Here is a 144,179-nt window from a genome sequence, read left to right as displayed (position 1 = left end):
AGTAGCTTCCACTTTACAGATGAGAAAACTGAGACTCTGCAAGGCTACAGGGCTTGCCCCAAATCTCCCATTTAAGTGGTGAAACTGAGACTTGATCCAAAGGCTGCCTCAGTCCCATGCTTTTCCCATGTCACACTGTTTGTCAGTGTGACTCTTGTCCCTGCAAGTGACATGTTCAAGGCCACATAGTTATTTTTATCCATACCTTGGGAAAGGTGGCTTGTATGATCAATACTATGACTCTAAGTGATTTAGAGAGAGGTATAGATTCTTGCCCTTCTGGAGGGAAAGAAACGAGTCAACTGCCTTGAGTTAGTTCCCACACTATGTGTCTGCAGCACTTCAGCCAAGAATTCTTATTGTTTGGAACAGGAGAAGCCCTTTAGGGTGGGCTGGAGAACCTCATGCAATGAACCTCTTGGCCCCTTGGCAGGGTTGGAATTCCACAGCACAGAGAAACCTTTAATTGCAACGCTGTTTGCTTCCCCCCAGTTCCCTTAGGCCATGAGGGAAGAGGATTCCCAGTTCCTATCTCTCTTGGTACTGGCAAAAAGGCCATGCTGAGAAAAAGTTTTATTACAGATAGGTGGAGAAATTCAGACTATTGGTTTCCTAAGGTTACTAGCTGAGTTCTCTCCTTGGTCATTTATACAGATCATTGCCTCAAGCAAGTACACACTCACCTGGAACTATCCTGTTGTCCTCAACAACAGCTGTATGCACTGCCCAGAGAGACTGCAATTCTGCATGTGGCCTGTCACTGACATTGCCATGGGATGGTCTAATTTTTTTAAACCACTTATTGAATGCTAACTGAGTACCAGGCACTAAACATACCCTTAATCGTCACAACCCTATCATGGTAGGTATTATGATTCCCCCTGAATTGATGAAGAAACTTAGGTCCAGGCTGACTTGCTCAGACACATACAGCAAGTAAATGGCAGAGAAGGCATCAATTCTGTGAGGGTTAGCTTTAATTGCAGGTACACGTGTTACCCACTGTGACCAGCCCATAGTGATGGAGTAGCAAGAACAGGACGTCATGGCAGTTCTGGTTTATGGTCTGTCAACTATGTGCACGTATTATGCTAGTGCTTGGTGGAATCAGGGTTGGCTAAAGCCCTGATTTTCAATGAGCTTCTGGTCTAGTGGAGACAGATGCTCTGGAAGAAACTTGTATTTGAAATCTAATATATTCATTCTCCTGTTCTTCTAAAGTAATAGAATTTTTAACTGGGTACATGGTTACCAAGCCAAACACTATCTTCCAGCTTCTCTTGCAGCTAGAGGTGGTCCCATAACAACTTTCTGGATTATGGGATGTAAGTGATCTGTGTAAGATATAGTTATGCCTTAAAAAGAAGTGATGTCTCCATGCTTCCCCCTTCTTTTCCTTCCTGTTACATGGAAGCAGATATGATGGCAGGAGCTGGAGATTCCCTGAAGAACCATGAGATAGAAGCCACATTTTGAGGATGGCAGAACGGCAAGATAGAGGGAACGTGGGCTCTGATGATGATAAAGCAGCCATAGCAAGCATGGACCATGTCCCTGGACATCTACCTGAGAGAGAAGGCAACTATTAATGTAAATGACTTTGACTTAGGTCTCTTTGTTAAAGAAGCCAACTTTATATCCCAATGAATAGAGATGTGAACACAAATACCTGTAAATCAATGTCTAATGACATGGTAGCTTCCATCTGTCTAGTGGTGGGACCTAAGCAGAGAGCCCCAGTTTACTCCTGGGAGCCCCCAAAGGTGCTTCACAAGTGCTTCCAACCAGCTTGCTACCATGCACATTTGCTCTGTTCTTCCTCTTCTGCCCCCTGACATCCACACTGCCTTCAGCATGTCAAGTCTCCCTACAGTGATGACTCATCACAAGAAGCCCACCACCCAGGCCAAGCGTGCCAACCATCCAAACCCTCCAGGCCTCCGAGTGGAGGGAGGTGCAGACGTTCTTTGCAAAGGCCAGAAAGGACTCTCTTGGGCCTCTAGCTGCTCTGTGTCTTCTGGGCCATGAGAGCAGCTCTACTCAAAGCCCCTCTGGACACCGGTGTCAGCTTTGGGTCTTCTCTCTTCAGCACAGGCCACACTCAATGCATAGGGCCATCCCTAAGAGAATAGATACGAAATCATTGCTGCTGTCTGTCTAAATCACTGCTGCCTTTTCTTCTTCTTCTCCATGTCCCTGTCTAGGTTCTTACCCCTCCACTGCTCACCACCCAAATACTCACAGACCTCTGAATAAAGGCAAACAACCCCAATGTGCATTGAGTGTTATGTGTGGATAACACTGGCAGCAGGCAGCCAAAGTTGAGCCATATATACAGCCAGAGCTGATGTGTGTACACACACACATGCATGTGCATGCATGTTGAGCAAGGAGGGGGATCCTGTATTACCTGTACACCCTGCTTTAGGGGTATAAAAGAGGGAGAGGTTTTCCAAGAGGAGCAGTCATGGAAAGCTTCCTTGAAGAAGCATTCTTTCCAGGTCCAGGCCAGTGACAGGGAGCTCAGAGATGAGTCAACTTGCCATTCCTTCTGAACTCTTGACAGGTAGCTAGAGGACAGAGCTGGCAGGAACACTGATAACCAATGAGTGTGTCCTACCTTTACCCTTTGCACAGGTTCATTTTTCAAGGGTTCACAAGATTAAAGTGCCTAGAGGGGCCATGAAGGCAATGTCCATGAGTGAAGCAGAAAAAACAGGACAGGAGTCTCACCCAAGGGGACAGCAGATGCTCAGATCCTGCCTTCTGTGGCCATGCAGGAATAGGGACCCAGATGAGATTAAATCAGATTTGTCAAATAAAACAACCAAGAAATCAGAATTTTTCATGTAAAATACCACAGTTTTTAAATGCTGATAACTAACTCAGATATTTAAAAATTAGTAGACAGTCCAAGTTAAAGTCATCTTTGGGCCATGTTCAGCTGCATCCTGACATTCTGAGACCAAGTTTATTTTTGTACTCGTACCATGTTTGCTGAATCCTTGCTGTGAACTTGGCACTGTGTTAGCTCCAGGCTGTATATGCGTGTTGGGGGAGAGGCATAAAACTAGGCTCCTGCCCTCAAGGAGGTTATAATCTATGAGGACAGGTACAACATAGACACACGCATTTGCAGGGAGGAGGGGGTCACATCTTGTTTTGGGAAATCAAGGATTGCTCCCTGGAGGAAGCACCTCTTCCAGGAGGAGGAGAAGAATTTCGGGAAGGATGAGGTAGCTCAATGTCACCAAATGCTACTCAGATTAAGGAGGATGAAACCAGGGAAAGGTTATGACTTTGACAAATAGGAGGTCCTAGGTTATCCTAGAGAGGGGATTCTTAGAGGGTAATAGGGCTAAGGTCATGACAAAGCTGAAACTCCAAATGAGGGCACTATTGGAGAGAATTGACCACTGTAGGAAATAAAATGGTAGGAAGCTGGAGGGACTAGCAAGAGACAAAGTCTGCAGCGTTGTGGGAAAAGAGGACGTAGAAGAGGGGGAGATGGATGATTCAGGAAAAGAACAGGACGAGCAGAATCAAGGGGGAAGAAGGAGACAATGGAGCTAAGATACAGGTCACCTTGGTACTGGGGCAGAGGGTGGGGTGGAAGGCGCTCTGGGAAAGAAAGGAGTCATTCTCCAAGGATGCTACAAATCACAAGACAGTCCCAAATGATCCCATTTCTAAAACCATCAGAAAGCTATGCTGGAGAGTTGTTGAAAAGAAAGCCTTTAAAACTATTTCCATGGACGTTCGTTTAAAGAATAAATCTTTTTCATTGCAGGAAACATCTTTAAGAAAATGAGAACACAGTGAAAGGTTTTAAACAGGGTTGGAGGCAATACAAATAAAGACGCATAAAATTCAGCTTGGCTAAAGATGAAATCAAGAACAGGATTAGCATTAAGTATATCTTGGGGAATGGAAAAAATGTTCTAACAGTCCATATTAATAGAGTGGGGTTATCTATGGGGCAGAAAGATAGCCAATGACTCTCGAGCTATGGCAAAGAAAAACAAAAGGATTAGACCACTGTAGATTATTTTAGGAAGGGTTGGGAAAGTGTCTGTTACAGGGCTATCTCCTTTACATTAATTTATAACTCCCGCTACCAGGGTGAGAACTCAGCATTTGTTCCTCTCCTGAGCTTAACTTTAGTTCTCCATTTACACTGGGTCTGTATCTGACTTGTGCTGGTCGTTTTTCCTCAATGGGTTCTTAGGAAACACCTATAACTGCTTTACCCAGCATGTCACTACCCCACTAACAATTTTCAATAGAAAGCTTCAGTACTTTAATCTGTGCCACTTTCCCCACTCATAACCTTCAGTAGATTTTCTGTAGCTGTTTCTAAGGTGACATCACAAGCAGAAGGTAACCGAGAGACAGTAACTAGCATGTATCATGACACATACCTGCTATGTGCCAGGCAGAGTTTTACCTGCATTTTCTTGTTCAATCCTGACAGCAACCTTTTACCTAATCCTTGTCACATACCAGTTGTGTAGCCTCAGGAACAGTTCTTACTCTTCTTCTAATTTCTTCAATTTAAAATGCAATAAAAATAATGATAGAGAGTATGTCAGAATTGTGACAACGAAATGAGTTTAACACATTTAAAATACTTAAAACAGGTTTCTGTATTCAGTAAGCTCTCAATAAATGTTTATTTCTGATAGGAAGAGGTCATAGTCATCATTATCTGTATTTTACATATGAGGAGGTTGCATGTTTAAATTACCTCCCCAAAGTCGTCATAGCCAGCTAGTAAGCGGCAGAGCTGGGTGATGCTAGGTCCTTTCTTTTTATACAAGACATCAGTTAGAATGGTGAGCTAACAGGGCTCCATGCTTCAAGAAAGAAAGGTAAGATGCCATGGTTGTGTGGATTCAATCTCATTGCCACTCCTTTTCAGGTGGAAGTGGTAAGTGACTGTGTCTTTCTCCATTTATTCACATGCCCAGCTGGTTTGCATGACTTTGCTGGGGCCTTAGCTGTCCTGTGAAATTCTGTGAGCTCCCATTTCTTTCTAACTGGATAAAGTGTGAGCCATTTATGGGCAAAAATCTTCTCAGAACCTTGACCACAAATATCTGCTGAACAGGGAGTTCTTCTGCAGAACCCTGATGTTTTATCATGTGAAAAGAAACATGGGTCATAGGATTTGCAAAGTGAATCACAGAGGCAAAGATTCCTCCATATGAAATATCGTCATGGGCGTCTGTTGGAAAAACATTGAATGTGCTTAATTTACTTTTCGTGATCCTTTTGGGAGTTGGCTCTCAGTGTATGTGCCTCTAAAAAATTTCAAGACTCTTCATACTCATGCTAAAATTGCTGCTTACTGATGTTTTATTATGCTACAAAGAGAATCACAGCCTAGATTTCAGCATTCTGATGTGTAAGGACTTCCTGTATTGGCATACTGTCTTTCCAGTGGTTGCAAGAGATTCTGAAGCCTGTGGTTTGTTCTGTCCCTCAGCAGCATCTTCAATATATAGTTATTATCATTATGATTATTATCTATTGATGATAAAACGCAGGTGCGCTGATGCTAAGAGATGGTTCTAAGATTTGTGTAGCTAGTCAAGGCAAGAACTAAACTGATGGCTCCCTTTTTGCCTTAGCTGTGGGAATATGAATATGTCATAGTCTTCTATTAAGACTGTGTATGATTGCAAGTTAATAAAAACCCAACTTAAAAGCTTTTAAAGAAGTGGGAATTTTTCTCATATAACAATAAAAAAAATCAAGAGGGAGGCCATTATTGTCACTACTGATTCAGCTGCTGAGTGATGGTAGGATTGTCTCAGTTTCTCACTTGCAGATGGTTGCTGAACATTCGTCCCCTTTTATCAAAATATGTTCCCCCACCCTTAGCAAATATCTGTTTACATTCATTTGCCAGAATGGTGGCATATGGCCACTTTTATCTAGCTGCAAAGGAGGCTCAGAGAGAGCAGAGAAGGGAACTGGGAATGGGTGTTGGGAAAGCCCACCCACAGTGCCTTCACATCTGAATCTTGAAGGTTATGTTTATACAACTCCTAAATAACTGACTCAAAATTTTCAGTCAAGTCAGTGAACAAATATTCAGAGATTTATTTGGTGATGTAGCCATCAACTGTAACTGTATATTTCATTGTTCAGTAGGTTGTTAGGCTCTATTTGGACAATCTAATCCTGCTCAAATCTTCTATGCCTTTGGTTCACTGATATGCTTAGATAAAATCTGAACCAAACCAATGGTTTTCAGTGGCATTCCGTGAATCAGTGCTAGATTAGCTTCATAAGAGTCACCTATCTATTCTTGAGTCAGTTTTGGTAACTTGAGTCTTTCAAAGAATTCATCCATTTTGTCTAAGTTTTAAATTTGTTGGCATAAATTTGTCTGTAATATTCTCTTATTTAATGTTTGTAGGATCTAGTGATATCTCTTCTTTTGTTTCTGATATTGGTAAATTGTGTTCTCTCTCTCCTCTCCCACCTCAGTTAGTGTCACTTAAGGTTTACTGAACCCTTCAAAGAGCCAGATTTTCCATAATTTTTTGGAATTGTTTTTTCATTTTCTAATTTATTACTTTCTGCTCTTATTTCCTTTCTCCAACTTACTTTAGGTTTAATTTGCTCCTTTTTCTGGTTTCTTAAGATGAAAGCTTAGATCATTGATTTTAGGCCCTCCTCTTTTTAAAATATAAGCACGTAGAGTTATAAAATTCCCTTTAACAACTTCTTTAGCTGCATCACACACATTTTAATGTTGTGTTATTTTCATTTAGTTCAAAACACTTTCTAACTTTCTCATTTCCTTTTTTTTGAAACATTGTATAGTTACGTATGTGGTTTGACTTAGCAATTTCCCATATATCCTTCTGTTACTGATTTCTAGTTTAATTTCACTGCAGTCAAAGAACATACTCTGCATTGTTTTGATTCTTTTAAAAATGTTGAGTTTTGTTTTACAGCTCAGCATGCGTTCTAGCTTGGTGAATGCTTCATGCACCCTTGAAAAGAATGTGTATTCTACTGTTGAGTACAGCATTCTATCAGTGTCAACTCGGTCAAGTTGGTTGCTAGAGATGATGAAATCTTTTATTTCTTTACTGGTTTTTGGTCTACTTTGATAAATTACTGAGAGAAGAATGTTTATCTCTGAACATAATTAACTTTTTTTTCTATTTTGCTGTTCTTATTTTACATATTTTGAAGCTTTTACGTGTATACACACTTAAGATCGTTATTTCTATAAAATGACGGTTATTATAATTAAATGTCCCTCTTTGTCTCTGGTAATGTTTCTTGTTCTGAATTCTACTTTGTTTGATATTAATCTATCGACTTGAAGTTTCTTACATTTAGTGTTTGCATGATATATGGTTTTTAATTCTTTTACATTTTACCATTAAATTTTTTTTTTGAAGACAGTGTATATTTGGGTCTTACATTTTAATCCAGCCTGATATTTTTAATTGTACTGTTTAGATAACTTATTTTATCAATGTAGTTGAATTTAAATATACTATTTTACTAAATGTTTTCTATTTGTTTCATCTATACTTTATTACCATTTTCCTCTTTTCTTGGCTTTTTGGGATTATTTTTTGCATTCTATTCTATCCACTATATATTCTATATATCTCTTTGTTGCATTTAAAAGTTTAAGGTTTATACTATGTATTTTCAACTTATAGCCTGTCTTCAAATAAAATACCACTTTGTGCAGAATATAAGATCCTCTTAACAGTATATTTCCATTTCCTGTATATCTCCCTTTGTATTTTGTCACACATTTTATTGCTACATGTTATAAACTTCAAAATTCATTATTTTCACTTTAAACAGTCAAGTATGTTTCAAATAAAAATGTAAAAGCCTCTAATATTTACTCATATATTTACCATTTCCAGTATTCTTTATTCTTTTGTTATGTTAGGGTTCTCCAGAGAGTCAGAACCAATAAGATATACACCGACACACACACACACACACACACACACACACATCTATTTACATATATGTAGATTTGTAGAAAGAGATTTACTGTAAGACTTTGGCTTACACAATTATGGAGGCTGAGAAGTCCTGTGATCTGCCATCTGCAAGCTGGAGGCCCAGGTAAGTTGGTGGTATAGTTCTAGTTCAAACTCAAAGTCCGGGGAACCAAGGGAGCCAATGGTGTTAGTCCCAGTCTGAGTCCAAAGGCCCAGGAACCAGGAACACTGATATCTGGGGGCAAGAGAAGATGGATTGTTTCAACTCAGGCAGAGTGAGCAAATTTGCCTTTTTTCTGCCTGTTTTATTCAGGCCCTCAGTGGGTTGGATGATGTCCCCACACATTGGTGAGGGCAATTTACTCAGTCTGATTGAAATGCTAATTTCTTCCAGAATACTGTCAGAGACATACCCAGAAACAATGTTTTACTGAATTTCTGAACATCCCTTAGCCCAGTCAACTTAACACATAAAATTAACCATTCATTTACATACATTCAAATTTCCATCTTGTATCACTTTTTTCTTGCCCAAAGAATTTTCTTTTAACATTTCTTATAGATCATAGTTGCTGATGACAAATTTCCTTGGCTTTTGTTTGTGTGCAAAAGTTTTTTTTGCACATTTCATCTGTATTTTTGAAAATACTTTCCGTATTTTATCTGTGTTTTTTCTATATTTTTGCAGGATATAGAATTCTAGATTCATAGGTTTTATTTCAGCATTTTTAAAAAGTCATGTCATTGTTTTCTAGCCAGTATGCTTTCTACTGTCAAGTCTGCATTGGTTCTTATCTTTGTTCCTCTGTACTTGGTGTGTCTTTTTTCTCTAGCTCCTCATAAGATTTAGGTTCATTACTGTTTTTCAGGAATCTGATTATAATGTACCTTGGTGTATTTTGGGCAGAGGGAAGGGTTGGGGGAGTTTATAGTATTCATCAATTTCAGAAAATTCACAGCCATTATTCAAATATTTTTTCTCTCACCCCCTTTTCTAGGACTCCAATTATGAAAATATTAGAGTGCTTGGTATTATACTATGGGTCATTGAGGCTCTGTTATTTTTAAAAAGGACTTTTCAGAGAAGTTTTAAGTTCACAGCAAAACTGAGCAGAAAAGTACAGTTACCATGTGCCTCCTGCCTGACACATGCGTAGCCTCCCCAGCTATCAACATAATGCTCCATAATGATACAATCGTTACAACCGGTGAACCTACTTTGAGTCATCTCCCTTCCCCCACTGCCACATCCATAGTTTACGTTAGAGTTCACTCTGGGTATTGTACATTCTAAGAATTTTGACAAATGTATAATGACATGTATCTACCATTATAGTATCATCCAGAATAGTTTCACTGCCTTAAAAATCCTTGGTGTTCTGCCTAATCATCCCTCCCTTCCCCTCAACCCCTGGCAATCACTTATGTTTTTACTATCTCCACAGTTTTGCCTTTTCTAAGATGTCACATAGTTGGAATCACACAGTATGTAACCTTTTCAGATTGGCATCTTTCACTTATTAATATGCATTTAGATTCCTCCATGTCTTCTCATGGCTTTAGAGCTCATTTCTTTTCAGCACCGAACACTATTTCACCCTCTCAATGTACCACAGTTTGTTTATTCATTCACCTATTGAGGGACATCTTGGTTGCTTCGAAGTTTCGGCAATTATGAATAAAGATGTTATAAACACCCGTTTGCAGGGTTTTGTGTGGACATAAGTTTTCAACTCATTTGTGTAAATACCAAAGAGTGTTATTGCTCAATTGTATGGTACAAGCATGTTTAGTTCTATAAGAAATTGCCAAATCATCTTCCAAAATGGCTGTACCAGTTTTCATTCCCACCAGCAATGAATGAGAGTTCCTGTTGCTCCACATCCTCACCAGCATTTGGTGGTGTCAGTGGTTGGATTTTGGCCATTCTGATAGGTGTGTGTGTAGTGATATCTCATTTTAATTTGTAATAACCTAATGGCATACCACGTTGAGCATCTTTTCATTATGTATTTGCCATCTTCTTTGGTAAGGTATCTGTTCAGGTCTTTTGTCCATTTTTAAAGTCAACTTGCTTTCTTAACAGTTCTGCATATATTTTGGATTACAGTGCTTTGTCAGAACTGTCTTTTGCAAATATTTTCCCCCAGACTGTGGCTTGTCATCTCATTCACTTGAACTGTTTAATTTTAAAATTATTTTTTCTCTGTGCTTCAGTTTAGATATATTCTATCACTGTCTTCAAGTTCATTAATCTTCTGTGGTGGCTAATTGCCTATTAATACTTCCGGTTAATTTTTAATATCAGATATTGTTTTTTGCATTTTTAAATTCCTGTTTGAGTTCTTATTTATATCTTTTGCTCTCCTTACTATATTTTTTCTTTACTCAAATATAATATCTGTTTTAGCATCTTTGTCCACAAGTTTCTTTATATCTGTCATTTCCAGGATGGCTTCTATCAGCTTCTACTCATGTGTCACATTTTTCTCTACCTTACCATGCATAGTGATTTTTTTTTTTAATTTATTTATTATTATTATACTTTAAGTTGTAGGGTACATGTGCATAACGTGCAGGTTTGTTACATATGTATACTTGTGCCATGTTGGTGTGCTGCACCCATCAACTCGTCATTTACATCAGGTATAACTCCCAATGCAATCCCTCCCCCCTCCCCCCTCCCCATGATAGGCCCCAGTGTGTGATGTTCCCCTTCCTGAGTCCAAGTGATCTCATTGTTCAGTTCCCACCTATGAGTGAGAACATGTGGTGTTTGGTTTTCTGTTCTTGTGATAGTTTGCTAAGAATGATGGTTTCCAGCTGCATCCATGTCCCTACAAAGGACACAAACTCATCCTTTTTGATGGCTGCATAGTATTCCATGGTGTATATGTGCCACATTTTCTTAATCCAATCTGTCACTGATGGACATTTGGGTTGATTCCAAGTCTTTGCTATTGTGAATAGTGCTGCAATAAACATACGTGTGCATGTGTCTTTATAGCAGCATAATTTATAATCCTTTGGGTATATACCCAGTAATGGGATGGCTGGGTCATATGGTACATCTAGTTCTAGATCCTTGAGGAATCGCCATACTGTTTTCCATAATGGTTGAACTAGTTTACAATCCCACCAACAGTGTAAAAGCGTTCCTATTTCTCCACATCCTCTCCAGCACCTGTTGTTTCCTGACTTTTTAATGATCGCCATTCTAACTGGTGTGAGATGGTATCTCATTGTGGTTTTGATTTGCATTTCTCTGATGGCCAGTGATGATGAGCATTTTTTCATGTGTCTGTTGGCTGTATGAATGTCTTCTTTTGAGAAATGTCTGTTCATATCCTTTGCCCACTTTTTGATGGGGCTGTTTGTTTTTTTCTTGTAAATTTGTTTGAGTTCTTTGTAGGTTCTGGATATTAGCCCTTTGTCAGATGTGTAGATTGCAAAAATTTTCTCCCATTCTGTAGGTTGCCTGTTCACTCTGATGGTAGTTTCTTTTGCTGTGCAGAAGCTCTTTAGTTCAATTAGATCCCATTTGTCAATTTTGGCTTTTGCTGCCGTTGCTTTTGGTGTTTTAGACATGAAGTCTTTGCCCATGCCTATGTCCTGAATGGTACTACCTAGGTTTTCCTCTAGAGTTTTTATGGTATTAGGTCTAACATTTAAGTCTCTAATCCATCTTGAATTAATTTTCGTATAAGGAGTAAGGAAAGGATCCAGTTTCAGCTTTCTACTTATGGCCAGCCAATTTTCCCAGCACCATTTATTAAATAGGGAATCCTTTCCCCATTTCTTGTTTCTCTCAGGTTTGTCAAAGATCAGATGGCTGTAGATGTGTGGTATTATTTCTGAGGACTCTGTTCTGTTCCATTGGTCTATATCTCTGTTTTGGTACCAGTACCATGCTGTTTTGGTTACTGTAGCCTTGTAGTATAGTTTGAAGTCAGGTAGCGTGATGCCTCCAGCTTTGTTCTTTTGACTTAGGATTGTCTTGGAGATGCGGGCTCTTTTTTGGTTCCATATGAACTTTAAAGCAGTTTTTTCCAATTCTGTGAAGAAAGTCATTGGTAGCTTGATGGGGATGGCATTGAATCTATAAATTACCTTGGGCAGTATGGCCATTTTCACGATATTGATTCTTCCTATCCATGAGCATGGTATGTTCTTCCATTTGATTTCACTGAGCAGTGGTTTGTAGTTCTCCTTGAAGAGGTCCTTTACATCCCTTGTAAGTTGGATTCCTAGGTATTTGATTCTCTTTGAAGCAATTGTGAATGGAAGTTCATTCCTGATTTGGCTCTCTGTTTGTCTGTTACTGGTGTATAAGAATGCTTGTGATTTTTGCACATTAATTTTGTATCCTGAGACTTTGCTGAAGTTGCTTATCAGCTGAAGGAGATTTTGGGCTGAGACAATAGGGTTTTCTAAATATACAATCATGTCATCTGCAAACAGGGACAATTTGACTTCTTCTTTTCCTAACTGAATACCCTTGATTTCTTTCTCTTGCCTGATTGCCTGATTGCCCTAGCCAGAACTTCCACACTATGTTGAATAGGAGTGGTGAGAGAGGGCATCCCTGTCTTGTGCCAGTTTTCAAAGGGAATTTTTCCAGTTTTTGCCCATTCAGTATGATATTGGCTGTGGGTTTGTCATAAATAGCTCTTATGATTTTGAGGTACATTCCATCAATACCGAATTTATTGAGCATTTTTAGCATGAAGGGCTGTTGAATTTTGTCAAAAGCCTTTTCTGCATCTATTGAGATAATCATGTGGTTCTTGTCTTTGGTTCTGTTTATATGCTGGATTATGTTTATTGATTTGCGAATGTTGAACCAGCCTTGCATCCCAGGGATGAAGCCCACTTGATCATGGTGGATAAGCTTTTTGATGTGTTGCTGAATCCAGTTTGCCAGTATTTTATTGAGGATTTTTGCATCGATGTTCATCAGGGATATTGGTCTAAAATTCTCTTTTTTTGTTGTGTCTGTGCCAGGCTTTGGTATCAGGATGATGTTGGCCTCATAAAATGAGTTAGGGGGGAGGGAGGATTCCCTCTTTTTCTATTGATTGGAATAGTTTCAGAAGGAATGGTACCAACTCCTCCTTGTACCTCTGGTAGAATTCAGCTGTGAATCCATCTGGTCCTGGACTTTTTTTGGTTGGTAGGCTATTAATTATTGCCTCAATTTCAGAGCCTGCTATTGGTCTATTCAGGGATTCAACTTCTTCCTGGTTTAGTCTTGGAAGGGTGTAAGTGTCCAGGAAATTATCCATTTCTTCTAGATTTTCCAGTTTATTTGCGTAGAGGTGTTTATAGTATTCTCTGATGGTAGTTTGTATTTCTGTGGGGTCGGTGGTGATATCCCCTTTATCATTTTTAATTGCGTCGATTTGATTCTTCTCTTTTCTTCTTTATTAGTCTTGCTAGTGGTCTGTCAATTTTGTTGATCTTTTCAAAAAACCAACTCCTGGATTCATTGATTTTTTGGAGGGTTTTTTGTGTCTCTATCTCCTTCAGTTCTGCTCTGATCTTGGTTATTTCTTGCCTTCTGCTAGCTTTTGAATGTGTTTGCTCTTGCTTCTCTAGTTCTTTTAATTGCGATGTTAGAGTGTCAATTTTAGATCTTTCCTGCTTTCTCTTGTGGGCATTTAGTGCTATAAATTTCCCTCTACACACTGCTTTAAATGTGTCCCAGAGATTCTGGTATGTTGTATCTTTGTTCTCATTGGTTTCAAAGAACATCTTTATTTCTGCCTTCATTTCGTTATGTACCCAGTAGTCATTCAGGAGCAGGTTGTTCAGTTTCCATGTAGTTGAGCGGTTTTGATTGAGTTTCTTAGTCCTGAGTTCTAGTTTGATTGCACTGTGGTCTGAGAGACAGTTTGTTATAATTTCTGTTCTTGTACATTTGCTGAGGAGTGCTTTACTTCCAATTACGTGGTCAATTTTGGAGTAAGTACGACGTGGTGCTGAGAAGAATGTATATTCTGTTGATTTGGGGTGGAGAGTTCTATAGATGTCTATTAGGTCTGCTTGCTGCAGAGATGAGTTCAATTCCTGGATATCCTTGTTAACTTTCTGTCTCGTTGACCTGTCTAATGTTGACAGTGGAGTGTTGAAGTCTCCCATTATTATTGTATGGGAGTCTAAGTCTCTTTGTAAGTCTCTAAGGACTTGCTTGATGAATCTGGGTGCTCCTGTATTGGGTGCATATATATTTAGGATAGTTAGCTCTTCCTGTTGAATTGATCCCTTTACCATTATGTAATGGCCTTCTTTGTCTCTTTTGATCTTTGATGGTTTAAAGTCTGTTTTATCAGAGACTAGTATTGCAACCCCCGCTTTTTTTTGTTCTCCATTTGCTTGGTAAATCTTCCTCCATCCCTTTATTTTGAGCCTATGTATGTCTCTGCGTGTGAGATGGGTCTCCTGAATACAGCAGACTGATGGGTCTTGACTCTTTATCCAGTTTGCCAGTCTGTGTCTTTTAATTGGAGCATTTAGTCCATTTACATTTAACGTTAAGATTGTTATGTGTGAACTTGATCCTGCCATTATATTAACTGGTTATTTTGCTCGTTAGTTGATGCAGTTTCTTCCTAGCCTCGATGGTCTTTACATTTTGGCATGTTTTTGCAATGGCTGGTACCAGTTGTTCCTTTCCATGTTTAGTGCTTCCTTCAGGGTCTCTTGTAAGGCAGGCCTAGTGGTGACAAAATCTCTAAGCATTTGCTTATCTGTAAAGGATTTTATTTCTCCTTCACTTATGAAACTTAGTTTGGCTGGATATGAAATTCTGGGTTTAAAATTCTTTTCTTTAAGAATGTTGAGGCCGGGCGCGGTGGCTCAAGCCTGTAATCCCAGCACTTTGGGAGGCCGAGACGGGCGGATCACGAGGTCAGGAGATCGAGACCATCCTGGCTAATACGGTGAAACCCCGTCTCTACTAAAAAAATACAAAAAAAACTAGCCGGGCAAAGTGGCGGGTGCCTGTAGTACCAGCTACTCGGGAGGCTGAGGCAGGAAAATGGCGTGAACCCGAGAGGAGGAGCTTGCAGTGAGCTGAGATCTGGCCACTGCACTCCAGCCTGGGTGACAGAGCAAGACTCCGTCTCAAAAAAAAAAAAAAAAAAAAAAAAAAAAAAAAAAAAAAAAAAAAAAAAAAAGAATGTTGAATATTGGCCCCCACTCTCTTCTGGCTTGTAGAGTTTCTGCTGAGAGATCTGCTGTTAGTCTGATGGGCTTCCCTTTGTGGGTAACCCGACCTTTCTCTCTGGCTGCCCTTAAGATTTTTTCCTTCATTTCAACTTTGGTGAATCTGGCAATTATGTGTCTTGGAGTTGCTCTTCTCGAGGAGTATCTTTGTGGCGTTCTCTGTATTTCCTGGATTTGAATGTTGGCCTGCCCTACTAGGTTGGGGAAGTTCTCCTGGATGATATCCTGAAGAGTGTTTTCCAACTTGGTTCCATTTTCCCCCTCACTTTCAGGCACCCCAATCAGACGTAGATTTGGTCTTTTTACATAATCCCATACTTCTTGCAGGCTTTGTTCATTTCTTTTTCTTCTTTTTTCTTTTGGTTTCCCTTCTCGCTTCATTTCATTCATTTGATCCTCAATCACTGATACTCTTTCTTCCAGTTGATCGAGTCGGTTACTGAAGCTTGTGCATTTGTCACGTATTTCTCGTGTCATGGTTTTCATCTCTTTCATTTCGTTTAGGACCTTCTCTGCATTAATTACTCTAGCCATCAATTCTTCCACTTTTTTTTCAAGATTTTTAGTTTCTTTACGCTGGGTACGTAATTCCTCCTTTAGCTCTGAGAAATTTGATGGACTGAAGCCTTCTTCTCTCATCTCGTCAAAGTCATTCTCCATCCAGCTTTGATCCGTTGCTGGCGATGAGCTGCGCTCCTTTGCTGGGGGAGATGCACTCTTATTTTTTGAATTTCCAGCTTTTCTGCCCTGCTTTTTCCCCATCTTTGTGGTTTTATCTGCCTCTGGTCTTTGATGATGGTGATGTACTGATGGGGTTTTGGTATAGGTGTCCTTCCTGTTTGATAGTTTTCCTTCTAACAGTCAGGACCCTCAGCTGTAGGTCTGCTGGAGATTGCTTGAGGTCCACTCCAGACCCTGTTTGCCTGGGTATCAGCAGCAGAGGCTGCAGAAGATAGAATATTTCTGAACAGCGAGTGTACCTGTCTGATTCTTGCTTTGGAAGCTTCCTCTCAGGGGTGTACTCCACCCTGTGAGGTGTGGGGTGTCAGACTGCCCCTAGTGGGGGATGTCTCCCAGTTAGGCTACTCAGGGGTCAGGGACCCACTTGAGCAGGGAGTCTGTCCCTTCTCAGATCTCAACCTCCGTGTTGGGAGATCCACTGCTCTCTTCAAAGCTGTCAGACAGAGTCGTTTGCGTCTGCAGAGGCTTCTGCTGTGTTTGTTATTGTTTACTGTGCCCTGTCCCCAGAGGTGGAGTCTACAGAGACAGGCAGGTTTCCTTGAGCTGCTGTGAGCTCCACCCAGTTCGAGCTTCCCAGCGGCTTTGTTTACCTACTTAAGCCTCAGCAATGGCGGGCGCCCCTCTCCCAGCCTCGCTGCTGCCTTGCCGGTAGATCACAGACTGCTGTGCTAGCAATGAGGGAGGCTCCATGGGCGTGGGACCCTCCCAGCCAGGTGTGGGATATGATATGATCTCCTGGTGTGCCTGTTTGCTTAAAGCGCTATATTGGGGTGGGTGGGAGTTACCCGCTTTTCCAGGTGTTGTGTGTCTCAGTTCCCCTGGCTAGGAAAAGGGATTCCCTTCCCCCTTGCGCTTCCCAGGTGAGGTGATGCCTCGCCCTGCTTCAGCTCTCGCTGGTCGGGCTGCAGCAGCTGACCAGCACCGATCGTCTGACACTCCCCAGTGAGATGAACCCAGTACCTCAGTTGAAAATGCAGAAATCACCGGTCTTCTGTGTGGCTCGCGCTGGGAGTTGGAGACTGGAGCTGTTCCTATTCGGCCATCTTGCTCCGCCCTCTGCATAGTGATTTTTGACTGGAGTTGGAAATTGTGAATGTTACCTTATTGAGTGGCTGGATTTTATTGTATTCCTTTAAGGAGTGTTACGTTTTATTTTGCAACCAATTATTTGCTTGTCTGTTTTATCCCTTTGAAGCCAGTGGGTGTAGAGTATTCTTTGCCCCAATAATGGTGCAGCCATTCATCAGATGATCTTCTCTGATCATCATAGAAGGTCATTCACATCTTCTATGATGTGACACCTCTAGGTTCTCCACTGAATGTTGTGGGTGATCAAAATGGACTCATCAGTATGACTGATCAGAGCTGAAACTTCTCTCCTCCCTGTGTGAGCTCTGGGAATTGTTCAATTTACAACTCTCTGGTCATTCTGTACCCAGATTTTTGGAATTTCGCATTTTATGCACATGCAGCACTGTACTTAGCAAAGACTCAAGGGAAGCCCTATACAAATTTCTGTAGTTCTTTTTCTTGTGTTTCTCCCTCTTTCTGGAGCTCTGTCTCAGTTTCAGCCACTTCAGTCTCCTCAATACTTCTGTCCATCTCTTCAACTCTAAGTGATAAAGTTCGGCTGTGTCCCCACCCAAATCTCATCTTGAATTCCCACGTGTTGTGGGAGGGACCAGGTGGGAAGTAATTGAATCACTGGGGGCCATCTTTCCCATGCTGTTCTCATGATAGTGAGTAAGTCTCCCAAGATCTGATGGTTTTGAAAAACGGCAGTCTCCCGGAACAAGCTCTCTCTTAGTCTGCTGCCATCCATGTAAGGCATGACTTCCTCCTCCTTGCCTTCTGCCATGATTGTGAGGCTTCCCCAGCCACACAGAACTGTAAGTCCAATTAACCCTCTTTCTTTTGAAAATCGCCCAGTTTCAGGTATGTCTTTTATCAACTGCATGAAAACAGACTAATACAAGTCTGCCACACTCTGGGTTCCTTCTCCCTGTGTCAGTGCTCCATAAATTTCCTCTGGGCAGCAAGCTGGGGCATTCACAAGGCTTACCTTGTCTGTTTCTCTTCCTTCAAGAATCAGTCATGTGGTGTGTATAGTCCATTGTCTGAAAACAATTGCTCATATTTTGTATAGTTTTCTAGTGGTTTATAGTAGAAAATTAAGCTAAACCTCCTTGCTCCATGAGAGAAAGGTGAAGTTTTTCCACATAATTTTCAATATGCAATCATGTTTGAGGATCACTGATATTAACAACATTGACATTATTTTGATCTATATTTTATCGACAGCATGATGTTATTAATGAACTCACCTTCCCAGGTCCAGTTTAAACATTTCCTTTTTTTTTTTTTCTTTTCTTTTGAGACTGAGTCTCACTCTGTCACCCAGGCTAGAGTGCAGCAGCATGATCTCAGCTCACTGCAGCCTCTGCCTCCTGGGTTCAGGTGATTCTCCTGCCTCAGCCTCCTGAGTAGCTGGGATTACAGGCATGTACCACCATGCCCGACTAATTTTTGTATTTTTAGTAGAGAAGGGCTTTCACCATGTTGGTCAGGCTGGTCCCAAACTCCTGACCTCAAGCGATCTGCCTGCCTCAGCCTCCCAAAGTGCTGGGATTACAGGCATGAGCCACCGTGCCTGGCTAAATAAACATTTCTGTACTAAACAGTACTAATAGTTTACAATATATGGTACAGGCAGTCTACTAAGGACTTCCTTTATATCATTTCATTTAATCTACACAAATACTACTGTTAGATCCATTTTATAAAAGGAAAACCCAAGGTTCAAAGATATTATAGTTTTTCCCTGTGTCATGCTGCTAGTAGATGGCATGCTAACACCAGATCTTGTGCTTTTAACTTCAATAACACGTTCTAGGGAGCCTATTGAATGGCACATAGATTACACAACTCCAGTCCACCAACATTCAAATCTGGAAAACCACATTCGTATGGAGTTAGGTTAGTAGAGACTGCTCATGTTGAGTGAAAATCCCAAAAGCCAAAAGATATTAGCACATGTGCCTCTAAGTACTTGACATTTTGAAATTGCCCTGTTGGTAATCAGATTATCTTAAGGTGCAAAAAAAAATTTACCCCACTGGAATTTTACATTTTAAAAATCACTCTGTAATCCTACAAAGTTAACATCTTTACCCCATTTCTAAATTTCACCCCATGACAACTTCTACCTGAAAGTTAAGGTCAGGGTGTTCTAGGCTGGGGGAGGATCAGGAATAGAGAGATCCAGAAATCTGTTGGGTTTGTCACTTGGCAATTTAAAAAAAGCAGTAATTTTTCATTTCAATGAAGCATCAAAACACTGAGGTTAAAGCAGTTACATCAAAATATTCCCTAATTCAAAATAGCTACATACAAACATTTGTGTTAAGTCAATCCTGTTAAAATGTTTTTCTTCAGATCTCTCCTTTTTTAAAAAAGAAAGTGACAAATCCCATTTTAAAAGATTGCAATTTGGGGAATATTGTGTTTTGGTGACCATTAGTCACCTGCTTTGTCTCTTCAGTCAAATTGGGTTGGAATTTTCTAAGCAGACATTTAAGCCCTGAATGAGGAGACCAAAGAGTAAACTGAGTCTGAGAAGACATTAGTCTTCTCAGCTTAGTCATTTAGGCAAGGATGTCTTCTGTGTTCATTCTTAAGTCCACAGAGCTGCAGCTCATTGCTATTAGGTGAGATAATGGCTACAATGTGCTTTTTAGCAATAACATAGCAATACTTCTTGAGATAAAGGAATCCATGTCTATTAATACAGATTCCTAACATAGTAAGTGATTGCAGCAATGTACTTAGATACACGTGGCTGTTGGCAGGCCTCAGGTCCTCACTGGCTATTAACCAAAAACATCAGGGTGGTTTTTTTGTTTTTGTTTTTTGTTTTTTGTTTTTTAATGTGAGCTTCTCTTAGGGTAGCTTACAACATAGCAGCTGGCCTCTCTGAGAACAAGCAAGTGAGAGACTATGTTTCCTAATATTAGAAGCAACATCCCATTACTTCTGCCAGATTCTATTCACTAGGATTATGTCACTAAATGCAGTCCATACTCAGGGTACGAGACTGTAGAACTGCGTGAATGCCAAGAGTTGGGGGCAATCTTAGAGGCTGCCTACTGAATTAATCATGTATGTAAATCACTGCCCAGATTACCACTTTGTTGTGAAATCCACTTGACACCCATTGGTCCTGATTTTGGGGTCTCTTACTGCATTGCACCTTGTCAGCCAGTGGTTCCTTCTTATAATTTTCTTCTCTGATTTTTGTCAGCACTTCAGTCTGCAAGTTTTGGTCTTAGTTTTTTTTTTTTGGCTACTGTTTTTACTGTTTCATGGGACCATCATACTCTGACAAACTTTAACAGTAGAACTTTCAAAGTACTTTATTCTTCACCTTTATGCTGCTTATTAGATGTTGTTTATTCATGTATTTAGTATGAATTAAATGAACATTTACTGAGCATCTAATATGAATTAGTTGCCCTGACATTAAGCACTCTTATTGGCAGAACTATTTAAAGATTATAATTCCTTTGAATCAGTGGTCCAAGGTTTATATATATTCGCATTATTGGCTCTTAGGGCAGACATGCTGAGAACTTCTTTTGACTGTACTTTGCATCTACTAAATTTGAAATCACCTGCAAAGGCAAGTGGGGAAAGAACCCACCATCCAGCTTTGTTTCCCATTTCGCTTTTGGAACATATGATGTAGTTTAAAAAGTCAGTAATGTTTGTCCTGAATTTGCTCATCTGAAAGTGATTTAAGTTGAGCAATTTAATGATTGGAACATTTTGGAGCTTTTTCCAGGACACCAAAACTCTTAGCATGGTTTAGGAATTCTGTAGCACTCTGACTGTTCCCAGCTGCTTGGGAGTCTTCGCTGAGTCCTTCTGTAACTCCACAGATCTGGCCTCAGACAGAGAGATTTTCATGCATTTTGTTTCCTTTAAATATTTTCCCATTGATATTAGGATCAGGCTCGGATTGTAGGAAAATACCAGAGACAAAAATGGTTCAAGGTAGGCAAACATTACTGTAAGCATTTCTTTACTAATCATTTGGTGAAAGAGTCCTTGAGCCTGGAGTCTAGGAACATCCAAAATTCATTCTGAAGACCTGATAGGGTTATAGGGTTGTGGTTTTTTGTTTGTCTTTTGAGACAGAGTCTCACTTTGTCACCCATGCTAGAGGACAGTGGTGTAATCTTGGTTGCAACCTCCACCTCCCAGGTTTAAGCGATTCTTCTGCCCTAGCCTCCCCAGTAGTTGGGACTACAGGCACCTGCCACTACATCCAGCTAATTTTTGTATTTTTAGTAGAGACAGGAGTTTCATCATGTTGGCCAGGCTGATCTCAAACTCCTGATCTCAAGTGATCCACCCACCTCAGCCTCCCAAAGTGCTGGGAATACAGGCATGAGCCACCATACCTAGCCAAGACCTGACAGGATTCTGTTGAGCAAGAAGATTAATGGGTAGGAAACTACAAAAACAAAGGCTGTAGTGACTGCTGCTATTACTTTCTGACTGCCTTTTAGGGATTAAAAAAGTAATAAATAGAAAGTTGTGGATTAAGCGAATAGTGCCTGAATCTGAAGATGATGGTCCTTAGCTAAATTCAGAGAACCCTAATTCAGGGAGCAAGTATCATGCCAACCATTGAGATGACTCCTTGGACAAGGCTCTCATTGACAGAGCAAGCTTCACATTCACTACCGTGGTGAATGCTCACTTGCCCTCAATGAATGCTTTCTTCCTTTCTTTTCTCTCTCCTTTCCTTCACCCTGAGCATTTTTCCATGCTTCCTTTATATTTTAAACATGGTTTTATGAAAAAGTTACAAGCATTACTAATGTTAAGCTGTATGAAATTGCTGGACACATGTCAAGGAGAAAGCCATTTAGGGCAGGGTTCCAGAAAACACATACCCAGATGACTTCATTTCTTCCTCCATCACATGGTGTTGTCCTTGGCTGAAATGTGGCAGTTAATATTCTCTTCAAACTCTGAAATAGCTAGAAGTTTCCTAAAAGATATTGGTTTGCAGCAAAGGATTTTGTTTAAATTTTTAAATTGTTGTTTCACTATAGCACAAAGTTATTTTTAGTTTGTTCTTACTCTTATTCAATCATGTAGAATTTGGGGTAAGGAGAGACTTTCCAAATTAAGTCACAGATCAGTTAAAGCTAAAATGAGATTCCTGCTCTTTAATAGTTTCTGACAAGTAGGACACAGAGTTTGATCTATACGGTTAACAGGCAACAACTTTGGGCTCAGATTAATTGAGACAACTTGCTCTATTAAAATGAGCAGAGAACTGAACTTCTAGAAGGTCTTAGAACACTTCAGTTTAATTCAGTATTTACCAAGCAGCTGTTTTTTTGAAGATTCTTTGCAGACATTGAAGTTCAATATTAAGGCATGATCTCCTGCCTCAATGAGCTCAGTGTGTGTTCTTGCAGGAGGTGGGGTAGGGGGAGGAAATCTCATGAATACAGAACAAAAATAAGACTTGATACTCTGTAAATAGATGTGTCTCTAGACAAGATTTTAAAAAATGCCATCAATCAGGACATGTATAAAATGATAACAAGTCTTGACCTTTGTTACTTTCAAAATGTATAGAAATCCATGAGTTCAGAGCTATACAAGTACACAATTCAGTGATATAGATGTGCTGTTCTATTATCTCCCTATCTGAGAAACAGCAGGAATAGCTGATAGAACACTCTGTCATTGGTGAGGTCTAGGTGTACTCCTTACAATTTGCATAAATTTATGAGGTACAAGTGTCATCTTGTTACATGGATATATTGCATAGTGGTGAAGTTGGGGGGGCTTTTAGGTTATCCATCACCTAAATAACACACATTCTACCCATCTCGCTCCACTTCTAAAACCCTTGAAGGGATTCTAAAATACAGCCATCTGAGAGCAAGGAAGCAACAGATGGCCAGACCAAGAGCTTGTCAGGGGAAGGAGGTAGGAGATGAGGCCCAGCAGGAAGAGAGGGGGCCAGATCTGTAAGGCCTGCAAAGAACTCAGTGTTATACTTCATTCAGCACTTGGTGCTTAGCCCACAACTTCCATCAATAGCCCCCTTGGTGCCCAGCACAGACCTTTGCTCAGAGTGAATTTTCAGCAAATACTTGGCAGGTGAAATGACTCAGAGGCCCCAGTCTTGCACCAACACTTCCAGAACCTCCCTGCCCATCAGTCCTCCCCAACCTGACTTCAGCATAAGTTGGGACTCCCAAAGGTCTCTCTCAATCCTTGTTTTTAGCCATATATACCTTCTCTCAGCATTCTCCCAGAAAACGAAGTGCTCAGTGGACAAGAATGACTTTGGAGAGCATGACTTGTCCCCAACCTCCTTTCTGAGAGGTGGCCCAGCCACATGGTTGACAGCTGAGACTGGAGAGCCATGCCACTGGAGATTCTCATCCTGGCCCCATTATCTGCCAGCTGTGTGCTAGGGTAAATCCGCTAATCTTCTGAGCCTCAGGTCTCTCTCCTGTAAAATGGATCTCATGAGGGGGTCTTCTTGGGGGTTTCTATGAGTATTAAATGGGGTGATACACAAAAAGCCCCTTAACACAGTGCCCAACATGTGGTTAACACACAATAAGTTGTTAGCTACTGTTGCATTATTAACATTAGCTTAATGAACCAAGGCCCCTAAAATACTCAAAATGTCCCAATTCCAACCCTCCCTTCTCTCTTTGGAGAAACTCTAAGGCTCAGCTGGGTGCCACTTCCTCCCTGAGGGTTCTCAGGTAACCTCAGGCAGCAGTGATTTGCTCCTCTCTGTCCCTGCAGCAATTTGTACACTTCTCTTGGGAGACACACGTTATGCTTAGCACATAACATGGCAACGCCATAGGCCTGTCTCTTCTACTCAACTGCCAAGTCTTTGAGAACAGGCATGGTACCTTTTTGTAATAACTGTCAATTCACATTTTTTTTTTTTACATTTTAATCTCTCTAAAATTGAGGATGATCTTACCAATAATGGCATGTTGAAGTTAATTGACAGTGTTCTTTTTTGTCTCAGTGTCACATAAAGTAATGATACATCTTACAATAGATGGCACCTTAGGTTAGATGAAATGCCATTAACTTTGGGTATGGGCTTTGGAGTCAGATTTCTGGGGTCACTTATTTGGCATGTGGCCTTGAGCAAGTTACATAACCTTTCTGCGTGGCAGCTTCTCATGTTAACAATAGACATGACAATTGTCTCAGAGTTGTTGCAAGGATTCGGTGACAAAATGCATTGTAAAGCATTTAGAATAGTGCCTGGCGCATTGTTCATGCTGCGTATTATCTATTGTTATCTATTGTTATTCCCGGCGACCAACTCAGTTTCTGGCCATAGTGGGGCTCAAGAAATACCAGAATAAATAAAAGAACAAAAGGGCAACTGTGACACCACGGGAGCGCATGCTCAGCTTTTCCTGAAGAGGACTGTACTGCAGGGAGCTCGCAGACCTTTGGGATCACAGGGTCACACTCCCAGTCAGTGACCAAGCATGGTGGGGTCCTAGAGCCAAGTGGTTTCTTCCCGCTGCTGGGTCCTCCAACAGATGATCTTGGTACTGGGGTTTCACGTTAGCCCGGCTCTGACTTCTCAGAGCAGCACTGTGGCCTGAGACTGTTGCTATCCATCCTCTTTCCTTCCCTCCATTCTTAAACAGCTATCAAACACCTCTCGAGGTTGAGGGTTCTCCCTACCTACTCCTGTTCCCTCCCACTTATTCTTCACGGGTCTTTGCCCCCTAAATCTCCTGCCTTTCTAATTGTGTCATGGCCTCTTCTTCTGGGCAGGCCAAACTGACCTATTAGTAAGCCTCCGAGAGAACATGCTAGTGCCCACCAGGACCCAAATATTTTCAGTTTCTTGCTTGGACACATGTGGTGCTGCCAGAGGAGAATCTGAACAGAGAGACACAGGAATAGCTTAGGAAGAAGGGACATGCCATGGAAGCCCCACTTCAGTGACAGCGTTTGGCCCAAACTGTGCCAGGACTTTATTGAGTACCCACCAGGCCACGTTTGCTTACACAGAAATCCTTGCCCTCCTCCTCGTAGGCCCCGGGAAGGCTGCCTGAGACCCCACTGAGAGAGGCCTCAGTGGAAAACCCTCAGCTGGGGCATTTCCCCCCATGCCTCACAGCTGACCTGGCCGCTTCAAGACCCTTTCCCTAGTTTTGTGTTCTCCATGACCCAAGGCCATGACTGACTTTGGTTGTGACTGAACAGAGCCCTGGGAAATTCTGCCTTTGGGATTTTTCCTTGGCCAGGAGCCAGAGAGAGGTCCAATTTGTCTTCTGCTAACAAAAATATATTCTATTTCCTTTCAGTCCTGTGTTTAATTCAAAAGAGGAACTAGAATTGCTGGATAAACACATGCTATTTTTATTCCCACCTCCCACGTGCACACCCTCCTCCTTTTCCTAATGTAGCCTTCAAATCCCAGACTTGCACATCTGCCCAAATGTTGCAATGGAAGAAATGGATGTGCTTTCCCTCAGTCAGATGAACTTTTGCTTCTGTAGCCCACTCCTCCTTCCTTCAGCCTTCCTGCCTCCCTGCCCAGGATGAGGAACGTGTGAAAAAAGATGCTTTGATTTCTGTCCAAAGAAACCAAGGACAGTTTGGAGACAACACATGGAAGCCTCAAGCATGGCTTTGCTTTTGCCATGAACATAACTATCCCTGGATTCCAGGGCAGCCCCTTGCCCTTTAGAATTGCCTACTGTCTCAGTAGCCCACCATCTAAGTAGCCCATCCTCCTTGTTTCATGGACCCAGATGGCTTGTAAATGACTCATACATAGCAGATACAGGAAATAGTTTTGAGATGTTGAATGGAGCGTGCATCATGCTGGTAATTAAACATACAAACATGGAAAGTCAGTAAAATGGTTGACATTCAAGGCAGACCAAACAAAAAAAAAAAAGGAAAAAGAAAGTCAATAAAATGAGAGTTAATTACATTATAAAAATACTGTTTTTTCATTGTCAATGTTATCTATGTCATCTTTCCAAGCACATACTCAAAAGAATCACTTGACACTAATGTGTATTTTTGAAAGCTGCATCTATGGTGAAAGTGAAGCATTGCTGCTCATTGCTCAGCTCTGGTCTGCAAAGGAGGGCTGCTCTCCTGCAGGCAAGAACCAGCTTCTTCATGCTTCAGGGTTGGGGTTCGCAAGTTCCGCCGTGGTGGCAGAGTGACCCAGGCTGCTCTTAGTTGAAGGATCTCTATGGGCTGAGGAATCTTCCCTGAGTTCCAGGTCACAGTCCAAGTGGGCATCAGAGAAAGGCCTGGGCAGGACTGGTCAGGGTTACAAGTGCCCAAGAGGTTGAGGACATTGGGAAGCTGATGTTGTTCTGAAGGAGGATCCTGATTCAGATTCTGTATCAGTCAGCTCAGGCCACCAAAACACAGTACCATAGACTGGGTGGCTTAAACAAGATTTTTAATTATCTCAATTCCAAGGCTAGAAGTCCTAGATCAAGGCCCGTCAGGCCTTGATCCGAAAAGGCCTTTCTGGAAGGCCCCTCTTCCTGGCTTGCAGGTGGTTTCTTCACTGTGTACCTGCGTGGCTGCTCCTCTGTGCATGTGTGGAAAGAGAGCGAGTAAGCTCTCATGTCAGTCTTTTTTTTTGAGGCAGGATCTAACTCTGTTGCCCAGGCTGGAGTGCAGTGGCAAGATCACAGCTCACTGCAGCCTCAACTTTGAGGGCTCAGGCAATCCTCCCACCTCAGCCTCCCAAGTAGCTGGGACCACAGGCATGTACCACCATCCCAGCTAATTTTTGTATATATATATATATATATATATATATATATTTTTTTTTTTTTTTGTAGAGATAGGGTTTTGCCATGTTGCCCAGCCTGGTCTCGAAATAACCAATCTGCCTATCTTGGCCTCCCAAAATGCTAGGATTAGAGGTGTGAACCACTGCACCTGGCCTGTTTTTACTGCTAAGGACACAAGTCCTATCAGATTAGGGCCCCACCCTGAGGACCTCATTTAACCTTACCTCCTATTTCCAAATACAGTCACCTTGGGGTTAGGACTTCAACATATGAATTTTGCAGGGGACACAATTCAGTCCTTAGACACTAAAAAATCATATTCCACACCAGCCTGGTACTAACTTGGTCTTCCAAGAATTATCTGGAACAAGGGTTCTCAGCTGTGGTTGCATAGTGAAACTACCAGGGGAGTTTTAAAAAATACTAAGGCTAAGGCCCCATGCCTGGAGCTGTTGATTTGAGGGTGGAGCACTGGAATGCATATTTTTTAAAAGCTCCTCCGGGTGATTCTAACATACATTCATCAAGAACCCGTGTACTAGACAACGGGTCATCCAACAGCTGACTGCTCCTTGGGGCTCAGCCCAAACAAGACAGACTTCTGTAAGGAGAAACCTGGGAGCACTGAGTGTGTGTGTGGTGTTTGGGGAGGACAAGTGCATTGTGTCTATATTATGTGGGTATATCTTCACAGGTAAAAAATGTGCATTTATGTGTATACAATATGACACATTAATAGCATTAATCTTCAGACAGTCTCATGAGGCAACTTTTTCTAGGATTGAATGCTACTTTCTCTTTCTCTCTTGATTACTATTTTAAAACTTGTTTTCAAATGTTGCCATTGTGGACAAATATGATTCCATTTACATGAGATACTCAGAATAGTCCAATTTATAGAGACAGAAAGTTAGAATAGTGTTACTGGGTGGAGTTATTGTTTATTGGGTGCAGTTTCATTTGGAAGGATGAAGAAGTTCTGGAGCCGGATAGTGGTGATGGTTGCATAACACTGTGAATGTACTTAATGCCACTCAACTGTATACTTGAAATGGTTACAATGGTTTTTAAACTTGATACTGTAAGCTATTGTATTTTTTCCAAGTTTACCAAGCTCTCATGATGAATATGGCATTGTAGAGAATCCTGGAAGTGAATCAATCCCTGTGTGCGTGAGATACTTGAGGTAATCTCTGCTTTCTGCTTGTGAATTAGCTATACCATGGATCAATACCTTGATATCTCCACTCTTAAATTTACTGCTCCATAGAAGCCCCCAAGACTTTCTACATAACTGCTCACAAGACCCCCCAACTCTATCCCCACCTACCCTGAGACCCTCTTGGTCTCACAATTTCATCTAGAAATTATCAAGAGCTTTGTCATTCATGGGCCTCATTCACCACTATGGCCTGCTCTGAGGATATCTGAATGCAGCATCAGGGTTTGCAGGTAGAGAAAACGAGTGTGGTGAGGTAGGGGATGAAGGGATCTTTGAGTATACTGTAGGTGAACACAAAGGATGACAGTTTTCTTTAGTTCAGACTTTGTCAAATGGGTGGCACTTAAGCTGTTGTCATTTAAGTGGCCAAAGTGAATCAGCTATTTCATTTATTCCTTCTTCAAAAAATTATGGAGGAACCACAAGTAAAAAATATGGAGCCAGGACTTGGGCTCACACAGTGGCATTGAGAGAGATTCTAAGAAGTCCCAGCCTATGTGGTGAAATCAGACAGGCACTAATGGTAGACTATGAGAAGGGCCATATGCAAAGTGTAAATCTCCACCTTTTTGGTTGCAAGGGGCAAAAAAATCGTGTTTTAAATAATGATAAAATAAAGGAATGTTTTGCTCATGGGATGGAAAAGTCTAGGGCAAGGCTGTGCTTCAGACACAGCTGGATCCAGGTATTCAACAGTTTCAAGACTTTCTCCTTTCTTGATTTTCTGTAGTCCTCATTCTGGGGAAGACTCATCTCTTATGGTAACTGGAATACTTTAATCTTCTAAGAGTTCCAACTAAAATTCTCAAGTGAATCTTGTTGAGATAAAGTGCCCAACTCTAGAGCTGAGGGGATGGAGAAAAATGGGGAGTTGGCTCTGTTCAAATGACATAGACTGGATGGGAACTCGGGAAGCCATTTCCCATCGTGAGATCCAACTATTCTTACTAGAAGAGGGAATAGAGTCAGGCCAGGGAGACCACTGGTCTCACTACACTGTGGAAGTTTAGATGTGGCCTGGTCTCCTGTAAGAAGTCAGAAGGCTTCCCAGAGGGACCAGTATTTAAATGGCTCTTTAAGAATGGGTAGGAGCTGGTCATGGAAGGATGAGATGGTTGAGGGAAAGGACCCACCCAGGAAAGAAATAGCACAAGCAATATGAATACTAATTAATGATTTGATGAAAAAGTTCTGTATGATCAGTCTGTTATTGCATGACACCAGTTGGTCCAGAGAATAATATGGTGCTGAAGTGGGAGAATAATGGTATCTTTTAGTAATGATATGATTTCCTGAAAATAAGCAGGGCAAGCAATAATGCAATTTTAAGTGACCTGAACATCACATCACTCATCGCCTAAAAACTTACAAGTAAAATGCCCACAGAGCTGCTTAAAAAGTTGTACTATTCCTCAGTGCTTGGAGTATAATTTGTCAAGTGAATTTGCTTTTGGTGCTCTTGTGGGTTTTTTTGTTTGGTTTGGTTTGATTTTGTTTGGTTTTGTCTTTTGAGGTCAGACAGGAGAGAACCTTACCCATTTCCAGGTGGACAGAGGTCAAATCGTTTGAGGCACAGTATCATATTGACAGTGGTGGCGGCCCTTCTGGAGCAGCTTGCAGGGAGGCCAGCTGTAGTTGGGGAGGCACAGCCAGGGCTGCACAGATGGGAGTTCCCCCCCCCACCGAGTTGGCTGGGTGGGAACCCTGCGCTCCTGGGCACAGCTGCTGTGGTTCCTGCACGTTCCTGGGGGCCCCAAAAGCCCTCTGCCTCCACAGGCTTGAAAGTGCCTGCTCCTACTCCTTAGCCTCTCCCCACTCCCAAGGCCTGCCCCAGGGTGGAGCCAAGTTGTGGCCAAGCCTGGGCACTGTTGCAACCCAGCCGGGTGTCACACCCGCCCCCTGCTGCCTCGGCCCCCTCCGGACTTGGGGCACCAACAAGCGCCAGAGGGAGTCTGCTGAATGGGGAGGGTGCTGAGGGTGGCTTAGCACAGGCCAGCAGGCGCCTCTCAGTACAGACAGCCTAGGCGTGTGGACATGTTAAAGGCAGAGGAGTTCCTAGGCAAGGTAGGTCAGTTCCTCAGTGAAATCCCCACCTTCAGGTAGGGGACAGCCTGAAGCCTTGGGGGCAGGCTGTCAGTTCCAGGTGAAGTCCACTGCCTGGAGTGAGAGCTTCCTTGATGACGGTTCGGCCAATCGGATGGTGTTTTTTCCAGGCTACCCATGGACCAATCAGCATTGGTCCTCCATTCTGCATACATGAAAACCCCCACACTCAGTCAGACTCACACCCTCACCGGGAAGACCTGCCAGCAGAAAGTAGCTACGCACTTCAGGTCTCCTGAGAGCTGTTCTGTCCCTCAGTGAAGCTTCTCTCTTGCCTTGCTCAGCCTCTAGTTGTCTGCATACCTCATTCTTCCTGGATGCAGGACAAGAACTCGGGACCCACCAGATGACAGGACTGAAAAAGCTATAACACAGACAGGGCTGAAACACGCCCCCTGTTTGCCACTTTGTGTGTGAGGACGAGGAGAGAAGAGCTGTGGCCCTTCTGGGAGGCCAGACTTCGGGGCGGAGCCAGGGCTGTGGCACACTGTAACACCCTCTTTGGGGCTCTGCTGTTCCTGGCATCTCTGAGCTTTCAGGCACCATCTCATTCCCCCTGTCCAGACGCTGATATCCACAGCAGAAGCCACTTGTGGTACATCTGGTCCAGTTGCAGCCTTGCATAGAGCCGGTGTCTGTGCCGGTATGCCTGGCTGTGCACAGTGGCCAGACCCCATGCTCGCTCACTTACACACCCCTCGCCTCTCTCTGCCTGGCTCGTTCTTGGCAGGTGTGGGATCTGGGCCCATAGCACAAGCCAAGTGCAGCCTGCTAGGCCGAGTGAGTTGGAATAAGCCCAAAGGTGCAAGCAAAACCCAAGCAGAGGTGCTGCCAGCCACAGAGGTTTCCGGCTGGTGAAGTGACACCCTAAGGATCCTGTGACTTATACAAGAAAGCAATACTGAGGTCTTAAAAACAGTTTGGCTATTTTGTCTTTTTGCTTTTAAAAAATATAATAGATGATCACAAAGATTATTTATGAAAAACCCAACCCCATGGCCTGCTTCAACAGCCATTCTATGAGCAACCTTCCACAGTTGAGTTCTTCCTGGTTAAAATTTCTGAGAGGTCCTGTAATGTTGAATGCTCCCAAGGCTCAAATCAGGAGGCAGACAACAGTTCCATGCCTAGAAACGCCTTCAAATCACCAAGCTTCTCTTATTTAAAATTTAAAAATTCCTGATATACCTACCTGAAACAGTACAATCCATGATCATGTGAGGGGTGAATTTATTTTTTCATAGACTCCTTCTCTTGGGCTAATTCTCCATGGGAGGCAATTTTTAAATGAACTTTTAAATTTTACTTTAAGATCTGGGATACACATGCAGAATGTGCAGGTTCGTTACATAGGTATACATGTGCCATGGTGGTTGACTGCACCCATCAACCCCGTTATCTAGGTTTTAAACCCCACATGCATTAGGTATTGGTCCTAATGCTCTCCCTCCCTTTGCCTCCCACCCCAACAGGCCCTGGTGTGTGATGTTCCCCCCTCTTGTCCATGTGTTCTCATTGTTCAACTCCCACTTACGAGTAAGAACATGCAATGTTTGGTTTCCTGTTCCTGTGCTAGTCTGCTGAGAATGATGGCTTCCAGCTTCATCCATGTCCTTGCAAAGGACATGAACTCATTCTTTTTTATGGCTGCATAGTGTTCCATGGTGTATATGTGCCACATTTTCTTTATCCAGTCTATCATTGATGGGCATTTGGGTTGGTTCCAAGTCTTTGCTATTGTAAATAGTGCTGCAGTAAACATACGTGTGCATGTGTCTTTATAGTAGAATGATTTATAATCCTTTGGGTATATACCCAGTAATGGGATTGCTGGGTCAAATGGTATTTCTGGTTCTAGATCCTTGAGGAATTGCCACACTGTCTTCCATAATGGTTGAACTAATTTACACTCCCACCAACAGTGTAAAATGTTCCTGTTTCTCCACATCCTCTCCAGCATCTGTTTCCTGACTTTTTAATGATTGCCATTCTAACTGCCATTAGATGGTATCTCATTGTGGTTTTGATTTGCTTTTCTCTAATGACCAGTAATGATGAGCTCTTTTTCATATGTTTGTTTGGCCACATAAATGTCTTCTTTTGTGAAGTGTCTGTTCATATCATTTGCCCACTTTTTGATGGAGTTGTTTTTTTCTTGTAAACTTGTTTAAGTTCCTTGTAGATTCTGGATATTAGGCCTTTGTCAGATGGGTAGCTTGCAAAAATTTTCTCACATTCTGTAGGTTGCCTGCTTACTCTGATAGTTCTTGTTGTTGTTGTTTGTTTGTTTGTGTTTTTTTTCCTGTGCAGAAGCTCTTTAGTTTAATTAGATCCCATTTGTCAATTTTGGCTTTTGTTGCAATTGCTTTTGGTGTTTTAGTTATGAAGTCTTTGCCCATGCCTATGTCCTGAATTGTATTGCTTAAGTTTTCTCAGAGATTTTATGGTTTTAGGTTACACATTTAAGGCTTTAATCCACCTTGAGTTAATTTTCATATAAAGTGTAAGGAAGGGGTCCAGTTTCTGTTTTCTGCATTTGACTAGCCAGTTTTCCCAGCACCATTTATTAAATAGGGAATCGTTTCCCCATGGCTTGTTTTTGTCAGGTTTGTGAACAATCAGATGGTTGTAGATGTGTGGTGTTATTTCTGAGGCCTCTGTTCTGTTCCATTAGTATATATCTCTATTTGGGTGCCAGTACCATGTTGCTTTGGTTACTGTATCCTTGTAGTATAGTTTGAAGTCAGGTAGCATGATGCCTCCAGCTTTGTTCTTTTTGCTTAGGATTGTCTTGGGTACACGGGCTCTTTTTTGGTTCCATATGAAATTTAAAGTAGTTTTTTCTAATTCTGTGAAGAAAGTTAATGGTAGCTTGATGGGAATAGCATTGAATCTGTAAGTTACTTTGGTCAGTATGGCCATTTTCACGATATTATTTCTTCCTATCCATGAGCATGGAATAGTTTTCCATTTATTTGTGTCCTCTTATTTCCTCGAGCAGTGGTTTGTAGTTCTCCTTGAAGAGGTCCTTCATGTCCCTTGTAAGTTGTATTCCTAGGTATTTTATTCTTTGCAGCAGTCGTGAATAGGAGTTTACTCATGTTTTGGCTCTCTGCTTGTCTATTATTGGTGTAGAGGAATGCTTGTGATTTTTGCCCACTGATTTTGTATCCTGAGACTTTGCTGAAGTTGTTTATTGGCTTAAGGAGTTTTTGGGCTGACACAGTGGGGTTTCTAAATATACAATCATATCATCTGTAAACAGGAATAATTTGACTTCCTCTCTTCCTATTTGAATACCCTTTCTTTCTCTTGCCTGATTGCCCTGGCCAAAACGTCCAATACTATGTTGAAATGGAGTGGTCAGAGAGGGCAGCCTTGTCCTGTGCCAGTTTTCAAAGAGAATGCTTCCAGTTTTTGCCCATTCAGTATGCTACTGGCTATGGGTTTATCATAAATAGCTCTTATTATTTTGAGATGTTCCACCAATCCCTAGTTTATTGAGAGTTTTTAGCATGAAGGGATACTGAACTTTATTGAAGGCCTTTTCTGCATCTATTGAGATAATCATGTGGTTTTTGTCATGGGTTCTGTTTATGTGATGGATTATGTTTATTGATTTATGTTTGTTGAGCCAGACTTACATTCCATGGAGGAAGCCAAATTGATCGTGGTAGATAAGCTTTTTTATGTGCTTCTGGATTTTGCCAGTATTTTATTGAGAATTTTTGCATCAATGTTCATCAGGCTATTGGTCTGAAATTTTCTTTTGTTGTCTCTGCCAGGTTTTGGTATCAGGATGATGCTGGCCTCATAAAATGAGTTAGGGAAGAGTCCTTCTTTTTCTCTTGTTTGGAATAGTTTCAGAAGGAATGGTACCAGCTCCTCTTTGTACCTCTGGTAGAATTCGGCTGTGAATCCGTCTGATCCTGGACTTTTTTTGGTTGGTAGGCTATTAATTACTGCCTCAATTTCAGAGCCTGTTATTGGTCTATTCAGGGATTCAACTTCTTCCTGCTTTAGTCATGGGAGGGTGTATGTGTCCAGGAATTTATCTATCTATTCTAGATTTTCTAGTTTATTTGTGAAGAGATGTTTATAGTATTCTCTGATGGTAGTTTGTATTTCTGTGGGATCAGTGGTGATATACCCTTTCTCATTTTTTGTTGTGTCTATTTGATTCTTCTTCTTTATTAGTCTGGCTAGTGGTCTATTTTGTTAATCTGTTCAAAAAAAAAAAAAAAACCAGCTCCTGGATTCACTGATTTTTTTGAAGGGTTTTTCATGTCTCTGTCTCCTTCAGTTCTGCTCTGATCTTATTTATTTCTTGCTTTCTGCTAGCTTTTGAATGTGTTTGCTCTTGCTTGTCTAGTTCTTTTAATCATGATGTTAGGGTGTCAGTTTTAGATCTTCCCTGCTTTCTCATGTGGGCATTTAGTGCTGTAAAGTTCCCTCTACACACTGCTTTAAATGTGTCCCAGAGATTCTGGTATGTTTTGTCTTTGTTCTCATTGGTTTCAAAGAACATCTTTATTTCTGCCTTCATTTCGTTATTTACCCAGTAGTCATTCAGGAGCAGCTTTTTCAGTTTCCATGTAGTTGTGCAGTTTTGAGTGAGTTTCTTAATCCTGAGTTCTAATTTGATCGCACTGTGGTCAGACAGACTTTGTTATGATTTCCATTCTTTTGCATTTGCTGAGGAGTGCTTTACTCCCAATTTTGCGGTCAATTTTAGAATAAGTGCTATGTGGTGCTGAGAAGAATGTATATTCTGTTGATTTGGGGTGGAGAGTTATCTGTAGTTGTGTATTAGGTCTGCTTGTTCCAGAGCTGAGTTCAAGTCTTGAATATCCTTGTTAATTTTCTGTCTCATTGATCTAATATTAACAGTGGGGTGTTAAAGTCTCCCACTGTCTCTTTGTAGGTCTCTAAGAACTTATTTTATGAATCTGGTGCTCCCATATTGGGTGTACGTATATTTAGGATAGTTAGCTCTTGTCGTTGCATTGATCCCTTTACCATTATGTAATGCCCTTCTTTGTCTTTTTTGATCTTTGTTAAAGTCTGTTTTATCAGAGACTAGGATTGTAACCCCTGTTTTGTTTTGTTTTGTTTTCTTTCCATTTGCTTGGTAAATTTTCCTCTATCCTTTTTTTTTTTCTTTTGAGCCTATTTGTGTCTTTGCATGTGAGATGGGTCTCCTGAATACAGCACACTGATGGGTCTTGACTCTATCCAATTTGCCATGCTGTGTCTTTTAATGGAGCATTTAACCCATTTACATTTACGCTTAATATTATTATATGTAATTTGATCCTGTCACCATGATGCTAGCTGGTTATTTTGCACATTAGTTGATGCAGTTTCTTCATAGTGTCATTGGTCTTTATATTTTGGTGTGTTTTTGCAGTGGCTGGTGTCAGTTTTTCCTTCCCATATTTAGTGCTTCTTTCAGGAGCTCTTGTAAGACAAGCCTGGTGTTGACAAAATCGCTCAGCATTTGCTTGTCTGGAAGGGATTTTATTTCTCCTTCACTTATGAAGTTTAGTTTGGCTGGATATGAAATTCTGCAATGAAAATTATTTAAGAATGTTGAATATTGGCCCCACTTTCTTCTAGCTTGTAGGTTTCTGCAGAGAGATCCACTGTTAGTCTGATGCGCTTCCCTTTGTAGGTAACCTGAACTTTCTCGCTGGCTGCCTTAAACATTTTTTCCTTCATTACAACCTTGGAGAATCTGATGATTATGTGTCTTGGGATTGCTCTTGAGTAGTATCTTAGTAGTGTTCCTGAATTTGAATGTTGTCTTTAGGATAGGTCTTGCTAGGTTGGGGAAGTTCTCCGTGATATCCTGAAGTGTGTTTTCCAACTTGGTTCCATTCTCCCTGTCACTTTCAGGTACACCAATCAATCGTAGGTTTAGGGTTTAGTCTTTTCACATCATCCCATATATCTTGGAGGCTTTGTTCCTTTTCATTCATTTTTCTGTAATCTTGTCTCTTCTTGCCTTATTTCAGTAAGTTGATCTTCAATCTCTGATACCCTTTATACCACTTGATTGATTTGGCTATTGATACTTGTGTATGCTTCATGAAGTTTTCGTGTTAGGTTTTTCAACTGCATCAGGACGTTTATGTTCTTCTCTAAACGGGTTATTCTAGTTAGCAGTTTCTGTAACCTTGTATTAAGGTTCTTAGCTTCCCTGCGCTGGGTTAGAACATGCTCCTTTAGGTCACAGGACGTTGTTATTACCCACCTTCTGAAGCTGACGTCTTTCAATTTGTCAAACTCATTCTCCATCCAGTTTTGTTCCCTTGCTGAAGAGGAGTTGTGATCATTTGGAGGAGAAGAGGCATTCTGGTTTTTGGAATTTTCAGCATTTTTGCACTGGTTTTTTGTCATCTTCATAGATTTATCTACCTTTGGTCTTTGAGGCTGATGACCTTTGGATGGGGTTTTTGTGTGGGGCTCCTTTTTGTTGTTATTGCTTTCTATTTGTTAGTTTTTCTTCTAACAGTCAGGCCTGTCTTCTGGACTTTGCTGGAGGTCCACTCCAGATCCTGTTTGCCTGGGTACCACCAGCATAGGCTGCAGAACAGCAGAGATTGCTGCAGCTCCTTTCTCTGGAAGGTTTGTCCCAGAGGGGCACTAGCCTGATGCCAGCCAGAGCTCTCCTGTATGAGGTGTCTCCCAGGTTGGAGGCATGCGGGGTCAGGGACCCACTTGAGGAGGCAGTCTGTCCCTTAGCAGAGCTCGAGTGCTGTGCTGGGAGAATCTTCCTTATCAGGATTAGCTGCACTCTTCAGAGCCAGCAGACAGGAATGTTTAAGTCTGCTGAAGCTGCGCCCACAGCTGCCCCTTCCCCCAGGTGCTCTGTCCAGGGAGATGGGAGTTTTATCTATAAGCCCCTGACTGGGGCTGCTGGGGAGGCAATTTTTATACACAAAAAGTAACAATTGTTATTCTGTCCTTCCCCTCCACAAATAAAAAGGAAACAGGAAGCAGCAGATCAACAAATAAAACTGACCACAACCAATGTTTATTCTTGATTTGTCACCACTCTTTTCATGGCTTGTTTTCTTCCACATGTTAAATATATAAAAACCAAAACTTTATTAACATACAAATAAAGAAAACATGCGCAGCATGTATGCATGACAGGTAGTGAGGAAACCCGGCCAGCTGACTGGTTCCTGCACCAAGGTTTGCAGAGTAGGTTGTGTTTGAACATCTTCTGTGGGTCTGTGTCATTTCCAAGTTGAAGAATTTCAACCAAAGAGCAACATGTCACATTGGTTAAAGACAGTTAATGACACAGAAGCGTTTCTGTTCATACTAAGGGAAAAGGCTGTTCTTTTATTTATTTCTTTTTCCTGAGTCTTCACTTTTTTCTTCTCTGACAAATGTTTGAAATTCAGTGAAATACCAAAGGAGACAAGGATGAAGGGGACACAGGATGGAATCAGAAAAAAACACAAATGGAATCCAGGAAGTTCTATGGGAGACAACTGATATATCTCCTTGATAAAGAAAAATTGTACAGAATATTTAATGAGTCTGTCTTGCCCCAAAAGGGAAAAACACAAGTAGCTATTTGCAGAGAGGAGAAAATGTCATGGGAAAATGAAAAATATCTCTAATGTCTATGTAGCACATAAAATATCTAAGTAGGCGAGTACAGTGGTTCACACCTGTATTGGGAGACCAAGGCAGGCAGATCACTTGAGGTCAGGAGTTCAAGACCAGCCTGGCCAAGATGGTGAAAGCCCATCTCTACTAAAAATACAAAAATTAGCTGGGAGTGGTGGCAGGTGCCTCTAATCCCAGCTAGTCAGGAAGCTGAGGCAGGAGAATCACTTGAACCCAGGAGGCAGAGGTTGCAGTGAGCCAGGATCGCACCACTGTACTCCATTCTGGGTGACAGAGCAAGACTCCATCTCAAAAAAGAAATATTTAGTAAATATTAAAGGACAAGAGGGAATATCTGTTTAAAAAAGCATAATGCATATGTTAGATGAAAAGTAATAGGATGAGATGGTCGTTATTGAAATAGCACTTGCTGTATAAATTCAAACATTCCTTTTCAAATTCAGCTTCTCAGAGGTTTGACTTCAGATGCTTGAGCACTTTCAACATTATCTTTGCCTTTATCTGTCTTCATGCGGATAAACACAACTGCTAAAATTATACCTAAAAGAAAAAACCCAGGGTCAAATAAATGGGATCTTTTAAAATGTACTGTCACATTCAGTTATAAAGTAGTATCATGGTAGGAAAAAAAATGACTCAACTTCATTTTTGTATGTGGTTCAACAAAGTTTCACTGTCCTAGTGAATAAAGGACTCTAGTCATTGGCCTTTGTAGAGAAATGAGCTTATCATTTATCCTGTTGTATGTATCAAGTTCCAAATCATAGCTGACTTAGCACTTGCTGGATCTTGCCCTAAGAACATAGGACCTAATGTCCCACACTATGGAGTGTATAAGCACCGACAAAGTTCCTGAACTTTATATATACTTAATGTTGATTATTCTTCCCCTTTACTAGAGAAAACAATACAATTAGCACAACCAGAAAGCTGTTCTCTGACCTGCTCACCTCCCTGAAGCTGATTTTCATCGTATCCACACCAACTATCGCATTTCTTTGGGCACCTTCCTCTTGGATCTGGCCTCTGTTGCTGTGGGACCCTGGGTAGACTACTCAAGCTTCTTGGTTTCTCTTACCTGATACATCAAAATTACACTGTGCAGCTCAGCACTGATTGTGTACTGTCAAACAGAGTCCACTATGAAGAAGGGAGTTGTTTTAAGGAAATTAACCTGCTAGTAAGTTTATAGGAGGAATCATGGCAGAAAGGACTGGATGCTCAGAAACTTATAATTGCAGCCCTATCTTGAAAAGAATAAGGGAATGAAACTGTAAAATCCTATTCTATTTCTGGATGTTTCCAAACTCAAGCAGTCTTTAACTTGTGGTAAGATTATGGAATTAAGTTGATATGTTAGGAAAATTGCTATCTGATGTGTAAATTCAAAAACCCTTTCAAGGTGGGAGGGCAAATAGAATAAGAAAAGGCACAGAGGCAGAAGGGACCTTATGTAAGTGAGTGGGACCTCAAAAAGCCAGTGCAATTACCATGAAAAGTGTGCAGCAGATGGTGGTTCTCAGGGAGGAATGATGATCACCATGCACACATTAGGATGGGCAGTGGCCATGATGTGAAGGACCTCCCATGCCATAGGGAGTCTGGACTGAAGGGTATAAAGAAGTGAGACCCCCTTTAGATGCATGAATCAGAGTCCAGTGTGACACAATCATGGGAGAAAAGACCAGATGCTGAGAGAACAATCAATAATACTTAGAATAATCCTAGTCCTTCTTTTAAAAGAAAAAGGATATGAAACCATAAACCCCTTCACTCAGGTACCCATGAAATAATGAAGTATCTATTTCTAATGCTTAACTTGTGGTGGGGACAACAGTTGAAAGAGGGCAATTACTATATATAGGTTGAGTATCCGTAATTTGAAAATCTCTAATCTGAAACTTTTGGGGGACCAACTTGATGCCACAAGCAGAAAATTCTACACCTGACCTCATGTGACAGGTTGCAAGCAAAACTTGGTTTCATACACAGTATTATGTAAAATATTGTATGAAATACCTTCAGACTATGTGTATAAAATGTTTATGAATCATGTGAATTTTGTGTTGAGACTTGGGTCCCATCCCCGAGATATCTAATCATGTATTTGCAAATGTTCAAAAATCTGGAAAAATCCAAAATCTGAAACACTTAGCTCTCAAGCATTTTGGGTAAGGAAACACTTGGAATAGGCACTGAGTTGTTTGCAAAAAAGAAAAAAACAGCTAGATCAGGGGATTCTACTGTCTAGCCAAGCCAGGGGCTATGGCAGAGGCTGTGGTCATGATGCAATGGGTTATTCTGGGTAATAAAGAATCAGGTTTCTATGCATAGGGAAGTTCTACACTATACATTTCAGGTATCTCAGCATCATCACTAGAAGGCTAACTTCAGCCTGTAACAATAATGGCAGGTGAGACCATAAACTCTGGTGTAGGATCTGTGTATGTCACTGTTTCCCCTACATCAACACAGTGCTTGACACATGGTACCACTACTGTATTTTTTCCCTCTTTATCACAAAAGCTTTGTAACTAGGCATAATATATAACAATTGATGACCATAAATCCCCTTATATTTCTAAATTAATAAGGCAATAGAGACAGAGGGTGGTACTAAAGCTGTAACTCCAAGAAAGTCTGATGTAATTTGCTGGTGATCTACCTTCTCGGCTATTGCCTGGGTTGCCATTTGAGCAGTCACCAGACCAATCCAGGAAGACAGGCCCTGAGATAAGCTCACATTTCTGAGGCCCAGGATATGACTCTTTGAATTAAGAAATTACACTCACCAATGACCAGAAGAGTGGTCAGCAGTATACCAACTGCCATGCCCACAGTGGGTATCCCAGGCTGGTGACCTGCTGGCCGGAAACAACCATCTTCCCCACAACTGCAGAATGTAACTGAAAAACAGGACAGTATTTGGTAGGATAAATTCTCAAGTGAATAGTTGCAGAATCCCATATCAAAGACAAGAATCTCTTCAAATGGCCCATGGTGACAGATACTAGCCTGAGTTGCCTATAGCAGAATATCTACCTGTTAAAGAAACAGTGCTTTCCAAGGGTGGCCGACCCCCATCATTGATGCGGATCGAGACAACATATTCCTTCTCCTCAAAGTCTGTGTGCCTGGTAGACAGTCGGGCATGAGTACCTGCCAGGACAGGAAAAAAACACAAAAACAAAAACATGTGAAAATACAACTTCAGACCCTGGATTAGCGGGAATAAAGCTCATTTTGTATCACTAAGGTTGACTGGAACATGGCTGGATATGAGTTAAACTGCCCAAAGTATCATCCACATCATTCCACATGTATCTTCCCATAAGGTAAGAAAGAGTTAAAGCATCCTTTAAGTTCTTAATTCATGATTTCTCTGTAGAAATTTATACTAAATACAGTCAATTATCATTTGTAGCACTTATGTTCTATAGTTGCCCCAAACACTGAATTAATGAATGCTGAACCATTGCTCCTAGAGGAAAGACAGAGTTAGTTTCCTGTGAGCTTCTAGTCACATTTTCCCTAACTGATCAATATATAACCTTGGTTTTTTGTGTGTTTCTGTTTAAAGATATCTTATTTAACATATATTGTTCATTCTAACATTTAACTCACATCTAACAGCACTAAAACTTCCTGAACAAAGCTTATCAAACACACGTTTAGGTTGGTGGAAAAAAATTAGTTTTGGACATTACTTTTAATCTGTGACCCAAACCACAATTTTTCTCTGTAAGGCACACATCACAGCCTTCCTGTGCTTAGGAACTCTAGATAGCACTTCAGCACTATAGTTCAGAGCCATTTTTTTTTTTTTAATCATGGGTCATCTTTTAGGTTTGACCCTGTGTGTGTGTTTTTAAATACTTTAAGTTCTAGGGTACATGTGCACAGTGTGCAGGTTTGATACATAGGTATACACGTGTCATGTTGATATATTGTACTCATCAACTCGTCATTTACATTAGATATTTCTCCTAATGCTGTCCCTCCCCCAGCTCCCCACCCCCGGACAGGCTCCAGTGTGTGATGTTCCCCACCCTTTGACCAAGTGTTCTCATTGTTCAATTCCCACCTATGAGTGAGAACATGCAGTGTTTGGTTTTCAGTCCTTGTGATAGTTTGCTGAGAATGATGGTTTCCAGCTTCATCCATGTCCCTGCAAAGGATATGATCATCCTTTTTTATGGCTGCATAGTATTCCATGGTGTATATATGCCATATTTTCTTAATCCAGTCTATCATTGATGGGCATTTGGGTTGGTTCCAAGTCTTTGCTATTGTGAATAGTGCTGCAATAAACATACGTGTGCATGTGTCTTTATAGTAGCATGGTTTATAGTACTCTGGGTATATACCTAGTAATGGGATTGCTGGGTCAAATGGTATTTCTGGTTCTAGATCCTTGAGGAATCGCCACACTGTCTTCCACAATGCTTGAACTAATTTACACTCCCACCAACAGTGTAAAAGCATTCCTATTTCTCCACATCCTCTCCTGCATCTGTTATTTCCTGACTTTTTAATGATTGCCATTCTAACTGCCATTAGATGGTATCTCATTGTGGTTTTGATTTGCATTTCTCTGATGACCAGTGATGATCATGTTCATGTGTCTGCTGGCTGCATAAACTTCTTTTGAGAAGTGTCTGTTCATATCCTTCACCCACTTTTTGATGGGGTTATTTTTTTCTTGTAAATTTGTTTGAGTTCTTTGTAGATTGTGGATATTAGCCCTTTGTCAGAACGGTAGACTGCAAAAATGTTTTTCCATTCTGTATGTTGCCTGTTCACTCTGATGGTAGTTTCCTTTGCTGTGCAGAAGCTCTTTACTTACATCCCATTTGTCAATTTTGGCTTTTGTTGCAATTGCTTTTGGTGTTTTAATCATGAAGTCCTTGCCCATGCCTATGTTCTGAATGGTATTGCCTAGGTTTTTTTCTAGGGATTTTATGGTTTTAAGTCTAACATTTAAGTCTTTAATCCATCTTGAATTAATTTTCGTATAAGGAGTAAGGATCCAGTTTCAGAACCTATCCAGAAATTACACATATTACATAAATTGTGGGAAAAGACATGAATGAAACAGTTATTATATTCTATATGTTCAAGAAGCTACAAGACTAAGAAGTGTAGATAGATACAGAACATTTTAAAAACACGAGTTAATTTATAGAAGAAAACTACAAAGTTTGATATAAAAATAGACTAGGTTGGATTAATGGCTATAATATAGCCATTGAATGTAGCAGAAAAGACAGTAAACTTGAAGATACAGAAATAAAGCTATCCAAAAAGAAACAGAAAAAAAAGTAAGCTTTGAGACAACTTCAGGTGGCCTAATACATGTGTAATCAAATTCCTGAAAGCCAAGAAAGATAGATAGTGCAGAGAAAAACATTTTTGATAAGACAATGGCTAATATTTTTTCCATGTTTGATGAAAACTCCAAATCCTCAGATCCAAGATGATCATCAAACTTCAGGAACAAGAAAAATGAATAAAACACCACCAAGGCAATATAAGCATCAAATTACTTAAAACTAATAAGAGAATATCTTAAAAACACCCAGAGAAAAAAGAATACAAACATTCAATGGAACAAGGAAGAACCATAGTGGGCAGGGCACCCCCGGTGGCTCACGCCTATAATCCCAGCACTTTGGGAGGCCTGGGCAGGCGATTACTTGAGGCCAGGATTTTGAGACCAGTCTGGCCAACATGGAAAAACTCTGTCTCTGTGAACCTGTAATCCCAGCTACTAGGGAGACTGAGTCACGAAAATCACTTGAACTTGGGAGGCTGAGATTGTGCCACTGCACTCCAGCCTGGGCGACAGAGTAAGACTGTCTCAAAAAAAAAAAAAAAAAAAAGTGGTGAAATACCTTTGAAGTACTACAAGAAAAAAATGTCTAAATTTAAAATTATTCTAATCATGTTTTCTGGTTATGATGTAATTAAATTAGAAGTTAGAAAGGTATAGGAAATATTCCCAGAATATCTGGAAACTAAATAACACACTTCTAAATAACACATGATCACAAAAGAAATCTAAAGGGAAAACACAATGTATCAAATTTTGTGGGCCAGGCATGGTGGTTCACTCCTGTAATCCCAGCATTTTGGGAGACTGAGGTGGGAGGCTCACTTGAACCCAGGAGTTTGAGACAAGCCTGAGCAACATACTGTGACCCCCATCTCTACAAAAAATTTAAAAATAAAAAATTAGCCAAGTGTGGTGGCTCATACTTGTAGTCCCAGCTACACGGGAGGCTGAAGCAGGAAAGCTCGTCTGAGCCCAGGAGTTCAAGGCTGCAGCAAGCCATGATCACACCACTGCACTGCAGCCCGGGTGACCGAGGCCCTGTCTATTTAACAAAAAGATCTCAAAGTAATGGCATCAGCTTCCACCTTAATGAAAACAACAAGAACAAAAACACAATGTAAGAAGAATAAAGGAAACAATAAAGATCTGGCCAGTGAAATATAAAACAAAAGCAGAAAAAAATGAAACCAAAAGCTGGTTCTTTGAAAATATCAATAAAATAAACTTCTAGCCAGATTATCAGGGAAAAAGATAATTTGCCAATATCAGAATGAGCGATATCACTATGTATTCTACAGATATTAATATCATGAACTATATCAATAAATTAGATTAATGAAATAGATGAATTATTTGAAAAGTACAAGCTAACAAGCTCAACCAAAAAGAAATATATAAATTGAATTTTTCTATATCTATAAAATAAAATTGAATTTGTAGTTAAAACTTCTTAAAAATACACCAGGCCCAGATAGCTTTACTGGCAAATTCTTTCAAGCTTTAAGAAGAAATACCACTTTTATGCAAACTTGACCAGATAATTGAAGATAAACAGGTGGAATCCTTCCTCATTCTACAAGGCAAAATATATAGACAGACCAACATCCCTCATGAATATAGATGCAAAAATTAAGTTTTAGCAAATCCAACAATACATAAACATGGTAATATTTCATCACGAAGTAGGTGTTATCCCAGGAAGGTGATTTTAGATTCAAAAGTTGATGTAATTCATCAATTAATAGGCCCAAAAAATCAAATCAGCCACATAGTCAATACATGGAGCAAAAGCACTTGAACAATTTAATATCCATTTCCAATTTAGAAAAAAAAAAAAAAAAACCACCTTCAAATAGGAATAAAAGTCAAAGTCCTCAACCTAATAAAGATCACCTACAGAAATAAACCCCACAGCTAATGTCTACTTAATGGTGAAAGGCTAAATGCTTTCTTCCTAAGATCATGAACAAGCCAAGTATTTCTGCTCTTACTACCTCTATTTGACATTTCACTGAAGGTTTCAGCCAGTAATAAACAAAAGGTATACAGATTGAAAAGGAAAAAGTCAGTATTCACAGACAACATGATTGTCTGTGTAGAAAATCTATGAAATCTAAAAAAAACAAGGTCAGCAAGGCTGTAGAATACAGATCAGTATACAGAAATCATTACATTCCTATATCTAGAAATATTTAAAATATCAAAAATCTGAAATGCTTAGGGAAAATTTTGCAAGAACTATACACTGAAAACACATTGCTGAAAGAAATTAAAGAGCTAAATAAATGGAGACATATACCACGTTCATGAGTTGGAAGACTTAATTTTGTTAATATGTCAGTTCTCCTCCAGATTCCCCAATAGATTCAACACAATCTCAACAGGAAGGAACGGGCTACATTCTAAAATTTATATAGCAATGAACAAGACAGAATGAAGGAATTTTGAAAAAGAACAGTCAGAAAAATTAATCTACCTGATTTCAAGCCTTATACAGCTACAGTAATCAAGACAATGTTTTATTGGTATAAAAATAAACAGATTGATGAAACAAAAAAAATCCAGAACTAGATTTATATATAGGTGGTCACTTGATTTTTGCCAAAGTTGTTAAGATAATTCAATGTAAAAAGGATGTTTTAAACAAATGGTGTTAGAACAGTTAGATAGCTAAGTTAAAAACAATCAAGTTTGGTCTTTACCACACCCCGTATGCAAGAATATCTCAGCAATATTATGGGTTTGGTTCTAGATCACTGCAATAAAGCAAATAGCTCAGTGAAGCGAGTCACACAAATTTTTTGTTTTTCTACTGAAATAACAGCTTATATTATACTCTGGACTGTTAATAGCATCATACCAAAAAAAAAAAAAAAAAAACCCTAATATCCATACCTTAATTTAAAAGTACTTTGTTGCCAAAAAATGCTAATGATTATCTGACCCTTCAATGAGTCAATCTTTTTGCTGCTAATCATTTCCTGTCTCAATGTTGGTGGTTGCTAAAGGCTGGGGTGGCTGTGGCAATTTCTGAAAATAAGACAACAATGAAGTTTGTTGCACTTATTGACTTCCTTTCATGAGAGAGTTCTCTGTAGCATGTGATGCTGGCTGATGGCATTTTACCCACAAGAGAACATCTTTCAAAAATTGGAGTAAATCTTCTCAAACACTGCCACTGTTTTATCAACTATGTTTATGGAATATTCTAAATCCTTGCTTGTTATTTCAACAATGTGCATGGCATCTTCACCAGAAGCAGATTCCATTGTTCAAACAAGCAAACAAAACCCACATTGTTCAGTTGTAAGAAGCAACTGTCATTCATTCCAGTTTGATCATGAGATTGCGGCAATTCAGTCACATCATCAAGGTTCTGCTTCTAATTCTAGCTCTATTGTTTTTTTCACCACATTTTCAGCGACTCCTCCGCTGAAATCTTGAACCCCTCAAAGTCATCCATGAGGGTTGCAATCAATTTCTTCCAAACTCCTACTAATGTGTATATTTCAACCTCCTCCCATGAATCACCTTTTTTAAGATGTCATCAAGAATCAAATGTTCTTGATGACATCTAGACTGGTGAATCTTTTCAGAAGGCTTTCAATTTACTTTGCCCAGATCCATCAGAGGAATTACTATCTAATAGCAGCTATTACCTTATGAAATGTATATCTTAAATAATTTGAAAATCAGAATTACTCCTTGATCTGGGGCCTGCAGAATGGATGTGTTAGCAGGCATGAAAACAACATTCATTTCCTTGTACATCTCCACCAGAGCTCTTGAGTAACCAGGTGCATTGTCAATGAGCAGTAATATGTTGAGAGGAATCTTTTTTGGGAGAGAGGAGGTCTCAACAGCGGGCTTAAAATATTCAGTAAACTATGCTGTAAACAGATGTGCTGTCATCTGGGCTTTGTTGTTCCGTTGACAGAGCACAGACAAAGTAGATTTAGCATAATTCTTAAGGGCCCTAGTATTTTAGGAATGCTAAATTAGGGTTGGCTTTAACTTAAAGTCACCAGTTGCATTAGTCCTAATAAAAGCCAGCCTGTCCTTTGAGGCTTTGAAGCCAGGCATTTACTTCTCTAGCTATGGATGTCCAAGATAAAGATGGCATTGTCTTCCAAAAGAAGGCTGTTTTATCAACATTGAAAAGCTTGTTTAGTGTAGCCAGTTTCATTAATGATCTCAGATCTTCTGGATTACTTGCTTCCACTTCAATTTGCTGCATCACTTTGCACTTTGTTATGGAAATAGCTTCTTTCCTTAAACATCATAAATCAACCTCTGCTAGCTTCAAACTTTTATTTTGCAGTTTCCTCACCTCTCTCAGTCTTCACAGAAGTGAGGAGTTAAGGCCTTGCTCTGGGTTAGATTTTGGTTTAAGGGAATATTGTTGCTGTTTTAATCTTCTATCCAGACTCCTCAAACTTTCTGCCTTAATGGCAATAAGGCTATTTTGCTTTATTATTATTATTATTATTATTATTATTTGTGTGTTCACTGTAGGTTCACTTTTAATTTCCTTCAATAACTTTTCTTTTGCATTCACAACTTGGCTAAGCATTTCATGCAAGAGGCCTAGTTTTTGGCCAATCTTGGCTATGAACATAACTTTCTCACTAAGCTAAATCACGTCTAGCTTTTGATTTAAAGTGACAGATGTGTGACTCTTCCTTTCACCTGAACACTTATATGCCATTCTAAGGTTATTAATTGGCCTAATTTCAATATTGTGTCTCAGGCACAGGGAGGCACAAGGAGAGGGAGAGACATGAAGCTCCACAACTTAATCACATACCTCCCATATGACCAAGCCATTCTACTCCTCAGTATTTAACCAAGAAAACTGCAAACGTATGTCCCTACACAAAATATTTGTTCACAAATCCTCACAGCAGCTTTGTAATAGCAAAAGTTGGAGTTACAATCAACCAGTGAACAGGTATAGTTCAATGGAACACTACCCCTCAATAAAAAGGAATGAGGTATTGATACATGTAATAACACAGATACACTCAAAATGAGATGAAAGAAACCAGACCAAAAAAGGTATACATACTATACTATACTATACTATACTATACTATTCTATTCAGATAAACTTATTGAAAATGAAAACTATAGTAATGGAAAGCACATTGATGGTTGCCTGGGGAGAGAGGATGGGTGGGAAGCAGAGATTATAATAGGGCATGAAATATCTTCTGGGGGTGGTAGAAAAGTTCATTGTCTTGAATGTGTTGATGGCGTCAGTGGTATTTACACATAATCAATTCTCATAAAATTGTATACTTTGAATATATATATAAAATATTCAATCTCAAAGTTTTTAAAAATTTCTATAAAATCTGCTTTCCATCTGTCATTGAAAATTTTGCAAATGATGCTTAGGTCATCCAACTGTTCATCTATACCAAGGGAATGCTGTGTGGTCATAATAAGCCTGGGGCTTTGTCCCCTCTGGAGTCCTTCCCTGGGCAAGCTTCCAAAGCATGAACTTCCTTCCTGGAGCATGAGAGAAAGCTCTGTGCTGAGTACTGCAAACCCACCAAGTTAAATAAAACCTACTTTCATCATCCATCTGTGTTTTTTCCCATGTATTTCTGACAACTCACCATTGATTTTGGAAACTTGCCAGTCGTTCTGTAGGCTTTCACTGGCGATGGAAAATGTAAAGTGGGGACCCCGAAATAAGTGCTGATCATCATCAGTAGCCTCGAAAATGAGACTTCCAGGTGCACTGAGGGGATGGCAGAAGTACAAGTCCATGTAGTCCTTGGCCAGCCTGGGAGGGTTGTCATTCACATCCGTAAGGATCAGGTGGAACTGTGACACAGAGCTCAAGGAAGACCCCCCTAAGGAATTGAATGATTGAAACATGGGATCAGCTCACTCATTTTCCTCTTAAATAGAAGGGTTTCCCTTTCTTTAAAAGTCAAGCAGTTAGGTACACTGAGATGCTAGAAAGAAGACGAGCTTTTAGAATCAAAGACCTAGTTTTGTTACTGGTGAAAAAGTCTTATTGACCATCATCATAATAACTAAGATCTATGTGCTAATATTTTACATATATTACTTCACAATAATTCTGAAAACTGAGCTCAGAAGTTGTGTAACTTGCTCAAGGCAGAGAGGTTTTCAATCCAAGAGGTCTAACTCCAGCACTCACACCTTCACTTGCTCCTCACCAGGCCTTAGCATGTTAGTTGAGTTTTCTAAGCTTATTTTCTTCAGCTGTGTAGCTTTGCAAGAATCCCGAATATGAGTGAATGTTCTGGAAAATAGTAAAAGCCTCCACAGACATTATGTAGTATATGACAGGAGTGAAAAACTTGGATCTGCAGCATAACCGGTTGGTAGCTACGTAATCTTGGGCAGTTACTTAATTTCTCAGTGCTTTGGTTCCCTCGTTCATAATATGTGGTCAAGAATAGCACCTACCTTATAGTGTTGCATGAGGAGTAAGTTATTACAATAAGTGCTCGTTATGGGGCTGTCAGTGCAACATAAACACTGACTGTTATCGTGTCCTCCCCGACACCAATCACAGACATTGTTTCTACAACTTCTGACTCTGACCTTGTTTGATTCCAGTAATGTTTTCTTGCTCCTGCTTCATTTCCAGTAAACCCTGTTTTCTTGCTTTTCGTCTCAACATCGTCTATGTCCATGACTACACTTAACCAAAGGAGAAAAGGCCACTGTGTTCTTGAAGTCATTGTATCTATTTATATCATGTCAGTGCCAAAAACTAAAAACAGAACAGGGTTTTGGACCCTGGTTTTGATTTCTGAAACTTCTAGAATGTGAGAGACTCTTGGGACACATCCAGAGTGAAGTTCTGATCCCCATGCTATGAGAAAGGGGTGTGCACAGCATAAAGGCTCAGCCAGAACCTGCCTGCTGCTTCACTGGGAGCTTTTAAATCAAGAGTTAAATGTATACAATGCGATAGTGGAATGTGCTTCACTCAAGCAAGAGACAGAAACAGAGGGCCTGTCCGCTCACACACACCCTTCCCAAGCTGGCACGCGGTTCTGCATTCTACCCTTTTTGGTTTGCCTTGACTGAAGTAATTTTGTTTTTCTTAATCTTTCTGCATGCAGGGGCCATTTTTATGATTCCTGTCTGTTCTCCCTTTAGCTCTCAACCCTGGGCCTCACATTTTGAAAGTTTTTTTTTTCAGGGCTGTGGTGGGTGGGGGGGGGGGGTCTAAAAACATTTATTGAGTAATTTGTTTAATTCTCTTTTTTGGCAAACCTGGCAGATACATTTACTAGCTAATTAGAGCCTGATCAACATTGGATCAACAGATTTCCGACTCGTATGTCTGAAAATTCCATTAAAATGCAAAGAAACTCTGTGTTAGTGGCCAGGCTTATTATTGGGTAAACATACTATTCCTATGAATTTATTTTTATTTAAAAAAGTTCTCTGGAACTCCACATTTGGAGCCAGCAGGCAATATATATCACCACAACTGAAATAAATAGGATGCAAAGATTATACAGAAATGGCTCAAACATCCTGGGCTTTTCTGTATAAGTCTTTCCTTTCAAAAGTTCACCTGATTTCGTCAAAACACAGATACCCTGGTTGACCCAAACCTATGGAATCAGAATCTCCAGGGGTGGACTCCTAGTGTCCATATTCAACAAACTCCCTGGGGATTCTGACACATATCAAAGTAGAGAATATTTCATAAAACATTTTCTGCTTCAAAAAGGATGAGAGTTACAATTTAAGGTTGAAGGAGCAAGTGGTGGTCTAGGTGAACAGGTAAGTGGTTTGACTCCACTCAGAGCTCCTGGGAGAAACCCACAACCACATTGGAAGAAGGGAGGTAGTTCAGCCAGGGACACAGAACCCTCTAGAAGAGGCCGTAGCCCCTACAGGAAACCAGAGTGAGCAGCAGCCCTGCTGGGGGCACAGGTGTTTTTCACCTTTAACAAAACCATGAAGGGGCCCAGCGTGGTGGCTCATGCCTGTAATCCCAGAACTTTGGGAGGCGGAGGCAGGCAGATCACCTGAGGTCAGAAGTTTGAGACCAGGCTGGCCAACATAGTGAAACCCTGTCTCTTCTAAAAATACAAAAATTAGCCAGGCGTGGTGGCAGGCACCTGTAACCCCAGCTACTCGGAAGGCTGAGGCAGGAGAATTGCTTGAACCCAGGAGGCGGAGGTTGCAATGCGTGGAGATTGCACTACTGCACTCCAGCCTGGGTGACAGAGTGAGATTCCATCTCCAAAAAAAAAAAAGGAAGATATAAGCACTCCCTTATACTTTTGTACCTTTCTCATCCTTCCACTTTAATGTTGTGATATTCTGGTGCTTTGGTTCTGTCAGTTTTCTTATCCTCCCTTCCATTTCAACCCAAGTATCTTCTGATAATCTATGTTCCTTTTTATTTTTTTTGCTTACCTACTTCAGTGGCCACCACTTGTACCCGATATGGACTTCCAGCTTCTCTGTCCAATGGAGCCACACTAAAGATCTCACCAGTCACATGGTCAATTTTAAGCCAACCTCTTGTGTCTCCTCTCAGTGAATAGCTTCATCAAATGAAAAGAGCAAAAGAAAGCCTGCATTACTTTGCATGAAAGTGTGAAGCTAGTTCGTGCATCAACTAAATGTTTGTGCATCCTTTATATATGTTGTAAATAATATACAAATAATGTTGATAACGATAATCTCAACATTTGTATATTATTTACAACATATTTAAAGGATCTATTATCTCATATTATTAATGCTTTATTTGCATTTCATCTGTCTTCAAAAGGATTTGTTCATCCTTACAACGTGGTGTTTGTGCTTGTGTTAGGAAGGGTATAGTTCAAAACTTCTGGGGAAAGTAGCTAAACTTTTCTGGCAATCAAAGAATTCAAATTAAAGTAACCCAGAAGTATCTTTTAAAACATCTTAGCAAACCACCCATCTAGAAAATTTGAACAGCCAGTGGTGGAAACGTTGGGTAAGATGGGTGGATACTTATAGACCCTGGTAACACAGTGAATTCCTCATCCAACAAACATATATTGAGTGCTGAGGAAGATCAGGCAGTGGACCAAGGGAGGTGGTCACAAAAAGGGCCTCTCAAGCAAGTGAAAGAGATAGACAGATGAACAGATAATTCCAATAACACGTGGTTAACACAACAGAGGGGGCCCTATGGAATCCAAGACAAGTTTACAGGAATCAGCAAAGTCTTTCTGAAGATGTTAAAGGCAAGAAGAGGATGCTTCAAGCAGAAGGAAGAGTGTGAGCTAAAGCACCAAGGGCCAAGGAACAGCATGGTGAGTGTGGGGTCAGGCATTTCAGCAGCGCTGGGGTATACATGGGAAGCAGAAGCCACAGAGATTTGAAGAGCCAGATTATAAGAAGCAAGGGGCAGCCAGCCAATGATTTAAGCAAGGTGACCTGGCCATATTTGTGTTTTCAACAGAGCTCATTGGTAGGTGTGTGGAAGTTGAGAGAGACAAGACTAGAACCACAGGAAAACCAATGGTACAGCCCTTTAAAAAGCAACACATCATAGTCATGAGGATGTCCATGTCTTTAGAGCAAATAATTCCACTCCTGGAAATCCTACCTAAAAAAAAAACCAATCTAATCAAAGTTTAAAAAGAATTACATGCATACATCTATTGAAAACATTTTCTATAATCAAAAATACTAGAAGCAACCTACATGTCAAAGAATAACAGAATGATTAAAAATTATGATGTGTTAATTTCCCACAATGTATTTTTTTAAGTATATTCCATACGCCAAACACTGTGTTAGGTTATAAATATGGGTAATGAATATGAAACCCTTTATACTTCGGATTTCATCCTGAAAGAGATGGAATGCTTTGGAGCATTTTGAAAGAGGAGTCAGATGATCTGATTTACTTTTTTAAAAGGTCACTGACTGCAATTCAGTGAGTAGATTCAGGGTGGGGTGGGGGATGGCAGGGGTAAGGATGAATCCAGAACAGACACAGTGGTGCCTTTGAGTAGGCTGGAAGCGGGGAGAAGCAGGTGGATTCTGAATATATTTCAACAGAAGAATCTATAATATTTGCTGAAGGATTGGATTCAGATCCACTGGCTGCTAATTGATTTTAAGTTTGTGGAGCTTGAGAATTAAATTACTCAGAGCAACACTGGAGTCATCCTTAATTCTTAACAGACTTATTACTCATGTCTGAACTATTGATTATTCCTTACTCCTGAAACACTTCCTTCATTTGTCTTCTGGAACTGTACCTTACAGAACACCTCTTCTCAGTCTCCCTTGCTAACCTCCTCTTCCTGACCTCAACTTAATTGTATATGTATCCTTTCCTTGTTTCATCACGGTAATTTTCTTACGTGCCTTTATTTTTCCCACTGATAAACTTTTTTATTCTCATCTTTGACCAATGATTTTTATAGTATTTTCGTGAAGAAGGTAGGAACTTTTGTGAAATAAATGGTATAAAGATTAAAAACAGTGTCTCCTCATAATTTTTGACTCAGTAGTATCTACACTAAACCATAGAGTATATCCCCTACTGTTCTTTCTTCTCTATAAAACTACAGAAGTAGTTAGAGTAAAACTGTAGGTGGTAACCTTGCTTCTCAATGATCAGATAAAGGTCTTAGAAGTGGATCCAAGTGCCTGAAGGACAGCTCAATGGGAGGCAAGACTCCCTCCAGATGTTTAGAGAAAGTTAAGGAATTGTCTGTCATTCATGGCCACACGCATGATTTAAGTCATGCTGAAATATTTATTATGCCATAGACAGGAGGTGTAATGTACAACAGCAGCAAAAGATCTGAGTTCAAGTCTTATTAACTACATGATCTTAAAGATTTTATAGATATTATACAGATATATACAAACATATTTCTTAAGCAAATTAATCATCATTGTACTTTTTAAGGAAAACTGTGTGGGTCTTATTGAACTGAAAAAAAGGAATTGCTAAGATGGAAATGTTTATACATTTTGTTCAGCCACCTCAGCCAGAGCACCAGCTTCTCCAGGGGTGCTCTTTGGAGCCAAGGAACCTATGTATCCCTACATCCAGAAGATTCCCTCAGCCCTGTAAGTTGGCATGGTCTGTCCAGTTGGGCTTTGGTCTCTCTGTCTAGATCTCCAATACACCTTTAAGGCTGGAACCCTTTCTTAAACCCAGCCTAGATAACTGGCTCAGACACAGGGCCTGGTTCATCTTGTATCTCTCAGAGGTAAACCTCACCTGAACCATCCAGCTCTCAGCTGAGACCTGAAGCTCATGGGCTGGAATGGAACCTCACACTGCTTCCCACTTGTCTGAGACTAGATGCTTATTGATGAACCACCATCCCTCGGAATGCCCCCAGGGTGTTGACACCTTCCTAAACCAAGGCCAAGTTCATCATTGCTGGGTGTGCTGTGAGGGTCAGCCCTGGAGTCAGTGCAGGCCAGCTCCTCCTCCTCCTCCCCACTGACTTTGGTGACCACGCAGCCAGGCCTGCCCAGCACTGTTGCCCTTTACCTTATGTCCAGACCTTCTGGATCCTTGGCAGTCACATTGCCCACTTTAGTGCCTATAGCTACATCCTCACTGACTTTCGCTTGGAATACGTATTGGGAAAATTCAGGTGCTTCATTCACATCTGTCACAAAAAGCGTGAACTTGGCAAAAGAACTTGCATTGTACGTCACACCAAACACTAGAGGCTCAGGATTTTCTGCTTTGAACACAATGTTGGAAATAGCTGCTGTTTCAAAATCAAGAGGCTGTGTAGGAGAAAGAGAGAAAATTAATTTTGGGGTGATTAGATTCATTCCCTATGCTTCTTAAACTCTCATATATTCAATATATGATATTGGGAAAACTGGATATCCACATGCAGGAGAATGAAATTAGACTATCTTATACCATGTATGAAAATCAGTTCAAAATAGATTATAGACAAAACATAAGACCTAAAACTGTAGCACCACTAGAAGAAAACATAGAAGAAAACTCTGACATTGGTCTTGGCAATGATTTTTTTAAATTATTTTTTATTTTTGAGATGGAGCCTCATGCTCTGTCACCCAGCCTTTAGTGCAGTGGTGCGATCTTGGCTCACTGCAAGCTCTGCCTCCCGGGTTTGTTCAAGTGATTCTCCTGCCTCAGAATCCCAAGTGGCTGGGATTACAGGCACCCACCACCACGCCCGGCTAATTTTTGTATTTTTAATAGAGACAAGGTTTCACCATGTTGGCCAGGCTGGTCTCAAATTCCTTACCTCAAGTGATCTGCCCGCCTTGGCCTCCCAAAGTGCTAGGATTACAGGTATGAGCCACCATGCCTGGCTGGAATAGAAGTTTATCTGACTCTCAGTTCTAGAGGCTAGAAAGCCCAAGAACATGGTACCAGCATCTGTTGAGGACTTTGTGCTGTGTTATCCTATGACAGAAGGGCAAACCATCTCACGAGATAGAGGAAACTCACCCTTTTATTTTTAGTAGAGATGGGGGTTCTGCCATGTTGGCCAGGCTGGTCTCAAATTCCTGACCTCAAGTGACCCGCCCACCTCAGCCTTTCCCCATGCATGCACCAACACACACCATCACAACTCACTCTCTAGTTCCTAAGTGCTGTGGCATGATTTTTCACGTGGAAGGGTAGGAACTGTGTGTGAAGACTCAGGGTCATTTGAGATAGAAAAAGCAATTGAAATTTGTTCAAATATGTAAGAGAAAATCATGTAAGCCAACTAAGTGTGAAAAAAGAGGTTGTTCATAGTGATAAGCACCCACTGTCTGCAGGGCCTGGCCCTCGTCGACCTCGTGATTGCTACATGTGGTCCATGGTTCAGTTTGGGCTTCTCCCCCTGAAGTGGAGGTGGGCAGAGCAAGCTGGAGTTTCTGACTCACAGGACCCACTCCCAGTGTCAGGGGATGACAGAACTGTCCAGTTGAGATAAAAGCTTAGTAGGCCAAGCAGGAAGGCAGCAGCCCCCAGAATGAGCCTGTGATGGGGACAAAGGACACAGTTCTCTGTTCCTGTCCAGTTCAGCAAAGTCCGGGCCCAGGCAGGCAGCACAGCTGTCCATATGCTTAGGCAGAGCACGTGCATCCATCCTCACCATGAAGCAGGTCCTAAGCACCCTCCCTGGCTTTTCCTCATTCCATCACTGGTCCCAGAGGCAATGGTTTAAAGAAATGAGACACTGTATGTGCAAATGAGAAGCAGCCTGTATTACCAGAAGAGAACGTGCAAGGCTGAGAGTGGAAAGAGAAGACTGTATGGCGAGCTGAGGAGTTGGAACTTCATCCTTGACTAACAAAGTCAGATCTGTGTCTTAGAAAGATAACTCCAGGAGCAGCTGCATGCGGGATGGATTCGAGGTGATCCACACTGGGGCAGGAAGACTAGCTAGAAGGCAGTGTCAGTGTTCCCTAAGCACTGGATGGAAGAACGAATGAAAAGCAGCAGCCTACCATTGAGAATTCTATTCACATAACTTCCACACCTGGAGAAACATCAACTCTTCTGGAGAAATTATAAATGGAAGATGCTACATTAGCAAATGGTAATCAGCAGAGCTGAGCCAAGAACAAGCCTTGTCCGGCCATGTGCATTGTTTTTCATGACATGGGGATATGACTGCAAGACCAAGTCAAGAGACCTGCACTGCCTCTTGGAATGGCCTCAGTCCCATCTGGCAAGACATATTTAAGTTAACTGAAAAAACCTGCTCACACCACAATTCCTTTTGTGCACACAACTGCCTGAAAGGTCAAACCTAGTGATTTAGATTCAACTTGGAGGCAAAGAAAATGCTGAAGGAGAGGGGCTGTGAGACTGGGATATTTACCATTTTCACTAGCGATCACTGATGAGATCAAAGTGTGCACATTAGTTTTCCAGATGACATTTGGGCTAGTTAAAAATAGCTAGTGAATTGAGAATTCAAAAAGATCAGCCATAGTGGAGAAGTGACAAAATTTGCCAGTTAAAAAAAGGCAGAACCCTGAATTTCAAGAAACAGGATCCCAGGAGAGGTATTTGAGCCAGGCAGGGTTCAAAGAAATAGCTTTCCTGCTCATGACACACATTTGGCCCCAAGAGCATGATAACCAACCACACGAGAGGCTGGAGCTTGGGCAGCAGTAAATACAGAGCAGGGAGCATTTCTGACAGTTGTTTAATCTGAAGGATCGCTTTGGGCACTTGCCAAAATTATTCATTTCCAGGCTTTCCCCTTGAGAGACTGAGGCTGCAGTCCTCAGTATGCACCATTTGACTCTTTAATTAGGCAAGTTTGGCCCCCTTAGGAGAAAGCATACCTGTCCACAAGTAGAATCCTAGCTCTAATTAATTAGAATCAAGTGATGACACATGTTTAAGTTTGCAACCTGCTGGATGCTGTGTTAGGAACTATATACGTACTTTTGCATTTAATTCTTCAACATCCTTACTAGAAAGGTGCTACCATTTTACCCATTTTTACAGATTGGAAAACTGGGGCCTGAGAGGTTACATCATTTGGTCAAGGCCACAAGCTAGTAAGTGGCAACACCAGGACTCACAGAAATTACATCCTGAGAGGAGCTGGAGACGTGGAGTCAAGTTCCCAGCTCTGCCATCACCAGAAGGCCTGACTGTACCTTGCTGTGGGCCTGAATTTCTGCCTCCCTCAGAATCAGTAGGAGAAGCAAGAGAGTTTATGCAAACAGACTATAGTTGCCATGTATGAGTCCCTTGGTGAATTTTACCTGTGATTAGCACATTTGTAATTCAGATGAACTGTTAATGATATAATTGTGATTAACAAACTTAATTTAAACGTTTAAAAATTATTAACACAGTAGTTCAGAACAGTGGTAGTCCCTTGATGGCTTAATAGGCAAGGACTTAGAAGACAAAGCCATACATAAAAAACCAAATTATATAGTCTATAAAACACTTCAATAACAAATAGTATGGCTACATACCTTTGTTATATTTTTATTCTATATCGTAGTGGGGAATTGGCTAATATTTAGTGTATCCTAATCAAGAATCCACAGTCCAGGGTTGGTTGTTGCTTAGCATCTGAAAGAACCTAATCCAAGATCTGTATCCCAGAGGTAGCTATGATAGCCAACACTATCTCAATCAGAACTAGAAGGTTTGTTAATTAGCAAAGTGATCTTACAAATAAATTTTCTTGGTGATATGAGTGGTGTCCGAGATATGCACTTTGGGCCAGGCGCAGTGGCTCAAACACCTGTAATCCCAGCACTTTGGGAGGCTAAGGCAGGTGGATCACTTGCGCCCAGGAGTTCAAGACCAGCCTGGGCAACATAAGGAGACCCCCATCTCTACAAAAATAAAAAATTAGCTGGGTGTGGTGGCACATGCCTGTGGTCCCAGCTACTCAGGAGGCTGAGGTGGGAGGATTACTCAAGCCCAGGAGGTTGAGGCTGCAATGAGCTATGACTGTGGCACTGCACCTGTCTCAGAAAAAAAGATATGCTGTTTGGTTAGTGTATCCCTTAGTCATTGTGAACAGGAGTATAGCTATCTGGCCTGGCCAGCAGATTATACCCTGCAGAGTTCCAGGGCTCAGTTCTGTTCTGCCAGTTATCTCCTGCCTCTGGATGGTCGAACAAACCCACTTGCTTAAGGATTGTTATCACAGTGCCCAACGGACAGACAGCTGGGATGTCATAGGCCTAAAGCACAGGTTGGATGATCACCTATGTGTCTGCTTGTTCATAATTGTATATGGGACAGAATTCATTTATTCATTAAGTCAAGCAATATTTATTGAACCTCTAATATATGCTAGGAGATATAATAGACACTTGAAATAGAATCACATATAAAGTAAGGATGTGACAAAGACTTTGGTCAGAGGCCTACTCTACTGTAGCATACCTCTCGTGTTAGGTTGTGAGGGAGGATACTTATAGCTCTCACCCACCGCTAATCATTGAGGCAGGTGCCAATATCTCCCTAAAAGGGCCCATTAACCACAAATGGCCAAGTTAAACCGCTGTTTAAAAAAAGATGACATATGGGCCTTGTTCATTCTGGGATGGATAGGCCTCTATCTTCCCTTAGATTCCTAGAGAGCTCTGGTCCTGCAAAAGGATAAAAGAAAGTTGCCCCCATCACCTGCAAAGGAACACCCCAACCCACTGCAAGCTCTGAAAAGTGCCCTTCCCTTTATCCTTTCTTTCTGTGATTTTCTCTCTCCGTGTAGACTGCTGTGAGCACAAGAGGAGGTTGGCATGGTACCTTTTCCAAATGTCGGATTCACACACAAGGCTAAGGCTTTGAGCTGGTCCACAGCAACCTCTCTGCTGAAATGCAGCAGGGCCCTTGGTTCGAGCTGGAATGTTTGGTAACAATGGGATCAGAATTCCAAGACTCTGTCCCAGGGCTTGCTTTAGCACTAGTGCTTTTTCCTCTGTGCTTCTGTCCATTTTCTGTGAAATTATTCTATTTTGTCTTCATTTTTAGCCTCTTTCAGTTTTCTTTTATTCTAGCTCAAAACTGTACTCCAGAGCTTTCTTTTGCAGTTTCCAGCACACTGCACTGCAAACCTTAAACAATTAGCCACCCTTGCAAATTCTCTCTGGCCCTTTTTAACAGCGAGGTTTCACTCTCTCCCCTAGGAAAGTATCTTAACTGTAAGTACATTGGATGGCATTGAGTGCTGCTTCCAATTGAGTCATCTGGTAAACCCATGACATGCTCTAAACACAGATGAGGCAGCCACAGAGAAAAGAGTCAAGATTCAGGTGTACATGGCAAGGGACAGGAGTAGATTGAGGGAGGGTTGGGAGAATCCTGTACAAACAGACAGGAACCAAGGTAATTAAGACTCTGACTCAGATTACCCAGTCCTTACAGAGGGAGAGACAGAATGAGAGCCCATGGGCTTATCAATACAGTAAAAGATGAAAGTAAAGCAGCGGGGAGGGGGATTGAAAAGAAACTTGTCTATTGAACCTTGAAAGGAGACCCAGCAGTTTTGTTAATCAAGAGGTATCTCTGCCTGGCACATTAGAATAAAGGGTTTAGCCTAAAAGGCCCATGGGGTCATCCAACCCAACTCCTCACATTTGCAAAGGGGGAAGTGAAAGTGAGGCCCTGAGGGCCACTCCTGGCCCCTAACAGCATTGCCAGATTTAGCAAATAAAAACATAGAACACAGGGGGCGCCCAAGATGGCTGAATAGGAACAGCTCCAGCCTGCAGCTCCCAGCGTGAGCGACACAGAAGACGGGTGATTTCCGCATTTTCAACTGAGGTACTGGGTTCATCTCACTGGGGCGTGTCGGACAGTCAGTGCTGGTCAGCAGGTGCAGCCTGACCAGTGAGAGCTGAAGCAGGGCAAGGCATCACCTCACCTGGGAAGCACAAGGGGGAAGGGAATTCCTTTTCCTAGCCAAGGGAAACTGAGACACACAACACCTGGAAAATCAGGTAACTCCCACCCTAATACTGCGCTTTACCAAGGGTCTTAGCAAACAGCACACCAAGAGATTATATCCCACACCTGGCCCAGAGGGTCCCACGCCCACGGAGCCTCCCTCATTGCTAGCACAGCAGTCTGACATCTAACTGCAAGGTGGCAGGGAGGCTGGGGGAGGGGTGTCCGCCATTGCTGAGGCTTAGTAGGTAAACAAAGCCTCCAGGAAGATCTAATTGGGTGGAGCCCACCACAGCTCAAGGAGGCCAGCCTGCCTCTGTAGCCTCCACCTCTGGGGACAGGGCATAGCTAAACAAAAAGCAACAGAAACCTCTGCAGATGTAAATGTCCCTGTCTGACAGCTTTGAAGAGAGCAGTGGTTCTCCCAGCACACAGGTTGAGATCTGAGAACGAACAGACTGCCTGCTCAAGTGGGTCCCTGACCCCTGAGTAGCCTAACTGGGAGACATCCCCAACTAGGTGCAGACTGACACCTCACACGGCTGGTTACACCTCTGAGACGAAGCTTCCAGAACAAGAATCAGTAACACTCGCTGTTCAACGATATTCTATCTTGTGCAGCCTCCGCTGCTGATATCCAGGCAAAGAGGGTCTGGAGTGGACCTCAAGCAAACTCCAACAGACCTGCAGCTGAGGGTCCTGACTGTTAGAAGGAAAACAAACAAACAGAAAGGATACTCACAGCAAAATCCCATCAGTACATCACCATCATCAAAGACCAAAGGCAGATAAAACCACAAAGATGGGGAAAAAACAGTGCAGAAAAGCTGGAAATAAAAAAAATCAGAGCGCATCTCCCCCTCCAAAGGAACGCAGCTATCACCAGCAACGGAACAAAGCTGGATGGAGAATGACTTTGATGAGTTGAGAGAAGAAGGCTTCAGTCGATCAAACTTCTCAGAGCTAAAGGAGGAACTATGTACCCAGCGCAAAGAAACTAAAAACCTTGAAAAAAGAATGGATGAATGGATAACAAGAATAATCAATGCAGAGAAGACCATAAAAGAACTGATAGAGATGAAAACCATGACACGAGAACTACATGACAAATGCACAAGCTTCAGTAACCAATTCGATCAACTGGAAGAAAGAGTATCGGTGACTGAAGATCAAATGAATGAATTGAAGCAAGAAGAGGAGTGTAGAGAAAAAAGAGTAAAAAGAAATGAACAAAGCCTCCAATAAATATGGGATTATGTGAAAAGACCAAATCTACGTCTGATTGCTGTGCCTGAAAGTGACAGGGAAAATGGAACCAAGTTGGAAAACACTCTGCAGGATATCATCCAGGAGAACTTCCCCAACCTAGTAAGGCAGGCCAAAATTCAAATTCAGGAAATACAGAGAATGCCACAAAGATACTCCTCGAGAAGAGCAACTCAAAGACACATAATTGTCAGATTCACCAAAGTTGAAATGAAGGAAAAAATGTTAAGGGCAGCCAGAGAGAAAGGTCAGGTTACACACAAAGGGAAGCCAATCAGACAGAAAGGTCAGGTTACACACAAAGGGAAGCCCATCAGACTAACAGCAGATCTCTCGGCAGAAACTCTAGAAGCCAGAAGAGAGTAGGGGCCAATATTCAACATTCATAAAGAAAAGAATTTTCACCCAGAATTTCATATCCAGCCAAACTAAGTTTCATAAGTGAAGGAGAAATAAAATCCTTTACAGACAAGCAAATGCTTAGAGATTTTGTCACCACCAGGCCTGCCTGACAAGAGATCCTGAAGGAAGCACTAAACATGGAAAGGAACAACAGGTACCAGCCATTGCAAAAACATGCCAAAATGTAAAGACCATCGATGCTAGGAAGAAACTGCATCAACTAACGAGCAAAATAACCAGCTAATATCATAATGACAGGATTAAGTTCACACATAACAATATTAACCTTAAATGTAAATGGACTAAATGGTCCAATTAAAAGGCACAGACTGGCAAATTGGATAGTCAAGACCCATCAGTTTGCTGTACTCAGGAGACCCATCTCACATGCAGAGACACACATAGGCTCAAAATAAAGGGATGAAGGAAGATCTACCAAGCAAATGGAAAACAAAAAAAAGCAGAGGTTGCAATCCTAGTATCTGAAAAAACAGACTTTAAACCACCAAAGATCAAAAGGGACAAAGAAGGCCATTACATAATGGTAAAGGGATCAATTCATCAGGAAGAGCTAACTATCCTAAATATATATGCACCCAATACAGGAGCACCCAGATTCATAAAGCAAGTCCTTAGAGACTTACAAAGAGACTTAGACTCCCATACAATAATAATGGGAGACTTTAACACCCCACTGTCAACACTAGACAGATCAGTGAGACAGAAAGTTAGCAAGGATATCCAGGAATTGAACTCAGCTCTGCACCAAGTGGACCTAATAGACATCTACAGAACTCTCCACCCCAAATCAACAGAATATACATTCTACTCAGCACCACGTCACACTTATTCCAAAACTGACCACATAGTTGGAGGTAAAGCACTCCTCAGCAAATTTAAAACAACAGAAATTATAACAAACTGTCTCTCAGACCACAGTGCAATCAAACTAGAACTCAGGACTAAGAAACTCAATCAAAACCGCTCAACTACATGGAAACTGAACAACCTGCTCCTGAATGACTACTGGGTACATAACGAAATGAAGGCAGAAATAAACATGTTCTTTGAAACCAATCAGAACAAAGATACAACATACCAGAATCTCTGGGACACATTTAAAGCAGTGTGCAGAGGAAAATTTATAGCACTAACTGCCCAAAAGAGAAAGCAGGAAAGATCTAAAATTGACACCCTAACATCACAATTAAAAGAACTAGAGAAGCAAGAGCAAACACATTCAAAAGCTAGCAGAAGGCAAGAAATAACTAAGATCAGAGCAGAACTGAAGGAGATAGAGACACAAAAAACCCTCCAAAAAATCAATGAATCCAGGAGCTTGTTTTTGGAAAAGATCAACAAAATTGATAGACTGATAGCAAGACTAATAAAGAAGAGAGAAGAATCAAAAGACGCAATAAAAAATGATAAAGGGGATATCACCACTGATCCCACAGAAATACAAACTACCATCAGAGAATACTATAAACACCTCTACGCAAATAAACTAGAAAATCTAGAAGAAATGATTAAATTCCTGGACACATACACTCTCCCAAGACTAAACCAGGAAGAAGTTGAATCCCTGAATAGACAAATAACAGACTCTGAAATTGAGGCAATAATTAATAGCCTACCAACCAAAAAAAGTCCAGGACCAGACGGATTCACAGCCGAATTCTATCAGAGGTACAAGGATGAGATGGTACCATTCTTTCTGAAACTATTCCAATCAATAGATAAGGAGAGAATCCTCCCTATCTCATTTTATGAGGCCAACATCATCCTGATACCAAAGCCTGGCAGAGACACAACAAAAAAAGAGAATTTTAGACCAATATCCCTGGTGAACATCAATGTAAAAATCCTCAATAAAATACTGGCAAACCGAATCCAGCAGCACATCAACAAGCTTATCCACCATGATCAAGTGGGCTTCATCCCTGGGATGCAAGGCTGGTTCAACATACACAAATCAATAAACATAATCCAGCATATAAACAGAACCAAAGACAAAAACCACATGATTATCTTAATAGATGCAGAAAAGGCCTTTGAGAAAATTCAAAAGCCCTTCATGCTAAAAATTCTCAATAAATTCAGTATTGATGGAACATATCTCAAAATAATAAGAGCTATTTATGACAAACCCACAGCCAATATCATACTGAATGGCCAAAAACTGGAAGCATTCCCTTTGAAAACTGGCACAAGACAGGGATGCCCTCTCTCACCACTCCTATTCAACATAGTGTTGGAAGTTCTGGTTAGGGCAATCAGGCAAGAGAAAGAAGTAAAGGGTATTCAATTAGGAAAAGAAGAAGTCAAATTGTCCCTGTTTGCAGATGACATGATTGTATATTTAGAAAACCCCATCGTATCAGCCCAAAATCTCCTTAAGCTGATAAGCAACTTCAGCAAAGTCTCAGGATACAAAATCAATGTGCAAAAATCACAAGCATTCTCATACACCAGTAACAGACAAACAGTAAGCCAAATCGTGAATGAACTCCCATTCACAATAGCTTCAAAGAGAATAAAATACCTAGGAATCCAACTTACAAGGGATGTAAAGGACCTCTTCAAGGAGAACTACAAACCACTGCTCAGTGAAATAAAAGAGGACACAAACAAATGGAAGAACATACCATGCTCATGGATAGGAAGAATCAATATTGTGAAAATGGCCATACTGCCCAAGGTAATTTATAGATTCAATGCCATCCCCATTAAGTTACCAATGACTTTCTTCACAGAATTGGAAAAAACTGCTTTAAAGTTCATACAGAACCAAAAAAGAGCCTGCATTGCCAAGACAATCCTAAGCCCAAAGAACAAAACTGGAGGCATCACGCTACCTGACTTCAAACTATACTACAAGTCTACAGTAACCAAAACAGCATGGTACTGGTACCAAACAGAGATATAGACCAACGGAACAGAACAGAGCCCTCAGAAATAATACCACACATTTACAGTCATCTGATCTTTGACAAACATGACAAAAACAAGAAATGGGGAAAGGATTCCCTATTTAATAAACGATGATGGGAAAATTGGCTAGCCATAAGTAGAAAGCTGAAACTGGATCCTTTCCTTACTCCTTATATGAAAATTAATTCAAGATGGATTAGAGACGTAAATGTTAGACCTAAAACCATAAAAACCCTAGAAGAAAACCTAGGTAATACCATTCAGGACATAGCCATGGGCAAGGACTTCATGTCTAAAACACCAAAAGCAACAGTAACAAAGCCAAAATTGACAAATAGGATCTAATTGAACTAAAGAGCTTCTGCACAGCAAAAGAAACTACCATCAGAGTGAACAGGCAACCTACAGAATGGGAGAAAATTTTTGCAATCTACTCATCTGACAAAGGGCTAATATCCAGAACCTACAAAGAACTCAAACAAATTTACAAGAAAAAAACAAACAACCCCATCAAACAGTGGGCAAAGGATATGAACAGACACTTCTCAAAAGAAGACATTCATACCGCCAACAGACACATGAAAAAATGCTCATCATCACTCGACATCAGAGAAATGCAAATCAAAACCACAATGAGATACCATCTCATACCAGTTAGAATGGCAATCATTAAAAAATCAGGAAACAACAGGCGTTGGAGAGGATGTGGAGAAATAGAAACACTCTTACACTGTTGATGGGACTGTAAACTAGTTCAACCACTGTGGAAGACAGTGTGGTGATTCCTCAAGGATCTAGAACTAGAAATACCATTTGACCAAGCCATCCCATTACTGGGGATATACCCAAAGGATTATAAATCGTGCTGCTATAAAGACACATGCAAATGTATGTTTATTGCAGCAGTATTCAAAATAGCAAAGACTTGGAATCAACCCAAATGTCCATCAGTGACAGACTGGATTAAGAAAATGTAGCACATATACACCATGGAATACTATGCAGCCATAAAAAAGGATGAGTTTATGTCCTTTGTAGGGACATGGATGCAGCTGGAAACCATCATTCTCAGCAAACTATTGCAAGAACAGAAAACCAAACACCGCATGTTCTCACTCACACGTGGGAATTGAACAATGAGATCACTTGGGCACAGGAAGGGGAACATAACACACTGGGGCCTATTGGGGGAAGAGGGGAGGGATAGCATTAGGAGATATACCTAATGTAAATGATGAGTTAATGTGTGCAGCACACCAACATGGCACATGGCATATGTAACAAATCTGCACATTGTGCACATGTACCCTAGAACTTAAAGTATAATAATAAATAAAAATAAAAAATAAAAACATAAAACACTAAGTTCAATTTGAAGTTCAGATAAATAACAAACAACTTTTTAGTATAAGTGTGTCCCAAATATTGCAAGGAACACACTTATACTAAAAAGTTGTTCATCCTGCATTTTATATATTTTATGTGACATTACCTCCCTGTAAAATTTACTTGCCTAACTAGCGACAGAGCCAGGTCTAGAACCCTGACTTTCCGTCTGTCAGGAAGACAGGAATGACTAAGAGGAATCCAGGCATCCAGGAACCCATCACCATGCCTGAGAGGCGGCTGCTAATACATCACCTCTGCTTATAGATCCTCACACTGTCATTAGTAAATTAACCCATAAACAAAGACAAATTATATTAAATAAATGGGCTATTTACCTTTTTAATTATTACATATCCGGTGTTGGTGTGGGGATCTGTGTCAACCCCTAGGCGTCCCTCACTGTCTCCCTTTATGACATGATACAGAATTTTAGAACTGCCAGTAAATGGCTCATCAGCATCAGTGGCCTGGATGGTTAAGATGGTGGACCCAACGTTTGTGTCTTCAGCAAGAGTCAGGTTTCCATACTAAGGAGAAAATGGAGAAGGAAACAATGAGGTCTATTGTCATCAAAGCCAAAGGACAAACTTATCTCTCAGGTTTCAGAATAGACACAAGTCATAGTTTGCATCAATCTTCATGGGGCATGTTTTTTCCTATTGATGAATATATTGCAGTTGATTTTAACATCAGTCATACTCATGAGCCGATATCCATTGTACCAAAGAACACAATATCTCAGAGAGCTACTGGTAGGATTCTAAAACAAATTCCCCCTTCTATATCCAATTTGTTAAATAACTTAATTATTGTAGTAGTAATGATATAAATAGCCACCATGTATTGAGTATCTATCAGGTAGTAGGCACTTTATATACATTATTTAATCAATTCTTAAATCAACCAATGAATGGAGGTTGATTAAAAGCTTGAACTTTAGGGTTAAACAGCCTGAATATGAATCATAGGCTTGCTTTTTATTAGTTGGGTGGCTTGAAGCAAGTTACTTCACTTCTTTAAGTGTCAGTTTCATCATCTGTCCAATGAAGACAATAGTAATGGAAACTACTTCATGTTTGCTGTGGGCATTAAGGGAGACAATGCATGTAAAGCTCCTAAATTCTTGGCACATAGTAAGTGCTCAGTAAAGAAAAGCAACAAAACATCGTATGGAGTAGTTATGTTACCATCTCCACTTACGAGGAGCAAAGGCTTGGAGAAGTTAAACCCACCAAGGGTCACACAGCTAGTGGGTCACAGGATTGGGATTCAAAGCCATGTTTGTGCAACTCCAAAGCCTGTTCTCTTGAACACTGGCCTAGACCATCTCCCACTCCGCTAAAAATCCCCCAGATCGTCTCTCTTGGCATTATGATTCTAAAGAGGGTTCTAAGTAGGGATCAGGAGAGAGGACCACGGCATTGAAAGAAGCAGGTTCACTCTCTCTGTCGCCAGATAAGTATTTAAGCTCTGAGACCTCAAGTGCAGGATTCTTACCCTCAATCTAAAAAACACTGTCTCGATAAAAGGCAAGGAGGTCACAAAGTTAGCAAAGGATCAAATGCCCAAGAGAATGGAGGCTGAGAAGAAATGAGTTATTCGATGCCTGCTGAACCTCAGTGCCTGTTATACAAGACATATCCACTCACACCTCTTCCCACCCCTATCCCCCTCATAAATCAATTCCTTTCTTTGTCACAGCCTTGTCCCTATTTTGATTTATGAACATCATCACAGGGCTCTGGGCTGCCTCATAACTGACTTCAAAAATAACATAACAGTCTAGTCAAATGGGCTTCTTGCTCCTTCAAAATAAATAGAGACTTCCCTCCTAAGGGAAACAATGATAAAGTCATCACCAAGTCTGAACGCCCTATCAATGATAAGAAAATAGTAATTTGCATTTTTCTTGAGGTTCTAAATTGACTTTTTTCTTTCTGTCCAGTTAGAATTCTCTCAAATGTCTTGGACACATTTTTCTTTGGCTTAAGTCATAGATTAATTTTTTCTTCTTCCTTTCTCTTACCCAATTATTATAAATTAAATTGCTAACATTCCAAATATTAAATTTTTGACTAAAAATGCTTGAGACCTAGCAGTAAATCTATTTATTGTCCTATACACAAAAATATATAATGACAAACTGCAAGCCGCCATTCAACTTTTTTCAATTTGACAAAGACTGTGGTTGTTGTTTTTAAGAAGCCCTTGGAATAAATGAGCTATTGGCAGGAGTTTATAAACAAATGTTCCCAGACACCTATAATAGTGTTATTGTTCCCCCAAAGATTTTCACTGAAGACGGCCTCTGGGTTATTGGTGCACTGATCAAGATTACCTGTTAAGTCTGGCACTTTTCCTAGCTACTGTCTGTGTCTTTATCCCAGAAGAAAGGGTCAAGTAAAATGAACAAAGTAAAGAAAAATAATGACAACTACTCACATCTGATTTTTCAAAGATGGGGATCTGATCATTGATATCAATAACGTTGATTTGCACAAAACAAAGGGTCTTGAAATCTGAAAACCAAAGTCATATGTCATAAAAATTTTCACTGAAAATCATGCATTAAAATCAGAAATCCACAAGAAAATACTTGGCAAGTGAAGTGACAGCCATAGCCACAATTTTGCAATTGACATGCAATTTATGCCGAGAATGGGTTCTCTGCTTCCCACCTGTACCCAAGTGGTCACCATGTGTGGGGCAGGGTGGCTAAAGACAGATCTAAGAGAGATTTTTCTGGGTTTTTCATTGCTGTCCACCTGCTGTCCTCCTAAGTAAAGTTACGTACGGGCTGTTCCTGAGCAGGATGGCTTTTTTGTGAAGCAGTCTTTTTCTGACTAGTGAAACTTAAGTAATCTTTAAAGTCCAGAGCAAAACTATCCTTCCAGAAAGCCTTCTCGGAGCATCCCAGTGGCTGTCTCTCCTTGTCTGAACACATCCATCCTACATCTGCTCTGCCTACTATGATGGGGAGGTTCAAGGGCCTGCTATCTTCTAAGTAAGGGAGGAACTGGCACAATTAGCTATTCACAAGAGTCTGGCTACCCAGCCTGCAGGAAGCAAGGTGGGGACAGAGGTAGCTCCTGGATCCCTGGAGAAATCACCCAGGCTTTCAGGGATGGGTTTCACAATTCCAAGACCTAGGCAGATAGCAGCTTCAGCTAGATTCCAGATATGTGTGGAGTGCAGGTGGGGACAGGATGCCTGGGGGAGACAGAACAAGAAATAAAATGACAGGTTCTTTGTTGGGTTGCTGTTGTTCTAACCATGGTTAGACATAATGGTTAAGACTCTGGGCTTGGAATTCACTGTTTGGACTCTGGCTCTGCCACTTAGCATATATGTGAGAGCTTGGGTGCCTCACTCCATTTATCTGTAAAATGTGAATAACAGAACTGATGTTTTCATCATAATACAATTGTTAGTGGCCTCTAGATACCAGCAACAGTATTGCTTTACCCGAGTTACTCATTCATCTTCATGATAACTTCATGATATAGTGCTACTGTCATTCCCATTTAATTAACAGATGAGGAAGCCAGGGAATAGAGAAGTTCAGGTAACCTGACCAGGATCACACAAACTAACTAGTGATGGAGCCAGGATTCAAACCCAGAGGCTCCCTTTGCCCTCTGCAGCCACCATCCATTCCTCTGTCTGTGCTCTGTAGCCCAAGGGGCTGATCTTACGAACTGCATCAATGCACATCCTCACCCTGAGGGTAACAGTTGGGTTCTGCCAATGGGAGGCCTGGCAAAAGACTGGAGGGAGAATAGGAAGAACGTGGCTGGGGGTGTCACACCCCTGTTGCCAACAGCCCTCTTCTAGTGACAGGCACAGGCCTTGCTCCTTTGGGGGATGCTCGCCTCCCTGACTTCTTCGGGTTTTAGGGCAGAAAATGCTGCTCACTGTGCTTCACACGTCCTGTTGGTTTCCCTTAACCCTGCCCACAACCTTTGCATACAATCCCTTCTTTAAACTCTTTGAGGGGAGCCTCCATTTCCTGCTGGGATCCTGATTAATATTCCCAGGTAGTTTAGAGTGGGTACTCAATGCACTGGAGATGATCCCAGGGACAGAATCTATTAACAATCCAATTACAACCAAGTGGATATTGACTGAAGTTAAGGCTGGTCCTCAGAACGTTTGTAGGCAACAAGAATGGCTGAAGACTGGAGTGGTCCCAAACCCGGAACCCACTGGCTCACTGCTCTGCACACACCTCGTTTGGCCAGCAGTGGGCCTTTCTGGGTAAAAGGCCCTCCTTGGTTTTATGTAAAACTGTGTTAATTATAACCTAGTCTCTAGTTTTCTGTAGTGCACAGTTGAATGTTTAGTTGTATCAACACACACACGTATTTGAATATATTTTATCATCTGGTCCATATTTTCTGTAGATTTACTCATGCAAATAAACAATTGTAATCTGATTCCCACTTTAAACTTTATCTTCAAATTGCTCCAGGTTCCCATGCATTTCCACATGGATTCCCACTCTCCCATAAGCCCTACATGATTTTGTAACTTGTCATATTCATCCTTCAAAGGCCAGCTCAGAGACACCTCTTCCAGAAAGCTGTACCTGTTCTCTCCCTCCACTGAGTCACTTATTTCCTTCATGGGCTACCTTGTGCGGTTCCTTGCAATTTACTGACTCACGTGTCCATCTCCTCTACCAGAATGAGTGCTCCCTGAGGATAGAATCATCTATGTCTCCCCAATACCTTGCATGGTGCCTCAAATAGGTAAATGTGGAATAACTGCTGAAAGAATGGACTGCTGAGAGTGTGAAATTGTTAGCTTGTCGTGGATAGGGAAGATTTATTATACTTACATCTGTTCTATCTCTTACAATAATGCTAGACAAATATTAGGGCCTTAATATTTGTCAAATTACTAGGTTTCAAACATTCTGCATTGGGGCCCTACTAAACCTGGCTTCTGCCTAGTATCTCAATATCTCTGCCAAGGAGAGAAACATGAAGCACAGTATGAAACGTTTCTTATTTGTTCTCCATACCTGTGTCACCCAACAGAACAATTACTGAATTATATGGTAATCAAAGATTCAGTATGAGTTAACTCAAAAGACCTTCTAGGAGTGTGAGTGTCCTTGAAATGAGTCTCTCTTTGAATCCATGTATTTTATGCGTCCGTGCTTATTTGTTTAACAATGTGTGCAACTGATTGAGAATGCATAGTATTTATCAGATTCTCAAAGGCTCTTGTGACCCAACAGAGATTAAGAACCACTTGCTCTGCAATTGTGTAAGGAGTATAGGGAAGAATGTCTCCTGATACTGTCAAATGGCCAACTAGAAGCTGATAGGATAAGACAGAACTTCCCGAAAGATGCGCTTCTTCTCCACTTTCCTACAGTAGAGCCCTTTCAGTCTGAAAGCAAGTATTGGGAAATACAATTAGTTTTCCTGTTTGTGATCATGGTCTGCAGAATGTGCCTGGCAGACCTCCAACAACAGGATGTTAACTGACGACGGCCCCACCGTGTGCTCTGGAATCTATTACCACATTCGCACTGAGACCTCACCTCCTCTGGACTGTCCACAGCCAGTGACTGAGAAAAGCAGCAATGGTAAGGCTCATTTTCGAAGACAATGAATTCCTTTGACAGCCACCTTTAGACTCCCCAACAGCTGTGCCGAGCTTTCCTCAGACTGTTCTAGTCTAGGACATTCCCAGCAGCCTTCCTTCTCCATCTCCCCTTCACTCAGGGTCAGGCATCAGGCTTGCATTTTGGTCTGATGACTCTTCCAGCCTTCTTTGTGCCCTTCTGCAATTTTTTCTCACAGGCTCCCCACCAATAAAATCCTTGTATATTTAATCTCCTTTTGGCATCTGCTTCTCATAGGACCCAAACCAACACAACAATGGTGCCTGAGCTGCAGCTCTGGCCTTTACAGTGTTCAACCAGCTATCTCTGTGTTATGTGTGTTTCACAAAGGAAGCAAAGAAGGTTTAAATGGCATCCTTCTATAACATACCAGACATTAGAGCAGGCAAGTAAGTCATAGCTAGAAGGAAAACAATGATTTGTACTCAAGACAATGGAGTGATACTAACCTTTGTCAGACACCTCTATCGTTAGGTTGTACTGAGGAGTATCTTGCTTCTTCAAGGACTGTTTAGCTAACTGTAACATTCCAGCATAGGTTTGGATTAGGAAGAGTCCATCCATGGGAAGTTTGGGAGTTTGCTCCACAATTCTGTAGTTCAACAAACTGTTGGCAGTATTTTCTTCATCGCTGTCATGTGCAGTAAGGGTCCCAATACTGTTACCTATGAGGAAGGAAAGAAGGAAATCCAACCATTACAGGCTCCATGTAATTAAAATAGTTTCACTGAATAAGCACATTCCTAGAAAACACCAAGAATAACTCGGGATAGCAGACAAACATTCTTAGATTTATTTTGATTCTTCTCATCCTATCATGTAATGGGTTGAATAGTGTATTAGTCAGCCAGGGCTGTCATTAAGTATCACGGATAAAACAACAGAGACATTTTCTCACAGTTCTGGAGGACAGAAGTCTGCGATCAAGGTGTTGCAGGGGTTGGTTTCTTCCGAGGCTTCTCCTGGGCTTGTGGGTGGCTGTCTTTTCCTTCCGGTGCCCTCACAGCACCTTCCGTCTGAACCTCCCTATGTCCACATTTCCTCTTATAACGATACCAGTCATACTGGATTAGGGCCCACCGTAAGGACATTTTACCTTCATGACCTCTTTAAAAACCTTATCTCCAAATATAGTCACATTCTGAGGTACTAGGGGTTAAAATTTCACCCTATGAATCTGGGGGAGGGGCAACATGTAGCCTAGAACAGAAGGTTATGACCTCAACATATAATTTTGCGGGCATGGGGGACACATTCAGCCTGTAACACCTAGTGCTCCCTCCCAAAACTTCATGTTTACCAGAACCTGAGCATGGGACTCATTTGCAAATAGGGCCTTCACAGATATCACTAGTTAAGGCTCTGGAGATGAAATCATCCTGGATTTAGAGGCAGCCCTAAATCCAATGACAGGTGTACCTGTAAGAAGGAAAACACAGAGATGCACACACAGGAGGAAATGATCTGGAGGAGGAAGCCGGAAGTTGGAGATAGGCTGCCACAAGTAGCCAGGGAACACTAGATGCCAACAAAAGCCAGAAGAGGCAAGGAAAGATTCTCCCCTTGAGACTCTAGAGGGAATGCGGCCCTGCAAGCACCTTGACTTCAGACTTCCAGCCTCCAGGACTAGGAGAGAGCAGATTTCTGTTTTAAACCACCAAGTCAGTGGTGATTTGTTACTGTAGCCCTAGGACACTAATGCACATGGCAAATGGTATCACTAAACAAAGAGAAGCCAACCCTAGATTGCCTCTAAGCAACTTCATGGAACAATTGCAGAGACTGACTCTACACCAAAGATAACACAGGGCAGAGACCAGGCAGGATCCTCTCTGCCATGCTGTAGTTTGTGGTCCTAAGTATTTCATTCCTGTCAGGGTTTCAGTCCAGGGAGTTCTACAAGCCAGTGGCTATGACTTGGTTCTGCACCCAGCTCTGGGCGAGTTCCGACAGCTTCCAGACCATCCTACTTTGGGAGGTGAGAATTGTGGGTCTTTTTATATGCAGCAAGAATCCCACGTAGGAGCTCAAACTTGAATTCATTCCGTTTGTGTAGTTACACCCTCTTACCCATCCACTGACACAGTTTGCATCCACTGACATATATGGAAATTTAGAGGTTTTTTGGTTTTGGGTTGGGGGAGGAAAAAGAAAGTACCTATGTTATATCTACAGTAGAGCTGGACACATGCAGATATGTCTCATGGGCTGCATGCAGGGACCATCAGAAGAAATAGGACAGAAGAGAATATGTATCTAGTGCATATGGCATGCATATGCCCTTGCAAGAAAAGTGTCTGTGTGCTGGGATGAAAGAGTGTCTTACTAAATTCTGTGGTCCTTTGGTGTCTCAGCAGCCCTGCCATAGCTCTATCCCCTCAGCAAGTGAGCAAGAAACTGAGGACACTGTCCTCCTCTCACTCACAGGAAACCTCCATGCTACCAGAGGCACCATGAGGACTTGTGGATCAGTTGGAAGTGAAAGAAACCATGTCTCTGAGTGACTGAGGCCAGGAACAAGTGGCAGCTCAAACTGATACAGGAGTTTATGTAGCATATCTTGGAAATATGCAGAAATATTTAGGGAGGTGGGGCTTTTATGAGAGTCTAAATTTTCTATGTGAATACATAAGACTTGGTGGCAAGTGGGATTCAAGAATAAATGTTAGTGTTGCTAAGACTTGGGGACACGAGTCCCACAAGATACCAAACCGGAGAATGTAAATACACTGGAGAATCCTTTTTTTTTTTTTTTTTTTTTTTTTTTTTTTTGAGACGGAGTCTCACTCTGTTATCCGGGCTGGAGCGCGGTGGCATGATCTCAGCTCACTGCAATCTCCACCTCCCAGGCCCAAGCAATTCTCATGCCTAAGCCTCCCAAGTAGTTGGGATTACAGGCGTGCACCACCACACCTGGATAATTTTTGTAGGTTTTTTTTTTTTTTTTAGTAGAGACAGGGTTTTGCCATGTTGGCCAGGCTGGTCTTGAACTCTTCTCAAGTGATCTGCTCATCTTGGCCTCCCAAAGTGCTGGGTGGGGTTACAAGCATGAGCCACTGCACCTGGCCTAATTCAGTATTTTATCAAGGTTTAATTTGTGAATATTTTCACCTACTCATGTCCTGTCAGCTCAGCTAGACAGTAAATCCCCACAAGGTAGGAGCATTGTCTTGTACCTCTTTCAGGTTACACATATAGAATATGCTCAGTTGATTTATAAGAACTCTTGGTCCACTAAAGACTCTGAAATATTTTTACGAAATAAATTCTCACCTTTAGAGAGGCAAATAGCATGCTGAGCCCCTTCAAAATTTATTCTACCAACAATGACTTCTTCAGTCTTAAGAAAACCAGCACTGTCCTCTTCCCAGATGAGGTAGGCGCCTCTAAAAGGGCTCCCAGCAACCCCCATATCTCCTGATATTTGTACTGTTTCATAACCCCATCCTGTTGAGTGCAGGCTAGGCCTAGCAACTTGTTTCTAATGGCAAAAGTGATGGGATCGCTTCCAAGATTAGGTCATAGAAAGATTGACTTCCATCTTGCCTGTCCTTTCCTGCTCTGCTGTACTCTTTCCCTCTCCCTCAGAACTCTCTGAATTAGAGGTACCCAGCTGAACTTCACCCAGATTCCGAACTCACAGAAACTGTGACATAATACATGTTTGTTGTTTTAAGCTGCCAAGCTTTAGGGCAATCTGTTTTGCAGAAATAGGTAACAAATGCAGTACATGTTTGGCCCAATGTAAAAGAGGCTTGAAGTGTCATGTCCAGGTCAACAAAGGTTGTCAAGATTTTCCACCTTTATTCAGTGTCACAGAACATCCCAGATTTCCCAAGAAGGTGATGGCACACGTGTTTGTTGGCTATTGTTACACATTCCATTGTTACACAATTGTGACTGTGAGAAGATTCTTCCTTATAATGAACTGAAATCCTTCAAGCTGGCACTAACTCTCCCTGTTGTGGCAGGAGTTGAAAACAATCAAAGAGAGGACCTGCACAGAACACAGTGACACAGAACACACTGACAAAAGGTAGCCACATGACACCTGACAGCAAGAAGAAAAATAATGAGCAGTGTGAGCAAGCCACTCCAGCAGCACCCACCAAACCTCCAGGAAGGCACCCACTCTGTCAGAGGTGTCTGGTGAGGAGCGGGGGAACCAAAAGAAAATATAAGCCCGTCCACAAAGCATAGGAGGATCTGCCCACAAGGGCAGCAAAGCTCTAGAAATGATAGTCATGAGGCTGCTACACTTGTAAAGCCTCTGAAATGTACACAGCACAACAGAACAAAACATTTCAAGAAATGCCAGTCTGCTCAGTCAAGGGGCTCACCGCCAAGGGGGAAATAGACAAGCCTTGTCCCAAACCCAGAGAAGCCATAAAACTCCCAGAAATTATAATGTTCTGACAGTAGTTGTTCCTATAGAAAAACTAAAAAGCTATCACAGGACACAGTAAAAGAAAACATAGCAAGACGAAGCAAAAATGATAAAAATAGATGGGACTTGACTTCATCTAGCAGCCTCTTGAATTATATTATCAGCTTCTTAGAGAGGGGCGCCCAAGGGTCAAAAGTCAACTTCCACTGGTATTGCTTACTTCTTGCAGGGTGTCTGTCTGACTTTGGGTGTAAATGTTTAAATTCTTTGGCAAATGTGATGAGATTGTCTCTTTAATGAGATTATTAGAGGTCAAATAATGTATGGGGAAATCCTGCAAATGCGATATCCCTATATACATGTATATAAGATACTAGTGTAGGTGGCTGTGATACTAATGATAGTGGCAAGGGTGATAATAGTGATAATGGTAGTAGTGGTAGTGGTAGTTATAAAAGCCCCAATTTAAGAATACTATCCAGATACCGTTTGATCCCAAATACGGTCCCTACATGACTCCCAAGGTACAGTCAACCTCTATGCTGTAGAAGGCATGGATTATTGACTCCCAGTAAGGTCCCCTGCTCACGTTTTACCCAGCAGAGGAGAGAAACGCAGGGAAGTTAAACAGCATTAGGCAGCTCTCATTTCTTACCCAGTCGTTCATTCTCCTGGACCTCAAATACAGTTACTGGTGATGGACATGTAGGTGGATTATCATTAATGTCTTGAACTTTTACATGAATTTCCAGTGGATATGAAAGTGGTTTTCCATACTCATCCTTTGCAACTGCATAAAAAACATACTACAACAGGAAAGTCAGAGTTAAGACAAGACTCACCCACCACCCTCTGCCAAAGGCAGAGAAAATCGCTGTTTCATTTCTATGTCATTTACTCCCTTATTTTTAATTCACTTAGAACTGGGAGATAAAAAAAATGAGATGGGTCAGAATTATGTGAAAATTATCATGTCTTTGAAAACCAATAATATGCTGGAGTCTGAAATGTGTGTGTGTGTGTGTGTGTTTTGTTTTTTTTTTTTTTAAGTAAAATCCATTTTGCTCTCAACTGTAGATGGGCATAGGACTTTGTCTTGTCGCCTGTGAAATTATTCTCTTTTACTCACTGCATCCTTTTCTTCTCGGTCCAAGGGCTGAGTCACGTAAATATCTCCTTCCTGGTCAATTGAAAATGGGAATCTTGGCAGCTTCTCTTTGTCAACTAAGGAATATTGTGCACCGGGATCATTCCACCGCACCTACAGGACCCAAAGTCAGTTGTGAGGAAAGCTACATTTGGACTGAGAGAACTGGAAAGGAAATAATTTTCTGGTTCTCAATTTGAAATCTCTGACAACCTTGTATGTCTGTGGTTTCTTATAACAACTGAATTATATTTTTCACTTTTAATCTAAAATAAGCCTGTTTCTCCCCACCAAGTTATATTGCTCGAAAAAAGCACACCAGGAGATGTTTCTTCTCTAAAGCAATTCCTCACAAACCCTCTACAGGGTTTCTTTTGGAAGTCTGACTGTGAAAACTTTCTATCCATGAACCATCAAGTTAAGAAACAAAATGTACTTTGTAGTTGGCAGTGTCTGAGGACCAAGCCGTGATGTATGGTGAGCATCTAACACTCAACAATGAAGATGAACAGGGGCAATAGAGGCCACTCTGAAATCTTCTCCATGCCATTAAGTAAGACAAATGATACAAAAATAAGGACATTCCTTTCCTAAATTTTTAGCCTCAGAGACTTCAGGGATGAGAATAACTGCCAATTCCTAGGGTTGTTTGTAAACAACCCGGCAAAAATAAAAAATAACACAAGTAAGACCAATCTACTTGCTATATAGACAGAGCCTGGTCTGATATATCAATAATGTTTACTGAGTTTGCCACATGCCAGACACAATTCTAAACATATTTATGTGTTATCTCATTTAATCTCCAAACAGTCCTCTGAAGTACAGACTACTGTTATCTCCATTTTACAATGAAGAAACTAGGGCACAAAAAATTTAAGTGATTTGCCCAAGGTCCTACTGCTAGTTGAAATTTTCACAATAAACTATTCTCAGAGCAGCCTGGGAAGGTATCACAGAAGCAACTTTGTCCCTTGCTAATTATTTAAGCATCATGCATTGTCCACGCAAAGACTACCTGTTTGGTTATAAAGTGGGCTCCTCTTGTGTTCTAAAAATTCAGCCTGAGTTCCTCTCCCCTACCCCCCTTCCCCCCTCTCCTCCCCCCTTCCTCCCACCCACCCTCCCTCCCTCCCTCCTCCCTCCTCCCTCTCCTCCCCCCTTCCTTCCACCCACCCTCCCTCCCTCCCTCCTTCTCTCCCTCTCTCCTTTTGGGTTTCAGAACACCCAGAGCATTTTTTCCAGGCCTGAAGATTGGGTAGACACTCTAGAATGTTTTCTTGGCAGCCTCAAGTCAACTAAGCATGAGTTCTTTGCAGCATTTACAAATCCCTATGGGAGTAACTTGAATAACAGCTACGAAGACTTTAGTCTAAGCCACCAATCTGAAATTCTCATGGTAATGAGTGTTGACATGCTTTCTTTCTAACTGGGAAATCAGAATTCTTTCTGCTGTTCTTCCTTTTTTTTCCCTCCTGAAGTTGAAGTTCATTAATTCAACATTCAATAAATAAATGTCCCTGGGCCCATCTCAATAAATATGATGGAATAGGCCATTCCAGGGCCCCTTAACAATAGTAGCATTAAAAAAATTTAGGGGAACTACAGACTAGTACTTCTTCTTATCTTTTAATATCTAATAATTTTATCTACTTTTACAGATACTATCGCAGTTAATCTTCACAAAACACTGAATCATTATCCCTATTTTATTGATGAGACACTGGGGCTCAGAATAGTTAAATGACTTGTTTATGATCAGTCATTTAAGTAATGGAACAGGAATATGATTTTGTTAATCTGCTTCCAAATCCAGGGATGTCCCACTAACCCACAGCTTTCATGTGGAGAAATTTCCTGGGCTTCCAGAAAATATCAAATCTGGGTGGAGTCCAGAGTGAATTTCCAGGAGCTAAGGTAGGAAGGGGCCCAGGGTGAGAGCACATGCCACAGAGGTGGGGAAGTAGGAGCATCTGAACAGAGGGGAGAGGCACACACACGAGACAGAATGCCAGGTGTGGGGAGTTTCCAAGGGGAAAGGTTCCCTACTATGATCCTTTTACCCCTAGCCAGTCCTATCTCTGTCCCTCAGCCTATGATGGGACAAGTCTATTGGGTCAAGATTTTTCCCACAATAAGAATGAGCAGACTTTCAAAACTATTTGCAACCCCCAAATCAAACTATGTTCATACATACAATGTGTGCACCATATATGACCCACTGCAGGGCAGCCATATCCCACACTGCTAACAGGGAACAACAAACGTCACTGCTGTCTACTTTTAAGGTGAGGGTGAGTGAAGTTCTCTCTGAAAGCAAAAGTATATATCTGATGTAGTTTGGATGTTTTCCCCTCCAAATCTCATGTTGAAATGTAATCCCCAGTATTGGAGGTGAGGCCCAGTGGGAGGTGATTGGATCATGGGGGCGGATCCCCCGTGAATGGCTTAGAACCATGCCCTAGGTGATAAAGTGAGTTCTCACTCTGAGTTCACATGAGACCTGGTGCTTAAATGTGTGTGGCACCTCCCGCCTAACTCTCTTGCTCCCACTGTCATCATGTGATGCTCCTGCTCCCCCTTTGCTTTCTGCTGTGATCGTAATTTTCCCAAGGCCCTCAACAGAAGCCAATGACAGAGCCATGCTTGAACAACCTGCAAAACCATGAGCCAATTAAACTTTTCTTTATGAATTACCTACCTCAGGTATTTCTTTATAGCAATGCAAAAATGGCCTAACACAGTATCTGCATCCAAGTTTCCTGCCCATGAGGCATGGTCAAGTCCAGTGACTCAGGGTCAGAGGCTATATAATTTGCTTTATAATCATGCTATGCAAAAATGTATCTAATAAGTGTATCAGTGAAGACCTTTATGGTGGGTCTCTACAAAGTGAAGCCATTTCTCTAGTTGGCTGTCAGTGTTACTTGGGCTTGGGTACTACCTGAGTGATTTTGATGGGGTGAGGATCAGTCGAGTTTTCCACCATGTCCACAGGTTCTGGTGCTTTCCAAATATTCTCTGTCACTATGATATCCACAGATGTGGTATCACTGAAGGAATTCTCACTCTGGCCTCCCATGTCCTTCACTGAGATCACCAGATTATAGGAAGGATTCTTAGCAGGGTTCAATTCCTGAGATCCTATGAGAAGTAGGGGAGAAGGGAATAGGAAGCATCTCTGGAAGGGACAGACCCAACTCCCTTTTTCTGACTGAGACAGTCCTACCAGGGCACCCCTGAACATACCTTCTCGGGTAAGAGAGATGCCTCCCGTTTTGTTATTGATCTGGAAATACATGACATTGTTGATCATAGGAAGCTGGATGACAATCTGGTAAGAAAGCTGGCCATTGGGAGTGGCCGGATCATCCAGGTCTGTGGCATTGATGTACAAGAAGGGCTTTCCTGTTTAACAAAACATAACCAGAAAAAGAAAACAAGATATTAGTTGAAACCCAAACCAACCATAGCTACTTTTTCCATGTAAAAAGTGGATATATAATAGGGAAAGGTAGGACAATTCATACCAGTGTGGAAATAAATATTTATCCCACTCCCCTTCCCTAAAATAAGGTTTCTCAAGGTCTGGTCCAAGAACCTCTAAGGGTCCCTGAAACTGTTCAAGCGCTCTGTAAAGCTAAAGGTCATGTATGTGTAAAAGATCCATTTAAAGTACAAGATAATTTAATGACTTTTAGTGTAAAAGAATGGAAAATATGGCATTGATATTGATTTCACTTTGCAACTAATCTTTAGGAAACCACAATTTATTAAGTTTGGGTATAGTACTAAAGAATGTCCAGTTATCTGAAAATACTATTAAAATATTCCTTTCTTGTCCAACTGCATATCTGTGTGAGGCTAATTTTCCTTCGTATACTTCAACTAAACTAGCACATGGCAAGAGAATGAATGTAGAAACAAGACATGAGAATCCAAATGTTTTCTATTAATCCAGACATTAAAGAGATTTGCAAAGATTAAAGCAATGCCATTTTTCTCACTATTTTTGTCTTTAAAATCAATTATTTTTCATTAAAACATGTTTAGTGTTATTTTAAATGAATTAATAATTTTTTAAAATTTCTAATACAGTAAATGTTGATAGATATAACCAGTGATGTAGTAGAGACGCCTCATGAGACTCAGTTGTTGAATTTTCAGAAATGTTGTACGTCAATTATTAATACCAATGGTCACTTGAAATAGGCCATGGTAGGAGTATTTGTAACATGGAAATTGGAAAATTCTACAAATCAGAGCTTTGTCCCCCCAGAAAAATAGCTGTTAAGCCTTTACCAGGACACCACTGGATATAACCCACGTATCTAAAAGTTCTTTGGAGTCCTCAGTAAATTTTAAGAGAATATACAAGTCCTGAAACCAAAAAGTTTGAGAGCCACTGCTCTAGCAGATTCTATTAGTGAAGATAGAAAAGGTATGGCCTGGAGGCTTCACATTTAGCAGAGTCTGTGTGAGTCTTTGGTATGCAGCCTCAGGGACAGGGACATCACTCCACATAGTAAAGTGAAGTGAATTTTTTCCCAGAATTCTCAGAGGCAGGCATTGAAGAAAGAGAAGGAAAAGATTAAGTAACTTGAAGCGAAGCTTGATGGTGGGATTATGCAAATGGCCCCAAGTCTTGATTAGTATTATTTTAAATGAATATCTTTAAAATTTCTAATACAGTAAATGTTGATAGGTATAACCATATTTCTGAGAACTCTGAAGTCTAATATTCATTTATGTTTTGTGCAACTCTTAGGAGGTGATGCTTCTTTCTAGGTGCCTGCTGGACACACTCACTCCTTAATGGAGAGCTCTTGTGGAAGTGAAAGGTAGAAGGTCAATGTAGCATAGAAAAGGGCTGAGCCATAGATGGGATGTAAGAGAAAAAAAGAGCTGGAAACCACCAGTGACAATATCAATGGAGGTTCCTGAGAAGATACAGGGGAGTAAACTCAGCTTTCTAGAGTGTTCTAGAGCTCTGAAGTATCTTTAAGATCACCCTAGAAAAGTGTTTTTCAACTGGGGGTAATTTTTGAGACAGAATCTCACTCTGTTGCACAGACCAAGTGCAATAGTGTGATCATGACTTACTACAGCCTCAATCTCCTGGGCTCAAGTGATTGTGCCACCTCAGCCTCCCAAGTAGCTGGGACTACAGGCATGCACCACCACACCTAGCAAACTTTCTTATTTTTTGTAGAGACAGGATCTCACTTTGTTGCCCAAGCTGGTCTCAAACTCCTGGCTTAAGTGATCGTCCCGCCTTGGCCTCCCAAAGTGCTGGGATTTTGTGCCCTCCACCCACCAGAGGACATTTGGCAATGCCTGGAGACATTTTTATTGTCACAACTTGGCAGGGGGCACATAGTGGATAGAGGTCAGGGGGATGCTGCCAATCATCCTACAAGGCACAGAATGGCCTCTGACCAAAAATAGAATGATCAGACCCAAGATGTCATTACGTAGTGCTGTGTTGAGACGTTGAGAGACCATGCTCTGGAGCAATAGAGATAGTCAAACAACTCCCAGATCAGTATGAAATGTGGGTAAGATAGTGCTTATTGAGTGACAGCTGCAGCCGTTAGCCACAAAAGTCTGCCCCTTCCACCTGACACCCTTCCATCTTTCCATAAATATCTCTGGCCCCTGCCTGTTACCTGGGCGAGAGTTCTGCCTCACTGAGCCTTCGTACTTTGACTGGAGAAATGTGGGTCGATTGTCATTGACGTCCTTCACTTCTATGGTGATGGGGACTGGACCCTCCACTATAGCTCCATTAGCATCCAGGGCTGCAACCTGATGTTGAGGAAAAGGAAACCATGTTGGTGAGACTGAACTTCATGTCACATGCCCGAAAATCATTTGAAGGAAATTAGAACTCAAAGAACCAATGGCCTGGTGACTGTAGGACAGAAAGAACTCACAAAAGCCCAAATTGGGAGCTGCTAAAATAGGGGTTGTATCAGTCAAGCCTGGCTAATAATGACGGTGACTTTCTATTAGCAGGGTGTTCTGGACTGAACATGCGTCTATTCTGGATGGCTGGAGTCCATGAAACAAGAGCACTGTGACCCCTGAGAATATGAAAGTGTCGGGTTCTCTTCCAGAGCCATTATGGTGGTCAGCCTGCAAGGCCTGCAGCAGAAGTACCAGACAGAAAGCTTTTATCTCACTCTTTTTTCCATAGTTAGCTCTCTGCCTTTCGTAGGTATTCAGATACCAACAGTGAAAACTAAAGGAGAAAGAGAGGGAGAAGGATCTTTTTAGTCAGCTTCTGGCTACTGGTTCCTTCTGCTTCTTCCAATGCCCAAAGTAGCTCCATCCTAGCGCCGATGCAGCCTTCTTCATGGGTCCCAAGCCAATGCAAGAGCCGCCGGCAGAGACCAGTGAAGTATCACAGATGTGCTGACTTTTGATCCAAGTACCTAAGCATGGTCTTACTTGGATAAGTAATGCCATCAGAGGGTCCTGGCAATGTAAGTGGGGTTACTCTGGTTAAAAAGCCTAAGGAAAAGGATATGTTTGCCACACCTCTCTGTAGTTGGTAAGAAATGGACATATAAGGATTGCAAAGTGTGCCATTAATGTAAGGAAAGTTGTAACTGGATTCTATGCAAGGGAGGAAGATGCCAGCGATACTTCCAGAACAAAGGGTGCTCGCAGAGGTTGGAGTTAGATCCCTTCACCTGGTCTCAATTTACCTGGAGATTGTGTGTGGATCTTGTTTCCCTGTCCAAGGCTTTGGTGTAATACAGAAGTCCCTCCCGTTCTATCTTGAATATGTTGTCTGTCTCCCCAGTTAATTCAAAAGTCACAGCAGGAGGATTGGCCTTAAACTGGGGAAAAAAGCAACAGATTAGGTTGTAAGGGAAAAAACAAAGTTGTGGAATTTGTAGCAAGTCACCAATTTCAGATAAAATTTTCACTGGTTCAATTACCAAATAAGAAATCCTCAACTTTTAAAGTGGTACCTTCTAAAAGTTTGTTTGCACAATAACTGTGTAACATTCAACATACATTTTCCTCAAGAAACCGTATACTATTATTCAATACATTGACAAAAGTCACTGATGCTTTAAATTGTAGCTGAGGTTAAAAGGGACTTTTTGGTAATATCTGAAATCTATGACATTACTAGCTTCTAAGAAGCATTAAAAGGGTAGATTTCTTGCTAGGATAAAATATGTCATTTAGCACTTCTAAAAATCGTGACAAAGATTAATAGACATGTTAATGTTAAGGAAAACAATTTATAAGTGGCTTCAACTTAATGCAAATGCTATATGATAATCTATTTTTCAGAAGTGAAGAAAATACTGACCACCATATTTATAGATATGGCTATATCACTTTTAAGACCACAACAACAGAAAATTCACATAAAACTAAGAAAACATAAAAGTTGTTCAACCCTTAAGTTTTAATATACTTTTATATATTAAATTAAAAACAATATCAATGTTAGTATCAATATAAAGAAATATTGTTGATGGAAATATAAATTCCTATATTCCTTTTAGAAATAACTTGAGGCATAAAATGTTTATAGCCTTTGATAGCAAACATTACTATACAGAATTTACCCTAAGGGAATATTTTTTCAAACAAGTACATGCTTGTAGTGTAAGTAACTTTATTTATAACACCAGTAAGGTTGAAAACTCCTAAAGGGTCATAAAAAGGACAGTGAAATTATTATGGCACATGACCCTGACAGAATATTAATCATTAAAATGTTCATTCTACAAATTATGAGGAAACATAAGAAACAGTGATGTAAAGTAACAGAAGTAAATTTGAGAGTAAATCTAGACTGTAACAGTACCAAAAGAATTCATGTCGGTAGGTAAGAAATGGAATTTAAAATACAAGAACAGTTGATGTGTTAAACGGGTAAGATTATAAGTTAAAAAGTTTTTGTGCATGTTTGTTTGTTGATATTATATTGTTTATATAATAAATGAACATGTTGCTATTTTGTGCTTTAAGAAAAAGACCTGGACATCGGTGAGAAAGGTGGAGTAAGGGCCTGCAGAAAACTGCTCCTCCATAAAAGCAACGAGAACACTGGCAAAAATTGTAAATATCATTTTTTCAGAATACGTGAAATGAACCAGATGCTTGCAAAATCCAAGGAATGTTTATTTAAAAAAAAACAAAAACAAACAACAACAACAAAAAAAACCTACTAAATATCAGTGAGAACCAAGCTTTGTGGTGTTTTAATGCACCCTAATCCCATGGTCCTTTCCTAAGACCTGAAGTAGCCTTGAAAGCAACAGCCTCACACCACAGTACCATGGAGAGGGTGAGAAGCATTTGTAGCCTCCCAAAAGCTCCATCACCAGAGAACTATCATTAGCTATCCTGTTGGCATTTCCCTGGAAACACCTACTTATAAGGCTTATCTTCATTTGACCTGACTCAGAATTCACACACTACACACAATTTTTCCCCTGGGGCATTTGTTGAAAACAACCATCAGCAATTGTTCAACACTGCAGCGGCCTGAGGCTGTGATAACAGTTGAAGCAAAGCAGCAGCTGACCAAAACACTTAAAAGGGAAAGCTGGGAAATGAGATGTCCATATGGGGCTTTGAAAATCTCTAATATATTCCTGGCAATCTACAAGGTCACTGTCATGAGCAGGGCTGCATGCATGCCTGGGAAAGTCCTGAGAAGGACCTATCCCTCACCTCTGGCTGACTTGGAGGCTCTGCATAAGCAGAAAGTAAAGGCGAAGGCAGAGTTGTAAACTGCCTGTCACATAGTTGAAGGTTGTGTCCCAACATGCACACAGTGCCCCTTGGTAAATGCCAGGAGACATACTGGCTTAAGACATTTAAGGAAATCTCTATCTAGTCATTAGCTGAACACTAAGCTAACTGAGCAGAGACTTCAGTGGCCAGACATGACAAAGAATACAGACTTTACAGAATTCATTAAGGAAAGTCACTAAGCAAACAAACAGCATCAACAACCAACTCCAGGAAAAGAAAGATATATGATTTCTAGAGTTGCCACATCACATTATTTAAAATGTTCAGTTTTCAAATTATGAAATGTACAAAAATATTAAAAAGTTAAGTCAACAGAAACTGTCCCTGAGGAAGCCCAGATGTTGGATTTACTAAATATTTTTAAAAATCTATTTTAGATAGATTCAAAAACTAAAGGAAATCATCTCTAAAGAATTAAAGCTCAAAAACAATGTCTCATCAGATAAAGAATATTAAAAATAGAAATTTTTAAAATAGAAATTCTACAGTTGACAAGGATGATAACTGAAAGGAAAAATTCATAAGAGGGTGTTCAAAAGCAGATTTGAGCTAGCAGAAGGAAGAATTTGTAAACTTGAAAATAGATTAATAGAGATTACAGAAAGAAAAAAATGAATAAAAATGAATAGATTCCCATTTTTATTCATGTGGGAACACCATCAAGCAGACAAACACATACATAATAAAAGTTCCAGAAGGAAAGGAAAAAGGGGGAAGAAAGACTATTTGAAGACAGAATGACCCAAAACTTCACGAATTTAAGAAAAACATGAATCTATATATCCAACAATCACAATGAACGCCAAACAGAATAAATTCAAAGAAATCCAAACCTAGTCACATCATATACATTTGAAAGACAGAGAATCTTAAAAGTGCATAGACTCATCACATGCAAAGTGATAAAATTAACAGCTGATTTTCCATGGAGATCAAAAGGCAGTGGAATGACACTTTCAAAGTGCTGAAAGAAAAAGAGTAACCAAGAAAGAATTGTAAATCCAACAAAACTATCCTTCAAGATGAGAATAGAATTAACCTATACTACTATCAGACAAAACATACTTTAAGACAAAATTTTCAGAGACAAAAAAGGATATTCTATAATGATATAAGGGTCAATCTATCAAGAAACCATAGCAATTATAAACATATATGATGCACCTATCAATGAACCTCAAAACACATGAAAGAAAAGCTGACAGAATGGAAAGGAAATTAAATAACTCAACAGTAATAATTGAAGATTTCAAGACTTCACTTTAAATAATAGAATAGAAAATCAATAAGGAAACAGAAGACTTGAACAATACTGTAAACCAATTAGAAGCTAACAGACACCCAACACTCCACCCAACAAAAGCCAATCACATGGAACATTCTCCAGGATAGGTTATATGTTAGACCATAAGCAAGTCTCAATAAATTTAAAGGGATTGAAGTTATACAAAGTATTTGACACTTGAATAAAATTAAAAATAATATAAGGAAATTTGGGAAAATCACAAATATGTGGAAATAACAATATACTCTAAAAACCAAAGGTCAAAGAAGAAATCAAAAGGGAAATTAGAAAATACTTTGATATAAATGAAAACAAAAAGAAACACAGCATGCCAAATCTTATGGGATGCGGATAAAGCAGTACTTGGAGGAAATCTATTGCTGTAAATGTTTAGACTTAAAAAAGATGAAATCCCAAAATAACCTAATCTTCTACTTTAAAAAAACAAGAAAAAGAAGAACAGCAAAGCAAGCAGAAGAAAATAATAAAGATCAGAGTGGATATTAATGAAATGGAGAATATAAGAGCACAGGAGAAAAGTCAACAAAACCAGAGTTGATTATTTGAAAAGATCCACAAAAGTGAAAATTTTTTGGCTGGACTGACCAAGAAAAATGAGGTAAGGTGAAAATAACTAGAATCAGGAATATAACAGGACACACCACTACTAACCTTATAGAAATAGAAAGTATTAAAGAGAATATTGTGAGCAATTATTTTCCCACAAATTAGACAACCTAGATGAAATGGACAAATTTCTAGACAAAAACTACTAAAACTGATTCAAGAACACATAGAAAATCTGAATAGAACTATAACAAGAGACTGCATTAGTAATCAAAAACCTTCCACACACAAAAATGCCCAGAACCAGATGGCTTCCCTAGTGAATATGTACCTAATATGTAAAAAATATGTACCTAATATGTAAAGAAGAATTAACACCAAACCTTCAGAAATTCTTCCAAAACTAGAAGAGTAAGGAACACTTATTCAATTCATTCTATGAGGCCAATATCCTGATACCCAAACCAGAAAAAAGTCGATGCAAGAAAACTTCAGACCAGTATTTCTTTTGAATATAGACACAAAATTTTTCAATGAAATACTAGCAAACTGAATCCAGCAACATATGAAAAGTGTTATATATCATTACCAAGTGGAAATTATCCCAGAATACAAAGCTGGTTCAATATATGAGGGTCAATTAATGTAATACCCCATATTGATAGAATCAAGGAGAAAAACCACATATTTCAATAGAGGCAGAAAATCATTTGACAAAATCCATCATACTTTCATGATAAAAACACTCAACACACCAGGAATAGAAGGTGACTTCTCAGTCTAATAAAAGGACACCTAAGTAAGCCCCACAGCTAACACTGCACTTAATGGTGAAAGACTGAAAGCTTTCCCCATAAGATCAGAAACAAGACAAGGATACTCAATCTTGCCACTTCTATTTAACATTATACTAGAGATTGTAGCAAGGGAAATTAGGCAAGAACAAGAAATAAAAGGCATAAATATTGGACATAAAAAAGTAAAACTATCACTGTTCACAGATGCCATGATTTTATATAGAGAAAATTCTAAGGAACCTAAAAACACTGTTACAGCTAATAAACAAGTATTATAAGGTTTCATGATAAAAGGTCAATAAACAAAAATCGATCTTTCTATCCATTAGCAAAGAGCAACCCAAAAATGATTTTTTTTTTTTTTTGAGACGGAGTTTCGCTGTCGCCCAGGCTGGAGTGCAGTGGCGCTATCTCGGCTCATTGCAAGCTCCGCCTCCCAGGTTCACTCCATTCTCCTGCCTCAGCCTCCCGAGTACCTGGGACTACAGGTGCCCGCCACCATGCCCGGCTGATTTTTTGTATTTTTAGTAGAGTTGGGATTTCACCGTATTAGCCAGGATGGTCTTGATCTCCTAACCTCGTGATCCGCCCGCCTAGGCCTCCCAAAGTGCTGGGATTAGAGGTGAGAGCCAGGGCGCCCAGTCCAAAAATGATATTTTAAAAATTCCATTTACAATCACAACAAAAAGAATAACATATCTCAGAATAAACTTAAGCAAAGAAATAGGAGGCTTATAAAATGGAAACTACAAAACACTGTTGAAAGAAATTAAACAAGTTCTAAATAAATGGAAAGACACGTCATATTTACAGATTTAAAAATCTAATGCTGTTAAGATGGCAATACTTCCCAAGTTTATCTACTGATTCAATACAATCCCTATCAAAATTACAGCTGCCTTGTTTGTAGAATTTACAGGCTGATCCTAAAATTCATATGGAAATACAGGGGACTCAGAACAGCCAACAACAAAGTAGGAAGACTTAACATTCTCTAATTTCAAAATTAACTACAAAGGTATAGTTCCAGATAATGCAGTACTGGCATAAACATATATAGATCAATGGAATCAAAGTGGGAGTCCAGAAACAATTCAATTGATTTCTGACGAGGATGCTAAAATAATTCAGTGGGGGCAAGAATCATGTTTTCAATAAATGGTGCTAGAACAACTGGATATCCACATGCAAAAGAATGAAGTTGGACCCTTACCCCATACCATACACAAAACTAATTCAAAATGGATCAAAGACCTAAATAGAAAAACTAAAACTATAAAACTCTGAGAAGAAAGCATAGACATAAATCTTTACGACCCTGAATGAGGCAATGGTTTCTTACATATAACGTCAAAAGTACAAATAACAACAACAAAATAAATTGAACATCGAAATTCAAAGCATTTGTGCTTCAAAGGACACTACCAAGAAAGTGAAAAGATAACTTATAGAATGTAAGAAAATACTTGCAGCAAATCATATCCGATAAGGGAGAACTTGTATATGGAATATGTAAAGATTCTTACAACAATAAAAAGACGACCTGATTAAAAATAGGCAAAGGATTTGAATAGATATTTCTCCAAAGAAGATATATGAATAGTCAATTACCACATGAAAAGATACTCAACATCAGTCATTAGGGAAATATAAAAAAACCACAGAGAAATACCACTTCACAACCACTAGGATAGCTATAAAAAAAAAAAAAAAAAAAAAAAAAAAAAAAAAAAAGACAGATAATAACAAGTGCTAAGGATATGGAGAAATAGGAACTCATACATTGCCGGTGAAAATGTAAAATGGTTCAGCTGCTTTGAAGAAGAGTTTGTGGTTTCTCAAAAGTTTAAACAGAATTAACTTTGACCCACCAGTCCCACTACTGAGTTTGTGTGCGTCCAAGAGAATCGAAAACATGTACTCATAAAAAGTTGTACATGAACGAATAGCCATAGCAGCATTATTCATTATAGCCATAAATGGAAAAAAAAAAATGTCCATCAAGTGACACATGGATATCCAAAATGTGATATATCCATATGATGGAATATCACTCAGTCATAAAAAAGAATGGAGTTCTGGTACATGTTACCAACATGGATGAATGTTTAAAACACTACGGTACATAAAAGAAGTCACACATAAAAGGCCACATGTTTTAGGATTCCATTTACATGAAATGTCTAGAACAGGCAAATCTACAGAGACCAAGAGTAGATTAGTGGTTGCCGGGGGCTGAGGGGAGTGGAGGCTGAAGAGTGACTGTTAATAGGCATAGGATTTCTTTGGAGGCTGATGGAAATGTTCTGGAATTAGATAGCAGTGATATTTGCACATCTTTTGAGATACTAAAAACTACTGAATTTTAGAGGCATGAATTTTTAGGGCTACATCTCATTAAAAATGAGAAAAAAAGACCTCTCTCAGATTTATATCCCACTGTCTGATGATCTGGAAGCCCCTGGTGAGTACAGAGCTGGCACTAGTTGAAAAATCCTCAGTGAAATAAGTCTATGGTGGTTCAGTTCATTTTATTTTTGAGGATATATTAATAACCCAAGAACCAACCTCATGGGGCAATGAGTGTTCCTCATGCCTCCGTAGGTCCAGGTGCTGGATGAGAGGATCTGTACACCTACCTCCTCCCCACCACTGAAACAAAGAGCTCCGAGCACATCTTACCAAGGCTGGGTTTACTGCATTCTTTCCACATACAAAGACGGAGAGAGCAGAATGTGCTTGACTAGAAGTCAGGAGACCTGTGTTCTATTGTTCGCTCTGCCATTAACTTAAGCCTCAGTTTCCCCATTTTTAAAACAAGCGGTTGGTACCAAAAGTCTCCAGTGTCTTTTCTAGCGTGAAGCTTCTGTGATTCTAAAAAGAAAATCCCCTTCATCTTCTACTCACTACTCCGTCATCCCAACCCCACGCCCTAACCCAACATACACACACACACCCCTATAAAGAAGAAACATTCAAGCATGATAACCAGGCTATCATTTCCTGCCAAGAAGGGATAACTTTGCAGCATGGCTAACAGAAAAACAAAAAAAACGTGGAGCAGCCCAAGGAATGATTTTTGCTGGCTAGTATCCTCAGAGACTCTGGAATGATCCTACTGAACAGTTTCTAGGTCTGGATGTTTGTCAGTTGTAAAGCTTGTAAGTTGAAGGTTGCATCTATGTACAATCCTGATTCCCTTCAATGGAGTGTGGACCCGTGCTCACAGAACACCTACTCTATTTTGACCTTGAGTCTTTTCATACAGAAATCTCAGAAGTAGCCACAAACTTTGTTTCACAAATACGTTTTATTTAGCTTGTAATTAAAAAAAAAAAAAAAAAACTATGCCAGTTTTTTTATATCAGTGAATTTTATATAAATATAAAATTTTATGGCTTTTCTAGAAAAATTATAAAATCTAATTTGTGAAAATTGTCTGGAGCTAAATTGAGCCTATCCCCTTTTGACTTACTCTTAGTTTGCTACAGTCCCCAATCCTTCCTCTTGTCTCAAATACTAAAGACAAGTATCAGAAAACTTTTGATTTCATATTTGTGCAGTTGGATTTTTTTTTTAATCATATCTGTTTGTTGTTATTGTTGTTGTTTGGCTGCTGTTTTTCTTTTCTCCAGATGGCTTCATTTATCACTCAGCTAGCCCCTAAGGGCAGTTGAGATAACTCACCACAGACAGGCGTCTATGCCACACCCAAGCACTCAATTGGCACCTGCATGAGGAAGGCTCCCCAATCTGTATCTCCAGACCCATATTAACACTGTCTCTTAGACCTCTCCACCTGGCTGCCCCACAGATAACCTTAAAATCAACAAGCCTAAGGCCGGGCACAGTGGCTCAAGCCTGTAATCCCAGCACTTTAGGAGGCCGAGACGGGCGGATCACGAGGTCAGGAGATCGAGACCATCCTGGCTAACACGGTGAAACCCCGTCTCTACTAAAAAATACAAAAAACTAGCCGGGCGAGGTGGCGGGCGCCTGTAGTCCCAGCTACTCGGGAGGCTGAGGCAGGAGAATGGCGTAAACCCGGGAGGCGGAGCTTGCAGTGAGCTGAGATCCGGCCACTGCACCCCAGCCTGGGCGACAGAGCAATACTCCATCTCAAAAAAAAAAAAAAAAAATCAACAAGCCTAAAACTCATTCACTTTTCTCTAAATCTCTAAACTCTCTGTTTCTCACTCAGTGACACCACTAACTACCCAGTCGAGCAAGCCAGAGACCTAAGAGTTATCCTTCTTTCTGTTCCTTCACCTCCTGTGCTCATTCAGTAACATATAAACAACAGAAGTTTATCGCTTATAGTTCTGAAGGCTGAGAAATCCAAGATCAAGGCACTAGCAGATTCAATGTCTGGTGAGGGCCCACTCCTCACAGATTGCACCTTCCATGTGTCCTTACATGGCAGAAGAGGCAAACAGGCTCCCCCAAGCCTCTTTTATAAGGGCACTAATCCTATTCATAGAGGCAGAGCCCTCATGATCTAATCACCTGCTAAAGACCGTAACTCTTCAGATTATTACATTGGAGATTAGGCTTCGACTTATGAACTTCGTGGGGACACCAACATTCAGACCTCTATAGTTACTCAAACCAGGCCTCCATCACTTCCCGTTGAACTATTGAAAATAGTTTTCTAAGATCCTTTTAACCTCAAGGCTCACCGCCTTTCAGCTTACACTCAGAGTGATCACACAGTAAGTTTCTACAGCACAAATCTAGTTATGCTTTTCCTTATTGAAGCACTCCAGCAGCACCCTGCAGCCTGCTATAGGACGAAGGGCCAGTCCAGCCCATGCTGACCTCAGCAGGCATGCAGACCTTTGACTGCATCCTGTCTCCCACCCTAGACTCTGGCCCACAGGCCAGCTGTCATTGTCTTGACAAGTGCACACCCCCAGGCTTTTTCCCATCCTGTACTCAGTACCTGCTTCCTGACTGTGAGCGCCTGCTCATCTTTGAATACTCTGTTTAGGGGTCAATGAAACCTCTTCTGTTCACTCACTACCATCTTCACTTGAAACTGATCATTCTTAGATTTTAAGTGTTCTCACCACAAAAAAAGAGATAAGTGAGATAATGCATATGTTAATTAGCTTGATTTAGTCATTTCTCTATATACTTCAAAACACGTTGTACACAATATATGCAATTTTGTCAATTAAAAAATAAACATAAATAAAAATCAGTCACTCTTTCTTCACTTACCCTCTGCCCCTTCCACATCCCACCAACCTCCCATGAGAACCTTCAGTGCATGTGTCTGTTTCCTTGTTAGTTTTCTCTTACTAGCTGGTAAGCTCACTGGGGCAGGGATGGAGTCGGGGTCATCCCATATCCCCAGTACCCAGCAGAGCACCTGGTATATACAGTAGTCACTCTGTACATGATTAATAAAAGAAAGTCTGTGAGAGAAAGTAAGTAACTCAACTGTGTGTGAGCCCCTGCCAGAGTCTCCTAGCCAGTTCCCTGAATCTTCTCTTTCCTCCTCTAGTTTGTAGCCAGAGTGACATTTTCTCAATGGAGTCTTGATTCAGATCCATTGCTTTTGAGAAAAACTCAAGATCCTTAGGAGTCAGCGTCCTCCCTGTCTCTGTGGCCTCCTCTCCCACCTGCTCCTCCTGGCTCCATCCTCCCTAGCTGCATGGCCTTCTGCCAGTCCTTGGTATGTCCCCTTCCCTCTCCTGGCGGAGGGCAGCCATCCGTGCTGGGCCTTTTCTAAGCTCTCTTCCCTCCGTTCCTCACCAAGTTAATTCCTCTCAACACATTCACTGCTTCCTCAGGCCCTGACTTCCCTGACTGGAGAGGCAGAGGCCCCTTATAACATCCTACCTCACCGGGCTGCATAGACATGCAAGCATGTCCCTGCCAGCTCTTACTCAGGGGCCCTTTGCCCTAAGCTGGTACCAGTGAAAGAAAGGGGAGGAGAGACAGCTTTCAGCCTCTCCTCTGTGGAGGGGAAATGTCCAGCTCAATACAGTTGTCCCTTGGCATCGGTGGGAGATCATTCCTGGACCCATGCAGATACCAAAATCCACAGATGCTGAAGACCCTTATTTAAAGTGGTGTATTATGGTCATGGAACCTACGTGCATTCTCCCACGTACATTAACCATCTCTAGATTATTTATAATACCCAATACAATGTAAATGCTATATAGATGATTGTTATACTGTATTTTTACATTTGTATTATTTTTATTGTTTTTCCCAAGTATTTTGGATTCTCTGTTGGTTGAATTTGCTGATGCATGAACCCACAGATACAGAGGGCCGTCTGTAAATTTTTGGCAGTTAATGGAGGGCACTTGCCTTAGAAGGTAGCTCAGCAACCTCTGCCACTTCCCTGGTTCATGGGATGGGGAGGGGTCACTGGCACCCCCCAAGAGATTCATCAGCATCCTCCAATCACTTCAGGGCCAAGTGACTTTCTCGGGGGACGTGTGGTAAATACAGTAGTGTTTTCCCCTTCTCCACTACATTTCCAGGATTATTTCTGTGTCTTTAATAGCACTTCAGATGGGACTTAGGTCCCTTCCCTTACTCCCACCTGCAGACTGCCACTCCATCTGATACTGTTCATGGTTATCTAACTAAACAAAACATCCACCTCCCAGCACACCTTGGCAATGGCCCAGGTGGGGGCTCAGAGAAGGTGGTGAGGAAAAGGCAGGCCTCTGGCCAGAAAGCTCATTCTAGCACTGAGTCCAGAGAAGCCATATCTTCCAGTACTTGAAGCAGCAAGCTCACTGATCAGACAGCCTCGAGAGTGAATGGTCATTCCCCTCTCCAGAGACAGGCTTCCTTACTACTCTAGGGGAGAGGCAGAGTCTGCAGGCACCAAACTCCCTGTGGAGGGCTGGGAGCACTCGTCCCAGAGATGATTGAGGAAGTCCAAATAGAATGTCGGTACAATTCTTATGATACTGAGGCCACTCATCTCTCTGTTTAACTTAGCTTCTGAAACCATTCTTGATAATGAGAATGCCATGCCTTTATTTTATTTCCTGCTGTACAATAGATAAGGGAGTAAAAGTCCACCAAGAGAGCATACAAAATCAAGAGGACAGTGATCAAGAGTAGCTTTTACCTGGAATATAATTTGACTCGGTTCTTGGCCTTCATAAATAGAAAATGTCATGGGTTTCAGAGGTCCACTAAACTTCCCCTCTTGGCCATATCCAGTTGCCTGTTAAAAAAGAGAAAATTAGCATCTTGTATGAATATGTCTGTGTCACTTGTGATTTTATTAGGGTTTCCAGCACCAATATATGAAACATAGGATTCTATCATGGCCGAAATCTGATCAAAACAGAAAAGAGTATAATAGCTGTTGAAGCTCTACCACGTCAAAGTAGCTTGTTACAAACCTTTGTGTTGCTTTTCTTAAACATCTGAGAAGAATGTGACATGACAAGAATCACTCTATGAGAAGAATGTTAACATCCCCATATTACAAATGAAGCTTAAAAAGGTTAACACAGCACACATGCTCAGGCCTAACTGAACTAGAGCCCATGGCCTTCCACAATCCCACACTGTCTTCTAAATTCTGTATGTTTTTACTCCAGCTTCATAAAACACCTCCCTCCACTCTTTTTATTTTATAAGGACATTTATAGCAGATGGCCAGCACTCTAGAGTTTTGAATTTATAAGGGGGAGGAAGAAAATATAGATGTATTTAGTACAAAGTTTGCTTGGCACAGATTGAGTTTTAGCCAAATTTGAGTCTGAATTTGAATGATAACTTTAAGCAAAGCTTACTATTTTAACATTTGATTAGCTCTTTACATTCATTTAGAAAAAAACAGTAAAAGCACAAAATGTTTACTTTAAGCAGTAGCCCCACAATGGTTCTAAAATCCAAAGACCCTAAACCTAAAAGCTAAGCAGGCTCTGCAGACACCCAAGTCAAGACTGGAGGAGGAGTGAGTGTGGCTGGGATGGTAAAAAAAGTGACGCACACTTGCTAAGTTAGTACATGTGGAGCTCTGTCCTAAGCACATTTAATCCTGACAACAACCGTCTGGGAGGAAGTTACTATTGTTACCCTTGTTTTACAGGTGATGACACTAAGACCCAAAGAGGTTAAACTATTTGCCCAGGTAGTGGCTGGAAGCAAGATTTGAACCTGCAACTCTGGGACCGGCCCTCTCAGCCTCTACGCACCAGCACCCACCAGAGCAGGTGAAATAGCCAAGACAACCTGGAGGGAAAGCTGGCGGGCTGCACTGAAGATGTGCATGAGAGTGTGACTCCCACCATTCCCAGTCTCAGAACATGGGGAGCATCACTGTAGCCCTCACCACAACAGCACCTGTGAGGGCAGATGGAGTGGGTGCCGACAGGAAGGGACAGCCAGTTATGCACCCATGTTGGGGCACCCTCTAGGACCAGGGATTTAGTGTCACATCCCCATGCTGGCCTTCTCTCCTTCCTGGGCAGGTCTTTGGGTCTCCCATTTGTGGTGGAAATCAGGGGTGAAATAGATTGAAATCAGAAGAATGATGTGGCAAGTCAATGGTTTTTGGAGCTAGACCATAAAAATAAAAGAGTAAAAAGTCTTCTCACTCCCTGAACTGGGTATGCAGGACAGATTTCCAGGTGCCACTAGGTTGGGGGAAAACCATTTTCTTTCCAGTTATTTAGGGAAAGCAAGCACACGCTTGCCAAGGAAACTGCTCCCTGCTGAGAGTACCCAAAAGCCATCAATATGCCAGTGATCAGAGAAAGGTCTTTGCTGGATCCTTCAGTTTGGGGAATCTTGACTAAGTTGGGTGCTGGATGTCTGGCAAAAGAGCAATAATGAATGAGAATACAGGGGCTTTGAAGTTTGGTCTGTTCTCAGAGTTGTGGTAGGGCCTTAGATTTGCTGCCCCTGGGCCACTGCCAAACCCTCTCCCTTGCTGCCTCCCACCACAGAGGCTGCTAAACCAAGTGTTCCCTTTCACAGGCTCACTTGCTACTAGGAAGGTGGCCAAGTGGCCCAGTTCTGGTTCATGAAATGAGAGGGGAAGTCCATTGGGGGTGGTCAAGCTTCCATTTTCCTGATTTTAAAAAAAGGATAGTTGTGGCTTCCATTGCCCTTTCCTGTGGCTCTTACTGAGACGATGGACCTTGTGTCTGCAGTTGGGGCAGCCATGATGAACCCTGAGAGGACAAACCAGCTCAAATAATGGTGTAGCAAAGAGAAAGTAGCCCAAGTCTCTGCAACATCATGGAATTGCTAAACCTGCCCTGGATTGCCTACTTCAGACTTCTTGTTATCTGAGGAAAATAAACCCCTAATTATTTAAAATGCTCTAAAATCAAATAAGTCAAATTTCCTGTTACTTGCAAGGAAATGCTTTTTTTTTTTTTTTTTTTTTTTGAGACAGAGTTTTGCTTTTGTTGCCCAGGCTGGAGTATGGTTGCATGATCTCGGTTCCCTGCAGGTTCAAGTGATTCTCCTGCCTCAGCCTCCCGAGTAGCTGGGATTACAGGAGCCCACCACCATGCCTGGCTAATTTTTTATATTTTTAGTAGATACGGGGTTTCACCATGTTGGCCAGGCTGGTCTCGAACTCCTGACCTTGTGATCTGCCCGCCTCAGCCTCCCAAAGTGCTGGGATTACAGGCATGAGCTACCATGCCTGGCCAAGAAAATGCATTCTTAACTCACAAAGTAATTTTGCCAGACTTCTAGCCCATCTCCTCCTTTCTAAGATTATCTTCCTTTGGGAGCTCTTCTTCCCTTTCACTCCTTTTCCACATTTTTTCCTGTTCCTTCAACTCCTCTAGAAAGTAGGGCATGAGAACTGGGTGGTGTGCAAGACAGATGTCCAGGTACCACCATGGTTGGTTAAGTGAGGTCAGTGCTTTCTGTGGAGCTGCTGCTTAGCAACCAACTCTCTTCATCAGCTTTGCACTCATGTCAGCAAGCAGTCAGTCTTTCAGTTAGTCACACCAGTGAAAACTACATTAGCCACACACAAACAAGGCTACACTTTTCCAACAAGAACAAGCTGACTCACCCATCAGAAAATGAGAATCAAGTCTTGGTTCCAGGGTTCAAAGTTGTGTGCTCATAAAAGGGCAACAAATCTCTCTTCCTACCAATTAACATGGCTATTGGGGCTATAAAGATTTCAAAGTGCATGTGCACACTGTGAATCATCAAGCCGCATTCTCCAGAAGTGGGAAGGACAGTGTGGTGGAAACTTGTGAAAGGACAAGAGGGCGGTTTTATGCAGAAGTTGGAGGTAATAGCATTTTCCGTCTTGCACAAAGAAGCGAAAGGAAGAGAATGGAACTGCCATCTTAAAGTCATTTTTAGCATCTTTTATGTGGCAGTAATGAGACTAGATCACCACATAACACCATTTCTTCTGACAAATCCTTTCAAGAAAGTATCTCCAGAGAAGTCCAACAGTAGAGGCAAAGCATTCAGAGATAGAGCTACCTCCAGACTGGAGCCAGAGCCATTGGACCACCAAGCCCCAACTCTTAACCACATTGTTACACTGCCTTCCAGGCCAAAGGACATGTGCAATTGCCAGGTTCACCTACCTGGTAGCTCCATCAGGAGCTCAGTGCAGTGACTATGTAGTTTTGTACCAAACTCATCTTCCTTCTGGAAGTCCCAGGCATAACACCAAAACAGATGGCTCTGCCTTGGTTTCCTCCGATTCCCTAGTCAGTACCGTTTCCCAAACCCTGGATCACTTATTCACTCTCTCTTTGGTGCCCCTGAAGTACATCCATGCTATGTTTGTGTTTCCAACCCTCTGAAAAATCTATCTCTTGGAAAAGAAAAGATCTACTCACAGTCTGAAGTAAATTAGTGCCTCTGTTGAATAAAGCCCTATGCAGAAGACAAGATTCTTCAAGCAAATTTCCAGTCTTCATAGAAGAGGTGTTGGAAGGAGGTAGGAGAGAGAAGTGGCTCCCTGTCAATACCCCTGAAATCCCACTCCCTGACTTCACCCAGAGACAGCTGTGCTTGTGGCTCTCACCTGGGCAAGACACTGCTACCAGCAGTGGTTGGGCAGTATTTTCACTCTAGATAGAAATCCCACTGGGGTAAGAGTAGAGAAGGAAACCTTATTTTCACCTTTCATCCAGGAATAAAAATGCATGTTCCCGTCTCAGACAAGAAGCAAATGAGACCTAATAATTTGATATTATTATTAAATAATTTAGCAGTGTGCTCAGTGCTGAATCTGCAAAGATGGTAAAAACACAGTCCATTCTTCATGGAGGTCAGGGTCCATATGGACGTAGACACGACACTTAAAATGCTGTAGTAATTATAGTAGCTAATGTTTATTGTGTGTTTAACTGCCAGTCACTGATCCAAGAGCTTTGTAAATGCAGTATCTCATTGAATTGCCACAAAACCCCATAAGACAAGTACTATTATTAGATCCATTTCACAGGGCAGAAAACTGAGGTTCGAATCTTAGGTAACTCACCAAATCCCTATCACTGGTAGTGGAGGCACCGAGTTTGAAACCATGTCTGACTTTACCACTACCCTGGGATAACATAGGTGACAAAGGGCATTTGAGGGGGTGGGATGAGGAGAGAGGTCAAGGGGGGATGTTTGATCCAGCCCTTCCACAGTCCTGGGGACAGGCTTCGAGCCTGCAGGCTGTGAGGACTCAGGCCTCTCATAAAATTTGAACTGAAGATTTCCCCCAGGAGGAAGGCTCTGATAGTTTTCAAGTTTCATCCCATTTCACGCTGTCACTATGTGAGCTCTAGGGTATTTTTTGGGACTTGCAATTTGATGTATTATTTATGGATCCCAGAAGAAAGGAAATAAGGTTTGAGGTATGAGGATCTAGAAAATTCCTTCTTTAAAAAAAAAAAAAAGCAAATGCTTCCCCTAAATCTTATAATCTTGTTTCATAATACAGCAATTTTGGGGGCAACATTTATGAACCTCAGGAGTCACGCAGATTTAAAAAAAAAGGCACCTACTGTTTACCCCAAGGTCAAGGGTGAAGACTCCCCAGTTCCTATTCAGCTCCAAGCTCTAGAAGCCTGTCAGTCAATAGGGTTAACCCAACAAATGGTTAAACACAACCAGAAAATTCCAAACCATTGATGAAAAGAAAAGTATACAGCAGAACAGGCCTGAAAATATAGAGCAGAGCAGGGCTGAAAATAGAGAAAATGCTTTTCTTGATGTTTTGGTGGTAAGTTTTCATGCACAAAGTTTAAAAAAGAAAGTCAAGATTAAGGGACACAGACTAATTCATGTATCAGTGCAGTGTCATTCCAGATTCCCTGAGCTATACATAGACAGATTTGTTTTCAACATTACCCATAACTGGTATTGGCTTTTAAGAGCTGGAAAGAAAATGCATCCCCTAGTTGAGGGCAGACATGTGATTTGTAGCCATTTCATCAAAAATATCACAGTGGAAAAAGCTATGTTTCCATTCTATACAACAACTTAATTTTGATAGGTCATCTTTTTTTAAGTAATAATAGCCATTCTTTCCCTGGTGTGGGGTAGAAAGATAGCAGCAAATATTCTAGTAAATAAATACAGAAGAACACCCTCTTCTCTTACCAAATAAAGCATAAGAAGACACAGGGAGTGAAGATGGGCCTGAAGTATCATAGTTTTCTTTATTCAAATTCCTGTGAAGAAACCAGAAATAAAAATGGTTAGCTACCAGTCTGTTAAAATCATGTCTTTCCCATCAGTAATAATCAATGGATGATATCCAGTTACAAACCTAGTAAAATGGTATCCCAAAAGGCCAGCCTCTCCAGTGTATGGAGCAGCCCAGTCTTCCAGAAACTTCATATACATAATCCATAGCAATATGCAAGCCAACATCTCAAAACATGCTCACAGTAATTCCATTTTTCTCTAACTGCTTTGCTCTGTTATGATCTTCTTCATTTCAGTGCCTTAAATGATAGGCAATTAGTGTTTGTTTTGGTTTTTGGTTTTTTTTTTTTGGAACGGAGTCTCACTTTGTCATCCAGGCTGGAGTGCAATGGTGCAGTCTCATCTCACTGCAACCTCCACCTCCTGGGTTCGAGCAATTCTCCCACCTTAGCCTCCCAAGTAGCTGGGATTACAAGTGCACATCACCATGCCTGGCTAATTTTTGTATTTTCAGTAGAGACAGGATTTCACCATGTTGGCCAGGCTAGTCTCGAACTCCTGACTTCAGGTGATCTGCCTGCCTTGGCCTCCCAAAGTGCTGGGATTACAGGTGTGAGCCACTGTGCCCAGCCAGCAATGCTTATTCTTTTCAATCCTATTATACAGATGGAGAAGATGTATTTTGGCAAATGCCAGGATAACTAAACACTTTGATTCAAAGCCACAAACATATGAGATCCCACAAGTGGCAAGAACTCAAGAATGCTCACAATTCTTCATTCAAAGATGTCACCAACTGCCTCTTTGGTCTTCTAGATATTATCATTACCTATGCAATAAACCTAAGAAAAAATTTACTTGTTACTATTCCAAAAGAGATCAAACAAAAATCTGAACTCTGTCCTTATTTTCTCCTGTCCGATATTGTTTTTCCCTTCCTCCTTAAGGCTTCCCATTTCACAGAAATTATAACTTTCACTATGAGACATGTCATGACTAATTGATTTTAAGATGTGAGATAAATTTTCCACATGGCCTGAAAAACAGTGTTGTTACCTGTCATGAGTTTGGACTGCCCTCTCCCCAAAAGAGAGTCAAGGAAATATATATATACATATATATACATATATATACACACATATATATACACATATATATACACACATATATATACACATATATATACATATATACACACACACACATATATATATATACACTTCCATTGTTACAGAATCTCACTCTGTCACCTAGGCTGTAGTGCAGTGGTGCAATCTTGGCTCATTGCAAGCTCCGCTCCTGGGTTCACGCTGTTCTCCCGGCTCAGCCTCCTGAGTAGCTGGGACTATAGGCGCCTGCCACCACGCCCAGCTAATTTTTTGTATTTTTAGTAGAGATGGGGTTTTGCCATGTTAGCCAGGATGGTCTCGATCTCCTGACCTCGTGCTCCGCCTGCCTTGACCTTCCAAAGTGCTGGGACTACAGGCGTGAGCCACCGCGCCCAGTTGAGTCAAGGAAATTTTTTCAATGTATTTATTTCACTAAAATTCCAATCACTTTATTATCTCTAGAGATTAGGAATAATCTTGGTTTACTCGTCATCTTATTCTTTAAAGTTTTTCTACATTGAGCACATATCATTAATATCACCAGCATGGAAAATATTTCACTAACATTTTAACCACTCTAAAAATTTAGATCCTGAAAATTTTACATGCCCTATATTTGCATAATTTATATTTGAACTTTAAAGGGTAAAAATGCTATTTCATTTTAGCCTCACCAATGTTCTGGGAGATAAAGAAACAATCCTTTATTAAGCATCACCCAGGATGCAGATTTGCGGAGAGGTCTTTAAAAACAGTAATAGGCTGGAAACGGTGGTTCACACCTAGGTTCACACCTATAAGCCCAGCACTTTGGGAGGCCAAGGCAGGTGGGTCGCTTGAGCTCAGGAGTTGGAGACCAGCCTGGCCAACATGGCGAGACCCCCATCTCTACTAAAAACACAAAAATTAGCCAGGTGTGGTGACGCATTGCCTGTAGTCCCAGCTACTTGTGATACAGCAGGTGGAAAGAAATTATTTAGGCAGACAGTGAGGGTAAGAGTACTCAGTAAGGTTTCCTTTTAACAAAAAGCAGCCCCCAAATCATTTCTTTTCTAACAAAGAGCAGCCTGTAGAATCGAGCTGCAGACATAGATAAGCAAGCTGGAAGTTTGCACAGGTGAATGCCAGCAGCTCTGCCAATAGGAAAATGCCACCTGGGGGCCAGGCATGTTCAACATGGCGGCTCCATCTTCCCTTTACTTTGTAAACCACGTGTACAGTAAGGAACAGACAATATGGCGCTAGCCAGGTAGAGAACCTGTCTGCATAATAAAAGATTAGGGTGAGATGGCCAGCTTCTTCACGCACTATGCAAACATCACACCTGGTCCAACCAATCTCTCCAGCCCTGTGTAAATCAGATACCACCTCCTCAAGCTCATATTTAAAACTCTGTGCCATGTCACCACAAAAACTGGAAGACCCACTCGGGTGGCACCCCTCTCTCTGCAGGAGACAGAGCTAATCTCCTTTCTCTTTCTTTTGCCTATTAAACCTCTGCTCTTAAACTCACTTCTTGTTTGCCCGGGTTTTCTATTTCCCTGCCCTGATGACCTCGGGTATTTAGCCCAGACAATGATGTCACTTCACTTGGGAGGCTGAGGTGGGAGGATCACTTGAGCCCAGGAGGCAGAGGTTGCAGCCAGTTGTGATTGCACCACTGCACTGCAGCCTGGGTGACAAAGTGAGGCCTTGTCTCAAAAAACAAAAATAAATAATAAAAATTAAAAATAAAAAAGTAACAGAGTAGTACAGCAGGTAGGCTTGGAGTCAGAAAGCTGGCCTAGCAACCCAGCACTGCTCTCTATAGCTATGTGGCTATGGATATACTACTTCATCTTTTGGTGCCTCAGTCTCTTCACATGGAAAACACATAGCAATTGCTCAATAAGTTTGTCCTCTTGGCCGGGCACGGTGGTTCAAGCCTGTAATCCCAGCACTTTGGGAGGCTGAGGCGGGCAGATCACGAGGTCAGCAGTTTAAAACAAGCCTGGCCAACATAGTGAAACCCCGGCTCTACTAAAAATACAAAAATTAGCCAGTGGTGGTGGCGGGCACCTGTAGTCCCAGCTACTTGGGAGGCTGAGGCAGAATTGCTTGAACCCAGAAGGCAGAGGCTGCAGTGAGCCGAGACCGCGCCATTGTACTCCAGCCTGGGTGAAGGAATGAGACTCTGTCTCAAAAAAAAAATAAAAAAAGTTTGTGCTGTTATGATTTTCTCAGATATAATGAGCTGGGGAATTGTTCTTCTCATTTTGTAGGTGAGAAAATCGAGGTTCAAAGTCAAGCAATTTGCCTAAAGACATACAGCTAGGAAGTGACATTACCTTGCCTCCAACCAGATTATCAATTCCAAAGTTTAAACTCTGGAATTTCAACTCTTGCTACTGTGCCTTACACAGTGTGATAGCTACCTAGATGTAGATGTATGACATGGAGCACGGACAGAGATAGAGCCGTAGAGATATATAAATATCATATATGTATATATATTTATACATGCTATATAAATTAAGCAACTTGCCCTGAAATTCCACAACTATTTTAAGGAAAAGCTAGGATTAAAACCCTTCAGGACTCCTAGATTTATAAATTCCTTGAATGTTTAAAAATTAGCTTTTGCAACATAGTTAATTTGGTTGCCACATCCAAACATCATTTTAGAATTAACTCATAAACAAATGAGACATTACTGCTTTAGACTACGTATTTGGTTTGGAAACACATACAAACAAGTAACAACCTCAGGTTCTAGCATATTGCAAGATGATATTATCAATTATAAATGAATAAATTGATATCTAACAAACTGGTTTTCTGTATTAGCAAAATGCACGTGGTCAGCTATCAATCTGTATTTGCTTAATATGAGTAAAAATACAGGCAAAATGATACATTGGGAGATCTTTCTCCTTAAACTCTTCAGCATTCAAGATCTTTCAAATGCTGCTCCCAACTCTTCCAGCCTTATCTGCCACTCCCTTCCCACACCCAGTCATGCCTCCACCCAAATGGACTTTGTACCCCAAGCTCTCTGGCAGCCAAACTCTCACCCCTGCTGTTCTCCTCGCCTGGCACAAGGCCTGGCCTGGAGAAAATGGACAATGGATATTTGCTTAATGAGGTTGGATGGAGACGTTTCCTCATTTCTGCTTCTCATATCTTACCATCTAAGTTCAACTTAATTATTTAAATAGCATTGAACTACACCACTTCTACTATGTCCCAGATACCGTGCTAAGAATTGGGATACCAAAAAAAGGGGTACAGGGCTCTTCATATTATCCCTTGCATATATCAAGCCCTCATCAGATGTTGGATAAATTCTAAAGCATTTATGATTACCTAACATGGATATCTTAATAATTTGTTCTTACCTGTAAGAGCTTTCAATAAACATGATATATTAAAGGAAACTCCTTCAACATTCAAAGCTTTATTTTGTAATGCATTTTTATTGCTGATGAAAAGAGTTGTTTCTCCTTTGAATACACTAACAGATTTCTGCTCAGTAAATAACCCAGAACTGATCGAACCAGATCATCTCTTCTTGAACTGAGTTTTTTGTTTGTTTGTTTTTTTCAACACTTTTAGTCTTCAAAAAAAACACAAGTTGAATGGTAGAAAAGCAAATAAAAATAAAAGGAATGCCTTATTTTGGTCCAGATGCTCAGAGAGACCACTGTCTGGGATGTTTGAATGGAACCTAGGAAGTACAAGAAGAAATGTACTTATCCTTTATTTTGTCATTTACATTTAGGCCTGCCCCTCACCACGGGTTTCCAGTGGGAAGTAGAAGTCATTGCTTTCCATTGCCACACGTAGGGTGCCATGATTTATTTGAAGACAAATCTACCACACCATGTGGTTGTTAGGAGCGTAGACCCGGGAGTTAGACTGACTGGCCTGGGTCTTAACTCCTCCATCGGCTGACTTGTGGCTCTGTCTACTCATTGTAAAGTAGGGATAATAATAATACCTACCTTTGAGAGTTAAGAGATTCAGCGAGTTAATATTTGGAACATTGTTGGTCAAAAATTCATTTTGCCACCCACGTTTGCTTAGTCAAAACTGTAAACATTTCTCTTCAAAATTCCCAACTTTTGGTGGTCCACTAATGAAAATATTCTAAAAACAGCCTACACAGGAACATCCTCACGGACAAATGAGGCAGCAAGGCAAAGCCTTTACCCGAATGATTCAAGGCAAACTACACGAATGCTAGGATTATGTCAAAAGCGGACTTTGGTCTCTCAAACAGGTCCCACCTACACTTCCTCCTTCCATGGATACAATACCACTCATGAATGGCGTACCATGGGTTGCGATGGTGCTGATGGGAAGCCATCCTTCATCACTGAAATTGCCTGAAACCACCACGCCAGACACATAGGTTTCCTCACAAACACTACTTGGAAAAGAATTGAAATACATTTCCAGAGGATTCTGTGGCATTTTATCTGAACTACCTATAATAGCTGGTTCAACGATCTGCGTGGAATTTTTGCCATTTATCAGGATTTCTCTCAGATACAAGGACTAAATTCAGACAGTTTCTATGGCAATTATCTGAACGACCAAGCACACCCTTTGCAACATAGATCAGAGGGTTTTGTGTGTGTGTGTTTTTTCAAAAAAAGGAGTTTTGAAAAGAAGGCCTCGGTTCCCAAACTGTGGCTGCCCCTCACCCAGTGGGCACCACCACCACTTGCTCAACAGTAGACCAGGGCACCTGCTTGTAGAGGGGAACCAGGGCTGCTGGGCTTGCTCTGAAGGAGTGGTGCCTCATTTAATCCACCATACAATAGAAGACATGGGAATCCTGCCACAGCCTGAATCTGCATCCAGCCCAAATAACGACAAAGGCTGGATTTTGTCCAGTTTGCTGCATGCATCGATAAGACTTGGTGGTGAATAATTATCTTGCTGATTTCTCAGAACAACTCTATGGAGCAGATGCTATTATGACCTATCTCTTAAAGATGGAAAATCAAACGGTGAAGACCACAGAAATTAAGAGACTTGCCCAAGGTCACACTGCCAGGCTAATTTTCACTCCCTCTGAAACACAAATATCCTGATCATGAGACACCAAGTATCATTTAATCCATTACAGATCTTTCCAAAACATTGAAAAGGTTTTTTTTTCCCCTACTTGTAGCTGCTCTTTTTTTCGGGTGCTGACATGACCCGCCCCGACCTGCCTGGAGGAAAAGGCTGCTTTGGTCTGGGAAGTTTTGTTTTTACTGCAAATGTATTTCTGTGTCTCACTATTTCTCCTCATTTCTGTGCTTCACCTTAGGAATCAATCAATCCAAATGCTATGGGTAGAATTGTGTCTCCTTCCCCTCAAAAAGCATATGTTGGAGTCCTCACTTCCAAGCACCTTAAAATGTGACTTTATTTGGAGTCTTTACGGAGGTAATGAAGTTAAAATGAGGTTGTTAGAGTGGGCTCTAATCCACAATAACTGATGTCCTTCTAAGAAGAGATTTGGAGACAGGCTCATCCACAAAGAAAGAACACTGTATGAATGTACAGACGGCCATCTACAAGCCAAGGAGAGAGGTGCGGAGAAGATCCTTCCTTCACAGCTCTCAGGAGGAACCGATCCTACCGCCATCTTGATTTTGGACTTGTGGTCACCAGAGCTGAGACGATAAATACCTGCTGCTTAAGCCTCCCTTTCTGTGGTATTTTGTTAAGGCAGCCCTAGCAAATGAAGACGCTAGGGAACTCTGGTTTAGCCTGTGCTGCCATCCCCGGACAGAGGTGGCCTCACAGGGGGCTCTGCTCAGTCATTAGACACCCAGGGCCCCCTGCATCCCAGCAGCCCACCCAAGGCTTCGTTGATTCTCCCGCCGGGCTCCAAGCTCCCAAGAGGATTAACGGCATTCTTTTTTTTTTTTTTTTTTTTTCAGTTACATAATTAGGTTCTTCTTAAGAAATTTAGAACACAAATTTGTGAGGATACATTCCATTCATCAGGACACACACAGATCACAGGTAGCCCTGGAGCTGAGGAATAGCTTTGCGTTTTGGTAAAAATTGCCAGTCCATGGCTTTCTGATCAGCCTTGCACTGCACTCTGTAGTCTTATATTTCTCTTTTTCTGTGTCGAAGATCTCACCCTCTTACTGACTAGGCTTCCGCAGCTGCTTCTTAAAGTAGGCATCAGTAAGATGTTTTGTGGTTCTCACACTGCTGATATCGATTTTTTTTTTTTTTTTTTGAGACAGTCTTGCTCTGACGCCCAGGCTGGAGTGTAATGACACCATCTCAGCTCACTGCAACATCCACCTCCCAGGTTCAAGCGATTCTCATGCCTCAGCCTCCCAAGTAACTGGGATTACAGGTGTGTGCCACCACACCTGGCTAATTTTTGTATTTTTAATGGAGACAGCGTTTTGCCATGTTGGCCAGGCTGGTCTCAAACTCCTGGCCTCAAGTGATCCACCCACCTTGGCCTCCCAAAGTGCTGGGATTATAGGTATGAGCCACCACGCCCAGTCCTGATATCAATTTTTATGGAGGTGGTGATGACAAATTTCTGGTGTGTCCCTCACAGAGGAACTCCATGGAGGACCAGAGGTCCAGCCACAAGTAACAAGCTACTGCCCAGCTTCTCCAGGAAAACCACCCTCCTGCCTTGGGGGCACCCAGGGAGGATGAGCAGATGGTCCCAAGGGCCGTGCTGGCTCAAAGTTTTCTCACATGCTGACTGCAGAGTTTCTTGTCATGGTTGGACAGCTTTTGAGGCACATCACTAGTAGGATAATATCAAGGCATTTTGTGAAGTTTGACCACCTGGGCATCATCATTCTTGTCACCTCAACTGGGTTTGTAACAGTTGCAAGGTTCTTCTTCTCAATCTTGGGTTTAGTAGCTAAGTACTTCCTCTCGTACATGGCCTTTCTGGAATACATAGCGGATCAGGAATATCTGCTAATTCCTCCAGTGAGGACAGGATTTTGGCTGCAGCAACGCTTCTCCTTCTTTGGCTTTTTAGCTCTGAGGTTCCCCCTTTTCACCTTGCCACTGGCAAAGCCTTCTTAGCTTCAGGTTTCTTCTCCTTAGTATCCAGCTTCTCAACTTTTTCACCCACCATCTTTCAAGATGGGAAGGTGATGTTTAGACACTCTTCTCATTTAGCCATTTATTTGAGTAAGGACAGGGAGTTTCTAGGTCCCAGATCTCCAAATTTACAAGTCAACACATAAGCATTGATTTTTGTCCCCTGTGTAAAAAGCTAAGTGATAGACAAATCTTAGAATCAGTCATCTATTATTTAAAAAACAAAAAAAAAGAAGCGTGAAGGGCTTTGAATTAAAATAATTCACCTAGCACTAAGACTGAGCCTGAAGCTTCAAAGAACAAAGAAGTTGCAGAAGGAGAGAGCTACAGAATTTGTTTTCAAGTATCCTAAGGTAGTGTGGGCAAGAAGGGATGTGACTGGAATTCATAGCGCCACCAGGACCAAACAGTGCCAAATATCCTGTGAGCCATTTATTTTTCCTCCTCACTGTATATTGCTAAGAGCGGTATAAATTATAAGGCAAGGCCAGATAAATATAAAGATCAGATGAAAATCTCACTCAAACCATTATTCATCGATTAATGTTCAGATCTGTCACACCCATCTTTTTGGTCTGGCTCACAGATCTCTGGCACCAATTGCATCACTCAAGGTTTAGAGAACCGCAGAAGCATCTGACCAATTTGCACTTTTGACAAATTAAGGACCCAATTAAAGTGGCCATTAATAAGCTAGAAACAAGCAGACAGGTATAAATCTGGGCTTCTGCCTCACACTTCAAGCAGGTTACTCCACATGGGGAGGGAATGGGCAGCTAGATGATTTGTTTTTAGAGCAGAGAGTAAGACAGGGAAGAAGGAAGGAAAGGAGGGAGGGAGAGATGAACATACACACATCAACATAAGCCCAGCTTTCTGTCACTAAACTCTGTAATATAGATATACCAATCTTTCAGTATATGACAATCTGGATTTACACATATGCAAAATTGGAGGTGATTATTTGTTCTACCAATAGGTTCATGATGGGGAAGATGGGCTCACAGGAGACTAACTGGTCCCCTGGAGAACTTAAAATGGTTTAGATTGATATAATCAATTATAATACACATTACTAGCATAATTATTCTTTTTTAAAAAATGTTTCTCTCACTTTTAAAAAAAAATTACTTTAAGTTCTGGGATACATGTGCAGAATGTGCAGGTTTGTTACATAAGTATACTTGTGCCATGGTGGTTTGCGGCACCCATCAACCCGTCATTTAGGTTTTAGCCCCGCATGCATTAGGGATTTGTCCTAATACTCTCCCTCCCCTTGCCTCCCACCCCAGGACAGGCCCAGATGTGTGATGTTCTCCTGTGTCCATGTGTTCTCATTGTTAACTCCCCCTTATGAGTGAGAACATGCAGTGTTTGGTTTTCTGTTCCTGTGATAGTTTGCTGAGAATGATGGTTCCCAACTTCATCCATGTCCCCACAAATGACATGAAATCATTCTTTTTTACGGCTGCATAGTATTCCATGGTGTATTTGTGCCACATTTTCTTTATCCAGTCTATCATTGATGGGCATTTGGGTTGGTTCCAAGTCTTTGCTATTGTAAATAGGGCTGCAATAAACATACATGTGCGTGTGTCTTTATAGTAAAATGATTTATAATCCTTTGGGTATATACTCAGTAATGGGATTACTAGCATAATTTTTCTTATTAAAGAAAAGAATGACAAGTTCCAAGGAATATTTGAGAGAAGTGTCATGCTTGTTCCTGGTTGGCTTTTGTTCCCCCAGTGCTCCCCAAGACAGAGCAAGGGAAGGGTCAGCTGGGGAGAAGAGGCCTCTCCTCCAAGTCTCCCAAAACATCCCAGCATTGAATGGAAGGGGAGCCAGAGCAGTCACAGGAAAGGAAGCCACTGACCTAGGGACAACAGTGACTGTCCCGCCAGGGTGCTTGCCTGATGTTGTAACTCATTTATGCCTGAGGTTGCAATTTTTTGAATTTTTGCAATCAGACTTTGGCGATGACCTTGAGCAGTAGGATATAAATAACTCCCACATGCTTAGTGTTCCAATAATGGAACACTAGGCATAAATGGGTTTTAAGCAGGCAGTCAGGAAGGATTTCCGCATTGACTTCCCTGACATGTGCAACTATATACCCACAAAAACCCTAGGAAGGTGGCAGGGGGAGACCCTTTCTCCCCCAGATATAGCAGAACTGTATCATAAGCATCTTTCCTGGACTAAAGAGGAGGACTGGAATCACTATTTCTCATAAAAGGTGGCTTGACTTTTTTTTGACAAAGTGTTTATGTATTACACAACATTTCTTTATGTAATATAAAGTTTACGGATGAGCATTTTGTCAAGATAATAAAGCAACACATCCTGGCCTTAGAAATTCAGTAGGAAGTAAATCTAAATTAGGTTCCATCCCGTAGGGTTTAGACACTGAAGGATTGAAAGGAAGGATCAAAAGGAAGGATAGGAAGGAAGGAAGGAAGGAAAGGAAGGAAAGGAAGGAAAGGAAGGAAAGGAAGGAAAGGAAGGAAAGGAAGGAAAGGAAGGAAGGAACTCTAATACCAGTTCATTTGCAAGGTGACCCAAGGCAGGAATTTTAATGCCAAGATTGTGCAGTCATGCTTAAGTATGGCAGGTTCACTTTCCGATTTCTGTAATTAAATCATAACTGACAACTGGGATGGGTAGGAGAGGAAGGGAAAATAAATTTAATTCTGATTAATAAAAGGTGCCAGACCACAATGAAATCTCATTCATGAATTGTTTTCTTAAAAATCATTGGAACTGTTTTAAAAAATAGCAAATGCTCAACAAATGCAAGCTAAGTTAGGCACTTTGGGCAACTTACTTGAACCACACAATCATATAATGTGGGTCCTGTTGTTATGCCACAGAGCAGGAAACTGAGCTTAGAGCACTTGAGGAAGTGGTGTGAATGCAGGGGCCAAGCACGAAGCCACTCTGCTAGATGGCCTCTCGGTGAGGAAGAGAGCTCATCTTTAGCTTAGATGTTAAGGGAACAAATCTACCATTTCCATTCTCTTTGTCCCTCACTTAAGAACAAGTCCTAATATTTTTAAGTAATAAGTATATGGTCAGAAATGAATAACTCAGAAATATCACGAATGAGAGAATTCCATGTCAGTCTTACAGAATATTTGAAGAGAAATTTTCTTTGTACCACATACACAACAATCAAGTATAGCTTAGTTTGTTACGTATTGCTTAAGTGGAAAAAAAAAAATTCAACTTTAGTGTAATTAATACCTCAACCACGAGGGGAATATTTGCTTTTATTAAGTTAATATTTCTTGTACCTAAGTAAACATTCCTGTCTGTTTTCACAAGTAACAAATAAGTAAATAGATATTCCCTTAAAATTCAGCGCGTCTTTCTTTGGATAATCAACGAGCAGTTACAGAACAACTAGCCCCATTCTAAATCTGACACCAGAGATTTCTGAATCAATGCAATTTTATGTCAAATCTATACATCTCTACCTATGTGAACCAGCTTCTGTGCAAGCACTGTTTGTCGGCCTCCAGAGCAAGGAGCATGACAATGCCCAGCTTTCCTCCTCAGAGGTGTCACTGTTAATGTGGAAGAAAAATGAGGGACACATCCTTCTAGACTTTTTTTTTTTTTTTACAATGGAACAAAAGGTAGAGTTTCTGCCAGGATATATTTTGCACATCATCCAGCTTTTTTTGTTTTTGTTTTTTGTTTTTTGAGACAGGTTCTCACTCTCTCACCCAGGCTGGAGTGCAGTGGTGCAACCATGGCTCACTGCAGTCTCAAACTCCTGGGCTTAAGGAACCCTCTCACTTCAGCCTCCCAAGTTGCTAGGACTACAGGTAAGTGCCATCATGCCTGGCTAATTTTTAATTTTCTTGTACAGGCAGGGTCTCCCTATGTTCAGACCTCCCAGGCTGGTCTTGAACTCCAGCACAAGTGCTTCTCCCTCCTCAGCTTCTCAAAGTACTGGAATTACAGGAATGAGCCACCACACCCAGCCATATTTTGCCTTTTGAATGAAAAAGGAGGAGGTACTGGAAATGTAACCTTCACCTTGAACAGTGATGACTTTTTTCAGGGGTCATCTGGATGAGTTTCAAAGGATGCCACACCTGCACCTCACCCAAAGACTTATATGGGAACCATGAGAGGGGCTTTAAAAAAATGCTTCATATATATATATACACATACATATATATATATATGTCTGTGTGTGTGTGTGTATATATATATATATGCAAAAGCAATAGTTTTATTATTCTCATACTTTTGAATCCCACTTCCTGAACATAGAATTAGCTCCTCTCTTGCATAATGGTAGATGCTATTTTTATGGCATTACTGATTTTTTTTCTTATTTTTCTAAAGAATGAAACAGCAATTTCTCAATTCATCCTGAGTCACCTACTTGAACTTTCTCATGGAACAGAGAGCTAACATTCACTGGATGTGTACCATGCACCAAGCAACATAGTAAGCTCTTTACCTACTTACCTAATTTACTTCTCACAACTACCTGGTTAGGCAAGTCTCTCCATTTTATAGATGAAAAAAATTAAGGCTCCGAGAGTGACAGCTCTCTGTTCTGTGCCCACAGGCTGGAAAATGATGAAACTGGCCTAACCCATCTGGCCAACCCTGAAGACTCATATGGCACTGTAACTCACTAGAAACCCTCTCTCAGTAAAGGACTCTCTTTGTTTCCTGGTAAGAGCTGAATAGCATCCATCTTCCTTTCATCTAAACATGTGTTTTTCTTCTTTCAAATAATACCTCATTTGCTATTTAAGTTTTTGAAGAAAAATAAAGACAAGAAAATATTAGAGAAGGAACTGTCCTTCCAATCTACTGCTTGGCATCCCCTACCACAGAGGGCATCTGTCCCCATAAAGTCACCTGTCATAAACAAAAGACCAAGACAGAGGCAAAGATTGGACCATTGAAGATACCAATAAGCTGTGCATGACTTACCATAAAAATAACCACACATAAGCAGGTGGTACCTCCACCACCAAGGCCAAAAGCAGTCCAGGAAGCTAAGTAACACGCACATCAGCCTCTTCTCCCATTTGTGAAGGCAGGTCTGTCTGTCTGTCTTCAATTCTTATTCTAGTACTTTTACAAAAAGGCTTCTTTTCTTCTTTGCATGTTCCCTCCCTTGCTGTGTCCCAGACAATTCTAAGAATCCCAAATTGAATCTCATTCTCTGAGAAGTAGACAGAATGACATGCTTTTTGAGAATGTGATTCCAACCCCAATTTCTAGAATACAAGAGCCCTAGAGCACCTTAAGACCAGGGACTTTTATACGCTTATCATGAAGAATGGGTGTGATACTTATTTAAACATCAGAGAACTCAATCTCCCCTTTAATTCCACTGCCAAGCTTGATTTCACTGCAGCCACTTCATCAAATGAATTTATAAAATATAGACCAATGAAAAGAAACTACCAAAAAAAAAAAAAAAAAACACTGTGCTCCACAAGCTAAACTTGTCACACCAGCAACACATTTCCCTTCTCTGCATCTACATAGCCCACCTCAAGGAAAAAATTTATCAAGCGACTTTTTAAGGGTCCTTCCCCTCCATCTACTTTGTCCTTCTGGAATAAATATGTTACTGACACAGTTAAGACATGTCAGCCCTTACCTTTCTGTAAGTCACAAAATGGTGGTTAAAAGTCCTTTTCTTCCATTCAGTGGTTGAGACTCTTGCTACGACTGGAGTTATCTCCCCGGGGAACACTTCCTCTTCCCTGCTTTGCCTCCCAGCCTCTCCCTTCAGCTTCAGTCAAACATTAACCATTAACATTTTTTATTGCTTTTCGAGAGCCACTGGGTATCATAAAAAGTGTCATTATGCTTACTCCAGGAGAGAAATGACTTTGTACCAAAAGAAGTTTAATTTACATCTAATCCATCTCAAAACAGGTTGCTACATTTTTCAATGTAGATGAGTCAATGAAAAGACAAGAAGAGTGGAAAAGTTTTGTGTATCCAACTATCTCTAGAGTGTGAGGTTCATGACATCAAAGACTTTTGTTCATATTTTGCACCCCCAACACTCAGCGCAGGAGACTCAATCCGCAAATATTTGTGTAGATTCCATCTCAAACACAAAAGACAGAGCAGGGGCACCATGTCTGAGCAATGACACAGTTCATTGATAACTGGCCACATGAGACATCGTAAATGACTCAGAAGACATGAGGAAAGACACAGTCTGGCTGTGCCTGCTTTTGAAATCCAAGGGTCCCTTCCAAAGTCTGCAAGAAACAACCGATAGCAAATTTTCACCAAACACAAACCAAGTCCTTTCCCACTCCCCCCCAATTCAGGGAATGGATTTACCTAGGAACAACTCATTTTTCCCCAATCAAAATGAGATTTTTGATTAACCAATAGAAGCCAATGCCACCAGATTTCTCAAGTCAAGGCTTCTTTTAGACCAATTCCTGATTTCCACACTTTGGTCACTCTGGGAATCCCCACTGAAGGTAAGCATCAATGTCATGTCTGTGTCTGGTGTGTCACACTTGGCCCTGTTTCTGTGGACCTTCTCATGTTCGTTTCTTGGCTTCTCCTGGGCGGGGGTTGTGTTTTCCATTCCTTTCCGGGTGTGCATCTGACAGAGGGAAAGCACGAGAGCCCAGCCCACTCTCTAGCAGGGCTCCCTCCTTTCCAGATTTCATGAGAAGATTTCGTGAGTGCTCTAAGCCACTGCTCTAAGCCACTGCGGGAATAGACCTCATTTATCCCCAGGACCCTGCAAGTGAAACCATCTAGTTGCATGCCAGCGGTTAGCATCCTTGGTGGACTGGTGAGTTCAGCAAGTGCCCTTCTTGTTTTGTCCCACATGACTGTCACTCATTTAGAAGAATGAGGTTATTGAGGCTAAGCACTTCCCACATTCTTCATACCTCTGCCCTCCCATTAGCTGAATAAAGTGTGCTTGTTCTACAAAATCAAATCGCTTCCACTTACCACATGTTTCAGTTCCTGGAATCAAGGGCAAGCATCTCATCACGGGCATTGTTCAGAAAGAAGTTTGAGTCTTCTTCGAAAATTTTAAAATAATAAAGCGCTTTTAAATGTATGAGTTTTCTTCAAAAATAAAGTACATATATATAATTTATAGTCATTGTTTTTCAGCAACAGTAACAATGTTTGTGACATGTTGGTATATCAGTTAAAATTTTGTTTTCTCATTTAGCATGTCTGCAAAGTAGATTCCAGTTTATAGATAGAAAGTGGGGGCACAGAGAGGTTTTATTTCTTGTCTAAGTCATACAGTCTTTGACTACAGAATCAGGACTCCAACCCTGGTCTGTCTGATTCAAATTCCATCCTATTCACTATATCTATAGACTATGCCAGATGTTTTTCCTTCCAGTTTTATGTGAGTTTAAAAAAAAAAACAAAAAAAACAAAAAAAACCCAAGGGCAGAAATCCTTGCATGAGCCCATTCCTGTTGGAAAATGGCCAAGTTCCAACATGGGGTTCCCCTGTACATCACATGCTATCTCTAGTCCCCAGCTTCCAGCTCAAAGAATTAGGTTGATTAAACACTGAAAACGTCAAAACCACCCATCAGAGAAATTAACAGGTGATTGCATTTCTGAATTACAGAGGCTATTTCTGTCCTCTGGGATACCAGGTTAACAAGATTCTGAGAGCTGTTCATATATTCCTTACATGGTTTATACATCCTTCCAGATTAAATCCAAATATTAAGAATGTGCATGTTTCAGGGTAACCACCACTGCATTTTAGGAACTCATTTTCATGAAAAGTGAGACACTGCTAGTTCAATAGACTTGCTAATAATAATAGGAATAAGGAAAATGTAATTGATAAATATTATTGATTTAATTTTCCAAAGCAAAGGAGGTATGATTTACAGGATGAAAACAACTGAAGGCCAGGCGCCGTGGCTCACACCTATAATCCCAGCACTTTGGGAGGCTGAAGCAGGCAGATTATCTGAGGTCAGGAGTTTGAGACCAACCTGGCCAACATGGTGAAACCCCATCTCTACTAAAAATGCAAAAATTAGCCAGGTGTGGTGGCAGGTGCCTATAATCCCATCTACTCATGAGGCTGACTCAGGAGAATCACTTGAACAGTTGCAGTGAGCGGAGATTGTGCCACTGCACTGCAGGCTAGGCGACAAAGCAAGACTGCATCTCCAAAAAAGAAAAAGGAAACAAAACTGAACAAGTGAAAGGACTTGGGCTAATGCTTTCAACTCACAGTTTCATGATGGTGAAAACATTCAACACTTTTGTCTATAATGTTTTAAGCATTCCTCCAATATTATCCCTAGAAAATATATAAGTAATTAATTTATGGATATTTGCTAATAAGAAAGTCTAGATAGCCTCCCAGACAAAAAAGTTATGAAAACTTGGAATTATTCCTAAAAGTCAAAGCATGTTACATTTCTAATATTTATATTCTTTTTAATTTATTTTATTTTTTTGAATGGAGTCTTGCTGTCCCCAAGGCTGGAGTGCAATGGCACAATCTCGGCTCACTGCAACCTCCGCTTCCCAATTTCAAGTGATTCTCCTGCCTCAGCCTCCCAAATAGCTGGAATTACAGGTGTCCACCACCACACCTGGCTAATTTTTTGCATTTTTAGTAGAGACGGGGTTTCACCATGTTGGCCAGGCTGGTCTTGAACTCCTGACCTCAGGTGATCTGCCTGCCTTGGCCTCCCAAAGTGCTGGGATTACAGGCATGAGCCACCGTGCCCTGCCTATTTTTATTCTTTAAAACTCAAAATGGAATCTATGAGTGTTAAATTTCTCAATTTTTTAGGTACTTGCATTTTATGTTCTTTATGTGTTACACATTACACATTCAGAATATTTTATCATGAGTCCATCAACACACAACCTTCACCTAATAGAAGTGCAAAATAATATTGTAATTACTTAATATCTGTCTTGCTCTGTTAACTTGATGATGGCAGAAACTTTGTCTTCAATTCGTACTCAGTAAGTGCTTCTTAGAACTCAACTCCATTCAGTTATTTAATTCAGTAATTCTAAATAGTCATGATTACCTGCAGACTCAACCAAGGCCAACAGGAACCCAGAAAAGCAAATAGTTTTGAACCCCCTGAAACTCAGAGTTCACAATTTTTGTTCCACATTTATTTAGTGGAATGAAGTGAAACTAATTTTCTGCTAGTCATTGTTTTCGGCTGAAGCAGAATCTTCCTTAACTACTTTCTCTGTTCAGGACAGAGTCCATTTTCTGATAAATTTAAGCAAAACAGCTCTTAGTTTCATGTAGCTCATACTTTTTTGGAGACAGGGTCTCACTCTGTCACAGGCTGATAGGCTGGAGTGCAATGGTGCGATCTCGGCTCACCGCAGCCTTGGCCCCGCAGGCTCAAGCCATCCTCCCACCTAAGCCTCCCAAGTAGCTCGGACTACAGGGACACACCATCATGTCCCTTTTTTTTTTGTAGAGATGGGGTTTCATCCATCCAGGCTGGCCTCCGACTCCTGGGGTCTAGTGATCTGGCCACCTCAGCCTCTCAAAGTGCTGGGAATACAAGCGTGAGGCACCGCGCCCAGCCTATACTTACTTCTGAGTTTGGGTTTGGGGTTTTTGTTTGGAGGATTTTCTGTTGTTGAGTTTTGTTTTTAGCAGTTTTCCAAACCAGAACACTTGAGAGAATTATGACAAGATTTAAAACTTAGATAACAAAATGAATCACTAGTTCGAAAGCAAGAAACACTGAATCATACATAATGCTGTTTAAAAATCTCAGCTGACAGCCACCTTGTGATATTCTGAAAAATATTTAAGGAAGATAGTTTGAGGCTAGTAAAGATTTTCTTCCCCACTATCTACTCTGACAGAAGTGGACCCACTTTGTACTTTGTTTATTCCAGGAAGATTTTTCACTTCATCTATAGATGCTGGCTCCAATCAACTGCCCAGTAGGCAGGGCCCTTAATCTGGCTCCAGCTACCCATGCCATGAAATTGCTGGAGAATCTCGTGAATGGGATGGCTAATAAGTATTCACATCATCAGTTGTACATTGGACAAATGCCTTCCAGGTCTTTCCAAACTAGAGTTCACAAAACTAGGGCTTACACTATGAAATCCTGGTTCAGGGTATGTCCCTGCATCCCTTACTCTGTTGCCCAAGCTAGACTGCAGTATGCAATCATGGCTCACTGCAGCCTTGATTTCCTGGGCATAAGTAGTCATCCTGCCTCAGCCTCCAAAGTAGCTAGGACTACAGGCAAGTGCCACCACACCAGCTAATTTTAAAATTTTTTGTAGAGATAGGTTCTGTGTTGCTCAGGCTGGTCTTGAACTCCTGAGCTCAAGTGATTCTCCTGCCTCGGTCTCCCAAAGTGCTGGTATTACAGATGTGAGCCACCGTGACTGGCTGGCACTCTGGATTTCTGATGCAGGTGATTATATGGGCCCTTATGAGAAACACTAGCTTAAGGAGTCATTGCTTTATCCTCCGGTAAATATTATTTAACAAAGCCTATTCTGAATTGAGATTAAGTACCCCACCATGTAGAACCCATTTCTGCAGGAATGTCTGAGATAATGATGCAGTCTGATGTTGAACACGCAAGCTGGATTTGGTAGACATAAGCATGCTCATCTTCCCTCAGACATTTTTTTCTTCAGACAGCTAAGCTTTTTATTTGATCTTGGATTTTCTTTAAATTCCAAGAAATGACAATATTATTGGTTTTCTGAGACCTATCTCTGTCTCTTGTCAGATTTCACCTAACAAGCTTTTGCACCTATCCAGCTCATGCTCAGATCACAGCATCTGGCTTCCATCTTCACTGCTCCACTGAAACCATCCTCACCAAGGTTGCCAACAACCTGCTCATGATAATCAGATGGACACTCTTCAGTCTGCACCTCATCTGACCTCTCACAACTTTCAACACCATGGCAAGCTCACCTCAAATTTCCCTTTACCCCGGCTTCCTTGCTAATACTCTGATTTTTCCTTCCACCTCTTGAGCCAGTCCCTTGCAGTCCTACCTGTGGCTCATCCAACTCCTTGGGCCCAATCCCCGGTTATCTTGTCTTGTCACTCACTCTGTGGAGGTCAACTCTGCTCCCATCTATTTGCCAACATCTCAAGTCTCTCTAGACCAGATCTCTCCTCTGGTCAAAGCTCTGGTTTTCTATATCCAACTGACTATTCCACAACTTCCCCAAGGTGTCCCATGAGCACAAAAAACTCCACACAGCCATAATGAACTGTACTGTTTTAATTCTCCAAAACATATGTCTCCTAGAACACTACCCCTTCATGTTAGCCCTGGCAGTCATCACTGCTTAGCCAGACAGGGTGCGGTGACTGTCTAGGAAGTCCTGTCATGGGGTCAAGTAGGAGACCAGCATGCATGTGAGCTTTGTTTGGAAGGACTCAGACTTGGACACTAAGGCTTATTAAATGGTCTCCCTTCTCTGCCTGTAGGTCTCTCATTAGGCACCAAAACAGGATTGCCTATGGAAATTCTGCCCTTAAGAGAAGTATTTCCTGAGAAAGAATACTCTTTTTAGTAAATGGTGAAATTGATCTTCACGTGCAAAATAATGGAACTGGACCCTGACCTCACACCATTCAGAAAAATTAAAATATATCAAATACATAAATTATAAGGGCTGAAACTATAAAATTCTAAGAAGAAAGCAGGGGTAAATCTTTATGACCTTGGATTTGGAAATGGTGTCTTAGCTATGACTCTCAATAAAGCACAAATAACAATAGAAAAGAAAACATAAATTGGACTGGACTTCATCAAAATTAAGAACTTTTGCAATTCAAAAAACACTATTAAGAAAGTGAAAACCAATTTATAGAAAGAAAATATTTGTAAATCACGTATCTGACAAATGAACTGTATCTAGAAGATATAAACAACTCTTAAAACTCAATAAACAACCCAATCAAAAAATAGACAAAGGATCTGAATAGAAATTTTTTAAAAGATACACAAATAGCCAAAAAGCACATGAAAAGATGCTCATCCTTAGGCATAAGCAAAATGCAAATCAAAACCACAATAAGATGCCGTTTCATACCCACCAGGGTGTTTCATACCCACCAGGACAGTTATAATAAAAAAGAAATAATACCAAGTGTTGAAGATGTGGAGAAACTAGAATCCTCACACACTTCTGGTGGGAAATGTAAAATCACGCAACCACTTCGGAAAACAGTCTGAGAGTTTTATCAAAAACTTAAATATAGAGTCACCATTTGACTTAGCAATTTCACTCCTAGGTATACAGCCAAGAGAAATAAAAACATCACACAAAAATTTGTACACGAATATTCACAGCAGCATTATTCATAATAGCCAAGAGATAGAAACAACCCAAATGTTCAACTGATGGATAAAATGTGGTATATCCATATGACAGAATATGAGTCAGCCATAAAAAGATATGAAATACTGATATTACAAGACTAAACCTTGAAAACGTTATGCTTAGTGAAAAAAGTCAGATAAAAAAGGCCTAATATTATATGATTCCATTCACATGAAATGTCCGGAATAGGCAAGTCCATAGACACAGAAAGTAGATTTCAGAGTTGCCTGCAGTTGGGGGGCCGAGGAGGAATTTGAAGCTGAGAGCTAAAAGATATGGGGCTTCTTTTGAGAGTGATGAACGTTTTCTAAGATTTGTTGTGGTGGTGGTTGCACAACTCTGAGAATAGACTAAAAACTACTGAATTGTGCACTTTAAGTTGGTAAGCTGTATGGTATGTCAGTTATATCCCAACAAAGCTGTTCTTTGAACTGACATAAATATACAGAACATAGGCTAAATATTTTCAGTCACCTTGGTCTAGGCCCTTCAGATCATTTTGCTCTATTACCGGAAATGTCTTAGGGTTTTCAAAATCATTTATTTTCCTTTAAGTATGAGGTTGTTTTTTAAAATTTAACTAATTTTACCTATTATTTGACCTCTTTTGTTTTTTATGTTTTTAAATGTGAATAAGAACATTTCAGTACACAAAGATTATCTTTGCCTGGATAAAGTAGAAAATGACAATGTGGGCACAATGGTCCTTCAGCCCCTCTGATAGTGTCTCAGCTCAAGCAGTTCAGCCCTAGATAAACCTGACTCGACTGCCTGCCTGAACGAGGACTATTTTCTTTCTTCTATGTGACTGACTACACCTAGTAACTCAGGAGACAAGGAGGCCAAATTCTCCTCCCTTTGGTTTCCCACTCAGGATAACATTCGGCCTGGTCTCAGGAACAATCCAGGAGTTTCTGGAAAAGCCATGTTATCTTCAAACTAGGATTTTCCAATAGCTACAGGAGGAAACAGAGGAAATGAAAGCTCACATCGGCAATCTGCGTAATTCGCCTGCCTTGGGTGGTCCACAGGAGCGGTCCACAGGAGCAGCCCACGGTGCAGGGGAGGAGGAGGGGAGAACAGAAGCCCTACTGGGGAGAGACCATCTGGCTCTACCAATGAGCCTCAGCCAGCGCCAGATCACTTCTAAGAAGGCCTGGGAAGAGGCTGGCGGAGGACCCTCACTTCCTTGCTGGAGTCCCACTTGGCCCACATGCTCTTGCTTTAAACCTGATTACACAGACCAGCTTCTCAAAAAGGGAGGGCTCCAGAGGGTTTTTAATTCCCAGATCTTCCCAAGTCTGCTCTCCTAAGCTTGAGAAACAAAGGGAATTGCCTAGAACTAGGACTGTATCTAAAGGGATTTACAAGACAGAGGTAGCTGTACTTTTTCTAAGTTATCACTTTATACAAAAGAAAATCAGTGGTAGTTAACTACACAAGACTTGACTAGAAGTTATCCGAACTCCATCCCTCTTCTTTATAAAGAGAGGTTTTTCTCAGTACAAATAAGTTTTTAGTAGAGGGGTTCTTAACCCCGGCTGCATGGAGCCACAGGGATTCTTTTCTTTTTTTTTTTTTTTTTTTTTTTTTTTTGAGACGGAGTCTCGCTCTGTCGCCCAGGCTGGAGTACAGTGGCCAGATCTCGGCTCACTGCAAGCTCTGCCTCCTGGGTTCACGCCATTCTCCTGCCTCAGCCTCCCGAGTAGCTGGGACTACAGGCGCCGCCACCTCGCCCGGCTAGTTTTTTTGTATTTTTTAGTAGAGACGGGGTTTCACCGTGTTAGCCAGGATGGTCTCGATCTCCTGACCTCGTGATCCGCCCGTCTCGGCCTCCCAAAGTGCTGGGATTACAGGCTTGAGCCACCGCACCCGGCCGGAGCCACAGGGATTCTGATTTGATTGGTCTTTGGTGAAGCCTGGCAGCAGTCATTCTTAACGTTTCCCTTGGTTCCAACGTGCAGCCAAGGCTGAGAACTACTGGCTTGCTTCTACCGTCTACCAAGCACTTTTGTTCTGCATATATTATCTCATTTAATCTTCACAGCAACACTGGAAGGTATTTTTACTACTTTACAAATAAAGAAATAAAGGAACAAAGAAGATACAAATTGATTCTTTAAGATTTGAATGCAGATCTGATTCAAAAAATAATCATAATTAAAGCCTGAGCTGCTACCCTCGGCGAAGCTCCCATAGCAGCCGCTGAATGAGCCTCCTGCTCAGCTCTACTTACCTCCCAGGAGCCGCAATCAGACAAGGGTGGGTGGGGGGACTCACATCCACTAAGCAGATTGATCAACTCAGATCCACAGCCAAAATATCATATTTCCACCCTGATTACATTCTCACCAGTCGCCCCTCCCGCTCGATCTTTCTGAGCATTATATTTTTGGGAATCCTGCCTTAGCTGAGAAGCCTGCTTAGGTAGCATTTTCAAGAACCAGTAATACCCACCACTTTACCCTCTAGAGCGTTTCCTCCCACAGCTCCGCTCTGACTGATGTCCCCTTATACTTCCTCCCCATCTCCCTTGTTACAGAGCAATAGCATCACCTGACCCCTTCGAATGCAGCCGCTCTCTTTCAGCTGGCCAGGAGGCAGGCATCCTCTCCCACAGCTAATAAGGAAGTGGTTAACTTCACTGTAGATCGGCTCAACTCAGACAAGCCAGGCATAGCCAACTGATACTGTTCAGAGTTATGCGTAAGGCCAGGAGCAACTTGCCCCCAGCAATAACTGAATTGTCTTGATTCAGTGGACTTTCTAAAATGTACCCTCCCCTCAATATTGAAAATCCTCTTCAGGACCAGGGTAGAAAGTGGCTCCCAATACAGCAATGCTTAATTTAATATTGGAATGTTAAATACAATGTTCTGGAATTTAACACGGTCTGCAAGGACCTTGGACTTTCTGAAATTATTTTTTTTATATCGCTGGAATACAGGTTCCTTTTCTTTTTTGGCCACAAAGCAAAGAAGTATAGAAAGAATTACCAAAAGTAAAAGTAAAAAAATAAAAATAAATAAAAACAAAGAATTACCAGGGACCCAGTCTCACGGGACTCAGTGTCAATGGCATATGTCCTGAGCTTGACGTGGGCAATGAGAACTTATTTCTCCCAATCTTGATTCAGCTCCCTAATAATTAGTCTGGTATTCTTTAAGGCAGATTGGTTTTATGGTAGACACACCTGACAGCAATAACTTAAGCATAATCTGAGCATGCTCCTGTAGGGCAGATGCACCTGAATGTGTGTTCTGAGCTCGGGAATCCGGGAGTGGCCAACGCGGAGACTGGTTCCTTGTCTATGAGGAACATCTGAGCATCTCCCATGGCCCCTTCCACCCTCGGCCCCCATCCTATGGAACATGGGCCATACCGGGGACCTTTGTTTTGGGTTTAATGAAGGTTGCCAGATGGAGGTTGTTAGAGGGAGGGTGTTAAGTGAAAATGCTGTATAAACTGATGCTCTTTGCAAATAGTTACACTTCTCCTGTACAGCCCACTGCCGCTGGACCCTGTCCCCCTGCCTGTGAGCCCCCAGTAAAATCCCATGTCTCATTTGCTGGCTCTGGGGCTCTTCTTCAGCCTCTTGAGTCTTGTGCCAGAGGTCTTCGAACCCTGAATCCCTGAAAGAGTTGATAGGGGTTGGGCATAACACTGTTTAAGACCAAAAATTTAGAGACTGGCAAATTAGGACTGAATCCCAATTCCAAGGCTATTCTTTAGCCTTGATATTCTTCACCAATATGGGTTTGGAAATTCTAATGTGGACCCTCGATATCACACCCCTCCTCTGTCTGTTTGGGCTCATAAATATTATGGCCCAACCAAGGAAGTAAAACTAAAGTGGATTACTGATCTTTGTTAGGGAGATCGGAACCCTGTTTGTCTAAAAATGGTATCAAGTTATTTCAGTACATGTTGAAGGTGTAAAGAGGACATCCCAACATTTTCTATAAATTACTTTTCTAAAGAGCCTTTCAGCTCTACTTGCCCTGACTTAAAAAGTATTTTTCATTCATCTTCCAGCCACACTCAGACCAGAAACTGACAGCAGTTAGCCTCCTTATCTGTCACAAGCCTAAGCAACTGGTGGCCGATCACCCTATCTCATGCTATTACCTAGGTCGTTAGGAAGCTAAAATTAAAACCTGGTGTCATTAACATACCAGACCAAATACAGAGAAAGCCACAGAAAGTCCAGTTCAGACCCTCTTACAAGTTTCTATTTTAAAAATAAAATACAGCAAGCTTCAGTGAGAGACCTTAAAATGGGTCACTAGACATCACAGTGAACACGATTTTGTCATACTATTAATATTTCTTAGCAAATGGTTTTGGGAAGCATGGTGGGAACCCTGATTTCTGTCAGTACCCACTAAATCGTTGCCCTGACTTTATAATCCCACAGCAATGTCTTCATATTTTGTGAAGTCTAGAACCGTTCGCAGCGGGAAACTTGCACACTTATAGCCGAATTGCAAAAAGTCCATCTAAAGTTAAAGACTCACGGGTTGTTTTGCCACCAGAAATGTTCATATATTGGATTTAGGGGTGGGCTCAATTTCCACTTTGTTAATTTAATTAACTTTGTTAAATTAACAATTTAATTAAACAGTTACTTTGCTGACCTTTAGTTAGCTAATGTCTGTTCTGTGCCAGGCACTGGGCAAAGTGCTTGGCTTATGTTATCTCTAATGTGCACAAATCTGAAAGGCAGGTCAAATTGCCAATCCCCATTTACAGTTGAGGAATCTGAGGCTCAGGGAACTCAAATATCTTGCTCAAGTTCACATAGCTGGCAGGTGACAAAGCCTGGATTTGAATCAGGCGTGCTGACTCACGACCGTTGCCACTGTGAAAGCTGTTCCTAATCTATGCGATGTCCTAGTCACCACCTCTACCCCAATACCCTGGCCATGCCCTTCTCTCATCACTTGCACTTGTGGTAGCTTTACTGCTACCAACCAGAAGAGGCCTTCGTAGGTAACTGACTCTGTTTTACAACACTCTAAAAGAGAATCGGAAGAATTTACGCCAAAACTAAAATCGTTGCTTTGGGTAAACTCTAATGTTCAAGTAGGTAATGTTAAACAGGCCCTATTAACCCTTATGCTCTTATCCCTCTGCAATATATTTACATAAATTCCCCCAGACGGCGCTGTCTAAATACATTGGTCTCCATTTCAGATGCTGCCTGGAGTCACTAAGTTTCTCCTGAGATTGGGGAAGGCAACTGGTGATCACTTTCCTTAGCTTTTCCAGGCTTCAATCAAGTTTGCCATGGGCTGTGGATCATAAGGAAAAGTTTCTCTTCTAGAAATCCTCCAGTTAATAAATGAAGAGAGGGTGATAGAATTAGAATATTACCATTTTACAAACCCCTATCAAAGTAAGTCTAGGCAAGGGTCATCCATGGCTGCTACCTCACAGAAAGAGAGACAGCTGGTCATTATGTGCCTCCTCGTAGATATGAAATGCTACTTAGGAAGGATTCTTGACAAAAGTATTGTGTCTGGATCAGATCAAATTGATTTTAGATTCACCTAACAATTGTGAAATTGCCAGAATCAAAATGGAGTTGCCAATGTTAAAAATCAAAACAAACCCTGACAAATAGACCCATGGAAGACCATGAAGACAGGTTGTCATGCTTGTATGCCTAATAACAAAACTATCACAAAAGCCTCAAAAACCACAATCTTGCACAACGGCCACTGCAACCTTACACAAAAAATACTTCTACGAGGACATCAGACCAGCAACTGCCTGTCCAACTGCATCGGGATCACCTTTGTTATTAATCTTTATGGCCAAGTATAATCACTTCAGAACAATTATGTAATCCTCCTTATTTTTTCCTTTAAAAACCTTTGTCTTTCTTTACCTCCCTGAATCCATGCATAGTTTACTATGGCAGGCATATTCCTATTGCAATGATCTATTTCCAAATAAATATTTTCTTTTAGAAAGCATTTCTCTGTCATTCAGGTTGACAATGTAAGAGGAAATCTCTTTGCTGTCATTTTATAGAAGATGTGGAGACATTCTCTGTATTGGCATTTTTCTATGTCCACCCTTGATGAAAGCAAAGGATGGAATGTTAAAGGGCAACTGAGTCAAGACTTTCCACAGCAGTATTGGTTAATGAGGTCCATCCAGGATATAGCTTTCCAGTAATCAATTTGATCCCAGAATAGTGTAAGAGACCCAGAAGAGTACACATAGTCAGATACCAAAATTCACCTTGAAAAATCTTAGACTGTTGTCCAAGCATGGTGGCTCATGCCTATAATCCCAGAACTTTGGGAGGCTGAGGTGAGCAGGTCATGAGTTCAAGAGATTGAGACCATTCTGGCCAACATGGTGAAACCTCATCTCTACTAAAAATACAAAAAATTAGCTGGGCGTGGTGGCATACGCCTGTAGTCCCAGCTACTCGGGAGGCTAAGGCAGGAGGATCACTTGAACCCGGGAGGCAGAGGTTGCAGTGAGCTGAGATTGTGCCACTGCACTCCAGCCTGACCACAGAGCAAGACTCTGTCTTAAAAAAACAAAACAAAAACAAAAAGAAATCTTATACTGTTTTCAGAAATCATACTTTTAGCAATTATATCAATATTAATTATTCTAAAATATATATAGTAAGGCAGGTAAGTAATTATGTTAATATTGTCTGCAACCAAGATTTTAGGTAGAAGAAAGAAGATATATAAATATAAAATCAAAGGAGCTAAATTTAAAAAAACCCTGTGATACTAAATTCAAACTCAAAATATTAGTATGAACCCATGATGCATTTTCTTCAAAGTCGTGTTTTCAATTCTGTCCACTGAAAAAGGCTGGGAACAATGACCAACTCTTAAGCAATGGGCAGCCCTAAAGCCAACTTATAATTTATTTTTTCTTGTTTTTTTTGAGACGGGGTTTCACTTTTATTGCCCAGGCTAGGGTGCAGTGGCACAATCTCGGCTCACCACAACCTCCGCCTCCCAGGTTTAAGCAATTCTCCTGCCTCAGCCTCCCAAGTAGCTGGGATTACAGGCATGTGCCACCATGCCCAGCTAATTTTTGTATTTTTAGTAAAGACGGGGTTTCGCCATGTTGGTCAGGCTACTCTCAAACTCCTGACCTCGTGATCTGCCTGCCTCAGCCTCCCAAAATGCTGGGCCTGATCCTATAATTTTTAAAAATCATTGGCAAATGATATTTAAATGAACCAACCCTCCTTGGAGAAATCACTGACCATAGTTCTGGGGCAGGAAAAGTACGTGTATGTGCCTAGCACATTTATCATACCAGACAGCAAGGAATTTACTAAAAACTGATTGTTTCAAAGCATTAAGAAGCCAAAAAGAAGTGGTTATCACCAGGAAACTATGGAAAACTTTAGAACAAGTAAGAACAATGACTTTGATGAATTTAAACAAATCAGATGTGTTAAAATCTGTGAGATCATAATTACACTTGACAGCAAATACTCACTGACCACGTTTAGTGGATGCCAGGGAATCACATTATCCACCTGAAAACACGAAAATACAGGGCAGGAATCAAGGGTTTTGCCTGTCCTTGCTGTATAAACAGTATATCAGGGTCATTTTTCAAGGTAAAGTTTCTCTTTATGTAAGTCTTTCATAAATGAAGGAATGATGGAATTAAAATATTACCATTTTGCAACCCCTGCTGAAATAATGGATGTAAACAGATCATCAGTGGCTGCTGCATCACAGAGACAACTGGTCCGTATGCGTCTCCTAAGAGAAGTATGCAATATTTCTAATGGAGGATTCTTGGCAAATAAGTTCGACTTGAATCAGATCAAACTTCCAGTTCTAGAGTCTAGCATTTATAGGAAACGCTGGTCAGAAAAAATGGTTGCAGATGAAATGCACTTCAGGGTTGCAATCAGCAAAACACAAAATGTGAGAAACTGCAGGACAATGCCTCTGTTTCTTCCTATATAAACTGAAAAAAAAGGAGAGAAGAAACCTGCACATTAAAAAAAGTGTTTAAAGAATGTTGAAACAAACCAACTCTTAAAAAATAAAAAAGGAAAAAATAATACAATTAGAGAAATTTGAATGTCGTCTATTTTTAAGTATGATAATAGTTATGTGGTTTTAGTTTTTTAAAAGAGTTCTTATCATTTACCAATACATATGGACGTCGTTATGGATGAAATGCGTTGCTGCCTTGGATCTGCCTCAAAAGAATCCATTTGGGTTGAACAGGGTGGCTAGTGTGGTGCGGGGAAGCAGACAGGAAACAAGATTGGGCATGAGCTTACTCTTCCCCATGCTGGGTGATGGCATACGGGGGTTTATTAACTCATTACGTTATTCTCTCTTCTTTTGCTTATGTTTTAAATTTTCTATTAAAAAACATCAGAATGTGAAAAATCACACACACACAAACACACATCGTGCTCTTGTTTTTGAACAGAGGATCTGGGTCAATAATTGGGTGAATGGTGATTTTTATAAAATAATCAAGTCATTTACCTCCTTAAGGATAATAATGAACATGTTCTCATTGGAAAGCTGCCCAAGAAGAGACTACTCAACCATAGTATCATGTGCTGAATTCTCTTTATTTCACATTCTTGATCTGGCCTTACAGAAAATTTGAGTGAAGATTTCTGAATTAAAAGGAAAAATTTGGAAGTCGAAGTACTAAAATGAGTATTGAAACATGAGAACTGTTCTACCTTCTCAGCATCTAAGTAGTGTAAAATCTCTCCCCTGAGCTGGGATTCACATCCAGGTGGGTGCAAAGTGAAACAGAGATAGCGCATGCAGGCACAAAGCCAGTAGCCTGGGAGTCAGGGGGGATGGAGGGAGAATGGGAAGATTGTCCACTTGAGACTAAGCCTCCGGAATTTGCAGGAATTGTGGGGATCACTGCAGCATAATTTAAAGTTCTATAGAGTTTTGTCTGAATCTCCAGTGGTCAGGGAAATCTGAGCTGATGACAAGGTTACAATTATACTACATGCCATTCATAAATTATCATTCCAGATGATGTACTAAGCAGTTTACATTAATTGCCTTGTTGAACCTTTATAACTCTCTTGCCCCAACCACCATGACATAGATATTATCACCACATTTTGACAGAAAAGAAGAAGAAGGTCCAGGGAAACTGAGTAACTTACTCAAGGTCACACAGCTGGTGAGTGAGGTAACTTGTCCTCTAACCTAGGGCAGTCTGCCTGCAAAACTCTTTCCCCACAGTCTGTGTTTCACTTGCCATGGAGCAGCACTTTATGGACACCCGTGGTTGTTGTCGCTGCAGGGGTCATACACAGAGCATTTCCTGGGTAAAAATTCTAATCCTTGCAAGAAAGACAACAGCACATTTGGGAAAGTCAGTGAGTTCTGAAGACGGATCGTGCCTCGGTCATTTATCTAGGCAGCAAATGTAAAAGCGTTCAGAGAGTCTGGCAGGTGCTGGTGAAAAACAAAAAATAAGAATGTGTATTTCCCAGCTCCTTTTTCCCATTATCTTATATCACTTTTAAATAGATCATGAAGGATATTTTAGACAAATGCAGCCCCTTTTCCCCTGTGGCAATTAATGCAATAAAAGCTAATTTATTTAGCATCCTATTGATTAGAAAGCAGTGATACAATACAATGAGAATTGATGACCACAAACATGACTCAAACGCGGCCAGATATCCTAAAGAAGTTTATGACTCATCATCAAAACACAATTATATTCCAGAGAGGCCAAGTATTAAATGTATTTTATTGAATTAAGTTTATCTGACACTGTTCAGCCACAAATGGTCATGCGAAATCCATAGAACCAGAATACCTGATTAGCCAGAATAACACATTCTCCGACCACACTGGCTTTTCTACCATTGGATCTAGACAGACATGACCCTCTGCAACATACATATTTACCGCATCACTTGAAGATTGTGGAAAGGATAGACTTAGAGCTGAACTGGAAAGTATATGACAGAAAAATGTGTGGAGACAGTTATTTCATAATATATCATTTCTAAGAAGAAATTAAGCACTATAATTTGGGAGCCTGCAGTGATGCCTCGGCGCATTGAGTGAGGTCCCTGGCATCAATTTTGTTTAAGAAATACCATGTGTAGAGGGCCTGTGTATGCCCAATAACTGGCAAGGGCTCCTAAGTGGCAGCTATTGTTCTTATGATCATATTATAATTATTAAATCATGATGCTTGTCTTATAGGTATTTATAATAGAACTAGGTTGGTAGAAACTGGCTTGTGTTGTCTTTTATCTTCAAAAGAGGAATAGGTGTGTGTCTTTGGTCTTACTTTGAGTTAAGATTTACTTAAACATAGTGCAATCTAATAATCACCAAACTATTCCTTCATTTTCTGCTTTTAATTTATCTCAAACAAGCAAATAAATGAAAAGAAGGCATGAGACAAAAAGGCTATTTTCCACAAAATCTCTGTGGAAAAAGGGCTGTGAGCCCAGTTGTTGTGTAAAGTTCCTCAGTCCAGAGAAGGCAGCAGAGAAGGCCAGTGTTGGCGGGGTGCAGGGGTTCACGCCTGTCATTCCAGCTTTGGAGGCCAAGGTGGGCCAATTGCTTTGAGCTCAGGAGTTCAAGACCACTTTGGGCAACATGGCAAAACTGCATCTCTACAAAAAATACAAAAATTAGTGGGGCGTGGCCACCATGTGCCTGTAGTCCCAGCTACTCAGGAGGCTGAGGTTAGAGAATCATTTGAGCCTGGGAAGTGGAGTCGAGATCGTGCCACTGCATGCCAGCCTGGGTGACAGAGTGAGACCCTGTCTCAGGAAAAAAAGAGAGAGAATGCCAATGTCGTCATTGTCTCTCTGTCTCTCTCTGAGTCAGTGCTCTCCAGAGAAACAGAGCCAATAGGATATGTATCTCTGTACAGAAAGATTTCTTTTAAGGAATTGGCCCATGCAATTAAAGGTTGGCAAATCTAAAATCCACAGGGTGGGCTGGTTGACTGAAGACCCAGGAAAAGCCAACGTTTTGGCTGGAGCCCGAAGGCCAGCTTTCTGCCGCAGAATTCCATCTTGTTGAGGGAGGTCAGTCTTTTGTTCTTTTCAGGCCTTTGACAGATCAGATGAGGCCCACCGGTACTAGGGAGGGCAACCTGCTTTACTCACGGTGCACAGATTAAAATGGTAATTACATCCAAAACACCCTCACAGAAATATCCAGAATTGTGTTTGACTACATACCTGGACACCATGGCCCAGCCAAGTTGATACAGAAAATTAACCATCATAATCTCTAATATCTCCTTGTTTCCCTCTGTCTCTGTCTCCATCTCTCTTTCTCTCTCTCTCTCTCTCTCTATCTTTCTCTCTCTCTCTCTCTCTGTCTCTCTCTCTCACACACACACACACACGCGAGCAAAGTTTATCACAAAGTAAGGAAGAAATGCTGGGTGCAGTGGCTCACGCCTGTAATCCCAGCACTTTGGGAGGCCAAGGTGGGCAGATGACCTGAGGTCAGGAATTTGAGACCAGCCTGGCCAACATATCAAAACCCCATCTCTACTAAAAATACAAAAATTAGCCAGGCATGGTGGCACATGCCTGTAGTCTCAGCTACTTGGGAGCTGAGGCAGGAGAATCACTTGAACCCAGGAGGCGGAGGTTGCAGTGAGCCGAGATTGCGCCGTTGCACTCCAGCCTGGGCAACAGAGTGAGACTCCATCTCAAAAAACAAACAAAAAAACAAAGTGAGGAAGGAAGCATCAAGGTGTGATGCCAACAACCAAAGCTATCTTGAGACCCTCTGAGAAGGCCATACCTGAGGACAAGAGCACTGAGCATTATTGCATCAATTCCAAATAGGACTTCATCTCTTCTTTCATGAGAAAAATAATTCATTGATTCTGAAAAACAGCATTCATTATCTACCTACGATGCCATTTTTGAAACTTCTCAGGTAAATATTTTTCTATCCCCATCTCACAGATAAAGAAACTCTTTTCAGTTAGGTGGCAGGCCCCAGCATCCATTGCTAAAAGATGGAAGAATCTAAATTTCAACACAGGTCCTCAAATATCTCTTGTGATTTCTCTCCATGCTGCCCCACAGATAAGGAAAACAACAATGTCAGCAAATGTCTCTAACAGAAGAAACCTGCAATGTTGAGTGTGAAGTAGTACACTTTGTTCCAGGATTCCATCTCCGTTTAGGGGATGTGTGGGAAGGAGCACTCACAGATAGATATACATCCAAGCCCATGGCCTGCAAACCAGAACCTCTCCTTCTAAAGAGATTTGTAGATGCTTATGGGAGCAAGAATTGCCCAACCTACCACACTCTCTAGGCAAACATCATCTGTTGGAGATTCCGACTGAGGCCCTGGAAAGGCTCCCACATGGGCCATCTGCCAGGCCTCTGATGTCGGCCAACTGCCAAGCTTAGGCTAACGGTTGCTTGTAGTTGGTGGCAGAGCTGTTCCAGAGAACTACTGAGATATAGGCAGCTGATGACAAGGCTGCTCTTTTGTCTCTAGCTGGCCCCACACAGCACTCTGAGCAACCCACTCCAGGGGTCCTCTTGGGAAACCACGTCCTTGGATCATGCTTAGCACTGCCCTTGTTCTAGCCGGGCGTGGTGGCACGCGACTGTAATTCCAGCTACTCAGGAGGCTGAGGCAGGAGAATCACTTGAACCCGGGAGGTAGAGGTTGCAGTGAGCCGAGATCGCACCACTGCACTCCAGCCTGGGCAAAAGAGTGAGACTCCATCTCGAAAAAACGGAAAAAAAAGAACTGCCCTTATTCATGGCTGGATGTTCAGAGGGTGGAAACACGGAGAAGGTGGTTGTTATAGAAGCACTTGTGCTGTGTGCTTTTAAAGTTTGGGTTCGGATTAGTTCTGGGAACGTGGTTTACCTTCTTTCTTCCTCCTGTGCCCTCTTTCGACCCTCCACACAACTTTGTACATCAAATGGCAAAAAGTATCCTATTCCTGCCTTAGTTCATTATCTGACCTACAGTAGGACCAGAGGCCTGGAAAATGGGGGAGAAGCCGAGTGTGTGGTAGAACCACAGGTATTCTAGATGCAGGCATGCCTGAGAATCACACCCGAGTCCATGGCATGCCACCCACCTGGGACTTCAGAGGAAGCTAGTTCCGCCACGGCCGTCTCCTAGTGAAAGCGACACAGGAGGGCCTGCCTTCCCCTCTGCAGCGCCTCTTGCTGCAAACACTTGGCCAGTACACATTTGCCAAACCTCTGAATGTCAGAGCCAAGCTGAAAACCAATGCAAGATCCATCTATCTAAGACAAGGCAGCTATGGGCATGTCCAAATTATAGTTGCAGAGGGGTAATCCCAGGCTGTTTAGGACAAAGATAACAATCAGAAACCAGGAAAATGGTTGCTTTAATTCAAAAGCCACATTACTAGCAATAAAGTGATAACCATGACAGGATTCCTGTGCAGAGGGTCCTGCACCAGGAAAAAGACAACATTAACTCATTCGTATCTGAAAACATTAGCTATGATGTACTTACTATTATTATCACTATTTTCTAGTGAGGAAACTCTGACTCAGGGAGCGTAAACTTGCACAAAGTAACTCAGCTAGTGAATTGGTACCACCAGGATTGGAAGCCAGGAAGTCTGATTCCCAAGTCTAAAAACGTAACCACTCTATTATACTGCATTCTGATTGTATAACGTTTTTATGCTTATGAGGCATTGTCAGGCCTGTTGTCTGTTGAGATTTATCATTTTTTTAAATTCCTCCATCTTATTTTGCATAATAGTATCACATCTATTGGTTTATAATAAAGACTATAATAAAATTGTATGTTTTCTGGCCAGGCATAGTGGCTCACACCTGTAATCTCAGCGCTTTGGGAGGCTGAGGTAGGAGAATAGCTTGAAGCAAGGAGTTCAAGTCCAGCCTGGGCAACAAGGCAAGATCCATCTCTACTAAAAATTAAAAAAAAAAAAAAAAAAAAAAAAAAAAAAAAAACCTGGGCACAGTGGTGTGCACCTGCAGTCTAGCCTGGGCAACAAAGCAAGACCCCGTCTCCACTAAAAAATTTTTTAAAAAGCTGGGCGTGGTGGTGCATGCCTGTAGTCCCAGCTACATGGGAGGCTGAGGTGGGAAGATTGCTGGAGCCCAGGAGTTTGAGGCTGCAGTGAACTAGGATCGTGCCACTGTACTCCAGCCTGGGCAACAGAGAAAGACCCCATTTCTTTAAAAAAAAATGTTTTCCAAATATTTTATAATTTAAATTTTTTCCCACTAAATAAGATCCTATCTGTGCCGTTTCTCCACAATTTTCCAAATACATGACTTTTACTGGGCTAACCAATTTTACCCCAAGGAGGCTGTTGAAAACATGAGATCACATACTCACAAGGGAAGTGCGTACTCCTTTCCTTACACCATGTTGCTTCTTTTAGGTCACAGTGAGGTTTAGTTTCTTTCAAGACTGTTTCTATTTTATCAGAAATTAAGACCTTGAATTAAGTACTAATTCATTTTCACATCTCAGTGAATGAGATGAAAGGAAACTGAAGTGAGATTTGAGTTTTTTGGTTTTCACTTTTGGGGAGAGATTTCTTTTTTTAACACGGGATCTTCCTGAAGTCATACCATGGAGATAATCTCATTTGGGGTCTGTAGGTAGGTGAGCAACCTGTTTCAAGATGAAAAGAAATTTTATAGGGTTTTAAAAGATGTCATTCCAATGCCTTAAACAGTCCTGATAGTGTTACAGGCAATACTATGACCTGACTCTTCACATAGTTGCTGTGACATCATAACATCTTTTTTTTTTTGAGATGAAGTCTCACTCTTGTCCCCCAGGCTGGAGTGCAATGGCACAATCTTGGCTCAGTGAAAACTCCGCCTCCCAGGTTCAAGCGATTATCCTGCCTCAGCCTCCCGAGTAGCTGGGATTACAGGCACCTGCCACCACACTTGAATAATTTTTGTACTTTTAGTAGAGACGGGATTTCACCATGTTGGCCAGGCTGGTCTCAAACTCCTGACCTCAGGTGAACCGCCTGCCTTGGCCTCCCAAAGTGCTGGGATTACAGGTGTGAGCCACCGCGCCCAGCCTGTCATAACATCTTTAAGCCTCAGTTTTCTCAACTACAAAATTGAGCCAGTAATATCTACTTCTTGGGTTTAGTAAGATGTTACTAAAATACTAAAGACGGCCAGGCACGGTGGTTCACGCCTGTAATACCAGCATGCTGGGAGGCCAAGTCAGGCAGATCACTTGAGTCCAGGAGTTCAAGACCAGCCTGGGCAACATGGTGAAACTTCTTCTCTATAAAAAATACAAAAAATATAAGACAGGCGTGGTGGCATGTACCTGCAGTCCCAGCTACTTGGGAGGCTGAGGTGGGAGGATCACCTGAGCCCAGGAGGTTGAGGCTGCAGTGAGCCATGATCACGCCATTGCACTCCAGCCTGGGTGCCAGAGTGAGACCTTATCACAAACAAAAAAGACCTAACACAATGCCTGACACAAGGATGCAAAGAATAACAGCTGCAATTTCCACGATTTCCCTAGTCAGAGCTCTACCAGTCACCAGCTGTAACTCTTCTAGATTCAGTTTCCTTGTATGTGTATTTAAATGTCAAAGGGTCCTGCTGACTGGGACTCCCTGTAATTCCATGATGTCCTCTGTCCCCCTGCCGCCCAGCGTGCTGCTGACTGCCCCCACTGGGCTGGTACTCAGACCTCGCCCAGGCTCCTATTAGCAGATTTTCACATCTCCGCCCACATCTTGGAGATCTACTATCTCCAAGATGTCTGCACTGAGCTAAGTGTGCCCGTTATACACTACTCAAGCACTTGCACAAGTGTGAGGTACACAAAACGAATGTTGGGCTGAAGAAAACTCAACGTGGAAAAGAAAGGGGAGACCCAAGTTTGCCAAAGAATTTTCTAATGTTCTTAATAATCTACAGTTGGCAGAGCTAATGGTTCCCCCAAGCAGTGGAAGTGTCTCTTTTGCATTCTTCCAACACTAGCATGCCCCAGCCCAGAATAACGGCAGCACCACCTCTCTACCCATTGTCATCACATTTGCTTGGAAACTGGACCAAAGAGTGAAGCAAACCAAGGATAAGCTTAGTAAACCATAGGATGCTGAAGGAATAAAACAGTAATTACACACTAGCCACTGCTTACCGAACACTTACTGTGCATCTAAGTACAACCATGTAGACATCCTCACAACAATCCTACGATGTAGGTACCTATTTATGAAGTAGGAATTTTAATTATCCTCATTTTCAGATGAGGGAACTGAGGCAGAGAGAGGTGAGGTGGCCCATCCTCAGAACCCTTCTTCACCACCACATTATACTGCCTATGATACAAGAGTAACAGTGATGATAGCTTACATGTAGTGAGCATCTGCAATGCACGGGGTGCTTTATCAATGGAACAGGAAAAAGGAAACGGTTCCTGTAAAGAAAAACAAAAAATAAAAACAGCTTGTAGATGTCCATATTTTAGGCAAGAAATTCATCTCAGAGGTTCATGGTGTTTTTAATGTATTCCAGTAGTCTTCAACCCTAGCTACACTTTAGAACAACCTGGGGACCTTTTAAGCAATAGCAATATCTAAAACCTACCCCAGACCTGGGTGTGGAACCCAGATATCAGTAATTTTTTAAAACTTTGCAGATCACGCTTGTGCCCAGCATGTTGAGAACCACTGGTTTACTTCATTCAAACATACTTAGGATATTTTTCTGTTGTGAACATGATTGGAAAGAAAAAAAAAATGTCAACAAAGAAAAATAAATATTATACAAGAATTTGGAGACTTCTTCAAAAAGAAAGAAGAGTCAGGGCCTGTAGAATCAGGAGAAGAGAATATCTGGAAAGAGCTCTAGCCCAGGTGGAGACCCTGAAGATCCAACAACAGGACAATAGGCGAGACCCTGAGGGGAAAGACGGCATGGGAGGCTGCAAAAAGTGGATACAACACTTCATTCCTTCTGTATCCGTGCCCTTCGCAATACGGCTTTGGAGCTTCTCCCATTCAAACGTGGCATCTATTTCTCCTCCCCTTGAATATGGGCTGACCCTGTGACTTGCTTTGATCAGCAGAATGCAGTGGAGTCCCAGTTCAAGCCCAGGTCTCGGAAACCTTGTATCCCACGCACTCACCATGTCCACAAACAAGCCTAAGGCTCATCTGCTTCAAGTTGACAGACCACGTGGACCAGAGCCCAAGTGTCCCAGCCAAGTCTCCAGACATGTGAGAGGGTCCCAGCAAGATTAGCAAATGGACCCGCAGTTTCTCGAATACCCATATGAAAATCCGGCAGAAGCTGGAAGAGCCACCCAGCTGATCCTAAATTGCTGATACACAGGATTATGATCACTGAGTCTGGGGATGATTTGAGGACAGTTGTGTTGAATTAGCTAAATAGTCAGTGAGACGGGGGAGAGACATGAGAGGGTAATGTCTAGCAGTCAGTTTTAAGTTGTTATCTGGTCTGGGCTGTAAACCCCCTTAAACCACCCCAGCTAGGCCCAAATCTTCCATAAACACACAACCCTGGTGAATGATGCCTTTCCTAGTGCATAGTGGGAGGGGTGGAGAAGGTAATAACAGGAGCGAAGTCGTGGCAGGAAAGATGCAGAGGGGGCTTCACAGCTCCACAGAGGCAGGAAACCAGAGTGGGAGGTCATCAGGAAGAAAAGCAAATCCCCCAAAGAATCCCCAGAGCAGTGAGGGAGGGGAGATTGGACAAGCCAGAGCATGTGGAATGGGCCTTGGGTGAGTCTGTTGGAATATAAAAGAAACGGGTGACACTGTCAGGCTGGAGGGCTGGAAACACCTGCAGCAGACCCCTGTCCAATTCTCACACCCACCCTGACAGGGAGAGATTTATCACCCTCATATTTTATCAGTGAGAAATCCAAGGATTGGAGAGGTTAAGTAACCTCCCCAGGATGACTCACCCGGGAAGTGGTGGAACCAGGTGTGCCTGACTCAAGCTCTCCGAGTAGATCTAATGAGCAAGTCAGAATTCTGAACGTCTTTTCCCGAAACTCCAAACTCCCAGGTCCTCACTGCACTAGTGAATAGCACAGAGGGGCGGGGCAGGGAATAACAGGAAAAATAAAGGAAGAAATTGTCAACAAAGAAAAATAAATGTTGTACATGAATGTGGAGCCCTCCAAATTCTTATCTGAAGCGTGAATAAAGTGATCCCAAATCCTCAGATCCAGATTCTCCCATCCCAATCAGCCGCCTGAGACTTTTCACTCCAATGAGCACTCCTGTTGGCTTCCTTGATTTCCCCTCCACTGTTTTCAACAGAAGTCAGTGTGTCAGCTCCTGTGCTCACAACGTCCTTCCCGCCCCTGGAGGGACTGGTCCTCCATCAGGAGCTGAGAAGCAGCCTGGGGTCACATGAACACTTTCCACTCACTCCAGTCACCCAATTCCTCCTCCCCAGAGTTTGTGCTCTGCTCCAAAGCGCAGAGCAAGCCACGCACACACATACAGACACTCACACACACGTACACACGCCACACACTAACATACACACACCACAAACATACACTCACCACACATTTGCACACACACCACCCACATACATATCACACACACCACACACTTGCACACACTCGCGCACACACACATACATACACTCGCACACACACGAGTGTTTGCTGCTCCTCACGTGGTACAGTAGGGAAAACCAAGACACGCTCGGGGTTACAGGGAACATCTGAACCGAGAAGAGCCTGCCGGGTAGCTCCTGTTCCCACCCCCCTCTCTCTCTCTGGAGACACAATCAGTCATGTGTGTACCCTAAGAATTTCCCCCCTAAAAAACTGTGGCCGGGCGAGGTGGCTCACGCCTGTAATCCCAGCACTTTGGGAGGCCTAGGCGGGTGGATCACCTGAGGTCAGGAGTTCGAGACCAGCCTGACCAACGTGGTGAAACCCCATCTCTACTGAAAAAAAAAAAAAAAAAATTGGCCAGGTGTGGTGGCACATGTCTGTTATCCCAGCTATTTGGGAGGCTGAGGCAGGAGAATTGCTTGAACCCGGGAGGCGGAGGTAATAGTGAGCCGAGATCGCGTCATTGCACTCCAGCCTGGGCGACAGAGCAAGACTGTGTCAAAAAAAAAAAAAACAAAAAAAAACAAAACAAAAAAAAAAAACTTGTTTCTTGAGGAGAAAACAGAAAAACAAAAACAACTACCGCTTGATTTCTCTTTCAACTTCCAAGAGAATAGGCTTGATTACACCTCCCCAGGTCGCCTGGAGGTGGGAAAGCGGACAATTAAGCCCATTTCTTCCCCATCTGCTTGGGTTTTGTCTTGCGTATCTGCCCGCTGGCGCTTCAGAGTCTGGAGGAATCCCGAGCGGCACCTCCCTCTCCCTGCATCCCCGGCAGAGAATTCCCCTCCCCGCGCAGGGGAGCCCATCCCTGAGGACTCGGGCAGGTCAGATGAGAATTAGAGGAAAGTGAAGCGCCTTCTCCTCGCGCTGAGGGCAAAGCCAGTGTGCAGCCTCCCGTGGGTGAGGAGCTTTTATGACAACGAATCCTGTGTTTTATGGGAGGGCGGTGTGGAGACAGCGCGGGCCGAGTCCCTGGGTTCCGGGGCATGACCGTGGGCGTCTCCCGCGGTGACTCAGAAATGCTGCCTCACACCATCTCGCACCATCTCTGTGGAGGCCGTGACCTTCATTCACTGGATGTCTGTCACTGGGGGGGGGGGGGTGACCTCGCAGTTGTCAGAGCCACTCTCCTGGGGCTCAGGACTGGGGTCACCCCCCCCACCCCCACCCGGCACTTCCAGCTTCATCTCTCGGGGCGCTCTGTTTACTCCTCCTAGGCCTGTGCCTGAGCTGCTGGCTACCTTAAAATGTCCCCTTGGAGCTTCTGCGCTTCCCACACACTTCCTGTTGCTAATAGCTGAGGCCGAGCTTAGCACGACTGCTTGCAGGATAAAGACCAGGGCCTGCGGGGCCAGGTTTCAGCAGGCAATGAGGACCCCACTTACCGTCACCCACATACCTTAAGGGACCGCCTGGGTTCCCTCACATCCAGTGAACTGCCAGCCCTACTTCCAGCCCTCCAAGTCTGGAAAATCACAGGAGTGGAGGGAGAGGAGCCCAGGGGCTGTAGCTGGGGAGCCCTGGCTTAGAATTCAGAAGGGCTGGAGTTAGAATCCTGTGCTTTCACTGAGTGTCCTGGGCTGTTATTGAACCTCTCCCAGCCTCTTGGTAAAAGGGAGATTCTACTGCTTGCCTCGCGGGGTTGTGTCAAGATAAAGGGGCCACAGAGAGTAGGTGTGAGCTCAGTCCACCCATGTGGCAGGTCAGCTCTGCCCATGTCTCTAGAAACCGAGGTCAGGGCTTTAGCCCAACCCTTTCTGTCAGTGGAGGGTGAGGTGAGCTATTTCTATCCCCTTTAAGCCTCCACTCCACATCTGTGGGTTGGGGGTGCATCTCCTGATTTTTCAGCCTTTCCACAATGGCAGGAGGTCACACAGCAGCCCTGAGGTGAGGACACTGCGTGGCCCAGGTGAATGTGGTACTCGCTGTACCCAAGCGCTAGATAGAGGGGACCAAGGCAGGCTTCAGGAAGAAGAAAGGCCTTTCAGGCCTGAGGGTAGCAGGAGCCCAGATGGCAGGCACTGGGGAGGGGAGGGCCTCAACCCTTAGCAGTGCCTTTCCCAGATCCCTTTTGGAAAGTGACCGGGTGCTCCCGCCTCTCCGCTGGCTCTTATTAGGGGCCTCTGAGTCTGTGGCACCTGGGATGGCTTTGGGGCCTTGAATGTCTGTGGGCCCCGTCAAGCCCCAGCCTCAGACCTTCAGAGTAGGAATCCACCAAGGTCTCTTTGCAGCAGCTCCCTGGGCTCCTCTGCATTGCCCCCTTCCTCCTGGAGGAATCTGCCAAAGGGACAGGCTCCTGCTTTCTGGCCAGGGACAGAGCCCATTGTCCTCCCCATCCCCTCTGGTGATTCCAGAGGCAGGCAGACCCAGGATCAAAGGCTGCTGACAAGCTGTAGGATTCTGGGCAAAGTACTCAGTCTCTCTGAGCCTGTTTCCTCCTCTGTAAAATGACAATCATAGGCCCTGTGAGATTTCCATGAAATGGTATCTGTGTCAGGACCCAAAGTAAGTGGTTGGCAAATGATAGCGTTATTTCATTGCGTGGGGACATCTGGGAGGAGCGAGAAGAGTCACAGTCAGCTGCAGAGCAGAGCACACTGGACTGAGAAGCAGATCTGAATTCAAGTCCAGTTCTGCTTAATAGCCGTGTGTCCTTAGACAAGTCCCTTGACCTCCAACCAATGAGAAGAACAACGCGTCTCTCAGCACAGTTGTGACAATGCCTGTGGAAGCACACAGTGTCCAAGGGCTGCCATCGTCAGGCATTGTTTCACAGACTCAGAATGTGAGAGCAGCAGGAGGCCCTGCACACATCTTCACAAGGGCATGTAGCATGCCTGATTTAATGTCACGTCCCTGAATCACTCGAACACCGGAGGCAGAGGTCGTCATGAGCCAAGATCGCATCACTGCACTCCAGCCTGGGCAACAGAGCAAGACCCTGTCTCAAAAAATCATAATAATAATAATAATAATGATAATAATGCCACGTCCCTCTAGCACAGAGCCCCACGCTAATCAAAACTTGGTAAATGTTCGTTTTTGAATTAATTGATTTAGCCCAACTCTTCTCACTTTATAGAGGAAAAATAAATTCTGAAGGATAGAGGAGACCAAAATATTTATGGAAGAGCTGAGGCTGCACCCCAGATCCCCAGTTTCTGGCTTCCTGGTTCACATTCTAGAAAATACCTCCTTCGGTACCAGGAGCACTCCCACTACCCATCGCATCAGTCC

General features: G+C 41.6%; 1 protein-coding gene across 1 annotated transcript; it reads right to left on the bottom strand.

Annotated features, from left to right (window-relative positions):
* Window positions 1-37,172: 37,172 nt before the first annotated feature.
* Window positions 37,173-141,457, bottom strand: CDH17 (cadherin 17). The gene is made up of 19 exons (XM_050800492.1): window positions 140,268-141,457; window positions 138,692-138,755; window positions 101,705-101,775; window positions 96,231-96,329; window positions 84,397-84,531; window positions 83,353-83,491; window positions 80,933-81,091; window positions 80,628-80,827; window positions 77,666-77,797; window positions 77,192-77,342; window positions 72,599-72,814; window positions 68,954-69,030; window positions 66,847-67,038; window positions 54,653-54,897; window positions 51,565-51,695; window positions 48,759-48,998; window positions 40,842-40,958; window positions 40,592-40,705; window positions 37,173-38,339 (listed from the first exon to the last, which is right to left on the bottom strand). Exons 3-19 carry the CDS (start codon window positions 101,753-101,755, stop codon window positions 38,239-38,241), a joined length of 2,499 nt encoding a protein of 832 aa, XP_050656449.1. The 5' UTR covers window positions 101,756-101,775; window positions 138,692-138,755; window positions 140,268-141,457; the 3' UTR covers window positions 37,173-38,238.
* Window positions 141,458-144,179: the final 2,722 nt, after the last annotated feature.

Source organism: Macaca thibetana, chromosome 8, assembly GCF_024542745.1.
Source record: "Macaca thibetana thibetana isolate TM-01 chromosome 8, ASM2454274v1, whole genome shotgun sequence".
Taxonomy (NCBI): Eukaryota; Metazoa; Chordata; class Mammalia; order Primates; family Cercopithecidae; genus Macaca; species Macaca thibetana.
Note: the sequence above shows the minus strand (reverse complement) of the source record. Positions and strands in the feature narration are given on the sequence as shown.

Coding starts and splice junctions, on each gene's coding strand:
- CDH17 (XM_050800492.1), bottom strand. CDS start 101,755: ATGATACTTCAGGCCCATCTTCACTCCCTGTGTCTTCTTATGCTTTAT. Junction 84,532..96,230: donor CGAGTCAAATTATATTCCAG/GTAAAAGCTACT, acceptor TTTTTTCCCCAG/TTTAAGGCCAATCCTCCTGC. Junction 67,039..68,953: donor CCATCTTTGAAAAATCAGAT/GTGAGTAGTTGT, acceptor TTTTCTCCTTAG/TATGGAAACCTGACTCTTGC.